We start from the raw sequence: 144,179 nt of genomic DNA, 5'->3' as shown, positions 1-144,179 counted from the left end.
TGCATTAGTATTCTCTGCACTGATCTCATTGTCCTCCGTGTCCTTCTCCTTGGTGAAAACTGATATAAAGTACTCATTTAGTACTTTGCCAACATCCCCAGACTCCAATCACAAAGTCCCTTATTGATCCATGAGCAGTCCCAGGTTTCCTGGACCTCTCTGGATCCCCTTGTGAATTCCTGTTTGTATCTTCCCTTGTGTTTCATCCCCTCACAGACACCCTTTTTCCCTTCACTCCTCTTCATTTCTGTAAGTTTATACATTTGTCTTCACACTCTGCTAAAGTTATTGATATGAAACATTAGTTTTGTTTTTCTCCACACAGCTGCTGTCTGACCTGCTGAGTATATCCTGAATTTTCAGTTTTTATTTCAGAATTCAAGCATTGCCAATATTTGAATACATTGTCTGGAGTTCAATGCAAAATAAGCACCTGAGCTGTAAGCTTGACAATGTCTTAGCTCATGACTATATACAGTATATGAGGGGCAAAGTTCTACACAATGTTGTTCTGATTGGCTTTTTTATTGAGGTATCGCTTGATAAGATGTAATATTATTCAACTGACTAACCTTATTTATCTCCTCTGGATCTATGAATACACAATATTTGTTAGACTAAGTCATTCACATAATAAAATGAGATAAATGTAAATCAACTGTCAAAATTATTTAGTCAAAATGTTAGATCATGCGCAGATCTTATGCAACAGAAAAGCAGGTGTTGTAAGCATACCCCAGTGACTAGATTACTAAAAAGCATGCACACAGACATAATTTAATTTTAAATATAAAAAGCCTTCTTTCTTAAAACTGTTCACAAAGCAAATGGGATTCAATTTTAAAATACGCTTAGAGGCTTTTCTCATCTATGTCGTAAATATCCTTCACCATACCAAGCTCTTTGTAAACCTGAGATTCCTACTTAAGATTTGGATTGGCTCTGGAAATACAGCTTTTGGTTTCTACTCTGCAAAGGTTTGGTACCAGAAAAAGATGGACCTGTGTAAGAGTTCAAAAGTAGGATTTAACACAGGATGTCTGCTAACTTCCAGAGAAGCTTCCAAACTGAAAGATTGGGAATATTGCGACACTCACTATTACGGTGAATGGTTTAGATGCATAGCTTTGATGCATTTAGGAAGAAACTAGTTAAGTACATGTTAAGTAGTGAGGACGAAAGCGGTTCCACGTGATAAAAGTAAGTTGGTCGGAAGCAGCCGAGGCATTGATCTGTGGTGACTGCTGCCTGATTTTAAATGAGCAAAACAACTGTAAAAAGCACATGTTTTAAATGTTCCCTGGTTGTGATCTTGTATACCTTTTAGTTGATTATTTGTGCAGTGAAAATAACATAAGGTTGGTATTGAAATTCAATAGCAATGATTGAGATACAGTGTGGTAACAGGTCCTTTGGCCCACTGAGCCCACGCCGACCATTGATCACCCCGTACACTAGCACTATCCTACACCCTAGGGACAATTTACAGAAGTCAATTAACCTACAAAGCTGTACGTCTTTGGAGTGTGGGAGGAAACTGGAGAACCTGGAGAAAACCCACGTGGTCACTGCATCACACAAACTCCGTAAAGACAGCACCTGTAGTCTGAATGAAATCTGGGTCTCTGCTGCTGTAAGACCGCAACTCTAGCACTCCGCCAGTGTGCTGCCCGGTACACTCTACTAAAAGTTATAGATGACAATAGGCCCTTCAGTCCAACTCCTCCATGCCAACCAAGATGTTCCTAGTTCCATATTCCTGCATTTGGTCCAGGACCTTAAAAACCTTTCCTATCCACGTATCTGTCCAAGTGTGTTATAAATGTTGTTATAGTACCTTCAGCATCTACCTCCTCTGGCAGCTCGTTCCATATGTCCACCACTCTCCGAATGAAAAAGTGGACCCTCAGGTTCCTATTTATTCTTTTCCTTCTCATCTTAAACCACCTACTGTGGCCCCTGGTCCTTGATTCCCCTACCCTGGGAGAAAGACTCTGTGCATTCACCCTTCTATTACCCTCATGATTTTTATACACATCTATAAAATCACCCTTATGCCTCCTGCTAGGCAAGGAATAAAGTCCTAGCCTGCCCAACCTCCTCCCATCGCTCAGGCCCACGAGTCCTGGCAACATCTCGTAGATCTTCTCTGCACTCTTTCCACATTAACAACACCCTTCCTATAACATTGTGAGCAAAACTGAATACAATAGTAGGTAAGGCCTAACCAATGTCTTGTGCAAAGCATTCTTTTCCACTCTATCTACCTGTGGGTCCACTTTCTAGGCAACAATGCATTTGCACTCCTAGATCCCTCTGGCCTTCAACGTGATCCAGGGCCCTTCCACTCACTGTGAAGGTCCTGCCCTGATTTGACTTCCAAAATGGAACAGTTCGCACTTATAATGCAGTAAACGGCGTTAGCTATTCCTCAGCCAACTTGCCCAGCTGATTGAGATGCTGCTGTAATTTTTGATAAGCATCTTCACTGTCTACGAAACCACCTACTTTAGCGTAATCTGCAAACTTACTAATTGTGCCTCGTCCAAATCGTTAACGTAAACAGCAAAGAGCCCAGCACCGATCCTTAAGGCACACCACTAGTCACAAGTCTCCCCTCCAAAAACAATCTTCCACCACCAACCTCGGCTTCTTTCCAAGAGGCCAAATCTCCATCCAGTCGGCTAGTTCCCCCTGGATCCCATGCAGTCTAACTTTCCAAAGCAATCTACATGCAGAAGCTTACCAAAGACCTCGCGGAAGTCCATATAGACGTCTACAGCCTTGCCCTTGTAAACCTTCTTCAAAAAACCCAATCAAATTTGTAAGAAACAATCTGCCACGTACAAACCAGTATCTGCAGTTCCTTCCTTCACATTTCATCTGCTGCACTGTGAAATTCCCTCGAGGTATGCCTACTTTAAAAAAAAGTTCTCATCCTCTCTCCAAAGCTCCCCTGGCACTCAGTCTGAAGAAGGGTCCCGACTCGCAACGTCACCCATTCCTTCTCTCCAGAGATGCTGCCTGACCTGCTGAATTGTTCCAGCATTTTTTGTCTGTATTCTATGCAAAGCCATTTTGACTATCCCTCATTAGCCCCTCTGCATCCAAATGGAAATATGTCTTATTCCCCAGAATCCATTCCGGTAACTCACCTACCACTCAAGTTAGGCTCACCGCTCCACAGTTCTTTTAGTCTAGAGATTTTTCCTTGCAGCCTTTCTCAGAGGCTCAACATTAGACATTGTCCAGTCATACGTCACCTCACCTGTGTCTAAGAATGATTCATATACCTTGACACAATATAACACAATGGTCTAAGTAAGGCCTCACCTCTGTCTTGTACAAAATCTTCTTTTCCACCCTATCTATGTGTGATGCCACTGTGGGGCAACTATGCACTTGCACTCCTAGATCCCTCTGCTCTACAACACGACGCAGGGCACCACCACTCACTGTGAAGGTCCTGCCCTGATATGACTTGCCAAAATAGAATACCTCTCACGTATTTGCAGTAAACACCATTAGCTATTCCTCGACCAACTTACCCAGCTGATCGAGATCCTGCTGTAATTTATGAAAACCATCTTCGCTTTCTACGATACCACCTACTTTAGCGTCATCTGCAAATTAATTTTGCGTCTATCTTCTATGTGCAAAACCATGTTGACTATCCCTAATCAGCCTCTGTACATCCAAATGGAAATATATCTTATTCCTCAGAATCCACTCTAGTAACTCACCTACCACTCACGTTAGGCTCACCGCTCCACAGTTCATTTAGTCTAGAGGCTTTTCCTTGCAGCCTTTCTCAAATAGAGGCTCAACATTTGCCATTGTTTAGTCATATGGCACCTCAGCTGTGTCTAGCAATGATTCATATATCCCAACTAGGACTCCTGCAATTTCTTCTCGACCTTCCCACAGTGTCCTCGGATATTTCTGATCAGATACCAGAGATTTATCTACCTTCATCTGCTTTTGGACGTACAGTGCCTCCTCGACTGTAATACCGCTTGTCCTCAGGATATCTCCATTAACTGTTTCAAGTTCCCTAGACTCCTTGTCTTTGTCCATGGTAAAAACAGAGGCCAAAGACTCATTGAGTACCTAGCCCATCTCCTTCGCCACGCTTAGTTGACCACTTTTGAGGGGCCCTATTCTCTTTCTAGTTACCCTTTTTCCTTTCTTATAAACTATCTTTGTATTTTCCTTAATTTAATCACCCAGAGCTATCTCCTGCCCTCTCTTTTGCTCTCTGATTTTTTTAAATAAGTATACTCCTCAGTCCCCTAAACTCTTCCAGGGATACACTTGATCCTACCTGCCCATAGATGGCCCAGACCTCCTTACTTTTACTGACTGGAGCCTCCATTGTCCTCGTTAGCCAGGCTTACTTACTCCCAGGTACCTTGCCCTTCATACTAACTGGAACATGCCTGCCTTGAACCTTCGCCATCACTCGTTTAAGACATCCCATTTTCCGCACACCCCCTTTGCCCGCAAATAACCTACTACAATTAACTTTAGCAAGTTCCTGTCTAATTCCATCAAAGTTTGCCTTTCTCCAATTCAGAAGTTTAACTTGTGTGCTTGCCTTCTCATTATGCATAACTCTTTTAAAGCTAATAAAACTCTCGTCACTAGCCCTCAAGAGGCTTGGCCATCAACACTTTAGTCACTTACCATTCCCAATTTTGTAAGAGTAGGTGGCATTCTGCCCTCTCTCTTGTAGGGCCATCTGCATATTGCCTAAGTACAGCTTTTGATCATTTCCTTGGTATTATGGCAACCCCATTCTACATTGGGAAAGTTAAAAATCCTCTACCATGACAGCCCTATTGGTCTTGCAGGTAGCTCTGCTAAGGACCGTAACTTTCCAGACAGATTTGTTTCAACATGGCAGTGGTGTGCTCTATCAAATTTCATGTGACAGCTTGGCTTTCGTTGCTGTGTACATGAATGAATTTTACATTCATGTCCTAAACAATATCATCAAAGGTCCATTGACCACTCCATGTTTGCTTGAGGCTCCAATAGAGATGGTGCAATGGCATTCCCACAGCACAAAGCATAGTTAACAGCTGCCAGAAAACCAGATGTTGCCCTTCATGATCTGCTGCCTGTGGTCACACACCAGCTGGACTTTGAGCAAGTTTAATCCCTTATGGTTCCAGTATAACGCAAATGTAATACGCAGTGCCTTTAAAGTCTGGTGAATGTATTAATAGTCCCCTGCATTGTGAAAAACAACCAATCCTAAGAGAGCAAAATCTGTTTTCTGCACATTTCTATCTGACACCAGCAGATGGGAGAGTTAATGTTTCTTGAGTAGAAAGATGCGGCTTGTCAATAATGGCTGGATGTCCCAAATATCTCAAATACTGCCAGGAAGAAACCAGATGCATAAACGTCAGTGTCATTCTCTAGTTGCTCATCTTCAACAGTTGCAGCCCCTACAGCTAAATTGTAACTGTGACAAGTGGCATTTATCGCTGAGCATCCTATTATTGAAGAACATATAACTGACATATTATTCCTCACTGAATTCCTCCTTGAATACAATGGGCAGCACCGTGGCACAGCGGTAGAGCTGCTGCGTCCTTACAGCACAAGAGACCCGAGGTTTGACCCCGACTACAGGTGCTGTCTGTACGGAGTTTGCATGTTCTCCCTGTGACCACGCAGGCTTTCTGCGGGTACTCCAGTTTCTTCCCACATTCCAAAGACGTGCAAGTTTGTAGGTTAATTGACTTTTGTAAATTGTCCCTAGTGTGTAGGATGGAACTAGTGCATGGCTGATCTACGGCTGATCTACGGTGTAGACTCAATGTGCCGAAGGGCCTCTTTCCACACGATATTACTAAACTAAACACCCTGAGTGATTGCAACCTTCCCCTAAGGGTCCTTCACACATTTGTCTTCATTCCTTTTCTGGTATTTATCTTACCCTGTGTGTAAACTATTCATTATCCCATTCAAGCTCCATTACAAAGGGAATACCTACTAATACTCTCCTGTCAAGGAGAAACGGGTTTGTACAGATTCTTTGAAATTAGGAACAAAAATCTTGCAGCTCATATGCATCTACCCAGGCTGGTGTTTAGTAATTTTGTAATTTCATCATGATCTGTTCACAGGGCAAACTTCCAAATGGAAATTACCATTTACCACTTCCCAATATGGAATCTAATGTAAAGAAAGACACAAAGTAACTCAGTAGGTCAGGCAGCATCTCTGGAGAACATGGATCCATAATTTTCCAGCTCCCCCCAGCAATTAGCCTGAAGAAGGGTCACCCAAAATGTCACCTATCCATGTTCTCCAGACATGGGCGGAAATCCCGGGATGGGGGGGGGGGGGGGGGGGGGGGGGGAACAGGGAACACACGCCCCTCCCATGTTTTGAGGGGTGGGGTCAATCCCCCCCCATGTTTTGTAATCCGGATTCCGGATTTAGAAATTTGGTGAAAAAAATCTAGTAAAATCTCTGCTTTCCACAAGGCAGTGGGGGTGTCACTGTTAAGCGCTTGTTAAATGTCTCTATTAACATCGTATTAACACGATGTGTCACCAATTGTGTTTTGACCTTCAAGTATTACTGAAGGTATTCACGGAGAATTACTTAAAGCTGTCTGATGACGGTACAATTACTATTTGAACTAATTGGATGTATTGGTGGATGGGAATGCTTTAAGCGGGTATTGGATTTAAAAGGGTCAGGTCATTAAGGACTCCGGTCGAACGGGTTTCCTGGCTGGCTTGCAGGCAAGTCCCTCATTTAGGTCACTCACATTATTTCATTTTTTTTCCCATCTCTCTCTTTCTCTCCCCCTCCAAGGTTGGTTCTTCTGTTTGCCTTTATTTGCTTCAGTTTTATTTGTTTAAATGTTAGTTAACACATTGTAGCTTTTGAAAGATTCAAGCAGGTATCACCAAGAAATCGCGCCCCCAAATTGTGACCCCCCCCCCCCCACCGTGTTTTGATAACGATTGTCTCCAGAGATGCTGCCTGATCTGCTGAGTTACTCCAGCATTTCTTTGGTAAGCGTTCCTTGTTGCAACATTTGGAATCTAATGCAACATTAGATTCTAATTGCAACATTAGAATCTAATTGGTTCTAAAATGCACAAGCAGGAGAAGGCCATTCATCCCCTTGTGTCTGCTCCACCATTCAATAAGACTTGGCCAACCTTTTGTCTCAGGAGTACTTTTCTGCACCATCCATATCTCAAGGGAGATTCCCTTAATACCAATCTGGAATACTCTTATCTTAGATTCACATACTTAATGACTGAGTCTCCGGACCCCTATCAGTAGTGAATTCCAAACACAGAGTGAAGACATTTCTCATCTCGGTCCTGAGTGGCCAACCGCTTATTTTGAAGCTATGACTCCTGGCTCCAGAGACTCCAATCAGAAGAAACATCCTTCCTGAACATACCACATCATGCCTCATACAGTATATATCATTTGGTTAAAATGAGCGAAGCATGTACAGAAGCAGATATCAACGTTTATTCTATGTCACAGGACCCCAATTTACACCATTACAACAGCCCATTGCCTGAAATACAGATTTATTTAAAGATGGTGATAACCATTAAGGTCATGCAAATCACACAGGCAATATCTTCCTTCTATCTCTGGCATATTACATTCCATACTCTTGGCCTTAAGGCAAAACACAACCAGAGAACAGTGCTGAACTACTATCTACCTCTTGGTGGCCTTCGGACTATCCTTGATCAGACTTTACTGGCTTTACCTTGCACGAAACGTAGCCCCCTTATCATGCGCTGTAAATGGCTCGCTTGTAATCATGTATTGTCTTTCTGCTAACTAGACAGCACGCAACAAAAGCTTTTCACTGTACCTCGGTACACGTGACAGTAAACTAAACTGTAAACTGTATAAACTAAACTATTAACAATCTGTATGTAAAGGTTAAAAGCATTCTACACATCAAAACTGAATATTTGTTGTGAGCATGTGGTGTGCAATAACTATATGTTTATTTTCTATATACCTAGTAATTTGGTAAATGTTTGAGGATTGAGATGATAATTAATTGTGTGTAGAAGGTGGGGATTTGTTGACAGATCAATTTAAAATAGATGTTTCAAATATAGAAAAAGCCAGTATTTTGCAAGTAAATAAGTAAAAGTTAGCCAACAGGAAAACATTAGCTGTCTACTTTATAAACAATATAGTTTAAAAAGAATACAGCATAGTGCACTCCAATTTACACCACCTTATTTCCACATGAAAAATTGTGCATATTATCCAACCAAAAATGTCATTAAGCGTTAAGGTTTTTGATGTGTGCTCTAATGTCACTGCAGAATATAATGAGAATAGAAGACACAGGGATAAATTATTAATTTGTTTGTATGTTCTTGTTTGTACAGAAATCCAGACTTGCAAGAATCCGTGCAGCAAAGAGTTGGAGTGCAAATGCTTATATGCAGAGCAAGCACAACGGCTTGCTAAGTGAATCACTCGAGCAGGTAATGGACTGCTGAAGGCTCAGTGGTGACTTTATTGTTCCTTTTCCGCAGTAACTGGAACGGAGCCAAAAGAAAATGAGCTACTTCTACCAACCTTGCATACGGTTGCTTACATTTTGATGTATGCCAGTTAAATGTTTCTTCAATGACTGCCCTCATTGAAATCGAAATCCAAGCAATGAATATTTTGTATATGCGTAGGAAGGAACTGCAGATGTTGGTTACACCGAATATCAACACAAAATGCTGGAGTAACTCAGCGGGACAGGCAGCATCTTTGGAGAGAAGGAATGGGCGACGTTTTGGCTTGAGACCCTTCTTCAGACTCTACTTGACCTGAAATGTCACCCATTCCTTCTCTCCAGCGATGCTGTCTGTCCCGCTGAGTTACTCCATAAATAATCTGCTTGTGTACATTTCCCATTTGCTAAAAGAATGAAGCAATTCTTATCTTTGAATGTTGCCTCTTTTCGTTCATGGGACATTTGAGCTGACAGTATGTAATGATAGATGGAACCAACCAGAGGGTTATGAAGGAAGAAGCAATTGAGCAATATGAAGATACACTGATTAAGCACACAATAACAACTCTTCCTGCTGCAGCCGATGTGTTTCAAATCTTCAATAGGGATTTTTTTTTAATGTTTGCAAATACACAGGGCTAGATGTTAAAAGTCCAAAGTGCCAAATATCAATTTACTCCCGATGGTGATGGGAGCCTTCTGCACTCACGTATGCTCCTCCGATGTTGAGAAAGGCTAGGCAGCCACGTCGTTGGGGTTATCAAGTGGGCACCTACTTTCATCAATGTTTCGCTGATTGAACCCACAACGTCTCCAATAGGCTCAGCGGTGCATTCTGGCATCCCAGAACTGCATGGAATAGACCTAAAGATCTTGCAAGCACATTCATAGTCCACAGAAACAGGCCCTTCAGCCCACCATATCCATACCAACCATCATTCAACCATTTATACTAATCCTCCATTAATACAACATTCCTATCAATATCCCCAGCTTCTATCACTCTTCTACACAGTAGGGTCAATTTCCAGTGGCCAGTTAACCAACCGATCTACATGTCTTTGGGATGAGGGAGGCAACTGGATCATTTGGAAGAAATTCACGAGGTCACAGGCTGAACATGCAAATTCCTCACAAACAGCGTCCGTGACCCAGGATTGAACCTTTGACTCCGTTGCTGTGAGCCAGCAGTTCTCCCAGCAGCGTTACCCTACCACTCAGCCAGGGTGACCAGAAAAATCAGATATACACAAATACTACAAAAAATTATTGCATGTCAAAGCAAGGTCTATTCAACAACAAAATCGATGAACCCCATTGATATGGTATTAAAATAGACCATTCTGATTAAATAAAGCATGCAGGACATTCAAAAGAGCAAGAGTAATTTTCTTCAGTTTGTGCCTACTTGAAGACCACATTATATAAATAAGTTCATAAGGTCATGTGATGGAGCAGAATTAGGCCATTCGGCCCATCAGGTCTACTCCAACATTCAATCATGACTGATCTATCTTTCCCTTGTAACCCGATTCTCCTGCCTTCTCCCCATAACCCCGACACCTGTATTAATCAAGAATCTATCTCTGCCTTAAAAATATCCATTGACTTTGCCTCCACAGCCTTTTGTGGCAAATAATTCCACAAATTCACCACTCTCTGACCAAAGAAATTCCTCCTCATCTCCTACCTAAAGGAATTTTCTTTAATTCTTAGACTCTCCCTCTAGTGGAATCATCTTCTCCACATCCACTCTATCCAAGCCTTTCGTTACTCGGTACGTTTCACTGAGGTCCCCCCTCATTCTTCTAAACTCCAGCGAATACAGGCCGAGTGCCGTCAAGTGTTCACTCATTCCTGGGGTCATTCTTGTAAACCTCCTCTGGACCCTCTCCAGAGCCAGCATATCCTTCCTCAGATATTGTGCCCAAAATTGCACACAATATTCCAAATGTGGCCTGACCATTGTCTTATTGAGCCTTAGCATTACATCCCTGTTTTTGTATTCTAGCCCTCTTGAAGTAAATGTTAGCTAGCATTATATGAGCCCAGGCAGGTGAGCAGCATAGCGTCATCACCTGACTCTATCTGTGAGCCATCCAGGAGATTAGTTGGTCATTATTGTGCAGCTCCTTTCTCAACTCCACAACGCCCACAGGATGAGCAGCCACACATATGACAGAGGAAACCAGATTTCCACTGAAGTTAAAGAAGTGGAGTATACAGTATATGGATTTATTTTTTGAAGAGGAATAAAACAGCATGGCAAAATATTAAAGTCTTACAATCAAAATTTAGACCCTATTCCCGACCATTTCGGTTTACATATTCAATTGGGCCATAGAGGAATCTGCTGCAAAACACAGATGGATCATGTGTCACCTCCAGAAAGCATGATCTGTTATCATCAAGGGCAAGAATTTATAGTGGGTCCAGAGGACTTTTGTACCCTTCGTAACTGGGTGCAACTGCCTACTGAATGCACTGCAATTTTACATTGAAAAGTAACATTGCAAAAGTATTCAGATTTAATAATATTAGCAATAGCTATTTTCTTCTTCACAATTGTGGTACTCCCAAAATGTCCGTTCTCCAAATGTGTAAAATCATCCCCAACACTCCTGATCACTGTAGTTCAGCAATTCTTTGTTCTAGATGGGGTTTATTTTGCATTATATTTTCATGGTCAAAGTGCTGTCAAAGCACCAACACTATCAACAGACTTTCCTCTCCTTACAGAGGCTCTCCAATCCCACTGCTGGACACGATCCAGTGTCCACTACACAGCAACATTGCCCATGCCACATCACCCACCACCATACAGAACACAGAATAATTACTTCAAGGGTTCAGGCACTGACTACAACAGAAAATAGTACATTAAAATAAGCAAAGTTTACAAAAGAGGAATGAAGCTGCAGCAGAGGGAGAAAATGTTATGTCTGGTCGAGTAAGAAGGATTACGGCAGAGAATAGAAACATAGAAAATAGGTGCAGGAGTAGGCCATTCGGCCCTTCGAGCCTGCACTGCCATTCAATATGATCATGGCTGATCATCCAACTCAGTGTCCCTTACCTGCCTTCTCTCCACACCCCCTGATCCCCTTAGCCACAAGGGCCACATCTAACTCCCTCTTAAATATAGCCAATGAACTGGCCTCAACTACCATCTGTGGCAGAGAATTCCAGAGATTCACCACTCTCTGTGTGAAAAATGTTTTTCTCATCTCGGTCCTAAAAGACTTCCCCCTTATCCTTAAACTGTGACCCCTTGTTCTAGACTTCCCCAACATCGGGAACAATCTTCCTGCATCTAGCCTGTCCAACCCCTTAAGAATTTTGTACGTTTCTATAAGATCCCCCCTCAATCTTCTAAATTCTAGCGAGTACAAGTCTATCCAGTCTTTTACAGGAAGGATAAAAGCAGCAGCTTTTACAGGAAGGATACAGGAAGGATAAGAGCACTGAAAATAGAGAGGGAATATTGGATTGGCGTTTAACAATTAATTATCCAGTTAAATTAATTTGAAAGAATTAAATCCGCATTGAAATGGTCATGGATATTGTTATCAGGAGGCTAGGTACTTGAATCAATAGTCTTTCCTTTTGAAATATTTATGACCATTGAAGTTTTGTTTCAGTTTACAAGCTACCTCTGACATCCAACCAACAATCAGGTCCCCATCTGCTGTTCATACCAATTGTTGTTGTTTCTTTTAAACTTTTCTGTCAATTAGAATATTATTGGGCCTTTGGGCCTTTACCAGATTTTACCGTTCACTTTGCTTTGGTCCTCCTCTGTTTCTTCCTGCTCAGTCGATACTTTAGTTTTAGTTTAGAGATACCGCATGGAAACAGGCACTTCTACGGCCCACCGAGTCCACGCCGACCATCGATCATCCATTCACACCAGTTCTATGTTAACTCATCCTCTCCTTACACACTAGGGATATTTTACAGAGGCCAATTAACCTATGATCCTGCATGTCTTTTGGATGTTGGAGGAAACCGGAGTACCTGGAGGAAACAGGGAGAATGTGCTAACTCCACACAGACAGCACCTGAGATCACCATTGAACCCGGGTCTGCGGCGCTGTGAGGCAGCTCTCCTAGCTACGCCACCGTGCTATCCCAAAAACCCATGACCTCATCTTTGTTGCAAAGTATAATTTGCTTCCACAGAACCTCTGTCCAAACAGCTGCAGGGATGATATTTAATAATTCAGGTGCTGTTTGGCTGGAGTTTGCACGTTCCCTCTGTGACTGCATGGATTTTCCCCTGGTGTTTCACTGTCCTCCACCATTTAAAACAGAATATGTTGGTGAGATAATTGGCTGCTCCAAACTGCCATCAGTGTAGATGGATAGCAGGAAAATTGGGAAGATTTGGTCAAAATCTGAAAATAGATCAGTTGCAAGGAAATAAGTGCGGGAATGGTCCACTTCATTCTTGTAAGAAACAATGTCAATATTCTAGACTCTGCTCCATCTTATTGACATTCTGCTAATTTGTTTTCAGTTGATCTCCAAAGATTGTATTGTGATGCAAAGTTAATGTCATGCAAATTTACGAGTTTCCATTGGTTTCGGTCTTCAAGTTATTTCCATAGGTACTTCGCCACTAACCATTGCAATAAAAAGCCTCCCATATATGCAAAGATATTCATAATTCATGTTGGTGCATAATCTGGATGCCTTTAGAATTGCCTTCTGCAACATACCACACAAGTTATTTCTCTTTCCAGAGTTGACGTTTCAGATTTTCCAGAAGGACACAATGTTCTCGGCTGAAATAATTTAAAATTTCAAAAACTGCAAAGTCCTCTGCAGTTTGTGAATATGATTTATTGACATTGGAATGTCAAACAAATAATGTCCCATATCTCTCATTACCACACAAATTTCAATGGTCAGGCTGAAAGAGAGAAAAATTGTAATATAAGGGTCTAGACTAAATTCCTGCTCTCTCCCAGATGGATATTCAACCCTTTCCAACTTTGGTATTCAAATAATTTTACTGATTTGGGGTAATTAACACATTCCATTTATGTTCAGCTGGAGTTTGGAATCTTTTCATTGACCACTGCTGGATTTTTGTTTTCAGATGTCTAATGATGAAGAACAAGCCCTAGTTAGCAAGTCAGGATCTTCATTTCAGAGGCAACATCATCACCTGTTACACTGTCTGGAGAAAACCACGGTAAGGAACAGCACCTGAGTCTTCACCGGCTTCACCGTTTGCATTATTGTTTGAGAGGTGGTTGTTATACAGAGATGTGTGATCGCAATAGATCATGTTGTCCATTCACTGAAAATAGATCTGGCCATGAAACTCCGTCCCACGGCGCCAAAGGAAATATTTATTGAGGGAATAAGAAAAATGTAAAATTCCATGGGATAGCAAATGGGGTTTAATTATATATGAAATAATGTGAAAAAAGTATGTCTTCCAATGTAAACGTAAAAGATTAAAATAATTTAATTGTAGTGTAATTTAAAATTCACCTGGTTAAAAAAATTAAAAAGACACTTTGGATAAAACTAATTTCAATTTGACAGAAAATATTTGTGCACTTTAGAGCTAAAACTTTGGATTCATTAAATTACGATTTATAAACCGGAAATATAGTACATAAATAATATATTCTGCATTAGTCCCAAGAATCTGCCATTTATAGTCCCATAGAAAGGCCATTTCACTGAATATTATAAATTGTAAGATATTTCCAATTGATTTTCATTTTTTCCCAGGGATCAGTGAGGCACAGGGATTAAGTAGTTCCTCACAAGGATGGAATAAAACAACTGTTTTATTGAGTTATTCCTAATTTCAGCCAGCGAGATAGATTCTGGAAACTAATATCACAGCCGTATTGCAAATGGACTGATAGCAGGTCAAATGCACTTCTGTTAATGAATCGTACAAACAACACAGACCTCAAGGATGATTAAAAGGAATGATGAATTTGGAACAAGAAAATTGAAATCCGTAATGTAATTTCGTTCTTAAAGATTTAAAACAAAGGTGCTTACTGTTGGGTGGTAAACCAAGCCAGATTACACGACAAACTTCAAATTTTATCAAAGACAATAAATAACTCTACAATTGTTTCACAAGAATAAACCAATTAGTTGCAAGGTTTATAAGACTGGAACCAGGTTAATAGAAGCTGGAGCAATTTTGATTACATTGAATAATTTCCAGACTTCTCATTGTGAAGTTCAGTTTGTTAGAGTAGAAAATGGATCGAGGCAGCAACTTAATTGCATACTCTGTGCTGCCAAACACTCAGCACATGGGTTCATGCCACTTTTGAAATTAAATGGGCAGTGAAAATAGCATGTCGTTCCACAGAATAAATACATAGTTATATGTAAAACTCAACCCACAACCTCCTTCCATTTCTCCCCCTTCTCTGTCCTATGTCCCACTCTGATGCACACCCATTTCCACAAAATATCCTGCCCCCCTTCTCTCCATCCACTTCCATCGATATCCCTTCCTCGGGCTTCACATTTCACTCGTCTTCTCTCCCTGTCTTACAGCCTTTTGTCTTTTCATCTCTGGTCTTTGTCCATTTCATCCTCACCTATATCCACCTATTACTTGCCAGACCCCCACCTCTTTTCCAGCTTTCTCCACCCCCAATACTACAACCAGTCTGAAAAAGGGTCCCGACCTGAAACATCACCTATCCGTACCTGACTGCTGAGTTACTCCAGTGCTGTATGCTTTTTGTTCATAGTTATATCATATTCTGCATGAACTCAAAACAATGCCAGCTTTTGCACACAGCATTACCGATGGCATAACAGAGTTATAATCCATAATTTGATTTTTGCACTTGAAATGATTTACCTAAAATCTCAAAGATCTTGCATTTGCACTCACAACTCCTGCAACAATATCAAACCGCAACATATATTTATTTTTCACAACCTCTGGATATTCCAAAGCTTTTTACCGCCAATGAATCCCTTTCCCTACTTTCCACTGGAAGGACAAGTTAAAACAATATTCAGCATTTCCCCCAGGCCAACATCCCCGGTATTGGAGCCTGAGTTACATGCAGGTCAGATGGGTTGCATGCCCACTGCCAGGCTCTCAAAACAGATGGTCTGTCCTGTGAAGGTATTCCCAGACATAGAGAGGAAAAGATCAAAGATGTGCTCAAACCCTTGAAGAAATGCACCATTCCCCATTGGGATCTCTGCCCCGTGACCGCTCAAAGTGGTAAAGAAGCATTCAGCGGGGTACTGAGAACCTCAAGGCCATGCATCAAGAACCTACAGAGGCTCCACAAAAGTAGCCATAGGAACAGAGCTCCCAACACCCACCCGATCAGCAGTCAGCTCCCTCAGCTTCATTCATGTTTCAGAGCATCAAAGCCAGAGTGAAAACAAGTCATTCTTAACCCTGAGAAACTGTCACTGTAATGTATTATTTAATATGAACAATAAGCTGGTGTACCTAGCTCAGATGATCACTGGTTGTTGTGCTAAAGCAATGTCACTGCTCACCTGGAAACAGCATTCTGTCCTCGACTGTGTCATTGACAACTTTGTTGGAATAACCTTCTAACAAAAGGGTTAGAAGAACTAGTTGGCAATGCCAGAAATGAATAGCCTCCTGTGTGAGTTTAACATCTGGCTCAGATTGCAAATGGCAGGCATGGTGGGGCCCACAGATTGAGAGTGGGGTCATGCAGATGCAGCTTCGTGAACTCATGCGAGTTCTGCGCCACAACCTGCATGTCAGGAGAAACAAACTACGTATGAAACACCACCTGAATCACCCTGCAGCACCAAAAATACACAGAAACAGCTCCAACACCAGTAGCAGGAGCCGGTGCAGAAAACTAGGAGCAGAATATGTGGAAACACACTGAAGTGGAAAAAGTTAATGTGAAGATTTACCTCGTACAGCTAATTCGTAGCTGAATTTAGGCAGAGACTAACAGCTGCGATGGATGATGTTCCAGGAATGGATGCAAGAGCTGGTGAAACAATCAGCTCTTGGCAATACAACAGCATAGTCAGCTTGTAAGACTTCAAAACGTAGTTTATTTTACTCTGCAATATCTTTGGAAGAAGGGAACCCCATTCCAAAGTTTCACGCTATGTAAACACACAGAAAATAAGCAATAAATGAAAAACAAATGGTAGATTAAGGACTGTTAAAGTAGCACCTAAAGGGAATTATTTCAAGAACCAGCAACTAGTGTTTTAGAAAAAGCACTCATGATTCAACCTTCTCTTGAAAAATGCGCACAGAATCGCTCCTTTATGATTTTCATCGGACAATGATAGGACAGATAAACATTGTACCAATTTGTATCTGAAACTGCAAGTAAATCTGAAGACTTTAGAATGATTTATTTGTGAAATAGGCGAGCAATTACGTTATTTGTAGAGCCTTGTTATTTTTATTTATATAAAACTGCCCATTAGGGATTCACGTCTTCTTGCTGAGTCTTGCTGAATAAATGGGATGGAATTTCCCATTTTGGCTAACAACTTTCAATATGAGTTCGTTCAGGTCAGAAATGAAAACAAATTAGAAGCCCTCCTACTCTGCTTCAGCAGAGGGCCTATTAACCTCACAACCGCTCCCTTCTGCACCACAGTGGCTATATTTTTATTTTCAATTTTAATAATCTTCCTTGATAAAGATTGTAAAGAACTCTCCCATGCTCACTTCACATCGGGTCATGCAGTTGGGTGCAGAACTCAGAGCTGAGAGCTTATTATACTCTGCTGCACAGCTACCTAACGCAATCATAGATTCACATTCAAACTATAATGCATAACACATTCCTTATTTATGTTAAAGTCTGCACAGAATAGACGAAAACCTACTCATTCCACTTTGCCATCCGAAATCTGTTTGAAGAGCCAGTCATGCATTGAAATCTAAAGTATTTCTTTTGATTTTATTGATGGTCCTCAAAATGTACCCTATTTTCTCTATATTAAGGAATGGTGCTTCAAATTTTAAAAAGGCTTCTGTAATCAGACCATTTTCTTCCAATGCAATTAGCCTGTTTTTGCAAATCTACTGTCAGCTAAGTGCCAAAAAGTAACCTACAGATTGTATAAAGGCAGCTACTGGAAACAATGTTAGTATCTTTTAAAGCCTTATGAAAATACATTCCCCAACTAAAGATAATAATTGACTAAAATAATAGTCAATAGTCACCCATAAGTAATAGGAGAATAGACCCATTCGGCCCATCAAGTCTATTCCGCCATTCAATGATGGCTGATCTAGTTCTCCCTCCTAACCCCATTTCCTGCCTTCTCCCCATAATCCCTGACACCCCTGACAATGTATACTGTAATAATTCCTTAATTCATGAATAAAACAGGAGACAGAGCACTATTTACAGTATATTTACATTTTCCCTTTAACAATATTAATCTTCCCTTGATCTATTTATTTTAAATACAGTTATTAATTATATTTGACATCAAATAATAATATTGTGATTTACTATAAGATACTTCCAGGTAATAAAAGTGCCAGAAGCAATGCTGGAGTTTTGTTCTGATATTTGAATATACTTTTTTAACCTGTTAAGATGCATTAGTCATTTTTTTCCTTTTTGTGGGCATGTGGCCATATAGGGATTGTCCTATCTTGAGGATGATCTCCTCTGATCAATTTGGTCTTCAGCGTCCAATAAGGTTCAATTTGGTTGTTCATCTCAGAATTATCTGAACTTTAAGTGTTTTAATGTTCATTTTATGGTATTTGTGTGCAGCTGCTAATACATTGACAATCTAAAGATGTTTACGTTGCGTCCTGGTGTTCTGTGATTGTGTAAATGCTTCCCTACTGGTTACCTGTTTGGTAGTGTACTGGGTTTGGTATTCTCACTGTAATTCCGTCTGGAAACATTTGATCTACTCAGCATTAGTGCCTAGTCGCTGAAAAGATACGAGGCAATAATAATGACATATGCTAACCCGTTAAATTATGTCACATATATTTCATCCATCCATGGGTTTTATGGCCCAAAACATTGCATATGCTTCTCAGAATGTAATAAAAATCCAGTGAGATGCTTCAGGTAGGAAATCTGGGAAATTGAATCCTTATTTTATACTTAGTAAAAATTTAGTTAATGAGAATGTAATGTAATGAGAAAGGTAAAAGATTTTCTGCATGAACATGTGGAAACCGGTTTCCTGACAAACATGCCAGATCAAGTCAATTCTAATGTCCATAAAGTATAATCATGTTCATTGATATTGACAAAAAAACTGTTATGTGATAAAAGGCTTATGTGGCCCATTGAGTCTATGCTGGCTCCTAGTAAGTCAGTCCTGACAGCCCTCTTCCACCATTCCTTCCCCTTAGGCCTGCAAATTATTTTTGTCAGTATTAATGCAGTTACGCTTTAAGAACCCTGACTGATTCTGTTTCCTGCACCCTAATAGATCATAAGTTTCAGATCATAACTACTCCGTCAATTATGTTTTAAATCCTCACATTCCTTTTCTCCAAACTATTAGTTCTGTGACAGCAAGCAAAAAGATGCAGTTTCTGAAAATTTGAAATAAAAACTGAAAATGCTGGAAATATTCATCAGGACAAACAGCATCTGTGAAGAGTGAAACAGTTTACTCCCGAGCCTTGAATCATAGGCTAGCTTTTAGTTTAGATTAGTTTAGAGATACAGCGAGGAAACAGGCCCTTTGGCCTACTGAGTCCGCACAGACCAGCAATCCCCGCACATTAACATTGGGGATAATTTACAATGATACCAAGCCAATTAACCTACAAACCAGTACATCTTTGGAGTGTGGGAGGAAACCGAAGATCTTGGAGAAAACCCATCAGGTCACGGGAAGAAAGTACAGACAGACAGCACCTGTAGTCGGGATAAAACTGAAAGTGAAATATAGCAACAAATCATGAAAAGCAGTAAAAACAATGTTAGAATAATTTACATGAATTAGAAATTAAGGAAAAGGAAAGAATCAACAAAGAACTGGAAGAATTTACTGAAATCATGGATGAAAATCTCAACTCTGTCTACGTTAGATCTTGTCTTTTTATTTGCAGTGGGTAAATATTATAATCATGAAACTACACCTGAAAATCAAAGAAGCTTTATCACTGAACTACCAAATTACTTCAGCATCGTGATATGAATTCTGGATTTCTTGAGGCGCACTCTTTCTGAGGTTTATTAGTAAGATTAAACGAGAACTTACCAGTTTGAAGTTTGATCTTTATTTTATGAGGAGTAACGTTGAGGGATTACGTGAAGACCCCGTCCAGTACGCATGCGTGTCAATCTTCAAAGCAGCGGTGTGAAATCACAGAAAACAGTTGTTGAACTGAACATAGTAAGATAAGAGAACCATAATACCATTTGAACTTTATGATAGAGGGCTGGGAGCAGAGGGCACGTAATCCCTCAACGTTACTCCTCATAACATAAAGATCAAACTTCAAACTAGTAAGTTCTCGTTTAATCTTACTATTTTACTTTGGAGTCACGTGAGTGACTACGTGAAGATTTTAAAGCTCTGTGATTTCATGCCATGGAACCGAGTCCAGGCGTCATACACTGCATCAGTAGGCCAATGATGAGTGAACATTAAGAATGCATTCAGACATGACATAGATATAGGCATGTTGATGCTATTAATGTATAATAGTGGCAATAGTAACCTCCCTCAACCTGGAGGAAGTATGAACCATACCTAACATAGAGTTGGCAAATACCCCTGATCTGGCAATAGGTTTATTCTGAATATTTGGACAGATCAATAGTTTGACCATCCTGCAACCGCTAGGATGTGGTCCATCCCTGCTGCTGAGGTATAGCGGTCCTGGTGGAGTGAGACTCAATGTCAATGTACACTCCTGTATATGCCAGACCCATATAACCATCTGGAGAAGGTTCGTAGTGATTCCTTCTAACAAGATTTTATGTAACTAATAATATTGCTGTCAGTCTATAAAGCTCTTAGGAACCTTGACATACTGGTGTAAATGTGTGATCACACGCAACCCAAGGTCCATGGGATATGCAACATCTAGTTTGGTCTTGTGTCCCTGTCTAATCTGCTTGATTAATCATAAACAAAACATGTTATTATAGCCCGCAGATATGATCATCCTATCCAGTGTTGCAATGACTGGACCCATAGCGCTGTACTCAGTGCCATGGCGTAATCACTAGTACGTGAGTATGACCATGGGCAGGGATGTTGCTGGTGCCCATCGGTGAAGTGACGTAGTACAATGTTAACAACCCATATCTCTGCGTCCCTAAGCCTGGGAGGTTTTAAGCTGACGATACCTTCATTCTCTGGATATCAGAGGGTGAGACCGGACAGAGTGGTTTATGTACTCATCAGCCAAATGATTAGGAGGTACTTAAGGCACAGTAATGGAATAGTAACCTAATGTTATAATCCCATAAAACTGAATTTTAATGTGTCAGTCATCCGTGCCGAGTTAAACGTAATCTCCTATGCAGATTGCTGCTATTTGGTGCTATCCCTGCAATCTGTAGTGAGCACTCTTAACGCGTATGGTTTGACAACCCAAGCCGCAGAAACGATCTCTCAGAGTCTGTAAGTCTATGATTGATTATATCATGCAGAGGATGGTTTCAACATCACAACTGAACCAGCATCTTTTTATCTGGAATTAACCATGTAAGGTTTTATGTTCATTCTTCGCCTCAGCAGGAGCCATAGGTATATAACCCAGGCAGGCACTATGAAAACCCGGAAGCGGGAATCTTGCTGAATTTTGCAAGACCCGTCTATTGAGGCCAAATGGAGGAAGACATAAAAGAACATTCCTTCCTTGTGTAGCGAGAATGCACCTTTCGCCACTGTATGCCTCGTTCATTGTTGATTGAAACTGGATGCAAGCAACTCAATAGTTAGTGTTCTATCAACCACATTGTCATTAAATACTTTGTGATCACACATTCATTCGGTATTGTCATTAATTTTGCATAATAATACACCAGTGCTAAATGTGGTTTGGTAAAACTATCACCGGATACTTTGATTTGATTGTACGTTTGTGATTAACATATACCACCACCAAAGTGTATCACCTTGGACTTGTGCATGCCGTATATGCATATCCACACACTCTTTAATGCACAGATTGCACCTGGTGTCCATTGGCAGTTGATACCATGACAGAACACTTGATAACTCATGCTAATCCCATCTGCCTCCGTAACTAGAGATGGTATTAGTAATTACCCATCTTTGGGCAATAGCATCAGTTTGGAAATGACTGAAGATTTACGGATAAGAGGTTTTTGTGGAGCAAAGCTGTCCATCATTGTGACTTTGATTGTTTCAGCTAAAAATAGCAGAGGTCTAATTTTTTGTCTCGGAGCTGATCCCAGACCAATAAATGGATGATTGCATCCCAACAATCAATAGTTTCAGTTGGTATCAACTTAATTTAAATTTAACTGGACGGGTGAGAACCAATTCCTCAAATATAGCTATGTGGCTGATAAGGCTAATTTAGTAAAATACAGTATGTTCAATATCATCCAGATTGGCCATGCTACTTATTTGTTAGCTCTGTGCAGCCGAAGCACTGATAGTAGTGATTTGGTAAATAATCTGGAAACTGGAGTTAGCCCATTGTAACGCAATGAGTGAATCGTTGCCACATCCAGTTAAATTTCAAATACCTTCAACCCTGTGAGCGGAAATGATCACATGGAAGTTATTCAGAAAAGTCTATACTGCACATGCGGGTTGAGGCTGTTGACAATGATCAGTCCACATCCCATTCTTGTGAGCCTTGTCTTGAAAGGCAACTCCAACCATACCTGTGTGCAGTATAAACTAATCTAGTGTTATCCCAAACCAGTGTAAATACTCAAACCAGTTTAATATTACCAACTTGTATCCGTGACAGGAGACATCATCGATGAGGTTCCATACCTTTATCCGAATGGGAGGACTTATGCAACCCGACCAGGAGCTGCCTCAAACATGTGTGCATGATTTTACATCTGCTCCTGGAGGTAGAGGAGCTCATGTACGAGGTTGGCGCATCTTCCAGGAAGGCCGTTCTGGGCTGTGGCCTAAAAAAGACCTTTGTCCTGGTTGTACGGCCTTCAAGCTTTCACCAGCTTCAGTTCATCGTGGTTTGCTGGTGGGTGCGTAGGGGTGCTGCCGTCGAAGATGTGAGGTCTTGCGTGATGATGTGGCCTTCCTGAACCCGACGGCCACTCGTCAAGCTCCTGCTGCTGGTAGTGTTGTTCCTGCACCCCCTGCACACTTGTGGTTTCTTCAGCAAAACCCCTGTCTTCAGAGTCAGCCCAGAAGTGACTCCTAATGCACCCCTCTGTCGAGGGAGTTGCATTATGCAGCCCTCAATAAGGTGCTGCCATGGGCGTCCCAGGACCCCCTGGTGACTAGGCTCCATATACCGGAGCATGTCACATTGGAGCTTCTGATCCATCAACCGCTCCATGCGGGATATGCGATCACAGTTGCTCCCGCTGACGTCCATTCCTGTAACATATTCTCACAAAATAGCACAAAACGACCTTCGAGTAAGGAATTTACCTGCATGTCCTTTTAAAACCTTCTGCTGTGGGGCAACTCTCCTCCAGATCCTGGCCTCGTGGTCGTGGTTTGTTACAGCTGGGGGTTCCTCTGCGGTCCTTTTAGAAACACTTCCATTGTGGGTTATTTATCACCCGAGCTTTTTCTCCACGGTCCCTTATAACAGGGCTTCTCCACGGTGTTCTCCAGTCGGGGCTTTCTTCCTGCTCCCCCCCCCCCCCCCCGATCTGGGTATCCCCGCAGTAACTGCAGCCGGGATATCCCCGCGGTCCCTATCAAGGGATGGCCGCGATTTACAAAGTCTGGTGGGGGGGGGGTATATATGAAGCCGTTGGTTTAACTGCCAGCAGCTCAAAGGTGAATCCACCGCCGTCCGCTCCCTGTTTCCCACGGTCTCTGGAGCGGCTGTCCAGCGGCTCAATGGTGAATTTACCGCCGTTCGCTACCCGCATTCCGCGGATCAGAGCGCCTAGGTCCGTGGGCGGGATTCCCCGTGACCGGGATTCCCTGAAGTCCGAGACTGGGGTTGCCCCTCCGTTCCGACTTAGCCCCGGACTTTTAGCAGGACCTCTAAGTAGAGGTTCCTGCAAGAAGATTTTAAAACCTGAAAGTATTTTAAAAACTTACCTCATGTCTGTTGCTGGCAGGAGAATCACGTTCACCCTGCCAGTCGTCACGCAATGCGATAGACGATATGGACACGCATGCCTACTGGACGGGGTCTTCACGTAGTCACTCACGTGACTCCGAAGTAAAATGATGGGTTTTGTGCACTGTTTGCAATGGATCGATCAAACCTCTGATGCTTAAAAGTTTATAAAATATCAGGAATATTTTAATGAGCAACTCCATCCCTGTGTTATCTATAACAGTGTATAAAAGGGTATAAAATATAATAATACTGCTAAATTGAATAATTCAGAATTAGTAAAGACTCCCTGCCCCAGAGTTTAGAAAGGCTTTGGGACCAGTGTGTTCTCAGTGTAGAATATTATTATTATAACTTTGAGTGTAGTTCAAATCATTAATGTTTCAGCAGCCACATATATTTTTAACTACTGTGGAAAGGTTATTGACATTCTAAAAAGGAAGATCACTTTCACATCATGATTGCCTAAGTGGATTGCTGGATTTCACTGCAGAATCTATTTCTACAAAAGTATGTACTGCAACCAATGACACTGCCTCACTGGAAAAACCAGTTGAATTTTACTGTTGCCAGGGCAAAACATATTAGTATGTGCTAACGGAAAAAATATATATTATTATTTTAAATATAGTACTTACAAAAAATATAATGATTCAAAAAACACTTGTCTGTTATAAAATGTAATACAGGTACTAACCATACTCGATTTGAAAAGGTGAAACCACTTGTGGCAATTATCAATGCCTATACAACTCTGTCTTCTATTTTTCAAATCACTCTCTATGTAAGCTATTACCTTGCCCACCCAACCCCACACTGAGTGCACATCAGTAATCGGGGATAGTCATCAACACACATAACATGGCTTTACATCTTAATGTTTCTGTGAATGATTCAGACTTCCACAGGTGCACTGCCAGTCCGCACCAATGGCATGTAAATTTTCATGTGAAATGTTCACATTTTGTAATTGTATTCTACAAAACCCTATTGAGCTCATGTGGTGTCAAAGACTTTATCATCTCAGGTAAAAGAAAGAGAAATACAAGGCGTAATAAAAATGCAGGAAATTCAGTATCTCTGTAGCTGTTGGTCGGTGTGGGCCAAAGGGCCTGTTTCCACACTCTATGACTATGACTGTTGAAAGCTGAGAGCTGTAAAGCTAGACTCAAGATTGGAACTTCAATCATTGGAACTAGACTCAAGATTGGCAGTCAATCATTATTTGTAACTTGCAGTGAGTGCAGTCAGTCGGAACCGACCTGTGACATCTTCTCAACAGGGACGAGGCACCAAAGTTCTCTGAAAGCTGATGTGTAAAATACTTCTCCTTTCCTGTTCCTCTTTCAATTAGAATCACGATTTTGTGGATGAACAAACGTACAAAGAAAATTTTCTTGAACAATCTACAAAGAACCGATCGCATTCACACAGCCCTTCTCTCTCTTCTCACCATGGTTTAACTGGAACATGCTGCTCCAGGCGTAGCAAAAAACCCTTCCGTCTCCCAAATTCGAATACTTCCTACAGTCGTCCGGGAAATCTACAAGAACTCAGTACTATTCAGATTCGATGTTTACAGGAGAGTGAGCTCTCCAACAGGTAAGTGCTGCTTAGTACCTATTATGTGTCAATTCTGTGACTGATGGACCTAGAATTATATTTCAACTAAATTGTACTGCAATTATTTTGAGGATGTAACAAGTAAAATGGACAAGGGAGAGCCAATGGATGTGGTGTATCTGGGCGTCCAGAAAGCCTTTGATAAGGTCCCACACAGGAGATTAGTGGGCAAAATTAGAGCACATGGTATTGGGAGTAGAGTGCTGACATGGATAGAACATTGGTTGGCAGACAGGAATCAAAAGGTAGGGTTTACGGGTCCCTTTCAGAATGGCAGGCAGTGACTAGTGGGGCAGGCAGTGACTAGCAAGGCTCGATGCTGGGACTGCAGCTATTTACAATATACATTAATGATTAAGATGAAGGAATTAAAAGTAACATTAGCAAATTTGCAGATGACACAAAACTGAGTGGCAGTGTGAACTGTGAAGAGAATGCTATGAGGATGCAAGGTGACTTGGACAGGTTGCGTGAGTGGGCAGATGCATGGTAGATGCAGTACGATGTGGATAAATGTGTGGTTATCCACTTTGGTGGCAAGAACGGAAAGGCAGATTATTATCTGATTAGTGTCAGGTTAGGCAAAGGGGAAAGTACAACGAAACTTGGGTGTCCTTGTACATCAGTCACTGAAAGTAAGCATGCAGGGACAGCAGGCAGTGAAGAAAGCTAATGTCATGTTGGCCTTCATAACAAGAGGAGTTGAGTAGACGAGCAAAGTGGTCCTTCTGCAATTATACATGACCCTGGTGAGACCACACCTGGAGTATTGTGTGCAGTTTTGGACTCCTAATTTGAGGAAGGACTTTCTTGCTATTGATGGAGTGCAGCATAGTTTCACAAGGTTAATTCCCGGAATGGCAGGATTGTCATATGTTGAAAGAATGGAGTGACGAGGCTTGTATTCGCTGGAATTTAGAAGGATGAGAGGGAATCTTATAGAAACATATAAAATTATTAAGGGATTGGACACGCTAGATGCAGGAAACATGTTCCCGGTGTTAGGGAAGTCCAGAACCAGGGGCCACAGTTTAAGAATAAGGGGTAGGCCATTTTGAACTGAGATGAGGAAAAACACAGAGAGTTGTGAGTTTGTGGAATTCTCTGCCACAGATGGCAGTGGAGGCCGATTCACTGGATGCATTCAAAAGAGAGTTGGATAGAGCTCTTAGGGCTAGCAGTATCAAGAGATATTGGGAGAAGGCAGGAATGGGGTACTGATTGTGGATGATCAGCGATGATCACATTGAATGGCGGAGCTGGCACATAGGGCCGAATGGCCTACTCCTGAACCTATTGTCTATGTATCTATGTAACAGGGTTGAAAACCACAAAGGGTAAAGTTTTTTATATGTTTTGCATGCAGCTTCAATGCAGGTCACCACTTGTTTACAGTCTGTGAGAAACAGCATATTTGTAGGAGTGGAACCAACCAACATTGAGCGTAGAACATAGAACAGCACAGGAACAGGCACTTCAGCCCACAAAGTCTGTGCCGAACATGATGCCAAGTTAAACTAATCTCCTCTGACATCACATGATCCATATCGTGCCATCCCCTGCATATCCATGAGCTTTTGAACACCAAGATCCTATCTACCACCACTCCTGGACGTGCATTCCAGGCACCCACCGCTCTTTGTGTAAACAACATGCTCTGCACATTACCTTTAAGGGCCTGTCCCACTTGGGCGACCTAATCCGCGAGTTCTGGCGAGTTTGCCCTCGGCTTATACTCGCAGCATGGTCGACAATAGGTCGAAGGAGGTATTCGTAACCTTCCTTCATGCTTGAGAGTGGTCTCCGCGTACTCGTGGCCTCAGCTAGGTCGCGGCGTATTTTTCAATATGTTAAAAAATGCCTGCGAGTAAAAAAAAGGTTGCCATGGAAAAAATTGATCCTTGTTTTACTCGTAGGTTTAGTCATAGTAGGTCCCAGTAGGTCGGCATGTTAGTCGTAGGTAGTCGAAGATAGTCGTAGATAGTCTTCATCATAGTGGAAAGGAGGTCGAAGGGAGGTCAAAGAAGATCGAAGGAGGTCGTCTTCACTCTCCACTATTTGGTGTCCAATTTTCCCGAAGTTAGTCGTAGCTAGTCATAACTAGTCGAAGCTATTCTTCAACATAGTGGAAGGAGGTCTTCAACATGTCATTTTTTCAAACTCTTCTAAACTCGCCAATTAGTGGGACAGGCCCTTTACACTTTACCCATCTCACCTTATAGCTAGTCTTTGAGATTGCCACACATGGGAAAAAGGTTCTGTCTTCCTTATCTTTGCCTTTCATAGTTTAATTTACTTTTATCAGGTCTACCCTCAGCCTCTGATGCTCCAGAGAAAACAATCCAATTTTGTCCAACCTCTTCTTACAGCTCCTGTCCTCTAATCCAAACACCATTCAGATAAAGCTCTTCTGCACCCTCTCCAAATCCTCCACATTCTTCATGCAATGGGATGACCAGAACAGCAAAATACTCCAAATGCGGCCTAACCCAGGTCCGATAAATCTCCAACAAGATTTCCTGACTCTGATACTCGACCAGTAAAGAAAGCGAATGGTATGTTAGCTTTCATTGCAAAAGGATTTGAGTATAGGAGCAGAGAGGTTCTACTGCAGTTGTACAGGGTCTTGGTGAGACCACACCTGGAGTATTGCGTACAGTTTTGGTCTCCAAATCTGAGGAAGGACATTATTGCCATAGAGGGAGTGCAGAGACGGTTCACCAGACTGATTCCTGGGGTGTCAGGACTGTCTTATGAAGAAAGACTGGATAGACTTGGTTTATACTCTCTAGAATTTAGGAGATTGAGAGGGGATCTTATAGAAACTTACAAAATTCTTAAGGGGTTGGACAGGCTAGATGCAGGAAGATTGTTCCCGATGTTGGGGAAGTCCAGGACAAGGGGGTCACAGCTTAAGGATAAAGGGGAAATCCTTTAAAACCGAGATGACTTTTTCACACAGAGAGTGGTGAATCTCTGCACAGAGGGTAGTTGAGGCCAGTTCATTGGCTATATTTAAGAGGGAGTTAGATGTGGCCCTTGTGGCTAAGGGGATCAGGGGGTATGGAGAGAAGGCAGGTACGGGATACTGAGTTGGATGATCAGCCATGATCATATGAATGGCGGTGCAGGCTCGAAGGGCCGAATGGCCTACTCCTGCACCTAATTTCTATGTTTCTAATGAAGACAAGCATACCATCCACCTGCTTTAGTGCTCTAACTACTTGCGTTGCCACTTTCAGGGAGCTAGGGAAGGACCTAGGACCTGGAAATCGCTCTGAATACAATGGTGTTGAGCAACTTGCCATTAACAGTGTACTGTCTCCTTACATTCAAGCTCTAGTACAACATCCCACACGAGCCATGTGCCATCTGGTTGCTATCCGGTGATCTGTGATGATGCTGCAGAAGAAGTGTCCCTGCTTTCATGCTGTGGGCCAAGACCCAGATCCATCAGGCTCTGCTTTCCAGATGCATTTCTCCATGGCTTCATTTCCCGCTCCCTAGCTTTGTTATCCATTATTTATTAACTTAGTCCCATCTCGGTGACCCAGTGTATACTCCAGCCATTTCTTTAGTGCTAAAGTAGGAACATCGGGATATGAGAGTTATGGGCCTGTCCCACTTAGGCGATTTTTCAACGGACTGCAGGTGACTGTCAAGTTGCCGGCAGTCGCCTGAAAAATCGGCAACTGGAACAACGACAGTCAGAGTGGAACACACACACATCACTTCCTTCACCAGCCCGTTATGCAGGCGGGGTTCAGAGCAAGCGGGAGGAGAGCTGTCTAAACAATTCACACGGTGCAAAGCGAAGGTGATACAAACACACACCGCGATGAACAGGAAGGTTGACGCTAAAGAACAGTGTACGGTAAGTCCTTTCAAAGAGGGGGGAGAAGGGGGAGAAGGAGTGGAGACAACTTTCAGGAAGCCAGAGATACACGGCTGTGAAGCTCGGCGGACATTTAACATTACCGGTCGGTTATCCTTGGTTCTGAAAACTACTGCTTACCTTTTTTTTCCCAATGAGCCAATGAAATTCACCGGTCAGCACCGGCTACAACCTACGAGAACCTTTGACCTCCTGGCGACCCATTAGGACCTCCTGCCGACCCCCCTACGGCACGAGAATTCTCGCTACTCTCCATGGCGACTACATTCTAGTTGCCACTAATTTTTCAACATGTTGAAAAATTCACGGTGACCATAATGAGGCCGCGACTAGTTCCCAGAATACGGGAACTCCTCACGACCATGAAGGCGACTCCCCGGCAACCACCCGCGAACATGTGGCGACCGCATAGTCTCCTCCACTCGCCTAAAAAGCCGCCTAAGTGGGTCATGCCCATTAGGTTCTACTTGGTCTGTTCAGAGTTGTATATGGCAGACTCTTGGAATAAGTTTCAAGGCTGAGCTATACTTTTACTTACATGACTATTTTGTTGCAAAAGATGACTTTATAACATTTGTATTTATATTCTGTTGTTCTTTATGACATTTTATTTGAGTAACTCACTTGCATTTTATGGGCTATAATAAATTGTGTTCATTCTTCCAGCCGATCCAGTTTGAATGCAAAGTTTGAGGAAGGTGTCAAACTAAATTGTGAGCAATCGTACATAACAACAGCGGTAATAAGCATGCCCAGTCCTCTCATCGCAACCACCGAAGGAGATCGCAGGTTTGACTCTTCGCAACAAGCAGAAAGAAACATTGTAAAAGTGTCAGCACTGTAAAAATCTTACCACGTCAGATGTGAGCCTGGAAAGTCATCCGACCACCTGTGTTGTTCCTGCTATTGAAAAAGTAGAAAAGAACATCACAGATTGGAAAGCAAATGGAGAACATCAGCGCTTTCCCTGATAGTTTTGCATTGTGAAGTCCATGACAACAGTGATCATCGCACTGAAGCTATTTACCAGTGAAGTTTGGCCTCAGAGTAGGTAACATTGATAATGAGGCGAGCAAAAGGAGGTAACAAGCTTGAAAACTGTTCTGCAATAATTTCTTTGCAGTGAGCACAACGAGATATTTCCACATGCGACATGATCCACCCCCAAAGGCTCGTTTTATTATGAAGTACACAGGAACTGGAGGAGTGTGCATGGGGAAGGAACAACAAAATCAACGTGAAGAACTTTTCATCCTCACAGCAACAATGAATACTGCGAAAGTAAAGCTGTTTAATTTAGAACATAATTGTGAACAGTGAATTGAGGGCTGACATATTTTAAATTGAACAGAGAACATAAATGCATGTTGAATACTCCTTGAGGCATTACTTAACATTCATTGTATTTCAATGCGGTGGGCACGTACAACACGTCACCAAGATCTGGATTTGTTTGTAGAGGGAAATGTATAGGGCACCTTGGGACCTTCACTAGATGGCCACTACTCACTGAAAGACTGTTTAGTTCATATCAGAAGGGAACATAATTGTAGTAATGGGTTTGGATTGCGGATTTATATTAATAGTTTACACAACAATAAAACCTTGTGAATAATACACCTTGAATTCCAAATGTTGTATTGAGGCTCACACAGTTAGACATAGCTGCACCCAAATTTCTTTTTGAAACTTTTCTTTCCTGTATAAGCTTGTCCTATATTGCTTAGAATGAGTGCAACCAATTTTCAGGCAAACGCACTGAATAAGTGAACTGTGGTGTATTACAGATGTTATCCTTTTCATTGCAGCTGCAGTAAGACTAACAGACTGCTCTTTCTGCATGGTCTCCCCGACTTATATGGAATTTAGTGGATGGTTATTCAGCAGGCTATGTGCTCCAATCATTGTAGCTATGGAAGTTGTTCTTCGTGCTATAAATATATGTATATATTTTCAGTCAGTACCTTTAAAAGTACTAATTTTCAGTATTAGGTACAATGTTTTTAATTGGAGATTTTAAGTGCGGTATTAATTAAGTATTTGGACCTGTTATTTTCCTTAAAAATGTCTCTGTATGATATTTTGGGAGAGCAGACTGTCCTGTACTCGCGACCACAGTTCCAAGAAGAGAGACCCATTCCCTGCATGCTCAGTGGAGAGAGCATGTTTCATTGGGGTAAAGCTCTCACCACTACCCAGAGAAAAACAGTGCTTCAACCAGAGGTAACAATGACAGAAACTTCAAGCTTGCATGATTGAAATTTTGAAAAGGCTGTAAACCGTCCTCTAAATTAATTTTCTTTTTGTAATACTGTTGTATTTAAACTAATATATCAAATTTACAAATGTGAATATTATTGATGTGCTATCAAATAGGGTATGGTGCTTGGAAAGGAAAATAAAAAGACGCTGAGGTTTTATTCTTTGTTTCCCATAGATTGGTTTTTGGCTGAAGCACTGGAAAATAATATAGCAATACTTGTGAGAGGTAAAAACAAATCGGGTTGTAAACAAAAATATATATTTGCTTCATACAACTAGAGTCAATGGCAGCAGAAGTTGCACCTGAATTTTCCCACGTACACCATGTATTATTTATGTAAAGTTTCCTTTTCTATTTCTCTCATTGTATCTCTGAGCAGTTTCTATAATAGTGCCCTTAAAGTTGTGTTGTAAGAGTGACTCAGAAATCTGTCAGACTTACTGTCCAGGGTTGTAAAATGGCTATTCCAGTGTGCAATGCTCTGTGCTGTAAATTAGTTGTAACTTTGTAGTGTATCATATGAGTTCAACACCTTTGCTGTTTTGCATTTAAACAGCTTTCATAGGTTTCACTTTAATGAAGCAGCATAATTTTCCACCTATTATGCTCTAAAAAATAAAATGTCTGCATGCTTCGGTTGGAAGAGTTGGTATTGTAACTGGAAGTAACGCTTAATAAAGAACAGCGTTCATTTTCTTAACTACTTGAAGGTTAACTCATGTAAAACTATCAATAGGCAAATTGTCCAGAGCAAATAATATCTGAAAGCTAATTAAAAACTATTTCTGGAAACAATTTGTGCAATTGATAAATAGAATGTAAGACATAGAACTTACAATGAGAATACGAATAGTTGAGCTGAATAACTTTAACCTCTAATATATACATGGAAAGATGTGTCATTGAAATGGGGGTATTCAATGGTGTAAAGGATCAAAAATTGTGTACTTGCATAGTTTTTGAAACTAAAGGAACATTAAAGACATATGATACACAAAATAACTCCCATGTATCAAAGTTGAAATTAAAATGTTTTAATTTTTGAGCACGTGTTTTCTGTCACTTCAGTAATGTATTATTCAATGACAGCCAGTTGTTTCCCACAAAATAACAAGTTTCTTTATTAAAATATAAAACATTGGAAGCATTCTGGTTCTTTAATTATCAGAGCAGTGATATGTATGACCATTTATTTGAAAGTCCAATCAGTTACATCCACCAACTGCATCAAACACAATGCATAATCTTCCAATGTCACGTCTTGGCTACATTGCTGATATCCTGCCCAAAGATCATCGAGAGCTTTGATCCTGCCTTTCCGCTCACTCTGTTAAAAGCCGCTCTTATGTGAAGATATTGGTCCCACACGCAGGCTTAGAAGAGGTGTATATTCCTCCAAATATCTATTGTGATCAAAGCAAACATCTTTGTTATGCATCATAAACTGTGTATGCTTGCAACATTGCTAAATTTATGACTGCATTTCCCTTTCTTTACTAATGCCATCTATTTCTCAGCATGTATTATAACGCTCACCATATCCCATCCATATTCCACTCTTACTCCCATCTATACTCCTGCCGTGCCTAGACTGTCCTAATGGTCCCCTGGCCAGTATCCAACACATAACCTCCAAAATATTGTGGAGGGTACCAAACTCATTGGTGTGTTTAATAATGAGGAAGAGAATATAATGAACTGCAAGTAGATAGCAGAGCAGGCAGATAAGTGACAGGTGAAGTTTAATATGGAGAAGGGAGGCATTTGTGCAGAACAACTGAGATGTATAAAATAGATGAAAGGGCTAGCAGTACTGAAGGGTTAGCAGGAACGTGGGGACCAGAGACCATCCAGATGCCAAAAATCCGTGCGCATCATAAATAGGAATGGTTGAAGGATACAGGAGTAAAACACAAGCACAAATGAACAGCCAGCACAAGAGAGAAAAAGGCTGTAGTAACTCTGTGGGTCAGGCAGCATCTCTGGAGGACATAGATAGGAGACATTGTGGGTCGGGACACTTCTTCAGACACAGTAGACAGGCAGTACGCTTTTTTGAAATTAGAAATATGCGACCCATGGCTCATTTCAGAGGATGTAATTTTGGGTCAGTGGTGCAGGTTCTCCAGGTTTTGCTGTGGTTCTGGGAGTGGGAAATACGTGCTCAGTTACACCTCTACTTCCTGAGAAGGCTTAAGAAGTTTGGCATGTCCCGAACAACTCTCACCAACTTCTACAGACGCGCCATAGAGAACATTTTATCAGACTTGGTTTGGGAACAGCTCCATCCAGGACCGCAAGAAATTGCAGCAAAATGTGGACACAGGCAAGACCATCACACAAACCAACCTCCCTTCCACTGACTCCATTTACACCTCACGCTGCCTCGGCAAGGCCAGCAGCATAATCAAGGACCAGTCGCACCCTGGCCGCTCCCTCTTCTGCCCTCTCCCTTCAGGCTAAAGGTTCAGAAGTGTGAAAAACCACACCTCCAGATTCAAGGTCAGTTTCTTCCCAGCTACTATCAGGCAACTGAATCATCCTAACACAACCAGAGAGCAGTCCTGAACTACTATCTACCCCATTGGTGACCATTGGACTATCATTGATCGGACTTTACTGGCTTCACCTTGCACTAAACTTTATTCCCTTATGTAACTATACACTAAATGGTTCGATTTTAATCATGTATTCTTTTTCCGCTGACTAGTTAACATGCAACAAAAGCTTTTCACTGAACCTCGTTGCACGTGACAATAAACTAAACTGATATTGCAAATGGTGGAGAATTAGATCATGAGGGTGAAGTGAGTGGAGGTGGATTGTGTAGAAGGTGAGTTAACATGCTATTAAAGTAGGTATGTTACAATACTTATCTTCAGCGGCACTGCAATTCTGCTACTGGCTGTGTGCGCGATTTTGGCGCCTTTGAGGGGAGGGGCGGGGTTAAAACGAGTTTTTTTTCCTACCTTGTCCTGGATTATATTTGGTTGGAGTGCAAGCTTTTGCTGAAGAATCGTTCCGACGGGCGTTCTGTCTATTTTTTTTTTTAATCGCCCGACCCGTTCAGCGCTGGAGTCATTTTAAAATCAGTTTCTAAAGCCGTCAACGGGGACGGATTTCATGCAGGTGACAGGTAAAAGAAAGCTGTTTATTTTTATGTATAAAAGTGGTCCTTAAGATACCTTTAGTTCACATTTTAAGTTGCGAAATGGTGATTTAGTCCCCATACCAACCGGTAGTGTTTTTCATGCAGATATGGGTGTCTAAATCACTGCAGACCGCAACGTTCCAAATGGTCGCGTTCCAGAAAACCCCACTCGCAAGTTGATTTAAATGGCCATTAATTTACAGGTATTAAACATTAAATTCCTTCCATTTGGCCTATAAATCCATGACAATGAGATTTAAAAATTATGTTATATTGTGAATTCTTGTGTGAATGTTATTTGGACACTTAGGCTATTTAAAAATGTTAATCTATTCTTAAGAAATTGATAGATGTTTAGATCTCGTAATTGAATTTTGTAATTAGCTACAATTAGGTGACTAACTAATTATATGCTTTAATTTCAAGTCATCTAAGTAAGATTGTTTCATATTTGTTTCAGAATGCTTCAATCTATAATAACTGAAAATTTCATTTAGTTCTCTTAATTTTTAAGAAAGTTATGGCCATTTGACTGTCCTCGATCACAGCTTTTGTGTTAAGTCAATGGAAAAGCAATAGAGAACAAGATGCTAATTTCCGAGTATGAAAATGGCCATAACTTTTTTAATACTGAAGATATGAAAGTGAATTAGGTGACAAATTAAACTTCTTTTTATGCTTTATCTGGTGGGATAAATTAAAGACTTGATTTTTAAAATCTCAAAATGTTGTAACATTGCAAATTAAAGAGTTAATTGTGTTAATGTCCTTGTAACGCTGCAGCAAATAAGAATTCTATGATTTCACTTCCAGAGAATTGACTTGAGTTGGCTGGGATCAGGGACTAGCAGTACAATGCGGAGAGGGCAGAGCTGGGGCCAGCATTGTCAAAGAGGGTGATAACAGGATGGTGGTGGAAAATAAACTAGCACATGGAATACCGGACAATGTGATCAGGTAAGTCAGTGTTTAATCTGGGAGGCATCCCTGTTGGCAGAAGGGGAGCAAAGATCCCGACCCAAAACGTCACCTATCCATGTTCCCCAGAGATGCTGCCTGACCCGCTAAATTACTCCAGCACTTTCTGTCCATTTAGTTTAGCTTATTATTGTCACATGTCCTCAGATGTAGTGAACGCTATCCAGTCAAAGCAATGGTTCTACATGAATACTATCAAGCTGCCCACAGTGCACAGATAAAGGGTAAAGGGTTTAATATTTTGTGCATTTTATCCCCATTGGCAGACCTGTGCTAGTTGGGCCATTTTCTCCCAGGTGCATCAAGCAACATGCATGACCAGGACATTCGGATGAAAGTCATTTTGCAAAGAGAGTTGTATGAAGAATATTATCCCGTGCATATAGAGCCTGGATAAAACAAGAAGTGCTGGAGAAACTCAGCGGGTCAGGCAGCATGTGTGCAGGGGATGGACAATTGGCATTTTGTGTCGGGGCCCTTCTTCAGACTGAATATCTCCTGTGGGCCAGTAATGATCTGCGCAAGGGAGATGGGTTTCACCTGGACTGGAGGTGAACCAATATCGTGGCGGGCAGGTTTGGATGTGCCACACAGGTGGGTTTAAACTAGATTGGCAGGAGGATGGGATTCAGTGCGGAGGTGAAGCAGGTGGGTGGCTAGATGTCGGCACAGAAGCCAATGACAATGTTCAGTAGACAGGATAGACAGGAGCATGGCAGAAAATACAACATGAAACTTCCCAATGAAGCCTTTGATACAGGTGTGCTGGCATTCGCCAATTCTCTTTTTTTTACTTAGAGGGACAGGCTATCCATTTAATAAATCAGTCCACGTACAAATCAATGCACGAGTTTTAAAGTAATCCAAGATGAGACATTAGCTTAGGTGTGGCATCTTGGCTGGCATGGACAAGTTGGGCCAAAGGCTGCATGATTCTGTGACTATTAACCGTTACAATTTCATGTTTCGCTGCCGGAGAGCAGGGGAGAGGAGGGGCAGCGTGGGAGATTTATGAAGAGCCGTTACTGTTACAGAGGCCAGGTCACATTCACTGTCCACTGAGCAGCTGAGAGGAGGAGATTTTACGAGCAGCTGTTCGTGTCTTGGAGTGACTGCTCCAAGTTCTGTGTGAAGGGAAGGCAGGCACGGGAGGAGCAGCCATTCTGGAGCCGAGGTGTGTTGGAGGGTACACAGAGGCTAAGCAGAGGGTGGTGGCCTTCATCTGTCACAACCTTTGATCTTCGTGCAGTAGGGATGATAGTTAGGGCACTGGTACTACTGTACAATGTGGGAAGTGGGAACGTCCAGTACCCCCCGAGGAATGAACGTGTGACTGGCTACAAGGGGGAAGTGGAGATACAGCTGGACAACATCAGGATCGACAGGGAGACTGAGGGCTTCATAGACAGGAGTTATAATGATGTGGTCACACCCAAGGTCCAGGCAGAAGATAGATGGGTGACCACCGGGAAAGGAAAGAGGCACAGGGTGCAGGAATTCCCCCTGGCCATTCCCTCCATAACAAGTGTACCTTTTTATATACTACTATTGACAGCAATGATGGTTCAGTCTGTGGCACCAGACCTGGCTCCGAAGCACAGCAAATCAGGATGATGTCAGACAGGACTGTAGTGAGAGGAGACTCCTTGGCACCAAACGGGAGTCCACATCTCAGGAACGGCTGCAGAATGTTCTCAAGGTTGTGGCTGCGATTGACTGTTGTGCCGACTTCTAGCCTTTCCTCTGCTTCACCCCTGCATTGAATCCCATCCCTCTGCCTGTCTCCATTAAACCCACCCACGTGGCACTAGCAAACCAGTATTTGTTGTACACATTGCCATAGGTGGGAAAAGGGATGAGGTTCTGCAAAGTGAATACACAGAGTTAGACAAAAACTTAAAGCCATGACAGAAACCTTGCTCAGCGAAGGACAGGAGTAGCAGCTTAATGCCTCAGTGTACAGGTGTTACAGGTGAGATACAATCGGAGGAAAAAGAGGAGGGGGAGTTGTTTCACTGATTAATTAATAGTAATCAGTAGTAAATTAGTAAAACACGAGGAGTCGAGTATAGGAACAAAGAGGTCTTTCAGCAGTTGTACATCGCCCTAGTGAGACCACACCTGGAGTATTGTGTGCAGCTTTGGTCCCCTAATTTGAGGAAGGACATTCTTGCTATTGAGGGAGTGCAGCGTAGGTTTACAAAGTTAATTCCTGGGATGGCGGGACTGTCATATGCTGAGGGAATGGAGCAGCTGGGCTTGTACACTCTGGAGTTTAGAAGGATGAGAGGATATCTTATTGAAGCATATAAGATTGTAAAGTGCTTGGACACGCTAAAGGCAGGAAACATGTTCCCGATGTTGGTGGAGTCCAGAACCAGGGGCCACAGTTTAAGAATAAGGGGTACGCCATTTAGAACGGAGACGAGGAAACATTTTTTCTCACAGAGAGTTGTGAGTCTGTGGAATTCTCTGCCTGGTGGAGGCCGGTTCTCTGGATATGTTCAAAAGCGAGCTAGATAGGGCTATTAAAGATAGTGGAGTCAGGGGATATGGAGAGAAGGCAGGAACGGGGGACTGATTGGGGATGATCAGCCATGATCACATTGAATGGCGGTGCTGGCTCGAAGGGCCGAATGGCCTACTCCTGCACCGATTGTCTATTGTCTATCAGTAGTGACATTACTGAAGGATCGACCAATGTGGCAATGTGGGTGGAGTTGAGAAATAAAAAGGGCGTGATTGCTTTGTTGGGATTATACTATCAGTCCCCAAATCATCCATGGGAATTTGAGAAACAAATATGCCAGCAGATAGCGGATAGCTAACTACAAGACTAATAGCGTTGTCATAGTAGGGGATTTTAACTTTCCCAATTTAGACTGGGACTGCCATAGTGTTCAGGGCTTAGATGGGGTGCGATTTGTCAAGGCTACTAAGGAATTATTTCCCAGGCAACATACAGAAGCCGCTACAGAGGAGAAGCAAAGCTGTCAACCATCTGTACTACAGCGCCATCAACGTGTACCAGGGTGCCTGCGCTGCTTTGATTCCTGAAGTTAATCAGAATCTCCTGTATCTTGCTGACACTGAGGGAGAGGTTGTTGTCTTAGCACCAGGTTGAAAAGTTCTCAAACTCCTTCCTGTATTCCGTCTCATCATTATTTGATATCTCGCTCACTACGGTGGTGTCGTCTGCAAATTTGTTAACTGAGTTGGATTGGTAAATGGCTGCAGAGTCAGGAGTATATGAAGGGGTTGAGGACACATCCTTGTGGGCACTAGTGCCGATAATTATCATCGAGGATGATTGGTCCCCTATCCTCACTGTTTGCAGGCTGTTTATCTGGAAGTCAAGGATGCAGTAACAGAGGTGAGTAATGAAGTTTTTGAAGTTTTCAAATCAGGAGCTTTATATAGTTAATTTATATAAGATTTAAATAAAATCATTAAAATTGTCCTAACAGCTTTTCCACAAAAGAATTGCTCCGTGAATATCAACTCGTATGGCTCTTCCCACTTTCATGAGTATCAAACATGGAGCTTGCTTGCCCATGTATTTTTGATTCATTTTAATGTAACTATCTCACATTCACTATAAAAGTTGCGTATGTGTATTTTCATCTCTTGATCATTTGAAAGACCAGAACAATTGGTCATTTTTATCAGATACTGATTTTTTTTAGAGAACTCCACACATCTCAAAGGAACAACATGTGCCATACATGGTGACAATACAATCATCCACGGGGCAGCAGTATCACTCAGAGATGCCCCAAGTGTTTAATAAAGGCGACAGCCCATCTGAATACAAAGCTGTTCAACATTTCACTATTTCACTGTACACAGCAAGGGCACAATTGGAAAGTCTGCCATGTTTTGAGAGTTTAGATTTGTTGTGCCTGCAAAAATCTCCGTTAATGAGACATATTAAAGACTTCAGCATAGCTACCATCAAAACGTACTGCCATTAATCATCATTAATGCTGCTGTTTTGTGTTGAGAAACATTCAATCCTGAATCACGAGCTAATTAAATAATCAGTAATCAGCAATGATTCATACCCCAGGCAGCATGTGTTTTGAAAAGATTCGAGCATTAGGAATTCAAGGTCACTGAGACTGAACTAAAATCAATGCCCCGAGTGACTGTCGATTTGCTTCCCAACCGCTAAATAAAATGAAAACCTCAAACTGTAAGGGCATAATAAACCAAATAACAACAAATAAAATTAATTGAAATACATTTTCATTTCCAACCATCATTGGAAGGGAAAAGAATTGCTCCGTGAATATCAACTCGTATGGCTCTTCCCACTTTCTTGCCCGTGTATTTTTGATTCATTTTAATGTAACTATCTCATGTTCACAATAAAAGTTGCGTATGTGTATTTTCATCTCTTGATCATTTGAAAGACCAGAACAATTGGTCATTTTTATCAGATACTGATTTTTTTTTAGAGAACTCCACACATCTCAAAGGAACAACATGTGCCATACATGGTGACAATACAATCATCCACGGGGCAGCAGTATCATTCAGAGATGCCCCAAGTGTTTAATAAAGGCGACAGCCCATCTGAATACAAAGCTGTTCAACATTTCACTATTTCACTGTACACAGCAAGGGCACAATTGGAAAGTCTGCCATGTTTTGAGAGTTTAGATTTGTCGTGCCTGCAAAATATCTCCGTTAATGAGACATATTAAAGACTTCAGCATAGCTACCATCAAAACGTACTGCCATTAATCATCATTAATGCTGCTGTTTTGTGTTGAGAAACATTCAATCCTGAATCACGAGATAATTAAATAATCAGTAATCAGCAATGATTCATACCCCAGGCAGCATGTGTTTTGAAAAGATTCGAGCATTAGGAATTCAAGGTCACTGAGACTGAACTAAAATCAATGCCCCGAGTGACTGTCGATTTGCTTCCCAACCGCTAAATAAAATGAAAACCTCAAACTGTAAAGGCATAATAAACCAAATAACAACAAATAAAATTAATTGAAATACATTTTCATTTCCAACCATCATTGGAAGGGCAAAGGTGCTTGACTGGTTAACTGTGTGTGTGTGTGTGTGTGTGTAATCAACGTGGCAAAGTAAGTTTAATTGAATTCCAGTTTTTGTACCTCTTTTATTTGCAAAACCCTTAAAGCCCAGGCTTTTATTCACAACACTGTAATGAAATGTTTGGTAAATTACATTAGCCACACACATGGTGTGTATTCTGTTGTTGTCTAATCAGGGTTTCAATATTGAGATGTTATTTAGAAAAAAAGAATAATCAAGACAGGGCTGGTGGTCAGGTACAGGCGCTTCAGCCCACAATGTGTGTGGCATAAATGAATATCAAGGCATAGCATGCTGTAATAACGTGAACTTGTCTAGTTATGTCTGTTCATTGTAAACCCCTGTGGAGCAAATATTGAGGATTTTAATTAATAAAGGAAGACAAGATTTAATTCAACAGATTACCAGCATGAATAGTAGTTTGGGATAAGTGCTAAGAGGTTTGATCACATGGCATGCCATTGTAAAAGCACTAAGCACCCAAGTTGTTTTTAATCCAAGGTAGATATTGCTGGCAATCATTGCAGGTGAAATCACCCCGAACACTAGATGGGACTGGACATTTCTCCATTCGGCGGCAGACAGTAGATAGGACTGTTTGATGAACTTTTGTAACTTTGTGAGTGCCAAAACGTGTGTGCTGCCGAGGTGAGGTCAGCTAAATGGTTTTACCGGGTTGTATGCAAAACAAAACATTTCACTGCACCTCGGCACATGATAATACAGTATCATTGAATCACTGTTTTGGAGTTCCCAACTGTGTCAGCCACTGACACAGAGATGAGGAGATATTTCCCAGAGGGAGGAGAATCTTGGGAATTCCCACATCTAGAAGGTTGCAGAGACTCAGCCATAAAACAACACGAGGCATTTTCAAAGAATGGATTCCTAATCTATTTACTGAAATGTTCCATTATCCAAGCATTTTTCCATTCAGGGATTTGGAAAACTGGAAGAGACGACCAGAGACACATCCTTCCAGCCTCTACTAATGGTGGCCTTAGCTGTTCTCCTCTCCTCCTTAACACAGAGGACTTCTTTCCAAACATGCATCACATTGACCTGGACTTGTATGTTCTCTAGTTAAATGTGCGAGCTGCCTCTGCTATGGGGAGTGGGCCTTTAAGAGCCAATGCCCCACTCCCACTGATGCAAAGTAAATTGGCAGAAGCTGCACTCAATAACGCATGGTTCTATCTGGAGTAACACATGCTCTGATTTAACAGAATTATCTGCATGTAATTCACCGAAAAGCAATTTCATATGTTTTTAAGTCAAGTGCATAATATTTTGTTATCACAAATGAGCATTGGTATCAAAATGGTTGGATTTCATCTATTCAATTTCTATGCAAATAACCCAAATTGTCACGTGGGAGTTCACTGAAAGTTACTTTTATTCTTAACCATCTAAATGTTAAGCAATATTTTGAACGAAGTTGTGAGAGGGGCAGAGCAAACTGCATCTCGCTTCAACAAAATTGAAGGATAAAATTAAACCACGATGACTACACAGGTGATTATATATGATTCCAATGGTTCAGAAATAGAAATAAAAAAAGAGGAAAAAGGATATGATTTTAATTTGTATAATTTTCATGCAAATAAAACTCAATGAGATCCTACATTTGTGATCATCTCCAATCATCTGCTGGTCCAAGTTAATTGCTCTCCTGTCTTGGAACACATTGTCCTTTGAAAGCAGAAGACGCTGGAAACACTCAGCAAGTCTGGCAAATGGAAAGGTTTAGTGGAGTGACTTTGTGCTTAATTGTTTGCTGTTTTTTCTCTCCAACAATTTCTGGAATGTGCAGTTAGAGAGAGAGAGAGAGAGAGGAGCGAGGAGAGAGAGGAGAGAGAAGAGAGAAGAGAGAGTAAGAGAGAGAGAAGATGGAGAAGAGAGAAGAGAGAAGAGAGAAGAGAGAAGAGAGAGGGGGGAGGGAAGAGGGGAGAGGGAGAGAGAGAGAGAGAGAAGAGTTGCTGCTTCCAGCGACATCTGTGGCATCGGTGGCAGGCAGTCTAGGCGCTAGAACATTTGAGAAAGTCTCCATAAAACAGGATTACAATTTTGACATTGGCAGCTTGCTGCCCGACTGGAGCAGATCTACTGGTTTCCATGGCAGAACAGTTCCATAGCTGATTATAGCCACAAAATGCTGGAGTAACTCAATGGGATTACCTTCCTGTTGCGATTCCTATAGCTGATTATCTCTATTTATACGATACAACCGTTTTAATAACTATCTCTCTCAAAATATAATTCTCCTTGATTCTGAATTCCAACTTTCACATAAAGAGAATACAAGGGAAAATATATATAATTAGTTTGTCAGATCAGTCTGAAGAAGTCTCGACCCGAAACATCATCAATTCCTTCTCTCCAGAGGTGCTGCCTCGCCCGCTGACTTTTTGTGTCTACCTATAATTAATTAAAGGCCCGTAACAACATTAATGCATAGAGGGATCTTTAGGTCCAAGTCGTAATGCCCTGAAAGTAACAACATAAGTTGATAGACATGGAATGCTTCTCTTTGTTGTGTGTCCTGCTGCATCTTTATGCAACTATGGCTGAGCTGCATTTGGAGTATTGTGTGCAATTCTGATCACCCTCACTACAGAAAGAATGTGGCGGCTTTGGAACGAATGCAAAAGACATGGTCACTGTGTTATAGGAGAGATGTTGTCAAGCTTGTTGGAAAGAGTGCAGAGCCGATGTACGAGGATGTTGCCGAGACTTTATTCCATGGAGTGCAGGAGGCTGAGGTGCGATCTCATGGAGGTGTACAAAATCATGAGAACAGATCAGGTGAATGGAAAGAACCTTTTGTCCAGAGTAGGGAAAATCGGGAACCAGAGGACATAGGTTTAAGATGAGGGGGTGAAGATTTAATAGGAATCTTAGGGGTAACTTTTTTCACACAAAGGGTTGGGGTATGTGGAACAAGCTGCCGAATGTGGCAGTTGAGGCAGGTACTATCGCAATGTTTAAGAAACATTTGTACAGGTATATGGATAGGATAGCTTTAGAGGGATATTGGCCAAACGTAGGCAGGTGGGACTAGTGTAGATGCAGCATGTTAGCCAGTGTGGGCAAGTGTGGGGTGTTTCCACACTGTATACTAGATGACTTGGAGGTTTACCAGGATAATGCCTGGATCTGGGGACATCAGCTACTAGGAGAGGTTGGACAGACATGAATAGTTTTCTGTGGAATGCCAGAGGTTAAGAGGAGACTCGAGAAAAGTATAAAAAATTATGAAAATCATAACATCGATAGGGTAGACAGTCAGACATTTTTCCCAAGATGGAAATATCAAATACTCGAGGGCATAGCTTTAAGGTGAAGGGGCAAAATTTAAAGGAAATCTACGGGGCAAGTTTGTTTTATTGTTACAGAGCCTGGAATGTGTGGCCGGGGGTGGGAGTGTGTGGGGGGGGGGGGGGGGGGGGGGGGGGGGGGGGGGCAGATATGATAGTGTCATTTAAGAGGCCCCGACCACAGGTGAACAAGAGGAAGGGGACTGAACTTTGTTGCCTTCCCGAAACGTTGATTCTGCAGCGGGGAGATGTTTTAATGTCTTATGTTAAATTCTAAAGTGTTGTGTTTATCTTATTTGTGTGCTGTATGGAAACTCAAATTTCACTGCACCAATTGGTGTATGTGACAATAAATGTTCTTTGGCCTTTGAGATTTTTGGATAGACAATGGATACGCAGGAAATGAAGAGATATGGATTATGTGCAGGCAGATAAGAGCTGGTTGGTTTTGCCATCATGGTCCAGCATAGACATTGTGGGCCGAAGGGCCAGTTGCTGCACCTATGCAGACACAGGGGATGACAGATGCTGAAATCTGGTGCAAAGTAATCTGCAGCAGGAGTTCAGCAGGTTGAGGAGCATAGGGGGGGCGTAGGGGGGGAGAGGAAGAGCTTCATGTCCTGATTCAGGGTCTTGAACCAAAACGTTTCTTCACCCCCTGTTGCTGCTGGTTTCCTCCAGCAGTTTACATGCTGCTCCAACTCTCACATGTTGATCCCAAACATTGTTGGAGACATCATTGTGATCATCAGTGTTCCCTGAACCACACCCCTCCCCAAGATCACCACATGGTCCTGCACTGTCACACTAGCTTCAGAATCAACATTTCATTGCACATCAGAATTGTTCGTAGAAGTACATTTCACCTTGTACTTCGTTTGACAGTTTCATGAAAACCTTTTAAAGCCCGACATTTTAAAGCTTTGACCTGTTGATTATCAATGTCCCAATTCTTCTTCCTCTTCAGCTTTCCTTTGATTTTATTCCTCCTTCCAATTTAATTATTTGCTTTACTTTAACAACGTCCTTCAGAGCCTGAAAGATCGGTGCACAAAGGTGAGAGCTGTATCCCATTACACCCACTTCCATGCATTTTGATTATGTATAATTTACACATAGGTTATGTTGCTGTGTGTTGTTGAATCTATGTGCAGAGTGTCATAGAGTCAGAGTGATACAGCATGGAAACAGGCCCATCGGGAGGAGGAGCCATCTTGGGGAATGGCTGCTAACCAGCAGCCGTCCGTTTAATCCATTTTTTTCCCAGTTTTTTAGTAAGTCTTGTTTTTCGTTTGTAGGAGAAATGGACGTCTTAATGTGGGGGGAAGGAGGTAATCTGACTTCTAGGTCCCTACCTGGTCGGTGAGGCAGCTTTGTCTCTGGGCTGCCCGTCGACCCGTCCTCGTGGCCTACCAGCGGGCGTGGAGCGCCGTTTCCTGGCGGGGACCGCCCAGCACCTCGGCTTCGTTGGCGGCACAGCGCTGGAGCGCTATTGTGGAGCGGAGCGGGCGATGCCTTGCCTGGATCGCCGCGCTGGATCGACGCGCTGGAGCTCCGGTGAGCTGTGACCGCCGAGATCAACACCTCCGGGCTACGGGTCTGTGGAGCGGAGCGGGCGGCGCCGACTTTAACATCGGGAGCCTGGAGCTCCAACCCAGTGTGTCCCTGTCGGCTTCGGAAGCCGCGGTCCCCAGCTACGAAGTGGCCGTTCCATGTGGCCCAGCCGCTGTGAGGACTCTCCCGACGCCGGGGCAACACCACCCGGCCAGAAGGGCCAGGAACATCAGGCCTCCGTAGAGGCAATAGCGGTGGCCTCAATAGGCCTGACTTTTGGGAGAACTGGGGATGGGGACTGGACATTGTGCCTTCCCCCACAGTGGTAACCACTGTGGGGGGATGATTTTTTTGTATGTAGTTACTATGTTAGTCTGTGTCCAAGATGGCTGTCGGAAGGGAGAGTGGACGCTGGCGCGCTTTAACTGCCGCTGCTCTCTCTTCACATTGTGTTTTTTGATTTTGTGTCTTTGGAGCGATTTCTATCTTTAATTTGTATATTGATGATGTCCTTATTATTTATTTTTCTCCGAATATGTTTTTTTCTCTTCTGTTAATCTTTGTAAGGTGTCCTTGAGATTTGAAAGGCGCCCGTGAATAAAATTTATTATTATTATTATTATCGGCCCAACTTGCTCACATGGCCCAGCTACACTAGTCCCACCTGCCTGTGTTTGGCTTGTATCCCTCCAAACCTGTCTTCGTACCTGTCTAATGGTTTCTTAAATGTTGGGCTAGTCCCTGCCTCAACTACCTCCCCTGGCAGTCTGTTCCATAACCCCACTACCCATTGTGTGGACAAAGTTACCCCTCAGATTCCTATTAAATCTTTTCCACTTCACATTAAACCAATGTCCTCTTGTCCTCGATTCGCCTACTCTGGGCAAGAAACTGTGCATCTACCCGATCTATTCCGGTCATGATTTTATGCACGTCTATAAGATCACCCCACATCCTCCTGCGCTGTAAGGAATAGTCCCAATCTATTCAATCTCTTCTGTAATGGGATGCTTCTGCAAGCAACATTTTCATAGTAGCTGTATCTCACTACACTTGTGCATAAGACAAGAAACAATTTCAAACCAAACACAATACTGCCCTCCAAGTTCACTTCTGGCATTTTCATTCTACCTGGACTTCTTCAATCAGGTAAAACAGAACTAATTGAAACATAAGATTTTAATTAAATGTGTTAAATGTTTTCAACTTTTATTTCTTAAAATAGAATTGATGGTTTTTGATAAATTCAATGTTTTTAAACTTTTCTATAAAATATCAGGCATTCAGAAACTGAAAGAAGCACAGATGATAAAACTGGAAGGTTGCACTTTGAAGCAGAGGAATGTTCACAGTCATAGTCCATGGAAGAGTTGTTAAATATATCCAGCATTCTACAGATTGAACCAAATCCAGCTACAATTCCTCGATTTCAAACTGTGTGTAAAAGCTGTTTGCCACCGCATCTGTTTGCTTCAGTCCGTTGCCTCTCGGGACATGTTTCAGTAATTCTGCTGAATGACAGGCTAGGTGCTTGGAAGTCATCTTCTTTTGGCTTATCGTTTGACCAGTCTGCGGCTCCTTTTTGTCATAATACAACGTCCAAAGGAATGTGACAGTGATTATCATGGCCAGCAGTTGCACAACTCCAATGGATATCCCAAGAAACCTCAGCATTTGCAGTTGTTTTGTGCCACGGAGAAAATTATACATCTTCTGTCCGCAGCCCTGCTACAAAATAAAAAGATGTTATGGTGAATTGCCATGAAATAAAACCCTGCATTAATCTGCTGAAAAGAATGAAGATTAATATAAAGAAACATTATTATGTAAATTTATAGCAATTTATTCTGAGATGCCCAATAATTTGTAAATTAGCAAAAGATGCTGGACTGTTTCTGCCTTCTGGCAGCTCAATGCACTGTTTGAAGAAATTGCTGCATTTGTTAAAAACTATTACCTAAAGTTAATACAAAATGGTAGGTCTGCTATTTAGTATCACTACCCTTTAAATGACCACAATTGCCTGGCAGCATCATCAAAATACTACCCCAATCTAACATGGGAACAATTGAAAGCAGTGTTTGACATCGGAGATGGAAGATGCTTCATAGAGATTTAAAATACAGCCTTATTTCTTTTCTGAAAAAATAAACTTTCCCCTATGTTCCTCTTTTTGTCTCAAATGCCATTATAGGCTTACACTTACAGAACATTTTAGTGTGAAAAGACTTTGTGTGAGAAGCATTTTAAGGAGTGCAACACAAGTTGATGTGATCCAGCATATTCCAAACTTTACTTAAAAAAGTAAATTGAATAAGTATTAATGTCATTCAATATTTCTCATGATGACATGTCAGTAATTGGGTCAGCTAACTTCGAGGTCAATCTGATATTTCATGAAAAGGTTTTACTTTTTATTTGTAGAGCAGGTGCAGATATTCGTTGTAACACTGGCATTCATTGTTCATTTCTAACTGCGTGTAAAATGCGAAGGCAGTTCAGTCACTCACAGAGATGCGTCTGGAGTCACGTACGCTACTGCGTCAGGTTACCTTTCACAGACATCCATAAGATTATTTTGTCCATAAGTTGGAAAAGACACCATCGCTGTGGTCACCATACTACCACATTATTGTAATGCACAGCATCAAAAGCACTCAAACGTATTCATGAGAGGAATAGATAGAGTAGATGCACAGAGTCTCTTGCCCAGAGTAGGTGAATCAAGGACCAGAGGACATAGGTTTAAGGTGAAGGGGAAAAGATTTAATAGGAATCTGAGGAGTAACTTTTTCCACACAAAGGGTGGTGGGTGTATGGAACAAGCTACCCGAAGAGGTAGTTGAGGCAGGGACTATCCCAACGTTTAAGAAACAGTTAAACAGGTGCATGGATAGGACGGGTATTGAGGGATGTGGACCAAATGCAGGCACATGGGACTAGTGTAGCTGGGACATGTTGGTTTGTGGTGGGCAAGTTGGGCCGAAGGACCTATTTACACGCTGCATCACTATGACTCTATGACAAAGTGTAGAGTGAGAGAAGAAAATATTTCTGCCATTCATTCATATCAATTAACAGACGTACTTTGGACTTTTGAATTTAATAATATGAGACCTGGTTCATACATACAGGTGTCCATAACTCACACATTTGTAACCCAGGGACCACCTGTGTTGGTTAGACTGACAAAGTTCTTTCTCTGAAGCACAGTGAAAGTATTGATTGATAGAAGCATACAGCATGGAAACATGCCACCATCACCAAGTCCACACTGACCATTAATCACCCATCCACACTCGCTCGGTTATCCCAGTTTCGCCCTCACTACCTATACATTGGGGGCAATTCACAGAGGGAAATTACTTACAGCCACGCTCATCTTTGGAACACGGGAGGAAACCGGGGAACCCAGAGGAAGCCCGTGTAGTTACAGGGAGAATGTGCAAACTCCACACAGACAGCACCCAAGATCAGAATCAAATCCTGCTCTCTGGCCGCTTGAGGCAGCAGCTCAACCCGCTGTGCCACTGGGCTGCAACTTTATTCATTAGCAGTTGTGAATACGTCCATTAACTGGTGGCTAGATGCACGCACATTGGATATGACCCTCATTGTGAATGTATGAAGTGAATGAATTGATTCAAGCTTCTTAATTATAAGCCTTGTCTTGGGAATGCAAAGTTTGCAGATTCCCCTCATTCACAAGGACTTTAACCCCTTAAATTAAATTCCTATGCCTAGTTTCCACAGACATGTTTACATTTGAAGAAATTCACAAACTTACTAATGGTAACTTTGATCTTAATTTGATCAAAACTAAAAGATTAGTGCAGATGCAAATTGCCACCAAGATCTTAGACCCGACTGGAGTCTAGCTTCTTCTATTCTAAAATATAATTCGGTAATCAGTCTGAAGAAGGGTTTAGGCCCTGAAACGTTGCCTATTCCCTTCGCTCCATAGATGCTGCCGCACCCGCTGAGTTTCTCCAGCATTTTTATCTACCTATCATTCAGTAAATGTACATTATCTTAACCACATATCTCCCACCCCAAGCCCTATATCCCCCCTCCCATCTCTTTCTACCCATATCTTTCCCTCCAACTTCACATTTCACTTCCCCTCATCCTTGACACTCTTTTGTCTCCTTTTCACCTCGAGCCTTTGTTACCGACTTCACCCATCTGCCAATTAAACCCCTTATATTCACCTATCTTGCCAGGCTATATCCCTGCTCCCACCTCTTTTCCAGCTTTCTCTTTCCTCTCCCCCCCCCACTCACAGCAATCCGAAGAAGGGCCCCAACCCGAAACATCAATGTCCATTGTCCATTCTCTCCATGGATGCTGCCTGACCCGCTGAGTTCCTCCAGAACAGTTTTGCTCAAGAAAATATCGGAAATGACTCCGAGATTAGATGAATATCTTCTCATCCATCCCACATGACAACCTCAATATGATAGGACAGACTATCTTATGAAATATATCGTACAAAGTACATGTGCACTTTTCTTATGAAATAAATCTGCATTAAATCACAAGAACAAGGCGATTATTAATATGCACCAGAATCATGTTCAATAGACTCAGACGCAAGGCCTGTATAGTATAGATATAATATCCACCAACAAATTACATCATTGATTTATGGTGACTATTTGCCTCACTGTACAAATGTATTCAAAAATAGAAATGTCCAATACATAAGTAAAGCAGGACATTTAGAATGACATTTGATGAAATGCTTTCCAGGGTGCTGACATCCTTGTCTCTCAAATGGCCCTTTGGACAGCTCAATCAATTTCCCAGTGGGTTCACTTCCATAATATCCCGAGTATAGTTATTTGCTTGACAGTTTGAAAGCTGATGTATCCACTATTTGACAAGCAATCCTCTGTAGGACATATCAATCTCTCAGAAATGTTCATGTCAAACAATTCTTTGAACGTCACAAACTAAAGTTGAATTTCTTTTGATGAGCGTGATTCTGCCACATTGGCCTGGACAGTCAATCATACAAAGGCACAGGTTTTAAGTGGTACGTTGTTAATTTTATGCATTAAATCTATTGCTAAATGATTGGGGACTAGTGGAACCCATTGCACAAACGTCAAACTTCTACCTGCAGCTCCATGCACAAGTGTCCACAACAAAGGGCCATATCCAACATGCCCAAATCTAGCCACTGTTAACACGTACACCACTGCTCACAAATACATATGAATAAAGGGAGGGAGGTCCATGGGCACATGCTTCCCTTGCCAACAGCCATATTTTTAAAAATCCCGATCGCAGTATTATTCCCGCACAAATCAGGCAGGCTAAAAGAGACGCAAGAGGCAGCCGATGCTGGAATCTGGCACAAAATAAAAACAAACTACAGAAGGAAATCAGTAGGTCAAGCATCCATGGAGGGGGGGGGTGGGGGTGTAAGGAACACTGCCACTTTGTGTCAAAACCCAGGACTAGACCGAGAGTGGGGAGAGGGAAGATGGCCGGTATAAAGAGGAGGGGCAAGGCGGAGGCCAGTGGGTGATAGCAGGATCAAGGAGGTCATTAATGTAGCAATGTTACAATATTTTGAGATTTAAAAAATCAAGTCTGTAATTTATCCCATCAGATAAAGCATAAAAAGAAGTTTAATTTGACACCTAATTCACTTTCATATCTTCAGTATTAAAGTTACGGCCATTTTCACACTCGGAAATTAGCATCTTGTTCCCTATTGATTTTCCATTGACTTAACACAAAAGTTGTGATCGAGGACAGTCAAATGGCCATAACTTTATTAAAAATTAAGAGAACTGAAAGACATTTTCAGTTATTATAGATAGAAGCATTCTGAAACAAATATGAAACAATCTTACTTGGATGACCTGAAATTAAAGCATATAATTAGTTAGTTACTCAATTGTAGCTAATTACAAAATTCAATTACTGGATCTAAACATCTATCCATTTCTTAAGAAAAGATTAACATTTTTAAATAGCCTAAGTATACAAAGAACATTCACACACGAATTTGCAATAAAACACCATTTTTAAATCTTATTGACATTAATTTATAGGCAAAATGGAAGGGATTTAGTGTTCAATTGCTGTAAATTAATGGCCATTTAAATCAGCTTGCGAGTGGGTTTTTCTCGAACGTGATGGTTGTTGTTGCCATTGCGGTGGATTTGAAGCCCATATGCGGCATGAAAGATACTGCGGGATTGAATGGGCCCCCAAGTCACGTATTCGCAACTTAAAATTTTGAATAAAGGGATCTTAAGAAGCCCTTTTTACTGTAAAAATAAACAGCCTACCTTGCCTTGTCCCCTACATAAGAACCGTCCCGTTGTCGGCGTTCGCGGCTTTAGAAGATGTTTTTAATCTACTTTAACAATTAAATAACCCAATTTAGTTTAAAAATAGCTGCAGCGAACGAATTTCTCAGCGATTTTTCGTCAGCAACTAAGTAGGCTGAACAACATCGATTTCAACAGCCTAGAGAAAACGGCGTTTTAAACCAGCCCCCTTCTCAAAGGCGCCAAAGTCGCGCACACGGGCAGCGGCAGAACTGCAGCGACGCTGAAGATAAGTTTTGCAACATACGGTGACAGACAGAAGGAGCGGGGAGGCGGGTGGGGCAGGACTGCAAGGCAGAGGCGGGTGGGCAATAGGTGGAAGCGGACATTACAAAGGGCAGGTGTGAAGGCAGAGACAGAAACTGAAGGGTGATTAGAAGGAGGCAAAGGGAAGATGGAACTAGATGGGAGAGGGCATCAGGTGGGTGAATGGTGTGGGCAGTAGTTGAGTGGAACCAGGAGGGAAGGGGGTCAAAGATACATGAAGGGAGAGCTCGAGGTTGGTGTGGGAAAGGGGACAAAAATGTAAGGACCAGAAATAGATCGGAAGGAGAGTGGAAAAGACAGGAGGTTAACGTAGGTGGGGAGGAGATGAGTTGGCATGCAACTGGGAGCTCAGGGTGGCCACTGTGGACAGAGCCCAGGTGCTCTGCAAATTCATGGTCTTGTTTGAACCTGGTCTCATTGATGTCGTGGTGGCCACATCAGGAGCACCTAACACAGTCACGTATTACAAGATTGGAGGAGGTGCATGCAAATCTAAACCACACCTGGGAGGATTGTTTCTATCCATGAGTGATGGCGTGGGAGGTGGTGCGAGAACAAGTGTTGAACAGCCTACGGTTGCAGGGGAACGCTGGGGGTTATTGAGGTATTGTTCCAGTGGGAAGAGTAGACCAGTGAGTCATGGCAATTATTAAACAGGCAGTGACGTCATCAGTGCCGACCAACATTTGCCTGCTCTATCACCACCATCACTGCTGTAAAACCCAACATGCCTGCACCTGGTTGCTCCCTTGAGAAGAGGAAGTATCAGATGGAAGTCAGTGTGACCTCAATGACCACCCTACCCTTACTACACATCACCAAGGGATCCATTTGCATAAGCAGCTAGTATCAACCAGTTTAGCAGAGTTGATTAAAAGTAACCTGCACCATGCTTCATGCTTAGACCACTGGGATCTGTTTTGGGGTAAGGGTGAATTGTACAAACGGGAAGGGTTGAACCTGAACAGGCAGGGGGGCAGCATTCTGCAGGCAGGTTTGCCACTGCTACACGGGTGGGTTTAAGCTAAATAGATGGGAGGGGGCGGGGCGGGGTGGGGGGGGGGGGGGGGGGGGGGGGGGGGGACAAATTGGAAATACAAGGATGGAGTTAAAGGGAAAGGGAATAGAGGAAAAGTTAAGACACCAAAATTAACGGGGCAGAAAATTCACGGAGGGATAGGAGAGTATAGCCGAGTGAAACAGGAATCGATGTGAAAGGTGCGATGAGGAATGGATTAAAAGTATTATATATGAATGCACAAAGTATAAGAAGTAAAGTGGAGAAGCTTGAGGCTCAGTTAGAGATTGGTAGATATGACATTGTGGGGAGGATCGGGGCTGGGAACTGAATATTCAGGATTATACATCCTATAGGCAGGTGGGCAGAGGAGGTGGGGTAGCTCTGTTGGTGAGGGATGAAATTCAGTCCCTTGTGAGGGGTGACATAGGGACTGACGATGTAGAGTCGCTGTGGATAGAATTGAGGAATTGTAAAGGTAAGAAGACACTAATGGGAGTTATCTACGGGCCCGCAAACAGTAACCTGGATATAGGGTGCAAGTTGCAGCAGGAGTTAAAATTGGCATGTAACAAAGGGAATGCTACTGTGGTTATGGGAGATTTCAGTATGCAGGTAAACTGGGAAAATCAGGTTGGTTTTGGACCCCATAAAGGGAGTTTGTAGAATGCTTCCCAGATGGATTCTTAGAGCAGCCTGTATTGAACCCTACCAGAGAAAAGGCAATTCTAGATTTAGTGTTTTCTAATTAACCGGATTTAATAAAGAAACTCAAGGTAACGAAACCGCTAGGAGGTAGTGACCATAAAATATTCCAGGTTTTAATCTGCAGTTTGAGAGGGAGAAGGTTAAATCAGAAGTGTCAGTGTTGCAGTTGAACAAAGGGGACTATGAAGGCATGAGAGGGGAGCTGGCCAAGGTTGTCTGGAAAAGGATCCTAGCCGGAATGACGGTGGAACAACAATGGCAGGAATTTCTGGGCATAAACCGTAAGATGCAGGATCATTTCATTCCAAACAGGAAGAAATATTCTAAGGGGAGTAAGAGCAACTGTGGCTGACAAGTGAAGGGTGGTGTATGGAATAAAGGTCACAGCGAGAGCATACATGTTCTACTGCTGCACCAAAGTAACTGCAAGGAATTAACAGGCCCTTTAAATAGCGACACTAAGGTGTTGGTACCACTAGTAAATGTATGGTGTATGGAACAAGCTGCCAGAGGAGGTAGTTGAACCAGGGACTATCCCAACGTTTAAAAAAAAGTTAGACATGTACATGGATAGAACAGGTTTGGAGGGATATGGGCCAAACTCACGCAGGTGGGACTAGTGTAGCTGGGGCATGTTGGCCGGTGTGAGCAAGTTGGGCTGAAGGGCCAGTTTCCACACTGCACCATTATGACTCTCTGTCCCATTCTTCCTACGCTGCTTGCTACTGGCATGTATGATTACAGTGTGGCCTAATATTATGAAAGCACAAATTAAGATGCTAATTTTTGCAACGAATCGGAAGCAAAGAAACCCCTGTTAGAACCACAAAACTAGTGCTGGGGAGCTGAGTTTCACGAGTGCTCAGGAAGTTATGTATAAGTAGGACAATAAAGATCATTAGAGCTATGACTTACTAAAGTCAATGTAGTAATGTACAGATAAACTACTGTAGGCATCTAAATAGACCATATATTGATCAGGATTTTTCAACATTAGTCTCTGGGGGGAAATAACATTCAGGAAGAATGATAGTAATATTCTCGGTTCAAATGGTAATACAAATAAAAATGTCAAAATCTGCTGCATATTCTACATTTAGATAGTCAATGTAATTGAATTATGAATATTTGTAATGAAAGCTTTACATTTTTTAAATTTAGAATTTACTTTCAACTTCATATGTCTAAGTTATTGCTTCAGAAATGCAATAGTTGAACAGCTATAATGACTTAATAAAATACACATTATTAACATTAACATGTACCATAAAAAGATATTCGAATTGTTTTTATAATTTAGTAGAAATGTCATCGAAAATCTCTTTCACTGCCCCATCCCAAAACAAATATAGTCCCGGATTAGATTTAGTGCGTCATTTGAAAAGAAAAACCACAAATATGTGAATTGCGAATTGCCGCTGTGTACTTATATGGCTACAGTGGGGCATCTTGCACATATAATCTGGACACTAACCAAGATGAGAAAAAGAAAAAGGAAATGGAACGTTCAGTTTATTATTTCCTGGCACAAAACACTTCTATGTCAGTTGTCAAATGCCTCAGAGATCTCATTTGGCAAACGGCATTTATTTGTTGATGTGTTCTGGATGATTTACTATTTTCCAGTTCACAAGAAGCTTCATTGAAATATACCCCGTACATGATAATGCTGCTATCTGACTTAAGGCAGGTTCCAGCACTCATTGCATCATCTATTGATACTGATTGGTAATATTTTCATATTGCAGGACTACAGCCAAGAACCCGTTGCTGCAAGTCAAATTGGAAACTGGTGACTAGAAACTCCTAAGCTTGTTAATGAATATGAGAAAATTGTTGAAGTGCAGAGACTGAAGAATGAAAGCAGAAGAGCATTAAATATTTTCAACAAGCTTGTTATTGGAAGGAAGGAGTAAATGTTTGCCTGAAAGGGCCCTCTGGCAACGTGCAGTGGTGAACACCCACACAATGCATTTCATTTATTTCAGTCGGATGGGTATGTTTAACAATGGACTCATGATTTATTCCACAAGATTAACACTGACACTGAAACTGAAAGGAAAGATTTGCTCACACACTTTAAGGGCCCGTCCCACTTGCATGCGATTGCGTGCGTTTGGCGCGACCAACCAGAAGCAGAGTTCACGTGTGACGTTATTTACGTCATGCTTACAAATCAGCTGGGCAGGAGGCGGGCCGACTGAATTTGGGCGTCGCACGGCGTCGGATGGTGATGTCATCACGCAACGCCACGCGCTAGGCGTACGGCGTCAAAACGCTGCATACGCCGTAAAGACGCTGCGAACGATCGCAAAGTGCCTGCGTGCGTACGCGGGCCGACAGGCCGTTGGTGGGCAAAGATTTCGGTCACTGCAAGAATTTCGGGGCCCCACGCGATGTCGGGACCAGCCCCGTACAACTCCATACCCCTCCGTGCTTCTACGTGGGACCGGCCCCACGCAGCCATACAGTGCCTGTACGCCTCAAGCGACCACGAGGTCGCATCATTTGCGAGCCAAGGTCGCGTAAGTGGGACAGGCCCTTTAGTCTGTGGTTGCATACAAGATCATTGATTATTTTTTAAGAAAATATTAGGAGAGTTGTCCTTCTACTCTCGAAAAAAAATTTGCCGTCAATGTAAGCTGCTGCAACTGATAAAGGTGAAATTGCAGGGCAACGAAAAAATTCGAGGTCCCATGCTAGTTCAAAATTATAGTGATAACAAAAACATTTATTGGTATCAAGCTGGAAAGGGTACAGAGAAGATTTACGATGATGTTGCCAGGACTAGAGGGTCTGAGTTGTAGGGAGAGGTTAAGTAGGCTGGGACTCTATCTCTTGGAGCACGGGAGGATAAGGGGTGATCTTATTGAGATGTATAAAATCATGAGAGGAATAGATCAGATAGACACACAGAGTCTCTCATCCAGAGTAGGTGAATCGAGGACCAGAGGACACAGGTTTAAGGTGAAGGGGAAAAGATTTAATAGAAATCTGAGGGGTAACATTTTCACAGAAAGTGCGGTGGGTGTATGGAACAAGCTGCCAGAGGAGGTAGTTGTCACAACTAAGAATAAGCAAAGGAAAAATAATTGTGATTCTTGCCGCATGTTATTCAGTAACAAAGCAAAACAAAGTGCTGGAAGAGACACAATGCTGGTTTACGAATAAGCAGAAGCTGGTTTACCAATAGGGACACAATATGCTGGCATAACTCAGCAGGTCAGGCAACATCTGTGGAGAGCATGGATAGGTGATGTTTCAGGTCAGGGCTATTCTTCAGCTGGTGGAACTCAGCCGGTTAGGCAGCATTTGGGGAATGGACAGATGAGGTTGAGTCAGGATCCCTCTTCAGACTTTAAGGAAGACTTACTATAAGACTTTACAATTTGAAAATATGAAATAACTTAATCACAGTAAAATTAAATACTTTAACCAATTAATTACCAGTAACCAAGTTTGTTTTGGCATAAATGATGTGACGTTGGTATCAATATTTGACCACTGGTCACCAGCAGTGAAAATTAGACACCAGAATGGGATGAAAAGCAGTGAGAGAAATCTAGATGTTGTACTGGGGAAAACAAATATGTGGGCATCAAGTGGCCTAACCCAAAAAGAAAATTTCGCAGAAATTACAGCTAACCTTTCCACACAAATGGCAGCAAAGGAGCCACATCTGGGCCATTTTCACTCTGATCTACCCTCGCTGGTCCATTGCCTGCCTGAAACCGGTTCCTGATCAGTGGGGTCTTGCAAAATCCTTCCCACCATCTGGGTGGCACAGAGGTACAGCTGGTAGATCTCTTTAGTCAGAGGGTGGTGAATCTGTGGAATTTATTGCCGCAGACAGCTGTGGAGGCCAAGTCAATGGATAGTTTTAAGGTGGAGATTGACAGAGTTTTGATCAGTAAGAGTGTCTGGGGTTATGGGGCTAAGGCAGGAGAATGGGGTTAAGATGGAAAGATAGATCACCCATGATGGAATGGCCGAGTAGACCTAATGGGCCAATTGGCCTTATTCTGCTCCTAGAATCTATGAACTCCTGCCTCACAGAAGGAGTTCATAGCCTAGGTTCGATCCAGACCTTGGGTGTTGTCTATGTGGAGTTTGCACGCTGTTCCTGTGACCACACGAGTTTCATCCGAGTGCTCGTTTCCTCCCACATCCCAAAGATGCGCGGATTTGTAGGTCAATTGGCCTCTGTAAATCGCCCCTTGTTCGTAGAAAGTGGGCGTGAAAATGGGATAACAAGGAACTAGTGGGAACCTCTGCTGATCCACCAATGGACTCCACCAGGAATCCAACAGAGGAGACAGATTAAATGAAAACAGCAATGCCCTGTCAGGATGTTTAGGACTGCCATGTATATATCAGTTGATATCAGCACCACTAATGTAGTCTGCATTCAGTCTGTGTGCCAGATTAGGTTGGGTCAATTAGGTCAGTGACATGGTAAGGCAGCAATAGGGTTGCCACCTTACAGAGCCAGGGACCCAGATTCGATCCTTACTGTTTGTACATTCTTCCCTTGACCTGCGTGGGTTTTCTCCGGATGCTCCGGTTCCCTCCCACACTCAATAGGCATGCAACTGGTTAATTGGCTTCTGTAAAAATTGTAAATTGGTTCTAGTGTGGTGGAACGTTCATGTGTACGGGGATCGCTGGTCAGCGTGGACGGTGGACGGTGGTCCCGTTTCCACGCTGCATCTCTACACTAAACTAAATGTCAAGGGAGTGTCACAAGTGTTTAATTGTCATATGTACTGGGGCGGGAACAATAAAATTCTTACTTGAAGTTCTACAAGCACATTAATGCAATGCAAGTTAACCCACATTCAGAATTCTGGAGTATTGATCCAGAAAATGCCACCGTGTTCCTTGGGGAAATTAAATTTGTGTAATTAAATAAATATCCAAATTTAAAAAGCTAATCTCAGTAGCGACACCTATGAAATTGTAGGATTATAGTTGAAACCACAACATGTTTATTAACATTCTTTAGGGTAGTAGGTCGGCCTATCATTTTTGTGTGAATCCAACATGAGACGCTCAATAACAACATAAACAGCTCAATACTATTCCCAGCAAAGGAGCTGCCTGACTAGCACCCCATCTAGCATCCATTCACCATCTCCACTACCAGCGAACTACCTCCACAATGAACCAGCAACCTCACTCCTTGGCTTTTATGCTGCCATCTTCCAAAGAAGATAAAGGTCAGCTGGGATGCTGCTATGTGTTAGTTGACATGGTCATCATTGGCCATTCCAACCAGAAATATACTATAAACCCAACTATAAACCCATCTCCTCGCAGGGTACTTCCCTGTGCAGCTGCATGAGATGCAAGACCTATCCCAATGCTCCTCCCCCACATCCATCGGGCGACCCTGGAAGTCTTTCCAGGTGAGACAGAGGTTCACACGCATCTCCTCTAATTTTAGTTTAGAGATATATTGCGGAAACGGGCCCTTTGGCTCACCGAGTCCGCGCCGACCAGCGATTCCCGCGCATTAACACTCTCCGTCACCCAATTTTTACATTTACCAAGCCAATTAACCTACAAACCTGTACATCTTTAGAGTGTGGGAGGAAACCGAAGATCTCAGAGAAAACCCACGCAGGTCACTGGGAGAACGTACAAACTCCTTACAGACAGCACCCGTAGTCGGGATCGAACCCGGGTCTCCGGCGCTGCATTCGCTGTAAGGCAGCAACTCTACCGCTGCGTCACTGTGACCGCCCGCTCATCTACTGCTCCCTGTATGGCCTCCTTACGGGCGACAGATAGCACAATGGGCTAAGAGTTCGGCTGGCGACCGGAAGGTAGCCGGTTCAAATCCCGCTTGGAGTGCATACTGTCGTTGTGTCCTTGGGCAAGACACTTCACCCACCTTTGCCTGTAATGGAATGTAATTACGGCGGCAGGCGCGGGCACACCGCGACGCCCTGTGTCTCCCTTCCAAGGGAGATGCTAAAAAAAATGCATTTCGTTGTCTCTGTACTGTACACTGACAATGACAATAAATTGAATCATTTCATTTCATTTCATTTTTTTTTTTCTCCTTTACATTGACAAGACCCAGCGTAGACTAGTGCATGGTCTGGCCTCGTAGATCTCCCATTTGCCAACTATTTTAGCTCCCCTTCCGATTCCCACACTGACCTTTCGGTCCTGGGCCTCTCCATTGCCAGAGTGAGGCCACACGTAAACTGGAAGTGTTTGACCATCATCTGCAGTTCTTTGTTTCAAATACATACTATGATAGCGCCTTATTCGGTTGTAGCGTACAATGGGCAATAAGGTATGGCGGTCCCTCTGCTGTGGTGAATTACAACAAGGATTTTGTAAACGGGCTGTAGCGGAGGGAGTGGTTAATAAACAAGAGGACACAAAGTGCTGGTGTAATTCAGTGGGTCAGGATCTCTTGAGAGCATGGATAGGTGACATCGGGACCCTTCCTCAGACAGATTCAGTTGGCTGAATTACTCCAACACTTTGTGTCATTTCACATATAAACTAGGTGCTGACGCTACTGGTGTGCAGCATCGAGCCCTTCATCACTGGTTCATGCAGCAACTGTTGCAGCTCACATCGTAGCCCCCAGCAGGATGTGCTTTCCTCAGCCCGCAATCACTAACAGGACACGCTCGGTCACTGTGGGGCTCTCTCCACTCTCACCCGCTGTCACTTCCAATGTGGAGAATGTCAGCGGCACCAGGGGAGGAGGCAGCAGCAACAGTGGTTGGGGGATTGGGGAGGGGGAGGGAAATGGATAAGGTCACTGCTGACTATGAGAAGCAGCAGTAGGTGAGAGGGGAGGGATCCCCATGGTGACCAAACACATTCTGTCGGTGGCAGTAGCCAGAGACCAGCCAGTTACATAGTTGCTCCCATTGTGTAGCTCATTCGGAGCAATGTAGAGGCCAATTAACACAAATTTGTACGACTTTGGGATTTAAGAGGAAACCGGAGCACCCGGAGGAAACCACGCCATCACAGGGAGAACGTGCAAACTCCACACGAGGTCAGGATTGAATCAGAGTCTCTGGCGTTATAAGGCAGCAGTTCTTCCAGCTGCACCACTGTGGTCTGGAGCTGCTGAAGGAAGCTCACCATCACCGCCCTCCAAACAGCCATCAGGAATGGGCAGCAAATGCTCGCCTTCAACTCATTCAAGGACAAAAGTAAACAATCTAGCAATCAAAGTAACTTACTTCATATAGATTTCTCTGGCCAACATCCAAATACAGGGTCTTATCATCTTGTGCTAGTGCACATGGAGATACATTGAAACTCACGTCTGGCACACCTAATGATTATGTCAATCAGTTGTGGCCTAAATTCTGCTTCTTCCACCCTCAGGGCCTACTGGGACATCACTGTGTGGTAAACAGGCCATTGCCCCCATCATCTCGTGCTGTGCTAGCATCTCAGTGGCCATCAACTGGGATAGGTAATGTGTGCTCTGCCTGAAGGCTCAGACTCACATGTCAGCCTTTGTGAATTTAGCTCCTTCACTTTCTCCTTTCCACTTGTAATCTCACTAAAACTGGCAATTGTTTGAAATGACCAAATACGCACCAAATATTTTGTGCCCTTATTAGTTATTTGCTATTATTTCTACAGATCTAATTTAGTTTAGTTTAGAGATACAGCATGGAAACTGGCCCTCCGCCCCCCCTGGTCCATGCAGACCAGCAATCCTTGCATATTAACACTATCCTACACACACTAAGGACATTTTTTCCATTTACCAAGCCAATTTACTTACAAAAACCTGCACGTCTTTGGAGTGTGGGAGGAAACCGATGATCTCAGAGAAAACGGGGAGAACGTACAAACTCCGTACAGACAGCACCCATAGTCGAGATCAAACCCTGGTCTCCGGCGCTGTAAGGCAGCAACTCTACTGCCTTTTATTGTACCTATAACTTGTACAAAGCTGCATTCGGTGCAATCACAATAAGTTGACTATTACAAATGCACATCACTACAAATACAATGTGTACTCGTTTCTGACCCACATCAACTTTCACTTGACTGAATATATTCAAAGGAAGAGCCTTCCTACCTCTTGATAGATGTCAACATGTTCCCCATAATAGGCTTGCTTCGAGCATCCTGGAAATTCTCTAATGCAGCAAGATTCTGGAGGCCACTCCATTCCTGCCATTTCTAACCAATCTGTAAAGTATAGCACTCCGCAACACTTGAACTAGGGGGGAGGAAAAAAAACACACAAACCTGTAAACATCTTGAGCTTCATGAATTGTTAGCCTGAGAACGTGTGCACCATTGCCAATGACATTCTGTTTATACATATAACAACATCCACAATAAACATCAATTGCTGAAAAGGTTTACAATTTTGGACTAGCCATTCACTTCTTCCAGCAGATGACGAACATTAGAAACAGCTTTTAAAGTCATAAAAGGAGGAGGTACAATCCAGAATAAGCAATTTTCAATAAAGTGCAAGATGGAACAAAGCTACCACCCTCAAGCACAGTAACATGTGGCAGAGGCAAGAGCCGGAATTCATCATTTCACGGAGTTCATCATCTCACACAGATTCTACATTTCTCACTTGCCTAACTGAGCTTGCATTATTCACTGGACTATAACTTTGAATGCCCTTCTTCAGGCAATCTTACAGTTATTTTCTAGATGATGTGATTTAGTAGGTACCCAGATTACATTTGTCAACTGCATTAATCCAGCTCTCTTCCATGAGAAAATTGGAAGATATTGCCTAGTGTCCCTTTTCTCTCTCTCTGTGCCCAGCACCCAGTATCATCAGCATGTTGGGAGACACAAAATGCTGGAGTAATTCAAGGGACAGGCAGCATCTCTGGAGAGAATTAATATCATTGCAATGTTCATTGTTTGTGTTTGGGCACTTTTCCCTCTTCCTCCAAAACACTTCATCAAAACCTACTGACTACCCAACCGAGTTGACAACAAAGTGCTGGAGGAACTCAGCAGGTCAGGCAGCACTTGTGGAGGAAATGGGACAATTTACGTTTCAGGTCAGGACTTGTTTTGTCCATTTCCCTCCACAGATGCTACCTTTCTTGTTGAATTCTTCCAGCAGTTTGTATTTTGCTCAAGATTGCAGCATCTACACACGTGTCATCAAGTAGACTCAATATCTCTAACTATCACCATTTACCTTGTTAGTCCAAGGTTCATGTATGTATTACTGACGCAACTATAAACCCTTTCCCAAAAGTGACTGAACATCATTTTATGCCATTTCACCTTAATAATGCAGATATTACAATGAACAAAACAAAATGCTAGAAATAATCTACAGGTCAATCAGCATCTGTGGAGAGAGAAACATAGTTGTAGTTTCATATCATGTTTCAGATGAAAGATCATCGGAATGGAAAACTGTTTCTCTTTCCACTCATGCTACCCGACTTGCTGAGTGTTCTCACCACTTTGTATTTTTTGGTTCAGATTTCTAGGATCTGCATTTTTTTTAAATATTTCAAATGTCATAAGGAATCTCATATCCTTATTAATTGCCTATTTTGTGAATTGTCCTTTCCTTGCTTGCATTGCTACTTATCCCAAATGACCAAGCACACCTTCATTAATATTTTCCTCCCTATGGTTCATCCTGGTCGGAAGGTCTTCATCGCTTCCACCTTCCACTTTGCACGGGGAATCGGACAGTACCCTAGCTATTGGAACGACCATACCAAAGACTAATGACAGAAAGACAGTCTGAAGAAGGGTCTCAACCCGAAATGTCACCCGTTCCTTCTCTCCTGAGATGCTGCCTGTCCCGCTGAGTTACTCCAGCATTTTGTGTCTATCTCAGATTTAAACCAGCATCTGCAGTTCTCACCTACACAGACAGGAAAAAAACAGTTCCCAAGCCTGGTGTGTGCGTTTTCAAGCTTCTGCACTTCCTGCGGATGGGTGCAGGGAGAAAAAAGAATGACTGGGGCGGGACAAGTCTTTGAATATATTGATTGCATTTCTGAGGCAGCTTGAAGTGTAGATGGAGTCAACTGTGGGAAGTGTGGTCTGTGAATTGGACTGGGCTCCATCTACAATTCTCTGCAATTTTTGTAGTCTCGGACAGAGCTGGTCCCAAACCAAGCAGCGATGCAACCCGACATTATGGGAGACAAGTTGGGGTAGCGGTAGAGTTGCTGTCTGACAGCGCCAGAGACCCCGGTTGGATACAGACTACGGGTGCTGTCTGTACGGAGTTTGTACGTTCTCCCTGCAACCTGTATGGGTTTTCGCCAAGATCTTCCGTTTCCTTCCACATTCCAAAGGTGTACAGGTTTATGGGTTGATTGGCTTGGTATCAATGTCTAAAATTGGCCCTCATGTGTGTAAGGTAGCGTTTATGTGCGGGGATCGCTGGTCGGTGCGGACTCGGTGGGCCAAAGGGCCTGTTTCCACTCTGTATCTCTAAACTAAATATGAACTTTTTCATTTTTTTATGAACTTCAAAAGAATGAGACTACTTTGCCAGGCTCACTGTCCCAATGGTAATTTGACCTAAAGCTAAGCTTCAGATTCTAAGACCCATCATCATCGAGATCCAATCATAGCCACCTCTTATTATTATTATCACTCTCAGATTTCATAGTACCAAACTAACATCAGAATGCTAACCCATGTCTAGGAGGAAAGGGCAAAGATAAACTTGGCAGTGTGTAGACTCTGGTAGAGTTCCAACACTACTCTGAAGTAGGAAGCCCAAGGTTGAGAAAAATAACAAGATGGTCCCTTCAGTAACACTGCTGAACCTTCAGGGCCAATGTCTCCTCCCAAGTCAGCTTGACAGCATTACTCTGAGATAATAAAGATAGGCAGTGCCCCAAGACACCACCGCAGAACCAGGAGCAGCATCACCACTCCTTACCAGTGGAAATTAGGAATGTTCTCAAAGAAGAAACTTGAAGTTTGATGACCACTGTTGATTAGGCTGCAACTAACAATAGAAAACCTCAAAGCAGACCCATCAAACAGTCTTCTCAGCACTGACCACGTTCTGCAAGCGACAACTGACCCAAATATCTAAATATTATTCTAACCAATTTGGGTCATTTGGCGTGTGCTTAAAAAGGCCATTTTTGAGAAACAATTTTCTGCTTGAAATGCTGGCAAAATGAGAACAATTTACCCCAGACTTTTGCAAACTCTTCCTTGCAGATTTTCGATCTCCGCACTACATAACTTTATTAATCATCCAAAAATGGTCTATTGTTGTCCTATATTAACCCGTATCTGTTGCTATTTCCAATAACCCAATCTATTTCTCTCTAGAAATATTCAAATCATCACCTCTAACCCCTTCCTACACAACCTCCAGAAAATCTCCCCCGGCTGATCAATGCTCACCAGAATTGACCACATTCTCTGTTGCATTAATATTTACTCTAAGCTTTGATCGGAGAACTCAAGCTACCAAGATCTAATTAGAATCAAAGAATCATGAAGCACGGAAACAGGCCCTTCAGCCAAACTTGTCCATGCCGACCAAGATGCCACATCCAAGTTAGTCCCATTTTTCCCCGAGTTTGCACATATTCCTCCAAATCTTTCCTATTTGTGTACGTATCCAAATGTCATTTAAATGTTATCGTACCTGCCTCAATAACCTCCTTTGGAAGTTCGTTCTACATACCGACTATCCTCTGTGTGGAAAGAATGCCCCCTCAAGTTTCTATTAAATATATCCCCTCTTACCTTAAATCGATACCCTCTCAATCTTTATTCCCGAGGAAAAACATTCTGTGCATTCACCCTATCTATTTTTCTCATGATTTTATGCACTCTATAAGATCACCCCTCAGCCTCTTGTGCTCCAAGCAATAAAGCCCTAGCTTAAACCCCTAAGTCCTGGCAACAGCCTAATAAATCTTCTCTGCACTCTTTCCAGGGTGACCAGGTATGCGACTGCAATGTCTTGTATAACTGTAACATAATGTGCCAACATCTAGGCTCAACTCTATAACTGATGAAGGCCGAAAGCCTTCTTCACCATCCTATCTACCTGTGATGTCAGTTACAGGAAACCACATACATACACAGGGATCCCTCTGCTCCACAACACACCCAGGGCCCTACTGTTCACTGCAAAGGTCCTGCACAGGTTGGAGTTGCCAAACTGCAACACCTCGCAAATAACTGCATTAAACTTAATTTGCCATTCCTCGACCCACTCACCCAGCTGATCAAGATCCCACTGCAATTCTTGATGGCCACCTTCACTGTCTACGAAACCGCCTACTTTTGTGTCATCTGCAAACTTACTAATCACGCCTTGTACCTTCGGATTGAAATTGTTGATATAGATGACAAACAGCAGTGGCCCCGCTATCCACCCCCCTGAGGTACACCACTAGTCACAGACCTCCAGTCCAATAAACAACTTTCACCAACACCCTAAGCTTCCCATCATGAAGCCAATTCTCTAACCTCCAGAGCAATGTACCACGCAACATCTGATCAAAGGCCTTGCTGAGGTCCATACAGATTGCTTCAACAGCCCTGGCCTCCTCAACCTCCTTAGTTGCTTCATGGTCTCCCACTTACAAAACCATGCTAACCATTCCTGATCCACCCACTGTTTAACCAAAACTGGGTATATCTTATCCCTCAGAATCCTCTTCACTAACTTTCATACCACTGATTTTTGTCTTGCTGGTCTATAGTTCCGAGATTTTTCTTTGCAGCTTAAATAGAAGCACAACATCCAATATTCAGGCACCTCACCCATGTCTAATGATTCATGCAGCTCCGACAGGACACCTGCAATCTATTCTCAAGCTTCCCACAGTATCATTGTACATATCTAATCAGGCCTGAGGTGACCAGCACCTCCAGCATCACATGGATTGCCCTCAAGATCTCTTCATTAACCGCCCTAGTCTGTATGTCTTCCACCAGAGCAAAAGGAGAGGAGAAATATTCATTGAGGTCCTTGCCCATCACCTGCAGCTCCACCCATAAAGGGGAAAAGTGTCTCTCTTTAATTACCATTTTCCCTTTAATATACATTTTAAATCTACTTGTGAATGTTTGGAATAAAATCAGAAATCACTATGGATGTTTATTTGGCCATGTCTCTTCTCTAGTCAAAGGGTGGCGAACCTGTGGAATTTATTGCTACAGAAGGCTGTGGAGGCCAAGACAATGGGCATTATTAAGGCAGAGAGCGATAGATTTTTGATTAGTTTGGGTGTCAGGGGTTATGGGGAGAAGGAAGGAGAATGGGGGTTAGGAGGGAGATGGATCAGCTATGGCGGAGTAGATTTCATGGCCTAATTCTGCTCCTATCATGTATGAATTTATAGAGAATGGAAGGCAAGATTAATGGTTCAAAGGTTTATGGTTCATTGAATGAGGTTTCCAAAATTTCCATTTTTAATTCCAAATTTATGTTTTCTCCAGTTATTTGGGCCTCCTTCTCAAAATACCTTCTTGCTTTTTTGACTTGCTCATAAACTTTAAGAAATCCCTAAAAAGGTATATTTCCAGTCAATCATTTGTGTTTCTTCTTGCAATCTACCTGTAAAGGCCATTTACTGCTGAACCTGCCTCACTATTGATCCCAAATCTCTCATATTTATTCCCATTTTAAGAAGCTCGGTTCACAGATTTTTCTACAATGCATTCTATTAATAATGACAGGAAGTTCAAAATTACACTGACAAATGTATTCAATTTGATTTCTGCCACCCAAGCTACAAACTAATGGGTGAATTAAATTTGAAATCACTGAGCATTCAATGCACCGTAACCAACTGTTATTATGAGAGAGAACAAATAAATCTTGAAAACGCAAAAAGATTTAACCTCCCTAAAAAAAAAAATTGCAAACACAATGATAATGTCAAAAGATTTATTCCCTCAATTGACAGTTCAATCACATTTCAATTATATAACTTTCATAAATGTAATTCAGATGCATCATTCTTTTTAGTTTAGTTTAGAGTTGCAGCACGGAAATAGGCCCTTTGGCCCACCGAGCCCACCCTGACCAGTGGTCCCCACACAAACACCATCCAACACACACTGGGGACAATTTACAATTTTACCAAGCCAATTAGCCTAGAAATGTGCACGTCTTTGGAGTGTGGGTGGAAACTGGAGCAACCAGAGAAAACCCACGCAGATCAAGGGGAGAACATACAAACTCCACACCGATAGTTAGGATTGAACCCAGGTATCTGGCGCTGTTAGGCAGCAACTCAACCGCTGTGCCACTATTTTTGTTGAATGTTTTCTTATTTGATATTAATGGGTAAATTAGCAATCAGCAATATCCAGGCAAGAAATGGGGGCACACACTGGCACAGTTTCTACCTCACCGCACCAGAGACCTCGGTTCCATCCTGACTTTAAGTTGTCTGTGTGAAGTTTACACGTTCTCCTTGCGAACACATGGGTTTCCTCCAGGTGCTCCAGTTTCCTCCCACATCCCAAAGTTGTGTGGGTTTGAAGGTTGATTGATGTTGTAAATTGCCCCATGGTGTGGAAGAAGTGGATGCAAAAATGGGATAGCACAAGTAGTGTGAAGGGAAGATGAATGGTTGGCATGGACTCGGTGGCTCAAAGGGCCTATTACCATGTTGTACCTCCAAACTAAACTAAATTGAATTAAATAGCTAAGTGTCAACATGAGTAAGAATAATGCATCCTTACAGCAAAAGTAGATTCGGCACTGAATTTACCTCTCTCTGAAAGAAATTCCAGGCATGGGTTAATCGCTGGTATGCACCCATACCAAAATGGGACATTCTTGATTTCAACCCAAGCATATCGGACCTTTGTATGGAGATCTGAAACAAAGAGTAACTTCTCAGTGACATCATTATAATTAAACTGTGACATTTTTGACCAATATGGAAGATGCAAAATATCAACCACATATTAAATTCCAATGTCTGTATAATAATAATAATCTGTTGCCAGTCTCATTGAATGATGATGTATACGAACCAGAATATACATACATTACTGAATATCAAGTGCTGTACTTCCAGTTTGTGTGTGGCCTCACTCTGGCAATAGAGTGGAATGGCAATGGCATTACAAACGGTATTAACAATGAAATCAGACACAAAATGCTGGAGTAACTCAGCGGGACAGGCAGCGTTTCTGGATAGAAGTTTCAACTCGCATCTGCAGTTCGTTCCTACAATGATAACTAACCCCTCCCCCATTCTTTCCCTCCCCCTTTCCCTATTCCCCACCTGCGTGCACCCATTTCTCCCCACCCCTTCCACCTCCATTCCTTCCTCTAGCTTCACAATTTGCTACTCTTCAATCCTTATCTCACATATTTTGGCTTTTCATTTCAGGCCCTTATTTGCTTGCGCAAAGGCCGGCTCATCTACACCAACCCATCACTTTCATGTTTCATCCCTCTTCTCTCCCGCTGGCTTCTCCCCCCCCCCCCCACCCCTCCCCTCAACGTCAACACAATCAGACTGAAGAAGCGTCCCAACAAGAAACACTGCCGAACCTCGTTCTCCAGAGATGCTGCCTGACCCGCAGAGTTACTCCGGTACTGTGCGTGCTTTAGAAGTAGCTCCTTTCATCCATTTTTGTTGGTGCCGATTAGCTTTAAAATAATCATGTATTGTTTGACAAAAAGATTAAACAAATTGGGAACATGCCCAACATTTTGTTGTTTTTTTTTTTAAATAACAAAAAAGTTAAAATCTCCTGGAGGTACATACTCCAAATGATTATGATCAAATGAGGCATTCAAGCAGTCCCATAAACTTCTTCAGGTCATAGAGCAAAAACAAAGGTCGAATTGGCAGCACGTACGTTTCTGTGCACAATTCTCTGCCCACGAAGTATTCAATCTCTGTCAGACTTAAGTGAGATGTGCCAAAGAAAGGTTAATTGACAGGACATCAGCCCAACCACTGCAGTACAACCAAGTTTCATTGGGACTAATTCAGATGCAGTTCTGGTACAGTCTTGAGAAGAGGTTGATTGCGATGGTGCATGTAATAGGAAGACAATAAGAGATAACATAAAAATATGTATTTTTTGAGTTGCACTCTGTAGCCTGGAGTTACAGGCTTCTGATTCAATGCACTCAAGTGTTTTGGGAGGACTCAACTGCTCAGCGTGCAGTAACAGCAGGATCTTGGATTACAGACCTCCTTTTCCCCACCTCCCAATCCACCCCCAAATTGTTGGATAGCAGTACTAGCTGTAAAACCTACTGCCCTACAGAGGAAACTTCCTTGGTTTTCACCTAGTCCTTTAGTCTTTGGAAAATCCCCTACAAAGGTGGTGCAGTGTTAGAGAACCTAGTGTAATACTGGGTCATTACATAGAGTAGACAGAGTTCGTCCTATTCCAGAATCCATCAGGCAATAATTCCCCAAGAAAGGAGGAATGAAAAAACATCATTGGATAAACTCAAGATATACAACTGAATTTGGTTCGACACATGATCAGGTCTTTTGAAGCACATTTCAGAAACCAAAATGCTATGAGAAAACAGCTCTAATATAAATTGCATTTTTTTGTTCAGTTGGATGAAGCTTAAAATAATATTGGTGCAAGGCATCATTTTAAAAAGCCAGCAATTTACAAGTCAATTCTAGTATTGTTTATATTGACAAAGGAATATTTACTAGCAGATTGCTTCTAAACATAATTAGAACAAATGGCTCATTCCAGGAAGATATGGAGGTTTTATAGAAGTGTACCAAAGAGGTCTATGAGGATGCTACCTGGATTAGATGGTATTAAGGGTCTGTCCCACTTGCCGATTCTTTTGGCGACTGCCGGCATCATTGACTGACGCATCAGGTCACCAAAAAAGCCGTGGCGTGATGCGGCGTGATGTTTGACGCGCGGTGTTTTTTCAAGTGTCGCAACATTTTTTTTGTCGCCGCTGGATTTTGAAATGTTCAAAACCATTTGGCAACACTGATATGATGCCGGCAGTCGCCGAAAATAATCGGCAAGTGGGACAGGCCCTTTAGCAATAAGGAGAGATTGCACAAACCTGGATCGACTACTCCAGAGTATTGGCAGCTGAAGGGAAACCTGACAGAAGTGTAAAAAATTATGAGAGGCAAAGAGAAGCTAGAGTCAGAACCTTCCCCCACCCCAGGATGAAATACCCTGGGGCAAAGCTTTAAGACCAGAGGCAGGTTTAAAGGAGGTGTGTACGGCAAGTTATTTTACACAGAGAATTGTAGGTGCTTTGAATGCTCGGCAAGGGGTGGAGGCAGATACAATAGTGACATTTAGGATACTTTTAGACAGGCATATGCCTCAAATTTACAAACGTGAGAATTAGCAGGGTCAAGCTAGCCATCATACTAACACATAAATGACACCCAACTATTATTGATTTGACTGCCCAACAGTTACAGGCAGATATAAAAGATTGGGCATGACTTGCTGGATGAAATCTGGAACTACTGGGATCATGTGATCAATTGTACGGCAAGGGTTTATTGGTACTTATTTTAATCTCTGCTTGCCACCTTGCACACTGTTGGGTTTAACAGATGATCCACTGTGAAGAGAGAATGTCTGTGTTAGAAGGATGCAGCAAGATCCACAGCAGTGTTTCATCAAAGACTCCTGCACACGGGTCTATGGACTAGAGATTATGTCAACAATTATGGAGAGAGAGAGAGCGAGATTCTGGTTCAGAGGTATCACAGGATACAGAGAGTTTGAGTTATGGCAATTGTTGGGAGTTAGCATGTGGGGTATAAGCATACAAGGATTAAATTATGTATAAGAATTTATTGTTTAACTCATATCACATGTACTAAACTGTATTCCATTGTCCTAAAGAGATGAAATATGAACTGCCAAATTTTAATGAGGTGATGTGGGGTAGCAAATGCAATTTTGGGTGCAAACCAAATTTACTTTAAGACTGCCATCCTTTTAAATTATGAGTCCATAATTACATTTAGTTTGCACCTGTGTTTATAGGAATTTCCAATGATGGTAAAATAGGTAATGTCACATATGTTAAAGGAATTCAAAAAATATACTAAACCATTTTAACTCGGCACCTTTGTGGATTGCAGAATAGTACATGTGTGGAACCTACAATCAGAGATGAGAAGATACAAAAAGAAATCAGTTCTAAAAACCTGATGCGCCACGATGGACAGCACGGCACGGTGGCGCAGTGGTAGAGTTGCTGCCTTACAGCACTTACAGTGCCAGAGACCCGGGTTCGATCCTGACGATGGGTGCTGTCAGGGGGTATGTTCCGCGTGTGTTTTCGCTGAGATCTTCGGTTTACTCCAAAGACATACAGGTTTGTAGGTTAATTGGATTGGTATAAGTGTAAATTGTCCCTAGTATGAGTGGGATAGTGTTAATGTGCTGGAATCGCTGGTCGGTGCGTACTCAGTGGGCCAAAGGGCCTATTTCCACGCTGCATCTCGAAACTAAAATACATCACAACTTTGGTGCATTCTTGGAAATTGCAGAGCAAATTGTGTGGATGAAATGACAAGCATATCCAGGCCAGGTTACATAACACACTGGATTTAATTTTCAAATGGGGATACAAATTGACGGCATCTATGAAAAAGCAATAAAGATGCTAAAATGAATCTCTGCTGCCATGGAATGTCAATGCAAAGACAGCATATGGATAGGAGCCCTCACAAGTACCAAAGACATGAACTGCTTTTCTGTCAAGAAGCTCTGCCTTTATTGCAGTGGGAATCATTCAGTACAAGTGCCCCGATTCAGACTAGAAGGTCATAAAATGCAACAACAAAGTCTCAGTTTGCAGGACTAAATTGAGCTTAATCCAAAGTTTGGGCAGAAGAGGAACGACCACAAAGCACAGAAAGAAAGGTCATATAAACACACAGGAAGGCGAGCAATTCAAGGAGTGTATTTTGTTCACATTTATATCAAATGTGAAGTTGTGCATGTTATGCAAACATCACTACACAAGCAGAAGAGATTGTCTGTGTGGCAGAATGTATCTGCTGCAAAGTGCTGGTGGGTTACAGATGGGACATTATAGAAATAGTGAAGATAAATTATTCTAGTAATTGTTGTGTGGATTGGTGAGAAATTCTGCAGTCTAAGCAGAGCACACTCATCATGTGCTAAGCACATGATGCCTCTGAGATCCCCACAGAAGACAAGATTCAGGATGTTCCTTAAACAAATCCCAGGATTGTTCAGCACCAGAGATTTCTGATGAGATTCAAGATGACAGAATGCCATAGAGTCCAGAGATGGATTAAAACTCAACATCTTATGTAGCTGCAACTTCAAAATAACTAATACCAGGACTGCCACAGTGTGCACAAGTCAGAATTAAAACTAATGTCCGTTTATATTTCCTCTTTAGAAAAATGGAATGCATTTGAAATGAAATGATTCAATTAATTTAATACATGTGCGCCACCATGCATAAAAAGGGCAGAAATACATTTAATACATGTGATACGAGTTAAACAATAAATGTTCAATTTAATTATTCATTTAAGATAGCTATATCTTTAATTACATCATATGTCCGAATATCCTCAGGGTTTTCACAATGTTTACAGAAATGTTCAGTTATTTCCTGATTGATTAGACTGCATTCCCCTCTTTGAATTTGCAGTTTTGTTAGTTTACAACCCGTATAGTCTGCAACAGACTTTGTTGAAAGTTAAGGAAGAACTGCATAGATGGTGTACAGTACAGAGGATTATGGAGAGGGAGAGATCTTGGGCTATAATCATCAAGAGGTAGTTTAGTTTGGTTTAGAGAAAGAGAGCGTGGAAACAGGCCCTACCTATCGAGCCAGCACAGACCAGCGACCACCGCATATTTACACTCTCCTACTGCTAGGGGCAATTTATACATACACCAAGCCAATTAACCTACATACCTGTACATTTTTGGAGTGTAGGAGGAATCGCGGAGAAAACCCACGGGATCACGGGGAGATCGTACAAACTCCGTACAGACAGCACCCGTAGTTGGAATCAAAACCGGGTCTCCAGCGCTGCAAGCACTGTAAGGCAGTAACTCTACCGCTGCACCACCATGCATAAAAAGGGCAGAAATACATCATGGAAACTGAGAGATCATGGGACAAATAGCTTGGGGAGCAGGTGGCCATATTTGGATATAAACAGGAGTTAAGATCATGGGGAACAAGGGAATGGTGCACCAACTCAATATTGGGAAAGCCAAGTCTTTGTGGAAGACTGCTTGATGGGCTAAAAGCAATTTTTTGACCTAAACAGAATCCTGCCTCTTTTTAGAAAGATAGAAACGTAGAAAATAGGTGCAGGAGTAGGCCATTCGGCCCTTCGAGCCAGCGCCACCATTGAATACGATCATGGCTGATCACCCAAAATCAGTAGCCCGTTCCTGCTTTTTTCCCCCATATCCTTTGTTTCCATTGGCCCCAAGAGCTAAATCTAACTCTCTTGAAAACTCCCAGTGAATTGGCCTCAACTGCCTTCTGTGGCAAAGAATTCCACAGATTCACAGCTCTCCGAGTGAAAAGAAATTGTACCTAATCTCGAGGATACCAGGCCTGAAGCTCAGCTAAAAGAAGCTCCTTCCTTCAAAATTATAGTTTTCAAACCTCATTATCATGTTTCAACGAGGAAGAGATCTTCATAGTAATGTGATCATTACTGCCCTGCCTCTAAACACCAGGTTAAACAGGTGTCCCCAAAACCTGCTTTGGCTCCCAGCACACTGGATTCAGATTGAGTTCTACCACCACGTGATGGAAGTGAACTTGGCTCATTGAACTTGTGCCTCATCTCCACAAGAACCATCAGATGTCCTTGTCAGGGCAGCTCTTTGCATGTTATCCTGCAGCTTTTCCTCACACTAGTGCCCCCTTTTAAAAATGATTCCATTTGCTGATTTGGCCCTCTCACATAGTGAAATCTGGTGCATGACCACACACTGCACGATAAGATTTTTCCTCGTATCACCCTGGGTCTTTTGCTAATCACTTCAAATTATTTGCCAGAGGAGGTAGTTGAGGCAGGTACTATAACAGCATTTAAAAATCACATGGCCAGATACATAGATAGGAAAGGCTGGGAGGGCTTTGGGCCAAACATGGGCTAATAGGAAGTACACAAAAAGCTGGAGAAACTCAGCGGTTGCAGCAGCATCTATGGAGCGAAGGAAATAGGCAACATTTCGGGCTGAAACCCTTCTTCAGCCCGAAACGTTGCCCATTTCCTTCGCTCCATAGATGCTGCTGCACCCGCTGAGTTTCTCCAGCTTTTTTGTGTACCTTCGATTTTCCAGCATCTGCAGTTCCTTCTTAAACGCATGGGCTAATAGGACTTGGATTACTTAGATGGGGGATCTTGGTCGACATCGACCCGTTGGACCGAAGGGCCTGTTTCTGAGTTGTATGTCTGTATGACTCTAAATCTGAGTTTGCTGCATATTGAAATTTCCTCAAATTTGAACATTTTCTCTTTATTGGCCCTGTGCAGTTTTGAAAACCACCATCATCAGCACGTCCTTATGTCCCCATTATGTTTTCTTCCTCCACTAACAAGAACTGCTCCAACATTTCCCACCAGTAGATAACAAAATTCTCAAATGCTGAAAATGATCAGTAGATGCTGTTCGTTAAACGTACGACTAAATTAATGTACTAATCAAAAGTGAAGGAACTGACTACCAATAGCACAAGGCTAATAGGTTATTAATACTAAGCAGAAAAATTAGAAATAGATTTGACTTCATAGCCTGGAAAATTCAATAACACAAAAATTCTATTACTATTGAATGGAATGTCACATGATTATATTTAATATCTGTCTGGGGGCTTTTTTTATACAGTACACAAATTCCCCAAGATGGTGAGATATGAACACAAGCTGAGAGAGCAGGATTGGTTACAATGGCCCCTCAAGCCTGCTTCTCTGCTCCATTTTCTCATTGGATCCCTTGACAATCTAATTATATTACACTCCAAAAAAACTATCGATTTTAATCTTACATCTGTTCCAAGGCAAAGAATCCATAATCTTGAGACAGAAAAATCCATTCTTCCCCCAATATGACTGATCCTTTTCCTGAAGCTATGTCCTTTGTTCTTACCCTTTAACCAGAGGGACAAGCTCTCAGTACCCAACCGATCACAATCTTACGTTTTAAAAGACTAGAGCTGTGGAATACATAAAATATAGATTGGCATTCAAGAAGTAATCAGTAAATGTTGTCAAATAACCAGCAATTGAATGACCAATAATTAAGAAATGTAGTTTATTGAATCATTACGAAATGTAATCCAATTTTTCCCAGTCAGAATTAAACCCATGACATGACCACACATCAGCAAAACCACTGATCTTGTTGCTGTAATATTCTTTTACTTTCAAAATACTATGAACAAAAATAAGTGTTTTGAAATAGAAAACTCTAATTTGACACGTGGAATGATATTCTGATTGATCTGTCACCAAAATGTTGGAAATCAATAAATAGTATACTACTCTCCGATATCAAATATAACAGTGTTTGTGACAAGTATTCTGCATCCATATTTCATCGGATGATTTATTTGAAGTACTGTTCTTTCAAAGTGACAATTTCGTCTGGTAACTTGGTCAAATGTCACCCTTGGCAACCTCCTCAGGCACTGGCATTAATTTTCACATTCGTCAGTCAAGTTATTATGAATACCATAACTCATCTTAAAATAAACTATTACCGATTTATTTTAGATTACACATTTTTCTGGGATGCCATTGAAGTGCTTGAAGGAGGGTGGTGTTGGTGAAGAGAAGAGATATCCTTTAATAGGCCAGCTAGTTTTCACAGACATGCAGTACAAAGGCAAATTGGGAAGGCATTGTAATAGTCAATGCTAGAGTTCTGAATGATGCGGATGCGGGATTACATCACAGCTTACTTTATTAGATATTGAGCATATGCAAGTGTGAGGTTTTGCACTTTGGGAGGTTGAATACAAGGGAAAGGTATACACTTGACCGCATGGTCCTTAACAGCGTTGATGTGCAGAGGGATCTTGATTCCAAGTCCATAGCTGTCTAAAAATGGCAACACTAGTACATAGAGTGGTCGAGGCAGCATAGTTCATGCTTGCCATCGTTGGTTGGGGCATTGACTACAAGAATTGAGAAGGCCTGATGCAACTCCATAAGACTTTGGTTAGGCCACACTTGGAACACTGTAGGCAGTTCTGGTCACTCCAATACCGGAAGGTGGAGTCTTTGGAGAGGGTGCAGAAGAGAATTAGCGGAATGCTGCCTGATTAACTACAAGGAAAGGTTGGACAAACTTGGATTATTTTCTGTGGAAAACTGGAGGATGGAAGGAGACCCGAGAGTATATAAAATTCTGAGGCATAGATAAGGTAGACAGTTGGTATTGTTTTGCCCAGAGTAGAAATGTCAAAGACTAGGGAGCATTTTATTAAGGTGAGATGGGCAAAGTTTAAAGGAGACGTGCGAGGCATGTGGAGCCTGGAATGTGCTGTAATGCTGGTGATCAGGGCAGATTAGCAGGATTTCAGAAGCTTTTAGATGGGTACATGGATATGCCGGGGATGGAGAGACCAGTGCGACCCCTCCCTACCAGATGAACTGAACGAGTTCTACGCACAGTTTGAGGTTAAAAACAGCACCCAGACACGTGCACTACTGCCATCTCCCAGTGACCAGTCGCTCAGGCTGTCCGCAGCCAGAGTTAAAAAGGCCTTTGCCGGCATCAATCCACGCAAAGCTGCAGGGCCGGAAAACATTCCTGGATCCGTTTTAAGAGACTGCGCCGAGCAACTGAAAGATGTCTTCACAGACATTTTTTAACATCTCACTCAGCCAGGCAGTAGTGCCCAACTGTCTTAAGAGTGCCACCATTGTCCCTGTCCCGAAGAAACCAAACCCAGCCTGCCATAATGACTTTCGACCAGTGGCTCTAACACCCATAGTAATGAAGTGTTTTGAGCGACTGGTTATGCAGAATATCAAAAATAGTCTACCTGCCGACCTAGACCCACTGCAGTTCGCCTACAGAGCCAACCGATCCACAGAGGACGCAGTCTCAACAACACTGAACCTCGTACTCACACCTTGATCGGAAAAATACTTATGCCAGGATCCTCTTCATAGACTTCAGCTCTGCTTTTAATACAATCATTCTGCAGCAGCTGGTGGAGAAGTTGGAGCTATTGGGGGTTGATGCTGGCACATGCAACTGGGTCCTGAACTTTCTATCGCAACAACAGCAGACAGTCAGGGTGGGCAGTAGGACATCAAAAACCATAGCCGTGAGCACTGGCTCACCCCAAGGCTGTGCCCTAAGGCCCCTGCTGTTTAGTCTGCTTACACACGACTGTACTGCTAGACTCAACAACAACTTCATCAACAAGTTCGCTGATGACACAACAGTGGTGGGTCTCATCAGTGACAATGATGAATCGGCGTACAGGATGGAGGTGGAGCTGCTCACAGGATGGTGCAAATCCCACAACCTCATTCTCAACGTGGGAAAAACTAAGGAGATGGTGGTTGACTTCAGGAGGGCGGGAAAACAACACCATACACCTCTGCACATCGATGGAGCTGATGTGGAAAGGGTCAGCAGCGTGAAGTTCCTAGGACTCCACCTGTCAGATGACCTGACGTCCACGGCCAACACCACAGCTCTGGTCAAGAGAGCCCAGCAGCGACTACACCCTCTCCGAAGACTACGGAAAGCAGGTCTCCCCACTACACACCTACGAACATTTTATAGGGGGACTGTCGAGAGCACATTGACCTACGGCATCACTTCCTGGTTCGGGAGCTGCAAGGCATACGGACGGCACCAACTAGACAGGATAGTGAAGACCGCCAGCAGGATTATTGGTGCTCCACTCCCTTTCCTGCTGGACATATACAGGAAGAGATGTATCAGCAGAGTCATCGCCATCATCAAAGATCCCTACCACCCATCGCATCACATATTCTCCATCCTGCCATCTGGGAAGAGGTACAGGAGCATTAGCTGCAAAACCAGCAGGATGCTCCTCAGCTTCTTCCCGCAGGCTATAAGACTGATAAACAGACTTTGCCCCCCCTGCCAAAGTATCGCGCACCAACCACCAACCTGGACACACTGCAGCAGAGCCACTATCGTGCCGCTGCCGATCGGAACGCTTGTTGATGTTTAGTAGAGAGTAGAGTGTTTAATTTGTTCATGATATGTATTTTTATTTCTATTTATTTTTTACTACACACTGAATGGACACTGGTTGAGCAACGTTTTTTTGTTTTCTCTGGGTATGCGAGTACTCAGGAAAATTACAATAAACATATACTATACTAGGCCGATTAGCTTAGTTTCTTGGCATCAGGTTTGGCACATATATTGTAGGCTAAAGGGCATGTTCCTGTGCTGTACCTTTCTGTCTTCTACATTTGCACCGACGTACCCCATCAACTGCACCTCAAGCCTACAATAACACTTAAACTATCACATCTACATAACTGACCTACCAACAATCCTCATCAACCAAATCAAATATAAATGTACTCTGTCATGCCTACATACTGCTGTACGTCTATCACCCACCATGTTTAACAGGCATTTAGAGAAGTATGTAAATAGGAAGGGAATAGAGGGATACAGGCCACGTGTTGATGGATGGAATTAATTAGATTGGTAACATGATCAGTACAGCAACAAAAAAAAAAAAAAGGTAATTTGAGTGCTGTACTGTTCTTTGTTTTGTGCGTTGTTTAATCAGGTCAACAATTATACAACTATGACAGGTACAGTCTCAGAACAACAGCCCACGAGGGGAAAAGCAAGACCAGGTGGCCTTATCACCATGAGATTCCATCCCATCAGTGGCACCAAATGCAGAGCCAAAGCCACCTTCCCTGTCCAATTTCTCTCAACCAAATTACTGCTAACCCATTATATCTTCAGAATTACAGGCTATGTGGCACAAGTATACATCTCTTATTTTCACCCACACCTATTCTCATCTCAAAACTATCCTTCATATCTTTCTCCTTTCAGATACCCCATAGCTGACCAGATGATAAAACAGTGAGGATAAAGAAACATCACCACACAATGCACCGTCTCCATCAGCTCCATTACTAGCTTTATGCACATTGTTTGGGGTCAGGTGCGAAGTGGAATCCACACTGGGCAAGTGAACAGGCACAAATGGCTCCCAATCAGGTAAAAGAGAAAGGGCAATGTTTACTTTAGCTTCCTGGAGGATTGAGCGGTCGTGAATGTTTAGATGGCAGGGATGCATATTCAGCCTTTGCCCTTGCCAGTTCATGGCTGTGAAGAGCAGAGTTCAAAAAGGTTCCAGGTTGTCACGTTAATCTAGTAAACAGTCCTCCAGTGGATGACCAGGACAATCCCAGGGGATAGAGGCTCCACCAAGAGCAGATATCCAGCTGACCCACACTTCCCCGGTCTAGATCTACAAATCCATTGTTGATAGCTACATGCAACCTGGGCCTAACTTGGATCACCCTGCGTGGAGCCCCAGCCTTGGGCATGGAATCAGGTGATGAGACCCATAAAACCCTTGTTCTGAAACACTGACAGATTCCATGCCCAGCTTTGCTCCACTTCCGTCAAACCTTTCAAGGTTTTGGGGTGCTTTTTGTTGCTCCTAATAATCAAAAGAATTTTTAATTTGTGTTTTTTTTTTTTTAAATTGTGGCTAATAAACTGCACGCTTGAAAATTATATCAAATACAAATTGGAAAGATGCGATTTATCCTATTCTTACCCTTTTGTGAAGCCAGAAAATCACCAATAAAATGAAGATTATCATCTTCAATAAAATGAAGAATTTATCATCTTCAATAAAACTAAGATTTTAATCATCTGCATGATATCAATGAATATTCATGGATGGTCAAATGGTCATATCTAGCAGATGGCCTGTGCGCAGATTTTTCCAGGGTAAACCGTAAACCGTTTTTTTTTTTTCTCCAGAGATGCCACCCGTCCTGCAGAGATATTCCAGCATTTTGGGCCTATCTTCAATGTAAACATTTTCACTACTCTTCACAAACTGACTGATTCACCACTGGAACCACAGCAAGGTCACGTCTTCAGTGATAGAAGGGTTTCGGCCCATAATGTCACCCTTTCCTTCCATCCAGGGATGCTGCCTTTCCCGCTGAGTTACTCCAGCTTTTTCTGTCTATCTTTGGTGTAAATCAGCATCTGCAGTTCCTTCCTACACATCTTCAGTGTTCTGATATAGGGGTAACCAAGGTGGATATGTCAACCATTCACCACAGGCATTTTAGCAAGATTTAGCCCAAGCATTTTTCTTTTCTTTTTTTAATATAAAACATAATGGCACTACAGGAATCTAAGTATTAATATAAAGTTTTGAAATAATAAATTGGAACTCACCAAATAGTCCTGATCATAGTTCCATACTCCACAGGCAAGTTCCACACAGAAAATTATCAGCAGGATAGCAAAATACTAGAAAAGCACAACATTGATCATTTTTGAAGCAATTCATGTGGCTGAATTTATATTTATTAAATATCTTAGACCATCCATCTTTCATTGCGAATTAGTCAATAAAATTCCACACAACTTATTTCACTTTAAAATCTTCAACATTTCTTCATTCAATTTGTTGCTTGGGTCCAACTAATACAAAACAAAAATCCTTGTATTTTTGCAGAGGCTCTCTCAATCTCCGGATCTTGCAATGCACTTTAAAGGCAATTAAGTACTTCAAGTGTAGCCACTAATGTAATCTAGGAAGCATGGCAACGTAATTGTGCAAAGCAAGCTCTCCACAGAAAGTAGCAACATAAATTTCAATTGTATAATTAATGGTGTTAAAATTATTAAGAACTATAATTGACCCTTTGTTGATCTAATTTCTTCAGGCGGTGAGTTGTTATAGAGTTTCAATACATCAATTTAATGTTGTCCTTAATTGTCCTTTGTCCCCTCCCAATGTAATTTTGCTTTCCCTCATGGATTCTCATTAACTATTTTGTCACTCTCCCGACTCTCAGTATGAAGATGGGTATCAACCCGAAATGTCACATATTCCTTTTGTCCAGAGATGCTGCCTGTCCTGCAGAGATATTCCAGCATTTTGGGCCTATCTTCAATACCAGCATCTGCAGTTTCTCCCTCTACATTACTCCCTTGCATTTCCACTGTTTGCTTCTCATTATTTTAGTCACATTGATTACAGAAATACTGTGTTCGTTTGTCATGTTGTCAAGATGACCAAAGTAATCACTGCACAATTATTAAGTTGCCCTTCCAGCAACACTTTAGGCAAAGATTTGTAAACTCAAACCATCCATCAAAAGTGTAATTAATAGGATATGGTGCAATATATATTGCAAAGTCTATGTTAGTTACTCTTCCCAAATTGGGGAATAAGTATGGAAAATTCTAACATTCAGGCAAGAGGCATTTGCACATTCATTCATCTGAATTGGATTATCTTTTGCTGAAAGCATACTCACCCAAGCAAGGAGCAATGGATTTCCCTTTACCGCCCCACAGCAGCCCAAGATCCCAACCATTATTAAAAAACAGCACACAGTGACCATTAAGGGATGGATCACTGGAAAATACGTCAGAATGAATGCTTCTTCCAGCCTGCAGAAGAATACCAAATTTACATTAACAGCATTCAAACTAAAAGTTACTTGTGAATAATAATAATAGCAACAAATTAGTTTGGAGGATGTGGAATCGGTATGGGTAGAGCTGCGAAACAATAAGGGGCAGAAAACGCTGGTGGGTGTTGTGTACAGGCCACCTAACAGTAGTAGTGAAGTTGGGGATGGCATCAAACAGGAAATTGGAAATGCTTGCGACAAAGGCAAAGCAGTTATAATGGGTGACTTCAATCTACATATAGATTGGGTGAATCAAACTGGCAGGGGTGCTGAGGAAGAGGATTTCTTGGAATGTATGCGGGATAGTTATCTAAACCAACATGTAGAGGAACCAACGAGAGAGCTGGCTATTTTAGACTGGGTATTGAGTAATGAGGAAGGGTTAGTTAGTAGTCTTGTTGTGCGTGGCCCCTTGGGCAAGAGTGACCATAATATGATTGAGTTCTTCATTAGGATGGAGAGTGACATTGTTAATTCAGAAACAATGGTTTTGAACTTAAAGAAAGGTAACTTTGAGGGTATGAGACGTGAATTGGCCAAGATTGACTGGCAATTAATTCTAAAAGGGTTGACGGTGGATATGCAATGGAAGGCATTTAAAGACTGCATGGATGAACTACAAAAATTGTTCATCCCAGTTTGGCAAAAGAATAAATCAGGGAAGGTAGTGCATCCATGGATAACAAGGGAAATCAGGGATAGTATCAAAGCAAAGGATGATGCGTACAAACTAGCCAGAAAAAGCAGCATACCGGAGGACTGGGAGAAATTCAGAGACCAGCAGAGGAGGACGAAGGGCTTAATTAGAAAAGGAAAAATGGATTATGAAAGAAAACTGGCAGTGAACATAAAAACTGACTGCAAAAGTTTTTATAGATATGTGAAAAGAAAGAGATTAGTTAAAACAAATGTAGGTCCCTTGCAGTCAGAAACAGGCGAGTTGATCATGGGGAACCAGGATATGGCGGACCAATTGAATAACTACTTTGGTTCCATCTTCACTAAGGAAGACATAAATGATCTGCCGGAAATAGCAGGGGCCCGCGGGTCAAAGGAGGTGGAGGAATTGAGTGAAATCCAGGTTAGTCGGGAAGTGGTGTTGGGTAAATTGAATGGATTAAAGGCCGATAAATCCCCAGGGCCAGATAGGCTGCATCCCAGAGTACTTAAGGAAGTAGCTCCAGAAATAGTGGATGCATTAGTAATAATCTTTCAAAACTCTTTAGATTCTGGAGTAGTTCCAGAGGATTGGCGGGTAGCAAACGTAACCCCACTTTTTAAGAAGGGAGGGAGAGAGAAAACGGGGAATTACAGACCAGTTAGCCTAACATCGGTAGTGGGGAAACTGCTAGAGTCAGTTATTAAAGATGGGATAGCAGCACATTTGGAAAGTGGTGAAATCATTGGACAAAGTCAGCATGGATTTACGAAAGGTAAATCATGTCTGACGAATCTTATAGAATTTTTCGAGGATGTAACTAGTAGCGTGGATAGGGGAGAACCAGTGGATGTGGTGTATCTGGACTTCCAGAAAGCTTTCGACAAGGTCCCACATAAGAGATTAGTATACAAACTTAAAGCACATGGCATTGGGGGTTCAGTATTGATGTGGATAGAGAACTGGCTGGCAAACAGGAAGCAAAGAGTAGGAGTAAACGGGTCCTTTTCACAATGGCAGGCAGTGACTAGTGGGGTACCGCAAGGCTCAGTACTGGGACCCCAGCTATTTACAATATATATTAATGATCTGGATGAGGGAATTGAAGGCAATATCTCCAAGTTTGCGGATGACACTAAGCTGGGGGGCAGTGTTAGGTGTGAGGAGGATGCTAGGAGACTGCAAGGTGACTTGGATAGGCTGGGTGAGTGGGCAAATGTTTGGCAGATGCAGTTTAATGTGGATAAATGTGAGGTTATCCATTTTGGTGGCAAAAACGGGAAAGCAGATTATTATCTAAACGGTGGCCAATTGGGAAAGGGGGAGATGCAGCGAGACCTGGGTGTCATGGTACACCAGTCATTGAAGGTAGGCATGCAGGTGCAGCAGGCAGTAAAGAAAGCGAATGGCATGTTGGCTTTCATAGCAAGAGGATTTGAGTATAGGAGCAGGAAGGTTCTACTGCAGTTGTATAGGGTCTTGGTGAGACCACACCTGGAGTATTGCGTGCAGTTTTGGTCTCCAAATCTGAGGAAGGACATTATTGCCAAAGAGGGAGTGCAGAGAAGGTTCACCAGACTGATTCCTGGGATGTCAGGACTGTCTTATGAAGAAAGACTGGATAGACTTGGTTTATACTCTCTAGAATTTAGGAGATTGAGAGGGGATCTTATAGAAACTTACAAAATTCTTAAGGGGTTGGACAGGCTAGATGCAGGAAGATTGTTCCCGATGTTGGGGAAGTCCAGGACAAGGGGTCACAGCTTAAGGATAAGGGGGAAATCCTTTAAAACCGAGATGAGGAGAACTTTTTTCACACAGAGAGTGGTGAATCTCTGGAACTCTCTGCCACAGAGGGTAGTTGAGGCCAGTTCATTGGCTATATTTAAGAGGGAGTTAGATGTGGCCCTTGTGGCCAAGGGGATCAGAGGGTATGGAGAGAAGGCAGGTACGGGATACTAAGTTGGATGATCAGCCATGATCATATTAAATGGCGGTGCAGGCTCGAAGGGCCGAATGGCCTACTCCTGCACCTAATTTCTATGTTTCTAAATCCTTTTGCACCAATAACTTCCTACAACTGCATTGCACCTTGTATTTCGAAGACTCAATGATCATAAGTGATAGGAGTAGAATTAAGAATAGAATAGTAGAATATAGAATAGTTTCTTTATTGTCATTGTAACATGAACCATGTACAACAAAATTTAAAAATGTCAGCCAGCAGTGCACCATTCAAACATTTCTAAAAGCTAACGATACATACAAGATAAAATATTAAAAAAAGATAAACAACTAAAATAAATATCATGAGAATAGCACGCATAAACACCCAGCCCTACATCCTTCTGTCGATTTCACAGTGTACCACAGTCCCTTAGTCTGTATCGCCCCTGCGTTCCTTGGCGGCTACATTTAGTGCCTTTATAGCAGTGGGGTAAAAACTGTTTTTAAGTCTGTTTGTCCTTGTCCTTGTAGATCTGTACCGTCTGCCTGACGGCAACAGTTCAAACAGGGAGTGTCCGGGGTGGGAAATGTCCTTTAAAATACTCTGGGATTTTTTGATGCAGCGGGAACTGTGCAAGTCCTCCAAGGTAAGGAGAGGGCAGCCGACAATCCTCTGGGCGTTGTCAATGGCCCTCTGGAGCGCTTTCCTCCGAGCCGCTGTGCAGCTGGTGTACCACACGCATACACAGTATGTTAGGATGCTCTCAATGGAGCACCGATAAAAGGACAGCAGCAATCTCTGAGTGATGTTATTCTTCCTGAGCACCCTCAGGAAGTGCAGTCTCTGCTGGACCTTTTTCAGCAGCGCAGAGGTGTTCACGCTCCACGTCAGGTCCTCCTCAATATGGATTCCCAAGAAGCGGAAATCCGCCACCCTCTCCACACAGTCCCCTCTGATAATTAATGGTACCATGTCCGTTTTATTCTTCCTGAAGTCTATTATTATTTCCTTTGTCTTTAAGGTGTTGAGGAGCAGGTTATTTTCTCCACACCACACTGTCAGCTGCTCCGCCTCATCCCGGTAGGCATACTCGTCCCCCCCGGAGATGAGTCCCACCACCGTAGTGTCATCTGTAAATTTGATGAGCCATTCGGCCCATCAAGTCTACGCCACCATTCAACCATGGCTGATCTATCTCTCCTAACCCCATTCTTCTGCCTTCTCCCCATAACCTCTGACACCTATACTAATCGAGAATATATCTATCTCAGTCTTAAAAATATCCACTGACTTGGTCTCCACAACCTTCTGTGGCAAAGAATTCCACAGATTCATCTCCTTCTGACTAAAGAAATTTCTCCTCATCTCCTTCCTAAAAGAACATCCATTAATTCTGAGGCCATGACCTCTCGTCCTAGACTCTCCCACTAGTGGAAATATCTTCTCCACATCCACTCTATCCAAGTCTTTCACTATTTTATATATTTCAATGAGATCCCCCCCTCATTGTTCTAAACTAGAGCGAGTACAGGCCCACTGCTGACAAACACTCATCATAGGTTAACCAATGGTAGACACAAGATGCTGGAGTTGACTGAAGAAGGGTCTCGATCCGAAAAGTCACCCATTCCTTCTCTCCAGAGATGTTGCCCGTCCCGCTGAGTTACTCGGGCATTTAGTGTCTAAGAAAATAATTTCTTCTACACAATGTTTTGTGACCACAATTTTTACATGCAAACTAACCTCAATGTTGACATGATTTCTTACACATTCTGGATTTTTATTAGTGATGTGTTGAAATCAATACAAGATTTTATAGATGAGAAGACAGAAAATTACCTTCAGAGAACCATCTACAATTTAAATCAATGCAGGTAATTAAGGTTTTAGATGTAGTCAAGACACAGTATAAAATGCCTCTAACTTTGGTGTAGCCAATAACAATGCGTTATACAATTCTAGTTTAATTAATTAAATTGGGTTTAGTTTTATTAATCCCACAACATATTTATTTTCATCCTTGCTTTTGCTCATTTTCTCTCCCACCCTTCTCTGAAATTTCTCCAAGGGCATCCATTTCTGTTTTACAGAATACTGATAATTTGGTGCAATATTTATTGTATATTTTGTTGCATTAGTACAACTCTAAAAGCTGGGGGGGGGGGGGGGGGGGGGGGGGAATAATTTATTCTGTTTCTGGTGCATGGCAATTAAACTCTTAACAACTCTGAAGAGTCTCCATGCACACCAACACCTTGTGCTAGTGGTCATGTTTAACTGAAGTCTAAATAAGCTCATTGAAGTGGGCTTCAAGTTATTTTATCATGCGCAAACTGGCAGAGGGATCCCATTGTAGACCCATTATGAGAGAAAACCTCATACAAAATGTATTCGTAAATTTATTCGACAGATTTTATTTAAACTCCAGATTTTATGTAAAATCTTATTAATCCTATATTGACAGGAATTCGTTAAGAAGCAAAGCCCGCTGTTGTCAAAAGATGGTTCTGAACGTGTCTACCACATTATAGCCATTCACCTTTAACTCTTTGTTTTTTTTTTTTTTAAACGGTTTTCCAGTAACTGCTTCATACATACCTGGTTTCTGTTGTTAACACAAGTACATTATTCAGGTAATCTCTCATCCATGCAGACACACCCAGAACACAGAGTGACATCAGCTGTAAAATATGCACACCTTTTATTTACTGGCCTGTAAGCAAATATTTAAAACTGCATATTTTCTTTTCTAAATTTCCTTTTGCTGAACTGGTTTCCCATTAATATTTTTATCAGTTCGCCTGAACAAATGGCTCTAATTTACTAAAATGTAGGTGTGAGTACATGTGAATTAATGTGTTTGCTAAATAGTGAAATTCAACGTTTCATCAAGACCATTTGTTTTTAATTTTTTAATTATTGTGTAACATCATCTGCCTACAACGGCAAAATATTTTATGCTTCTCTCAACATTATCCTAAAAGGGCTGATCACATAAGAACCGTTTTAATTTTATTTTTTCTGACACCGATGCAACTCTGCATGGACCTACTGTTACTAAAATTAAAAAGACAAGACACAAATAAACATGCATCATATTTGTAACAAAACCAACTATAGACATCGGACTGGATTATGCATGCATCAGCCTGCTATCTGCAGAGTATCACTTTTACCAATCCTATCCTGCCTGCTGTGGCCATCCCACAATGTTGAGCAGACAGTGGCAACTCAAACCCAGAGGCACCACAACTCAAATTGCCCTTAAGCTTACTGCTTAAATGTTCTTTGACCAGTTTATAAATGTCAATATATGCAAGTAAAGTAAGATACCTTAAATAATCTACACAAACTACAAAAACAATTAAGTAAAATAATGAAAAATGAACCTCTTGCCTGCACATTCCTGTTTAATAAAGGAATGGTAAACCTATTCATTTTTGCACTAGCCGTCCATGTCTTAAAGCTAATGAGTGTTTTTTTTGGGTGCCTGGACTGGGACAAGCTGTACAGCAGGTGCACCAGCTTTGGATCACGAGCTAAGTTTTGACTCCTACATTTCAATAAGCAGTCACAGAATTCAAGAGGCAAGCTGTCCTAGAAATTGCAGTCAGCCACGGGTTCTTTATTGAACCATCAGTTGTAATAGAAACATAGAAAATAGGTGCAGGAGGAGGCCATTCGGCCCTTCGAGCCTGCACCGCCATTCATTGTGATCATGGCTGATCATCCCCTATCAATAACCCATGACCGCCTTCTCCCCATATCCCTCGACTCCACTAGCCCCTAGAGCTCTATCTAACTCTCTCTTAAATCCACCCAGTGACTTGGCCTCCACTGCCCTCTGTGGCAGGGAATTCCATAAATTCCATAGATCTACAATTCCATTGTAGATCAGCATGTCCAGCCCCTTGATAAATCGCACACATTTTGTATGCCAACTATGACCAATAACTCTGCATGCAAACACCCATTTGAAGTTTGAAAAAAAGATCCTACTAGTGCCTATTACCCTTTTATTTTAAATGCACAATTACAATCCCAATCATTTTTAGGGATTTCTATGTATATGTACAACTGCCTACATAGATTTGCACAGAACGAGCATCACAGAAGCAGATAATTCAACCCAAACTGTTTCTACCAGAGTTAATGATTCGCACAAGAATCCACCCACACATCATTGACCCAACCTTTTAGCTATCTACTATTTTGTTCTCTTCAGCATTTTGATCTAGTTTCCACTTACACACTTCTGACTTCTCCCATGGCCAAATGAAGAAAAGTAGATAAATCCAGGAAAAACATTTCCACAGTGTAGTGCAATTTATGTTACCCAAGTTGCCATTTGGCTCAAATGGGGTGAAGAAGAACAAAGAGAATGATGAGTATTATAGTGGGAAATGACACAGAGGAGGAGAACAAAGAAAAATCTAAATTGGGAATATCGCACTCCTCATCAATAAGGCTGTTTAAACAAGCAAAAGATATAGACTATTTATATACATTGAGAAATTCAATTCCACAATCTATATTGCCTTTTGTTCAGAAACTTGAAAGTCTTTACATAGTTGGGGGAATATTTTCTTTGTAACATTTTCTCAATTTTATTATTTTCTTTTTTCCCCAAAAACTCACACCTTGCAAATTCATATCTAACCCATTCTTATAATTTGAGGATTAACAACATTGCACATTATTTTACTCCAAATTACATAAAGTTCCATATTTCTGACTTCTCCCATGGCCAAATGAAGAATTGACTATGACTATCGAGATTTTATAAAAAATTTAACCAGAGAGCAAGTAACAAAAGTATGCTGACACTGCACATAGAGCGATCAATAGATAAAAATTACCAGGAACAAACTTATTTTTCAGCCACATCCAAAGTCCAAGTAAAAATCGATTACTTCAACATTGGTGGAACAGGCTTTCGTAACTTTGTTCAGCACGAAAACCTATCCAGTTTTACAGAGGAAATCCAATTCATTAGAGTCGATGACAACTGTAGTCTATGAACCGTGTGCCGAAACAAACGCGTATCTAGTTTATTTAATCGTACTCACCCAAAAGAGAAAATTCAAAGCATAAAGCGAGCAGCGTAGACATTTCACGGAATCTTCCCTTGCCATTCTAGCTGAACCTCAAAGGTTGACCCCATCATCCTGTTTCACACCCCGTCATCTTAAAATAGAAAGCAAAACCATGACTGCGTGAAATCGTCGATAATGCTTCAATTCTAATTTCAGAATTGTTCTGGTTGTAAATCCAATTCTATTATCATTGCGCTGGGTTGTTTGCGGGTTCTTGTACTTTCGAAGCGTGGAATTGAGAATAATGTACATGAATGTAAACGGATTCGCACGCTTCAGTTCGCTTACAGAACAACTATGACTGGCCAGTTAGGAACGTTATGCTGCTTCAAAGTGATGGGAGTTTTACAATTGGTTACAGCTATGTGAACTGTTTGAAAGATGAAACAACATTAGGCCTCGTTGTATTGGTCGAGACCGAGTTAACAGCGAGCTGTCAATTTAATCCAACACAACTTCCACTGTGCAGAAAGTTCTAAATGAACACACAGGTCTGGAATTCTAAATAACTTCATTCTAAATAAAACATGCCTTTAGACTATTTTATACACACAAGGATATAAATTACTAGTAGAATATAATATTAGTGAGAATGAACCAAAAGCGTTTATCAGTCAATTGGAAATCAATGCATTGAAAATTAAAATGCAAAAGTTTAAGAACTGACCATTCTTTCTGTGTTTCACCAATCCATTTCACTCTGCGGAATCATTCGGTCACTCTTGCCTAATTCCAAATGTTTTCATTCTTTGCTAACTTTCCTGATAAAATGAAATGTTACCATTGGTCGATTCGTCCAATTGCCCTGCAATCTCACCAGGATGATTAACCCGTAACCCAGAGAGCACGGTAATAAATAACCTCTGCCACTGTCCGCTCGGACAGCTCTATTGCTTGTTTACCTGGGACAAACATCGCGTACGAACACTGCTACTGAGATGCAGAAAGAGAGGAATGTCCGACGAAAGGTCCCGACCCGAAACGGCGCTCATCCATGTCCTCCACAGATGCTGCCTGTCCCGTTGAGCGTTTTATCTTCCACGCAAGATTCCAGCATCTGTAGTTCCTTGCGTCTACTCTATAGGGAAATACAAAAAAAACGTTTGGCTTGTTACTTTTAATAAATAGGTACACAAAAAAGCTGGAGAAACTCAGCGGGTGCAGCAGCATCTGGAGACTGGAGTCTGAAGAAGGGTTTCGGCCCGAAACGTTGCCTATTTCCTTCGCTCCATAGATGCTGCTGCACCCGCTGAGTTTCTCCAGCTTTTTTGTGTACCTTCGATTTTCCAGCATCTGCAGTTCCTTCTTAAACACTTTTAATCAATATCCAAGTCACCAATAGGTAAGAAAATTCACATTTCAAATCACAATAGCACCACTAGAAACTCGCAGTACAGCAAACCGTTTTTTTAAAGCTGCATGATTGATGCCAGAGAAGATTTTCTTCCAATTGACTCTTACGCTAAACTAAATAAAACTGGGCGAAGTTACAACTCACTGGTTGTGTGGGAAACGCGTGTTGAGCGGCGTCTCCTCCGCCCAAGCAACAAGATTGCTTCGGTGAGTGTGGTTTACTTTTGGAGATTCCAGCAGCACTTGTCCCTTTCGATTGCACCTTTCTTGCTTCCTGGATAAATGCTGCTGGAACGGCGCCATGCCCACGCCCTTTCTGTGATTCCGGAGGACTTTGACAGCACAATCGACCACACGCTGTGCGCTTGCGTCTTCGTCAACACTTCTCCAAGTACCCGAGAGTTCTCGCCGAGGTCCCATGATTTCCAGTCGCTGATGCCAATGGAGAGATTCAACCATGCGAGACATTCCAACTAAACCCCTTGCAAATCCAAGGAAAAGACCTTCGTGACTAAACCTGTTACCTTAAAAATGTCAGAATATCAGTACGCTTTTTGTTCTATTATGAAAACTGGACGCATAAATGGCTCATAAGGAGTGTTTCCAACCAAACCTTCCCTGTTGGAATTGCATACTTCTCCAAGATATCAAAGCCCATAATTTTGACATTTTCAAATGCTTCTAAACCCACCACCTATCATTTTTCATTTTAAACATCTGAGAATGGTGCATTCTTCCAATTCTGGCCTCTTATTCATCCCATATTTGCTACTTTTGGTGTCTCTTGCTCCTTTCATTCAGGCCTTTGTGGTTTAAAATACCTTTCCTAAATCTTTCTGTACCTTCTTCAATAAGGTCTTTAAAAACCTATCCCTCAGGTAGTCTTTTGATCACCTGTTCTATATTTCTTCCAATGTCTCAATTACCACTTTGATTCACTATAGTCATTGCTTGTTTCAGCCAGTAAAGGATGATTTATCAATATCTGTTGTTTTGAACTTCTACTGTATGCCCTGATGTGCGAAGAGTGATTTAATGTCCAACTTATTAAAATGTTACTAAGCATTGTTCAAATGTTCTCATCTATCTATCTATCTATCTATCTATCCATCTATCTATCTATCTATCTATCTATCTATCTAACTAAAAGTCTGTCCTTGACCGGTTTTGGCCATCTGTGCTGCGATTTCCGAGAGAACGCCGCCACCTACGGCCGTCATTTTTGGCCACCTCGCTCAAAGCCCCCCTCCGCCGCATGTGTGCCGAGGATTTTTCCCATCGAAGAAAAATGACGGATATATTAATGATTTTACAAAATTCCCCATTCTCTCTGCTGCTCCTGCTAGTAGGAGGGGGAGGGACTATAAAACCAGGAAGTGGTGTGCTCCAATCAGTCTCTACAACATGGAGGTCTGAGCTCTGAATGACTGAACAAATGTCTACACAGCTGTGAGTAAGTACCCTTAATTTGGTTTGAAAATGAAAAATGGTTAGTTAGTTTGAAGTAAAAAAGCACTGCCTGCAAATGTTTGTTTGGGTTGAATTAAAAAGGCACTCTCTCTCTCTCTCCCCTCCTCTCTTTCTCCCTATCCCTCTCTCTTTCTCTCTCTCCCCTTTCTCTCTCTCCTCCCCTCCTCTCTCCCCCCCCTCTCCCTCAAACCCCCCCCTCCTCTCTCCTCTCCCTCTCCCCTCTCACCTCCCTCCCCCTACCTCTCTCTCCCCCTCCCTCTCTCCCCCCTCCTCCTCTATTCCCCCCCTCTCCTCTTCCCCCCCCTCCCTCTTCCTCCCCCCCTCTCCTCTTCCCCCCCCACCCTCTCTCCCCCTCTCCCCCCCCCCCCCCCCCCCCCCCTCCCCTGTCCCCCCGCTCCCCCCCCCCATCCCCCCCCCCCCCCTCCTCTCCTCCCCCCCTCCTCCCCTCCCCCCCCTCTCTTCCCCCCCCCCTCTTCCCCTCCCCTCTCCTTCCCTCCTCCCCCCTCCTCTCCTCTCCCCCCTCTCCTCTTCCCCCCCCCTCTCCTCTCCCCCCCCCTTCTCCCCCTCTCTTTCCCCCCTCTCCTCTCCCCCCCCCCCCTCTCCCCTCCTCCCCCTTCCCTCCCCTCCTCACCCCTCTCCTCCTCTCCTCCCTCCTCTCCTCTCCCCTTCCCCTTCCCCCCCTCTCCTCTTTCCTCCCCCTCTCTCCCTCCCCTTCCCCTTTACCCCCTCTTACCCCTCTAACCCCCCTGCTCCCTCCCACCCCTTCCCCCTCAACTTTACCCCCTTCCCCCCCTCCCCCCTCTCCCACCTCTCCCCCTCACTCCCACTCTCAGTACCCCCTCTCTCTCTCCTGACTCTCCCCCTCTCTCTCTGTCTCTGCCCCTTTCTCTTTCTGCCCTCACCTACCCCCCCCCCCCCCCTCTAGCTGTGACTGCAAGTTGGGGGCTATGCGTCAGTAGATAGGGTGGTTATCACTCTCTACCCCTCTCCTCTCCTCCCCCGTCCCTCTCCTCCCCCCCTCTCTCTCTTCCCCTCTTTTTCTCCCCTCCTCCTCCCCTCCATCCTCTCCCCCACCGTCCCTCCCCTAAACCCCCCTCCCCCTCCTCACACCATTACCCCCCCTCCCTGCTCCCCACCTCACCCCCCTCTCAGCACACCCTCTCTCTCCCCCTCATTCTCACCCTCTCTCTCTCCTCCCCTCCTCCCCCACCTTTCCCCCCTCACCCACCCTACCTCTTCTCCTCCTCTCCACCACCATCCCTCTTGCCCCTCTCTCTGTGTCTCTGTCTCTCTGTCTCTGCCCCTTCTCTCTCTGCCTTCACTCTCTACCCCCGCCCCCCCCCCCTCTCTAGATGTAACTGCAAGTTGGGGGCTATGCGTCAGTAGATATGGTGGTTATGGGGTAAAAGGAGCAAATTAATAATATTAATATAATATCAAGGGGGGTAATTAGCGTGAGTGTGGGGGGGGATAGTTAGTGTGTGACGCTGCATGCCGCCTCCCCCCCTGGGGGCATTCTTTAATTCAGCGGGACAGGCAGCCTCTCTGGAGAGAAGGAATCGGTGACGGGATGACGTTTCCATAATTCTGCTGCGTCTTTGTGTTACTCCAGCACTGTGTGTTCACATTATGTCAACTAGCATCTGACCTTGCTTGTGTATGACATTATTTGTATCAGTGGCAGTTGATTGTCACTCCCTTCAGTTTCCCAGGGGGTTGGGGGGGGGGGGGATGCTGCCTAGTGACGACCTGGACTATGTGACTATGGAGCGAAGGAATAGGTGACGTTTCAGGGTCGAGACCCTTCTTCAGTCTGAGTTTCTCCAGCATTTCTGTCTAGTCGATCATCTTAGAGGGTTCTAACCATCAAATGCCTTCTTAATGATCACCAGTGGGTAGTTTAAAAAATATTTAACAATATTCAGAACAGCCATTCCTAGCACACTGACTTGCATAGTTTTCAGTTATGACTCCATTTTTGGCAGCACCAAAGGATTTTAAATATCTAAAGTAGCAAGGGCAATGGCTCCTTTGCATTTTAATGTAAATTCTTCAACGTGAATTCAATGACTGAAAATCTTCAGTTAATATACACCAAGAATATTTTATGTGTTATTTACTGAAAAGCCATAGGGACTCAAGAAATATAAAATATTTTATGTATAAATGTAGGTCATTGCTGTAGCAGTTTGCTTGGTTTTACATGCTAATACTGCAGTTGTAATAAAGGAGCAACGGTCTAGTAATCCAGAAGACTGGTAGAGGGAGCACTTGAGCATATAATTTCTACTGTAGTTTTGAGAAGAAAACCAAAAGTTATATAAATGTTTTACAATTAAATGTGTTTACTGCAAATTTCTATGAAAACTCAACAGCAACATAGTTTCTAAACACAACTTATTTATGTAAAAAAAAATAAAAACAGAACTCTGACAAGAAATTATTAGACAAATTTACAATTTACACCTTTTTGTACTAACAAGCAGGGAATTCTAGCTGTTGATATAAACAACTAATCATAAAAATAAGTAAAATACATGGTTGTATATGTTTCAACAATTTTTTATAAAGGTCAGAAAGCAATTCAAATGCATTGCTGCAATAATGCAATATGTAACAGCCAATAAAATCTGACAGACAAGAATCTGAGAACTAATTTGGAAGCATTAGTCATTGTATTGGATAATGGGATAAGTTTAGCTTCAATAAGAAAAAATGACTGACAAAGTATTTATATTATACTTGCAGGTTTGGATAATTTCTACAAAATGATTCTCAACAAAATAATTATTTTGCTTTCTGTTTAGTTTAGAGATACCGCATGGAAACCAGCCCTTTGGCCCACCAAGTCCACACCGACCCACTCACACTAGTTCTATATTATTCCAATTTCTAATCCATTACCAACAAACCAGGAGAAGGTTACAGGGTCCAATTAACCTACAAACCCGCATGTCTCTGGGATGTGGGAGGAAACTGGAGCACCTGGAGGAAGCCCACATGGTCACAGGGAGAACGTGCAAACTCCACACAGAAGTACCTGAGGTCAGTATCGAACCCAGGGTTTCTAATGCTACGAGGCAGTAGCTCTACCAGTGCTGGCTTTGTAAGCTTTTATTTTTCTGCTTGGACTCTTACCTGACTAATTGCAGGGAAAATAAACTCAAGAACAGTGCAGAGGAATGTCTGTATTGTGCAGCTGGGCTGTTACCAGCATTCAATTTTGTAAGTCGTGATACATTTTAGGACATTCCTGAGTTTGGATATCTTGGTCTTGGGAATCGTTTGAAATTAAATGTATTTACTAAACTGCATCAAGAAAATCTGTGTTCTTTCTCTGACCAGTTTACCAAATTCTTTGTTGTAATACTGCTCAAAACATTCCAGGAGGAAAATTAACACATTGCATAGAACCAGAGAAACCAACTCGATTGAAGAGGACAGTTCGGCCATCGTGTGCACAAACTGTAAGGACTCAGAGTTATAGCTACTTCCATTTGCCCACATTTGGCTAAACCTTTTCTATCTATGTCCATATTCAAATCCATGAACATGATAGTTGTACTTGTCTCTATAGCTTCCTCTGGCAGCTCATTTCATATACCCACCACCCTGTGTGAAGAGGTTTTCCCTCAGGTTCCTTATAAATCTTTCCCCTCTTCCCTGAAATCTATGTTCTCTAAATTTTAGACGTCCCTAACCTGGTAATAAGACCAATCATCCCATCTACATAAATGAATGAATAAATTTATGTCAAGTATGTACACATACACGGAATTTGCCATGGTGCTCCGCTCGCAAGTAACAACATGACATACAGTAATATGATATGATATGATATGCCATTTATTGTCACTATACATGTACAGTGAAAATGAAATCTTTCCTCAGTGCATACTACAATTTGCACAAAAAAACTACGTTCACTAAATTTGGGGGACGGGAATCCCTAACAATTTCTGCGGCGCTACATACATAATACCATATACAGATGGAATCGTGTTACAGTAAATGAATGAATAATAGTATTTATGTCAAGTAAGCAACACTGATACACGGAATTTGCCATGGTGCTCCGCTCGCAAGTAACAACATGACATACAGTAAACAAGAATAAAACATAATACATTAAGAATAGAACATTATAGTTTAAATATGTGAATGAAATAAAATACCAGAACACAAGGAGGCTACAGACTTTTGGCTGTTGAGTAGAGCTACTGCTCGTGGGGGGGGAAAGCTGTTTTTATGCCTGGCTGTGGCGGCTTTGACAGTTCGGAGTCGCATTTCCAGAGGGAAGTGCTTCAAAGAGTTTGTAGCCAGGATGAGAGGGATCAGGGATGATCTTACCCGCCCGCTTCCTGGCCCTTGCGGTGTACAGTTCGTCAATGGGGAGAAGATTGCAGCCAACAACCATCTCAGCTGAACGGACAATTCGATGCAGCCTCCGGATGTCGTGCTTCGTGGCTGAGCCAAACCATTCCATGATAGATAAAGTGAGGACAGACTCTACGATGACAGTATAGAATTGGACCATCATTGCCTGTGGCAGATTGTGTTTCCTCAGCTGCCACTATTAGAAGCAGTGTACAAAATTATAAGCAGCGGCATATGACATAATACAGTTATTGTACAGCTTCAATTTTAATTTTTAGCTAAAGATGAGAGAGAAAGAGAAAAAGCAGGAGAGAGAAAAAGTGGATGTGCAAGAATAGAACCCCTAGACTAACAAGTTGGTGTAGCCAAAGAGTGAATAAGTAAAAGAAGAAAGAAAGTATCCTTTATTGTCATTCAGACCTTTTGGTCTGAAAGAAATTTCGTGCCTGTAGTCATACATATAATAAAAATAACAAAAACACACAATAAACACAAATTTAACATCCACCACAGTGAATTCACCAGGCACCTCCTCACTGTGATGGAAGGCAAAAATCTTAAAGTCTTTGTCTCTTCCCTCCTTGTTTTCCCTCTGCGCTGAGGCGATCCAGGCCCCCGCCATGTTGTGACCCCGCCGGGTGCTGGTAAGTAAGTCAGTCACGTGGCTGAATCCAGCTCCGCGAACGGGCCGTTTCAAACTCCGCGGCCCGGGGTGGTCGAAGCTGCCGCCCTCTAGTCCAGCGGACGAAGCTGTTGTTGCGGGAGCTCTGGAAAAACAGGTCACCAACCTGTGACCTGCGAGCGCCAGACGATGTCGTCCACTGGACCCGCGGCCGATCCTCCGAAGTCGGGCCGCCGCCGCCGGAACACTGCCACAGCCCCCGAAGCCGCGCAGCTGCTGCCGCCACAGCTCCAAGTTGGGCCGCCGCCGCCGCTGGAACGCCGCCACAGCTCCAAGTCGGGCCACCGCTGGAACATCGGAACGCCACCATAGCCCCGAGGCCGCCAGCTCCGCCAATAGGCCTCAGCAGAGACGGAAAGCTCAACAAAAAAAAAAGTCTGCAATCCCCCAAAGGAAGAGCATTGAGCTCAGGTTTTGTCCCCCCCCCCCCCACACAGGACGCCACCTAATAAACTAAACTGTCTGTAGACAGAAGAAAACAAAAATCCTGGAAAAATCAATGGAATCAGGCGAGCCGCCACTCTGAAATAAGTTGCTTGCCAGCAGCTTGCCTCTAGCAGTCTGTGGCGTTTTTTATTATTTTTTGTCTGTGTTTTTAGAGAGAGTAAAGGAGATGTTGGGGTGCGTGTGTGTGGGGTGCTCCTATGCTGAGGGTCAGCGGGGGGGAGGGAAACTTTTTCACATCTCTCCCTGCTGTCAGACCTTTGGTGATCCGGTCTCAGTCGTCGTTGAGGAACCGTAAAACTGGGAGCGGCCTCCAACAGGAAGAGCTCTGGCACAATGGTGTTGAATGCAGTTAAAATCCACAAAACAAAATTCTTGCATGGTCCCCTGGCGGTCTGGAGCGGTGGAGGAGCGCTGCTGCTGCTGGTGCCTAGGTTGACTGCGTGCTGCTGCTAATCTGCTGCTGCCGGTAGAAACTGCAGAGGGTCCTACAGGGTCTGTGGACGACGGCGCCGAGCCAGCACGGCTTTCAAGGGACTATTGAGGTCAGTGTTTCGGGGCTGTCTGCATTAAGGCCAGTAATCCCGCCCTTTTTGGGGGGGACAATAGTGGAGACTTTGAAGCGGGGCCTGGGACAGTACAGGTGCGGCAGGGATGGATAAAAATGTCTGTGAGCGCACCAGTTGGGGGCACAGAGCATGAGGACCCGGTGGGGGACCTCGCATTGTCTGGCGTGGCTTTCTGGGCCGCTGTCTTCTGAATCGCCATCTCCATCTCCTCAATTTATGACTGTTGACTCTGAGAGTGGGGGGACTGATGTTGTGCAGCATGAGAGGGTGGATATTTGGACTCCATCACAGTCTTTGTGATGGAGTCAGGCTGTTGGGTGTTAAATGTGAATGGAGAGTTGTGCCTGGGGGTCCCAGTTTTTGTGTTATGGTCAGGCTGTAAGTAGGTGTGATTTTGGTTGGACCTCCAGGGGTCCAAATGACAAATGTTTTGTTTATCGAACCTGCAGTAGAACTCGTTCAGGTTGTTGGTCGGCTGACGATTGTCCAAGGAGCAGGGTTTTTTTCTCTAGTGATTTCTTGTTAGCCTTCCAAACTAAAGAAGAGCCATTAGCTGAGAACTTGCTCCTTAACTTCTCAGAGTACCTTTCCTTGGCAGCTCTGATTCCTCTTCTCAGCTTGTACTTGGCCTGCCTGTAGAGGTCTACATCCCCGCTCCTGTAGGCCTCATCTTTCGACTGGCGGAGCTGTCTGAGTTCTGTTGTAAATCAAGGCTTGTCATTGTTGAACCTGATCCGGGTCCTAGTGGGATTGCAACTGTCCTCACAAAAGCTGACATATGATGTCACGGTGTCTGTATATACACCGAGGCTTGTGGTTGCTTCCATGAACTCATTACAATCAGTGCAATCAAAGCAGGACTGTAGGTTCTCAATACCCTCTTTTCATTGTTCTGACCACAGGCTTAGCAGATTTTAGTTTCTGCCTGTAGGTCGGAATAAGGTGAAGTAAACAATGCTCAGAAACCCCCAGACCTGCCCGGGGAACAGAGCGATATGCTTTCTTGATTGACAGTCAACAATGGACTATTGTGGGCTCCTTGGCTTTTTTTGTTCTGTACCTTTTCTGCTGTCCCCGCTCCCCCGACTCTGTCTGAGGAAAGGTCTTAACCCGAAATGTCGCCTATTCATTTTCTCCAGAGATACTGAGTTACTCCAGCATTTTGTGTCCATCTTCGATGTAACCCTGCATCTGCATTTCTTTCCTGCGTACTTTTAAAATGTGATGTTACTGCCTCTACTAAACCTTTAGGCTATGAATTCCAGACCTCCAACTTCACCCCTTCCAAGGAGAAAAAAGTTCACTTTGCTGCCAAAAATTCTTGTCTATTACTGATACCCAGAACCAGTGGCTCTTCAATGTTCGCCGGTAGTACTCAAAAACAAAAGCAACACAGATAAACTCAGTAAATTTAAACAGGTGAGAACTGTATGCTATAACAACACTAGAGGGTGTGTTGCAATTTTGTATATATTAGCCCCAATCTGCAAACTTGAAAGATCGGCTTGGTGCAGAAGATGACTCATCTGTTTCGGTGGCACGATCGGCTGAATGTGTGTCTCAGATTTATATTCTGCTTTCCTTGGTGCATCTTCATAGCAGAAACTCAGCTGCCACTTCAATCGGAGGCTCCAATATACTAATCAGGCAAAGAGTTTCTCGTCAAAAGTAAAAAGCTGCAGATAAGCACAGAATCAATAAATCAGGTCAAAACTAGGAAAAAATAGAAAATAAAAAAATTCAAGTTGCAGAGAAAGAGAAGGGGAGGGATTAGAAAGAATTTAAGGAATGCCTCTTTTTTCTCCCATCTGGAACATTAAATCCTGTAGATCCATGCGATGGTGTAGAGGTCAGTACCTGTGATGGATTGGGCAGTATCTACCACTCTCTGTAAGCTCCTTTGTGTTCAAAATGCCGAACCAGGCTGTCATGCAATCAGTCAGTCTGCTTTCTATTGTACATCTGTAGAAGTTCAAGAGAGTATTCGAACGACATACCAAATATCACAATGTTCCCAGGAAGTTGAGGCATTGATGGTCTGTCTTTGTGATTGCAACAATGTCCAGAGCCAGGACGGATCTTTAGAGATGTACACGACATGGGACTTGAAATTATTGACTCTCCACTGCCAACATATCGTTGAAAACGGGTTTGTGGATCCTTGACTCTCCCCTTCTGAAGTCAACAATAGCTCCTTGGTCATAAGGGATAGAAGAATTAGGCCATTTGGCCCATCAGGTCTACTCCACCATTCAATCATGGCTAATCTATCTCTCCCTCCTAACCCCATTCTCCTGCCTTCCCCCCATAACCCCTGACACCCGTACTAATCTGGCGCCGGATGTCTGGTCTTGTTGGTGGAAGAGCAAGATTGTTGTTCTGGCACCATTTTCACTCTCCTTATACTTAAATGCCAAGCTTTAGTCGATGAACAGCAGCCTGGCGTATGTGTACTTATTGTCCAATTGTTCCAGTGTAGAGTCCGTGAGATCGTATCTCCTGTTGATCTATTATAGTAATTGGCAAACTGTAGTGGGTCCAGGACCTTTCTGAGGTGAGAATTGATATGTGTCATAACCAACCTCTCAAAGCACTTCTTCACCACGGACGTTAGTGCCACCAGTAGGTAATCATTGACACAATCACCTTACTCTTCTTGGGCACCAGCGGTGTTGATGTTCTTTTAAACCAGGTGGGAACCTCGGACCTGAGTAATTGGAGGCTGTAGATGTCTGCCAAAACTCTAGTCTGTTGTTCCATGCAGATTTTAAGAACACAGCCAGGTATACCATCAGGCTGGACTTTTCTGAGAAATCACTTTCTGATGCCAAAGAATTGTGCAGAACTATTTTTGAGTAATCTGGTATACATAGTAGAACAAATTAATATTTAAAAGTCATGAACTTTAACAAAAGTGATATGATAGTTTAGTTTAGTATATAAATAGCTGTGAGCGTTAATGTTTCTAGAAACCTACAAAAATGGCAAATACTGCACTTAATTATAATGGCATCTGTCGAAATCCCTGGAGATAGCAAGATTTGAAGAATAAATTTCTTATCCATGAGTAAGTTCTACAGTCAACAAAAGTGATATAACAGCTGTTATCAACAAAAAATATACATCAAGGCATTAAAACATGTTGTTTTAATTTGTTAAACATGCAGCAGCTTCATGAGCCATTAAACTGGCATATATTTGTTACTTTGTGTACTGGCAATTATATTAGCATCAAAGGCATGGCATTACCACTAAATTAAGATATGCTGAGTAAAAGCAAGGCATTTATTTTCCAGTAGAGGGGCAAAGAAGCACTGCCTTGTCAAGTCAGTGAAACTTTCCATGTTAGGCTGAAATAGCACAAAAAAAATTAAAAAATATGTATATCCTATATATCCTCAGAGCAGTCTTCTTTCTGTGTTCAGAGTCTTTGCAAGGAACAATTTTTGAAAGGGCTGATGGTTCTGCTGCAGTGTGTAGGTTGGTTTGTGAGAACTTTGGCAGAGGGCAAAGTGATAGCAGTCCTATATGAGAAAGGGGCCTAACTCCTGTTCTTAATCAGCAGATATGTCATGTGGTAGGGGTCCCCTCAAGCATTCTTCCTGTATAAGTCCAGCAGGAAAGGGATCCCTGTGGAGCACCAATAATCCTGCTGGCGGTCTTCACAAATCCTGTCTAAAAAGTTGGTGCCGTTCGTACGTAGTCCATATGTTTGAATCCAGTATCTCATTCAAATCCCTCATAAGATCTATTTGATTTCTTGTTTCCAAATTCAATTGAGCACAGGCATGAATACAACTTAGCAGTCAAGAGTGAACTTTCAAGTTTTACCACAAGAGGTAGTGGGATTTGCACCAATTAAAAATACGCCGGGCAAGAGAACCACTGTTATTTTTTGAAAAGTCTAGCAGTAGTCATCAGCAGACTAAACAGTAGGGGGCTTAACACACTGACCTAAATATGTACTGTTTCAAGTACGAATACCTAGCCCTTTCTGTGTTCCTTGCAAGGTCCCATTTGTAGAATGCAACTAATTTAGAGGTCAAATCTATGATTTCTTGGAAAGGCATGAATAAACTTGTGTGGCCCTGCTATTTACAAGAAGTAAATTAAAATAAAGATAGTGGAGAACTGCTAAAATCTTGTCAAGTTAAAACTAGCCCTTTCCCTTCCCCATGTAGAACAATTGCAGAAACTTTGTGGCCCTGAAGCTAAGAAAAAAAAGATAGAGAATTTGTCATTGTATATAGAATTCGTCAGTTGTATATAAAAAACTGTAGTGTTACTGCAAGGAATAAATCAAGAAATTAGTACAGCTTACAAGGATACCATAATAATCATAGGAATCTCCATATTGATTTAGCAGTAATAATGTAGAGGATAAATCGATAAGGTGTAAATGATGGTTTCTCAATATTGATGAACAAACAAGATAACAGCTTATTTTATATCTGATGGTGTAATAATGAGAGAGCGAATGTTCTGGTAGTTAAACAGCCTTTAGGGAACTGTGATAGAAATTTACATTGAAATTATTTAGTTCAATCTAAAACAAGGATCATAAATCTGAATAACACAAATTTCAAAACGTATAGGAGTTAATTGGGAACTACATTCAAATATATTATAATGAACCAGCAATGATGAACATTTACAGGATTTATGCATAGTTTTCTAGTAATACAGATTTCTATAAGTATAAAGAACAGGAAAAATAATCGAACTCTGTCAGCTAAATGAAAAATAGTATTTGAACTAAGCAAATTACAAGGTTTTTAAAAGAAGACTCCAGTAAATGTGAGGAATGGGAAAATATTGTAACAGATAAAGGTATGGAGAAACTGCAACAGGAAATAAGAAAATCGCAATGAAATTTACTGCTTGTTCTCATGTGAGCATAAGAAACCTCCTAGAATGAACTCAACACTGCAAGTCTAATGGATGAAAATAGTTTTGGTAAGAAATGAGTACTGGAGAATTTAATCTACCTGAAAAGTATTAAGATTCAGGGCTTGATGGCCTGCATGATAGGGCCTAGCTGCGAACATAGTAGATGTACGATACAACTTAAAATTCCTTAGACTGGAATTGATCTCATTAGAGGGTGGCATGGTGTCGTAGTGGTACAGCTACAGTGCCAGAGACCAGTGTTTGATCCGGACCATGGGTGCTTGTCTGTAAGGAGTTTGTACATTCTCCCTGTGACCTGCATGGGTTTTCTCCGAGATATTTGGTTTCCTCCCACACACCAAAAGATGTACAGGTTTGGAGGTTAATTGGCTTAGTATAAAGTTAAATTGTCCCTAGTGTGTGTAGAATAGTGTTAGTGTGCGGGGATCGCTGGTCAGTGCAGACTTGATGGGCCGAAGGGCCTGTTTCCGTATCTCTAAAACTAAACTAAACGGGTGTAAATGTAACCCCAATATTTCAGAGGATATAGAGAGAAAACGGATTTGCAGTCTGACATCAATACCAAGGAAAATTCTAGAATCCAAAACAAAGAAATAGTTACAGGGCAATTACAAAAAAAGATTGGACAGAGTCTATACAGATTTAAGAAAGTGAAATTATATTTGATAATCCCTTTGGATTTTGTAAATTGCAGAATAGCTAATGCAAACCAACTGATGAGCTGCATTGGGATTGTCATAAGGCATTTAATATCTCCACATGGGAGATTATTAAACAAAATTATACTAATGCCCCTGTCCCACTTTGGAAACCTGAACGGAAACCTCTGGAGACTTTGTGCCCCACCCAAGGTTTCCATGCAGTTCCCGGAGGTTTTTGTCAGTCTCCCTACCTGCTTCCACTACCTGCAACCTCCGGCAACCACTTGCAACCTCTGGGAACCCCACGGAAACCTTGGGTGGGGCGCAAAGTGTTCAGAGGTTTCCGTTCAGGATTCCTGGGACAAGGGCATTAATGATTTAGGGGACAACATACTGGCGTGGATTGGGAATGAATTGAATGAAAATAGAGTTTTCAAATAAACGTGTTGAGGGCGATACTGGTGTTTAGGGACGCGAGATGGTCAAATGAAATATAGTCCTGACCTGTGGAATTTGCTGCCAGAGGACTGTAGCGGCCAAAAGGTATCAAAGGATACGAGTAGAAAGAGGGAATATTGGATTGAGATAGATAATCAGCCATGATTGACTGGGTGGCTGGAAGATGAAATAGCTTATTTCTGTTACTAGTTTCAACACTTTTCCTTCTGAATATAAAACTAAGACGGTGCCTTTTTTTTTTCACTTACATTTTATTGATTTTTCACAGAGATATATACAAAACAGTGCAACACCATCACCATAAATAAAACAAAATAAAAAAAATAAATAGATAGGGAAAAGAAGTAAATAAATTTAAAAAATGGAATAAGACCGTGTGGTTCACTTACCAAATTAAAAAAACATTACACTGATTAGTTATCTGGAGATATTTTAATATTCACACAAACATACCATCTAGTTCTATATAACACAATCTTCCCATATCTAGCTTGGCATTTATCTAGTTGGTGTTATGGCTCAAATAAACGGTCCATTTTTCCCAGATCTTCTCAAATGATTTATCCTTGATTCTCAAGGAATATGTCAGTTTCTCCATATTAAAGATGTCTAGCACAATTTCTAACCATTGTTCCTGTTTTGGTCTTTTTTCATTAAGCCACTGCCTGGTAATGGCCTTCTTACTTGCTGCAAGCAAAACTTTAATCAAATATGCATCTTCTATCTTTACTATATCTTTAATGTGCCCTAGATACATCACAGGGCAGGTATTTGGGGTTTTATAACCCAAGATATTTTTAACAACTGCGTTAACATTTTCCCAGTATGGCCTTATCTTTACACAGTTCCAGAAAATATGCGAGTGGTCTGCCGCCATACTCCCGCACAGTGTTGTTGTACAGCAAGTTGTCTGCCTTTTATTTTGGGTGGTATAAAAAAGCGAGTTAGATTCTTCCAGCAAAATTCTCTCCATACTAGTGAGCTTGTGAATGTACATTGTGTTTCACACATTTGATACCATTCTTCTTCTGTTATTTGAATTTTTAATTCTGCTTCCCATATTGGTTTTATGTAGAGCGTTGATTCTTCCCCGCTTCCCACCAGAACTTGGTAGAAAGCAGAGATGACCCGAGACCCCTTCTGTTTGTATGCATCCACAATCACCTTGATCACATTATTTGAAGTTTCATCTAAGCTCTTTTTGTAACATAGTCTCTTAATTGCAAGTATCGAAAAAAAATCTTTGTTTTCGAGACCATACTTTAAAACTTGGAAGCTCATAAGCTCGCCATTTTCTGTAACTGTATACATTGCCGTTATGCCTTTTTGTGCCGATTCTTTGAATCTTGAATTATACACCCCTGGCTTAAACTTTGAGTCAATGCATGAACCCCTCTTTTTAATTTGTATTTTTCCATAACATTCCATATTTCTAACATAAATGCTACTATTGGATCCATAGTATGTCTCAAAGCCCCTCTCAGATATTTGTCTCCCAGCAAAATCTGGTGCCTTTTCAAAAAACAACATTGCGAACACTTGGAGTTCAGCAAAGCACAATCAGTACTTAATGCAGCATAACAAGTTGGAAAAGATACATAAATTACCACAGGGCATATTTTCGATGAGGCACATTATTGCCCTTTCTGCTCAGTAGTGATTTTTATTATCCTCATTTATAACTCTTTGCCTTGTATAATAATTCCTTTTGTAATTTAATGTCCTACTCCATTAGACTTTCCCCTTTGTTTTTGCCACCCTGTCTTCCTTTTCACCATTCTAAAATTAGTTCTCTGTTATCACTTCAGATTAAAACACATTATTTCCATATGGATGCTGTCCAAACTAATGTTTCCAACACTTTTATTGTTCCATTCCATTTTTATCATAAATGTCACCTGAAGGACATCTCAAGACCATGCAGAATGCAGGTCATCACAATGACCTGGTTTAGTTTAGAGATACAGCGTGGAAACAGGCTGTTCAGTCCACGAGTCCATGCCGACCATCGATTACCCGTTGACACTAGTTTCATGTGATCCCACTTCCTACACACTTGGGCCAATTCACTGAGGTCATTTAGCTTATAATCCTGCAAGTTTACTCTTTTTTGTTTTAGAGATACAGAGCGGAAACAGGCCCTTCACGAGTCCGCACCAACCAGCGATCCCACACATTAACATTACCCTACACACACTGTTACACCTATACCAAGTCAATTAACCTCCAAACCCGTGTGTCTTTGGAGTGTGTGAGGATAACAAAGACCTCGGAGAAAACCCATGCAGTTACAGGCAGAACGTACAAACTCCGTAGACAGCACCCATTGGAGTGATCGAACCCAGGTCTCTGGTGCTGCAAGCGCTGTAAGGCAGCAACTCTACCACTGCGACACCGTGCCACCCTTTGGGATGTGGGAGGAAACCAGAGGAAACCTATGCAGTCATAGGGAGAACATGCAAACTCTTGACAGCACCCGAGGTCAGGATCGAACGGTCTCTGCCGCACTATGCCAACCCATCAGTTTAGAGTTATGCTCAGGTCACTAGACCGATTCTAGCTAGAGCAACAGTCAAGAGCATGTTTTTGACTGTCATATGCATCGGAAACAGAACAATACAATTCTTATTTGCTGGCATTTTACAGATCTGTTAATGCAATACACATGAATAAACATACAAAATCAATAAAACAATAATTTAATCATCAGTAATACTTGGTAACCAGACCATAATAGCCCAAAATCGAAGTGCAACCAAAACAAAATCTATAGTTGATCATAGATGCTGAGATGGGGTGGTTAGTGTTGTGTAGTGTTCAAACGGCTCATAGCTATTCTTGAAGCTGGAGGTTAGTTTTTAAGCTCCTGTATATTCTTCCCAATGGTAAATAGCAACAGACCAGGCAACACCTAGCACTTTCTGCAGCCTCCGTGGCTTGATTTACCAAACCAGATGGTGATGCAATCAGACAATACGCTCTCTAACGTACACCAGTAGAAGTTCCATGAGTGTATTCTGCAACAAACCCAATCTCCCAAGGAAGTAGAGGCCTTATTCAGCTTTATTTGTGGCTGTGTCAGCATGTTGGGCCCAAGACGGGTCTTCAGAGATATGCAGGCCCAGTTACTTCAAGTTGTCTCTCTCCAATGCCTTCCAGTTGATGAAGAAAGATTCCTGGATCTGACAAGCTAATATCTTTGTTGGTTACATCTGTGACTCCCTAGCAGCAATTCTTTTTTAAACTGTTAGCTAGATTACAACCTCACCATATGAACATTGAATTTGCCAACCTCACACAACCCCACCACTCCCTCTATCCCCCATTTGGACACACACCTATTTCTCCCCTCCCCCTACATTATTTTATCTTGCTACACCATCCACAACTCTTCAATCCCTTTCTCACACCTTGTTTTTTCACCTCTGGCCTTTGTCCAATTCTCTGCCTATCACCCACCCCACCTCCTCCCTCACCTTGTTCACCTATTACCTTCCACACTTTGTCCTGTTCCTCTTTCTTAGAATTAAAGGAAGTCCTTTAAGAAGATGAGGATGGATTTCTTTGGTCAGAGGGTGCTGAATCTGTGTTATTCTTTGCCACAGAAGGCTGTGGAGGACGTCAATGGACATTTTTAAGGCAGATATAGATAGATTCTTGATTAGTATTCGGGTGTCAGGAGTTTTGGGGAGAAGGCAGGAGAATGGGATTAGGAGAGAGAGGTAGGTCGTTCATGATTGAATGGAGTAGACTTGATGGGCTGAATAGCCTAATTCTGCTCCTAGCACTTATGACCTTACAACGTTCTCTCTCCCCCCCACCCGACACATTACCTATCAGGATGTTGCCTGACCCCTGAGTTACTCCAGCACTTTGTCTTTAAAATAAAAAGTCTGTTGATTTAATAATAGCCTGTTATGCTCAAATTTATATTGCAATTTGAATAATTTGGTAAGTACACAAAATCATTTCAAGCATTTGCCATTTTATTTTGGAAAATCGCTTATGAAGATCACAAAATAACTGTCAAATCAAATAACTTGTACAATGTGCATTATTTTAGAGTGTGTTTTTTTTTAGAGCAATGGTATTATACAAAATAATCACCCACCAACTTTTAGTACATTGCCTGAGTGTTGAGGTTCAATATTAATCTTCATAAATGATTTTTTTTCTTTCAAAAAAGAACGATAGAAATAGAGGGAATAAACTGCATTGAAATTTGATTTCTATGAACCAACATGGGCAAAAAGCCTCCTCCTTTCGTGCATAAGCCTTCTTTTCAGTACACATTTTACCAAGGTCCAATGCTGATTAAACTGTGAAAGTTAACCCGTTTCTCTTTCCACAGACGCCGAATATTTCTTAACTAGAGTTCTAACATCTGCAGCATTTGATTTTCAAATTAAACAGCGCGCCTGCTGCCTTGGACACCAAAGATCCTATAGCGGAGGATCTTTGTTGGACACGTTGCAGCACAATCGGAAACGGAAACGCGTTTAATTGTTAAACAAAAGCTGATGCAATAACTGAAAGGGTCCGTCGATGCGAAAGTTTAATTTTTCGCATCGTTTCTCACCCTGGTTACCTGGCTTTAAGCCAGCATGCCCGAGCAGATAATGTAAAAAAGAGACGGCCTCCATTCGCGAAAGCGCCCCAGGTAGAAACAAAGATAGACACAAAATGCTGGAGTATCTCAGCGGGACAGGCAACATCTCTGGAGAGAAGGAACGGATGACCATTCGGGTCGAGACCCTTCTTCAGAGATTGAGAGTCAGGGGAGAGGGGGATAGAGATATGGAGGGTAAAGTGTGAAAACGACAGATCAATGCAAACGTTGATCAAGGAAATGTAGACAGGTTCAATGGGAGGGGAAGGTGACTACAAGCCATACTGAGTAATATTAGTACGAAGAATCAGTATGAATATTTATTTCACTAACCCTTGCTTTCCCACTATCTCTGTCCCTCCCCAACCCTAGTTTCACTTTCCTTTTGATTAATTTTACTCTGTATGCCTCCTTGTCACCTTTCCCTCAGCTAGCATGAACCATTCTACATTTCTGAGTCTGAAGAAGGGTCTCGATCCCAAACGTGTTCGGTATATAAAGCAGCATCTGCATTTCCTTCCAACACATTTCCTTGATTAGCGTCTGCTTTGATCTGTCGTTTTCACACCTTACCCTTCCATATTTCTAGTGTCCCTCGCCTCTCAGTCTGAAGAAGGGTCTCGACCCGAAAGGTCACCTATTCCTTTTCTCCAGAGACGCTGCCTGCCTGCCCCGCTGAGTTACTCTAGCATTAATGTGTTGTCTTGGGTGTAAAACCCAGCACCTGCAGTTCCTTCCTCCACCTTTCCTCCGCAGTTCCCTCCGACAGGTAGAAGCGGCGAAGGAGAACTACATCTCCCGTCATGCTCAGCGCGCAGAGGGCGGGCGGATGACGGCACAATACAAATGGTGCGGCCGAGCCAATGGGAGTGCGTGTTTGGGAGGCGTTGGGCCGCGGACTGCCCCTCCCCCCTCTCCGCCGCCTCTCGTCAACGAACGACCAGCACTAAGCTCAGGCGCCATATTGGAACCATTTTAGGAAACATAACAGTAACATTTGGTCGGTGTAAAAACCCTGCACTTTTTCAACATGCTGTACTTGGAGGATTACTTGGAGAGTGAGTATCGAGGGGAATCGCAGCGGCGAGAGGGGGGGGGGTTTGATAGATTTATTTAAAAAAAGAAAAAAAAGCCGTATTGGTCGAAGCAATAATGTCGGACGGAAAGAGAAGCCGCCCCTCCATTGACGCCGCTGTTGTTTCCCCCCCCTCCCCTCTTCTCTCGACAGTGATCGAACAACTTCCCATGGATCTCCGCGACAGGTTTACGGAAATGAGGGAGATGGACCTGCAAGTACAGAGTACGCAGCGCCACGTTAGTTATGCCAGCGCCGCACACCACACACACTCACTGCCCACCTCCCCTCATGTTCGCTCTGCCTGCGGTACATGTTCACGGGTGGGGGCTGGTGCCGCAACACATCCCCATCAACATCACTCATCCCTTGCCTGCCGCAATGCGCGGTGCAATATCATCAATAAAGAACTCTCCAACCCTAACGCTAATTAATAGCTTGTAAGAGAAAAGTTCAAACAAAACGCTCCCCCACTTTGAATAGTTGTTTAAGTAGTTTTGGCATTTTAGAGGGGAGGCACATTAATGGGGAGTGGGGGGTCAATTTGTTGTTTATACACAAGACTGCAACCGTGATTAAGCGAATCGAGTCAGCTTGCACCATGGCAACAGCGTTCCCAGCTCCGTGTACTTACCGCGTTATCTCAGAGGAAGTAATTTCTCCCAAGTTTGAATCATGCAATTAATTTGATTGATTGTGCAAACCTTTTTGAATGGGATTGCAGTGAAAAATGCACGCGTTCTGGGAGCGAAAATGTGGGAAGTTTCCCCGATCTGTCTTTAGGTGCTTGCATTCACTCATTAACTTTTATTCAGGTATTAAAAGGTAATTAAGAGGCAAGTAATTTATTTAGATATTGCACACATTAAGTAACGAAATGGCCAATTGTGATAATGAACACTGAATAAGTTCTTATCTACTTCTCATTTAAGATTGAGAACATATAATGTGGATATATTTAATTTTGTGAATCAAACAATAAATGGAAAAATGCAATTTGAATTTTATTAAGATTTATAAGTTTTAAAAAAAAATCAGTTTTTAAAACCATCACTACAAATGCTTACCACAAATGTTTTTGTAAGTTTTTGATTAGTCCGGCTTAAATATGTATGTTTAGTTTATTTCAGTCCACTTAAAACCCAATTAGGCCATTTCCATGCACATTGAAGCTTTGTTGCTCATGAAAAGGCGGTTGTTGGTGTATAACCAGTCACTTAACAGAAACGCTGTAATTAACCCTTCAAGATGCAGAATTCATGTTGATACTCCAGTTAAATGAATTGTGATATGTGAAGAATTAGTGACATTACATTATTTTCACTATGATTATTCTTGCTGATCAAACTTATTGTCAACTCTTCCCATTTAAGAAACTTTAATAAACTGCATTGTATATATAAATAAAAGTGTTATGTTGTGAGCTATCTTTCCCCCAATCATTCAATTATGAATTGGTCTCTGAGGCTGATTCAATTCAAATTAATAATGTTCAGAAAACACTAATATTTAACCAATTTGATAAATGTTCAAAAACAGCACTTACAAGATTTCTTATGGTTTTTTTTAATGTTCACCTGAAATCCCATACAGTAGAGTGTAGATGGTTATAATTATGGGACATGAAAATCAAACAACTGCAGGCGATTGAAATCAGAAATAAAAACAGAAAATGTTGGTAATTATCAGCAGGTTAGGCAGCACCTGTGGAAAGAAACAAAGTTCATGTCTCAGGTGAAAGACCCTTCACAAAGAGGGATTTGACCTGAAGCATCAACTCTGTTGCACATTCCAAATATGACCTGCTGAGGATTGCCTATTTTTTAAAACGAAGGGAACATTTTATAAATACCAAATAAGCTCAAATTTAAATCTGAAAAGGATAAACTCTTTCATTTTAAGCTGTGCCGACTATATAACTATATTGTATAAGCACACAATTTAAAAACAAATTATGATTAAATGACTTATTTTTGAGCAATTATAATTATTTTTATAATGGAATGATTTTTATAATGAAATAATTATAATTATTTTTAAATCGTAATTACTTGTAATCAATTATTTACTAAATTACTGATGATATAAATTTAGACTACATATGGTGACAGATAGCACAATGGGCTAGTTGGATGGCGATTGAAAGTACGGTTCAAATTTGCTATACTTAGCATTACTGGGAGAATTTGACCCAAAAATTGCCTGTAATGCTGACGGCTAGAGAAGGTCACAGATGTGTCTCCCTTTCAGGAGTGCTAAAAATGCATTCTCTGTACTGTACACTTCTTGACAATAAGTATCATTTGTATATTGAAAGTTTTTGCTATTTAGCATACTGAAACGTAAAGAAAATTTGATTGGAGAAGGTCTTCCTCAAATAAATATGTGATCCTAATAATTATCTTGACTTCTTGTTAAGTATCATGTACCTCTTTTTTCTTTTACATTAAACGTAAAGAAGATTTATTGGAAAATATTAAATAGTGATCTAATAATCATTAAAATGTGTAATAATAATAGACACTTCATATAATCAATGGTGTCTTTAATGTGCCCCAAAGAAAGTGATGCTTCATGCGCAATAAGCAGGTGCTGCATTTTACCATTTACATTACATCTTTTATTTATTTCTATCTGCATCTTAATTGGTCTGAGTAACCCTTGGTTGAAATATTTATGCAAATATAGTTGATAGATGTAGTTTATGCATGTATTCCATTCAACAATAGTTTGCATAACCTGAGAAAAGGTATACAAAAAATGTATTATACAAAAATATTTGTAAATCCAATAAGAGAAAAATAAACTGGCAAAGTGTTTCATTGGATAGAATTGTGTTGTAGACTCGTAATTATCATTGATTATAAAGGAGCTAATTTCATAATCACTGATCATAATCATTTTTTTTGTTAATCACATCATTATTGTAGTACAGGCTTTTTCCAAAGTACTTGCTTCAAATCAAAAGCATGCAATTGAGCTGCTCCTTCATTGAGAATGATTTTTCGTAACTAAGTACAATTTGAACACCAGAAATGTATATGATTCTGTTCCATTTACTTTTCCCAATGACGTATCAACCAATATTAATTTGAATTAAACCTGCATGTTTGTTCGATTGTCCCCTGCGTTGTGAAAATAGCTGGTTTTCTTTCCTCCTTGAACAGATGCAATGGATCAGTTAGAACAAAGAGTCAATGAGTTCTTTATCAATGCAAAAAAGAACAAGCCAGAATGGAGGGAGGAACAAATGGAAGCAATAAAGAAGGCAAGTGCAGTTGGATTCATTTTTTTATTACTATTTATATTTAATATAGCAATTGCCAATTTTAAGAGTAGGAAATCTATCTGAAAATGCATTTGGTAAAAAGATTTAACATACCCAAAATAGCTTTGAAATAAATGTAACCTAGTCTCTTAATCATATTAAAGTTTTACAATATCAACAACAAATTAGAATGGTTTATTGTTCTATTTGTTTTCTGCTTCATTTTTTCCCCTTTCTTGTTCTGGTGGTGTTCTTTGGTAAAAGCAAACAAAGCTGTGGATTTTGGAATCTGAAACAATGATCTTCTGTACATTGAAAAAACTACACACTTTGGGTGGTTGCTTTGCAAAACATATGCATTCAGTCCACAGAAGTGAACCTGACCTTCCATTTGCCTTCCACTGTAATTCACCATTCCACATCCATTCTGCCTGTGGCCTCTTGCACTGTTACAACGTGAGATTGACAAGCATATCTAATTTTTCATTTGGGCATGTTACTGTTTATGGAACTCAATAATGGATTCTCCAACTTCAAATAGCTTGTTCTTCTTTTCTGTTTGTATCTTTACTGGCCTTTTGTGCTTGCCATGTTTCTCCATTTTATTTTTCATTTATGTATCCTGACCTGCTCAGTACACCACAGTAGGCCAGACTATACAACATCTCGCAGACTTCACAAAAGCAAAGGAGCTTAATTTCCTTTCAATGGCTATATCATTTCAACTGATTACAGGCATTTCCTTTGTTCCACACATTGCTTTCCCTGTCTCCTCTGTTACTTACACTAATTTGCTTTCTCTCTTTCTCAATTCCGATGTAAGGTCTTCAATCTGAAATGTCAACCACATTCTTTTTCTACACATGCTGCTTGACTAGCTGAGTTTTTCCAATATTTTTGTTGTTAAATAGCCACTCATTTCTCAGTCACCACAGACAACATGGATTTTCTAGATTTGTGCAGGTCAGCTGATAATTAGATAAGCTTGCCAGAATGTCAAGGAGCACTCTGTTTCTTCCTTTTTTAATTAAAAGATTACTGACCAACAATTACTTCTTAGACAAATATTGGCATTGAAGGTTCATGAAATAATTTCCAGATGGCTGAATCCAGTCTCCCATTGTAACTATATGGACAAACAGAAGAAGCCCCAGAGAAATGTCAACAAAGGCATTTTATGTCAATTTTATAAGTTAACGTGGAAAATCGGGGAGCATCCATGGAAAGTACACGTAAATGATGTGAGCCCTTCATGCATCAAACTGAAAAGGATGTAAAGTTTAAAACCTTGAAAATAAATGGAAGTTGTTAATATTAAAACTTAAATATAAATGGCTTTTATTTTCTAATAGAACATTTACAGACTGTACCTGAGCCTTCAGAATGCTTTTTGATTTGTAATTTAGAGTTCTTGCAGTAGAATGCAGCATCATATTTTGTAAGAAATATATAAGTCTAACACCCAGTTTGTGGCACCGTGTCATTTTTTTCCTTTACCAATAAGCAATTTTTAAATGTTTTTAAAGGACTACTATAAAGCTTTGGAAGATGCTGATGAAAAAGTGCAGTTAGCAAATCAAATTTATGATTTGGTGAGTAAATGTCAATCAGTATTTTTATTTAAAAATCCATACAAAAATTCTGGTATTTGCCTATGTCTAACAATAATATCTGGAAATACATTGCAAAGAGCAATTATGAGAAAATGTTAAGGATCACCCGGATGAAAAATAATAAGGTAAATGAAAGAGAATAATTCTAGCTGGCAAACTGCTGTGATTTTTATTGAGAAAGTGACTTTCCAAGCGATGGTAGAAAATTATATAATATTCATTTTATCCTCAATTATCTCACAGAATATTACTCTTGAAATGGAAATTGCGGTAAAATGGCAGTATGAATAAGAAATTTACAAAGGATAGAATGATGGTATTCAGATCAGAACATGTGAGCTTTAGGAAAATTTAATGTTGAATCATTTAAGGTGTTTTAAGAATGGAAACTGTCCATCAGTTCTCTCCTACCCATTCAGCTGTTAGGCACTTGGTGATCCACTCGTTATTTGGACAATATAGATACACAAATCCATTTGTAATTTGGTATCCCATGCAGCAACTGCAGGATATTGAATTGATTTGCTAGAATAATGTGCAATGCCAGTTTTCACATTCCTTAGCCTAATGCCAATTCTTGACACTCCTTAATTTGTAAACGTTTAACCTTGTACCAACCTTGTACCAACCTTGTACGCCAGATAGGTGTGAACATAATTAGTCCACGTTTTATTACTGAATAAGTTTTATAGCTGTAGCTATGATTATTTTAGCGTTAATAATATTCAAATGTTGCAAGTAAATCAGCAAAATAGATTGCAAGAATACACCAAAGCTCGGGAATTCTACAAACCTGAAAATATCAGACCTATTAAAAACGAGATGTCAACACTTTCATATAGAACACATTTAAACAGTTCCTGCTTGATTACATTGGCCATCCCCAACACTGGTGGAAATGCTTCCCCTACATTTCCTTGAGTACTGAGTTCAATTTACAATCCCAAAGACCACCAAATCTAGCATAATAAACCCTGCTGGGGCTCAAGAAGAACCAGATATAGATTGTTCAATGGAGAGATTTTAAAACAAATACAAATTCCATAATGCTTGAAAAGATTGCAGAATTGTCCAAAATGGCACCCTGCTTGATCTGTTAAAAGCAACTTTTTTTTTCAACTGACATAGGGACTTAGGGCGGCACAGTGGTGTAACGGTATAGTCGCTGCATTACAGCACCGGAGACCTGGGTTCGATCATAACTACGGGTGCACTCTATGGAGTTTGTACGTTCTCCGTGTGACAGCGTAAGCTTTCTCCAGGTGCTCCGGTTTCCTCCCACACTCCAAAGATGTACAGGTTTGTAGGTTAATTGGTATCGATAAAAAAAATTGTAAAATTGTCTCTAGTGCGTAGGATAGTGTTAGTGTACGGGGTGAAGACTGGTCGGTACAAACTCAGCCTGTTTCTGCGCTTTATCTGTATCTCTAAAGTCTAAATGGCAAATCCTTGGTTTATTTTCTCCAATTTATCAATAAAAGTGCTTGTGATTGAAATTGCAACAAAGACATTTTCATTGGTAAATGTTATTAATTCATTGTATTTTGATTGTCCAGGTGGATAGACATCTGCGTAAATTGGACCAAGAACTTGCCAAATTTAAAATGGAGCTTGAAGCTGATAATGCTGGAATTACAGAAATATTAGAAAGGAGTAAGTACATCAATCTTTCATTCTGATGTTTAAAGTCTCATCGTTTAAAGATATTTTTGAACGCTTTGTCGCTGTATTTGGTATTTGTACGTTATTGTAATTCCTCCAGTCACACCGGTTTTCTCCTGTACCTGGTGAGCCAGATGCTAAACCATTGAGATTTCTAAATAGTGGCATAGCATTATGTCAAATTTTTACTGTAACAGTAAATTGCCAGTACAATTTCAATTGGTTTGTGTAAATGTGTACGCATAATAAAGATAAAAGAACACAAAAATCAGAGCAAACCAGAGAAAGTCACAGCAGCACTAAGAGAGGAAATTCTGAAGGGACCATTCTTTCAGGCAATATGGGGAGAGCTTAAAAATAAAAAAAAAGGTGCATTCAAATGGGATTATACTATAGCCTACCTAATACCCAGCAAGAGAAAGAGGAATAAATATGGAGATGGTTTTGCAAAGATCTAAAAGCAACAGTGTTGATGTAGTGAATTACTTTAGCTTCCCCCAGTATTGACTAGGCCTTTCTCTATGCGAAAGGGGAAGACGGGGCAGAATTTATTTGATGTGTCCAAGGGGGTCTCTTGATAAACTGCGTGAATTGTCCAACTAAAGGAGGGACCAAAACCGGGGAAATTAGCCTGACCTGCTACGACTGTGACAGTCGCTGGTAGTCACCAAAAAAAATCGCCCAAGTGGGACAGACCCTTAAGGCTCTTGACTCATCAACACGTCACCTTATTAAATCCAGGTTTTATGGATTCTATATCACCAAAACTATTTACATAACCCAGTCCGAGCCTTCCGTAATTTTAATCTAATCCATGTAGCATGAATGAGGAAAGTTATTATAAAACCTCCCCTTGCTGTCTGTAACATTTTTGCTTTGTACTTTAATGTGTCTAGGCAGTCTATTCCAAGGACCTAATTTGCATGCAAATGACATTGCTACATGATGTCACCGGTGCCACCTTCAAATATCACAAGGAGAGCTCGTGCACAAATTGTTGCCTATAATCAGGTCCAAAGAAATATGATGTAAAAACAATTTTAATTAGCATCAATATCCTTCCAATATGTGAAGAAAATAAATAAATTATCAATCTGGATTGGTAAAGTTGTTAAATTTTATCTATTATAAAGCTAAAATGAGGCAAGCTTTGTATTGATCAAATTAAATTTGCATTTTGGATGAGTTTGTTGCTGAATTAGAATATTTAGGAAATGTTAAGTACTGACATTTACTTCAAAGTTATTCCCATGTTGACTCGTCTCAACTTGCCTCAATTCTCAGTCAGAGTATTATAAATTAATTTGTCATTAACACAAATGGCAGATAAAGAATTGTGACTGAGTGGAATATAAAGTGCTGGAGTAATCTCTGGCAGCATCTCTGAAGGACACGGATAACCAATTAATCAGGTCGAGACCCTATCCACGTCCTTCAGAGATGCTGCCTGACCCGCTGAGTTACCCCTGCACTTTGTGTTTTTTGCAGAATTCCAGCATCTGCAGTTCCTTGTGTCCTGTGTGATTGATAGTCCCAATTGCATGTGGGTTTTCATTAGCATTTCTGATTGGCTGATGGCTTAGCCTTACTCCTGTTAAGCTATATTGTTTATTATATCTACTGCTCATTGTTCATAGAGTCTAAACATACAGCATGGAAACAGGCCATTCGGCCCATCTTGCCCATGCTGACCAAGATGCCCCATCTACGCTAGTCCCATCTGCCTGCGTTTGGTCCATTACCTTCTACAACTTTTTTTTGTTTAATTTTATTCATATAACGTATTGTATAGGTTGGCAAGAACCAAATTTTGTAAATCCCAGTTGTATTCTGGAGGTATTACTAAAATGAACATTAAAACTGAAGCTTACTACTACAAAACACTTTTTGTTTTGTGGTTAATGTAGTTAGAAGGGTACAACTTAAAATGGTGCTAACATGCAGATTTAGCTGGAGCTAAAAGATAAGAATCATGACCTCCAATAATAATTCTCCGTAGTCAAGGAATGATTTAACTGGTATTGTTTCTATTTTCCTTTTCAGGATCTTTGGAATTGGACAATCCACCTCAGCCCGTTAATAACCACCATGGCCACTCGCACACTCCAGTTGAAAGTGAGTGCTGAGCAAGTGACTTTAAAAATAATCTTGCTGGTTTGATTTTACTTCATGTACCTTGCATAGATCAGAAAATATCTGTAAGAATGTAATATCATTTCTGCTAGTATTGTCACATCTATACTTGGCAGCTCCAGATAATTTTGCATTTTATTATGTAATATTTGTTGATTTTGATTACGAATCTGTTACTGGATAAAGAAAAAATACTGTTAAATAAGTAACTTTCATTAAACTGATCAGCATTTGATTTTTTTGGTGACATATTTGCAGAAAGGAAATATAACCCATCGACGCACCATTCTGTGGACCACGTTCCTGAGAAGAAATTCAAATCAGAAGCTCTTTTATCAACACTTACATCAGATGCTTCAAAAGAAAATACACCAGGTAATTTGAATGGTCCACTAGCTAAAATAATTCCATCATTTTAGACGTAACCATTTCACATTTTTTACAGTTCTTAGTGCTGCATTATAAGTGATAATCAGTTGGCTCATCTGACCTAGGTACCGTAATTGCCACTATATAACTTTGGTTTTGCGTGTCCAGCTCAGCAGACTAGCTTACTGCACCGAGTGAGTTACACTCAACTTCTGCTGATTGGTCAGGCAGATCCCTCGTCGTGCTACTGGAAACTAGGATCTCCCAGCCTTTCATGAACCAATGTCCAACTGTGATGCTAGTTTACACTGAAGATAGACACAAAATGCTGGAGGGCCGGGCACGGGACAGGCAGCATCTCTGGATAGAAGGAACGGGTGATGTTTCAGGTCGAGACCCTACTTCAGACTGAGAGTAAAGTAAGAGGGAGACACAGAGATGGATCAAAGGGGACGAAAATCAAGGAAAATATAGCGTGTAATTCATTGTTAGCGTGATGGTGACAATGAGGCGTACAAAGATAAATTTTAATCAGGAGGACAGTCAAACTGGTAGGAGAATTAGGATGGAGAAGGGATGGAGAGAGGGAAAGCAAGGTTCACTTGAAGTTCGAGAAGTGAATATACATACTGCTGGGTTGTAAACTGCCCAAGCGAAATATGAAGTGCTGTTCCTCCAGTTTGCCTTGGACCTCACTTTGACAGTGGAGGAGGGTCAGGACAGAGACTGGGAGGGGGAGTTAAAGTTTTTAACAAACGGGAGATCCGGTTTCCTGTTAATTTCCTGCCAATACAATGATGACAGAAGCTGGATCTCAATCTTATGTTAAACTATTTTTAAACATTTTCAATTTTCTGCATATTTCAATTGGAAATCCCTGGTGATTTTTCACAGCTGTCTCTTTGCGTTCAAGGATACAAGGTCTCTCCTACCTCAAAAAGGGACATAGATAAAATTATACCAAGGTTCCTGAAGAAGGGTCCCGACCCGAAACATCGCCTATTCCATTGCTCCAGAGATGCTGAGTTTCTCCAGCATTTTTGTCTACCTTCGATTTTTCCAGCAACTGCAGTTCTTTCTTAAATGTTCTTTCATTAATCACTTGTGAAATGCAGAAGGTTACTTCATCTATGCAGGTGAGGGCTGGTCATGTGATCCCTGCATTTCCCAATGATTAGCAGGTAAACTTGAGCCCACCAGTCAGGAATTTTGCAAGATTGTTGATCTTGCATCTGCAACACATGTAGATGCATTTACAAAGTGAGTGGAGGCTGTGGCAATCTGGTCCATTTGTTGTTGGGAGTAATGATATTATTTTTATTGTACAGATTGGACAACATGAGGAAAAAAATAATATTTTTTAATTTTGATGTTTATGAGGATAGTTTCTCTTTTGATGTAACCAGTTCTTTCCTGTTTTTTTTTGCTGTGAAAGATAGGAAGTGGCATAACATCTGAAGCCTCCTTTCCTCTCTTTCACTCTTATTCAATTTTTTACATCTCTATTTCCACCTTGTCCTTTCTCCCATTTTTTTGCCATACCTTCCTTGCAATATGAAAGGAAATGAATTGGTCTAGAGGGTGAGTAAATTTTAATCAAAGGTAGAAAATATGTTGGAAGTAGAATCAGCACTTTCACAAACTGAACTACATAAACTCCTAGTGCTGAACTGTGACATGGAGACAGTAGGGGGTGGTACTGTTTGAAGCTTTACAGTCCTGATGAGTAGAAAATTCCTTTCAACTCCGAGTATGTGCCCAGAAGCTCAGAACAGTGCAAAATTTGCTAGTCTCAAGGATGTGGAAAAGGCCTGAAGGGTTTTCTTTTACAACAGATCCAAGAAGTAGCAATGGTAGCAGTGTGACATTACAACGACTTGGGGGTTGATATTGCAGAAAGGAGCTGGAATCAGGAGTTGAGAGTCATGGAAAAGAGCCTTACGATGAAAGAAATGTATTCATAAAGTGCCACCAAGTAAAATGGAACTGGCCCAAGAAGCTTGGTAGAATAGGAGCAGCACTTAAATTTGGAAGGGAGAGCGTCGAGGCCTTGGACAATTTTACTTGAATAAAACCGGTGTTGAGGAGAGTGACGAAGAAGGTTAAAATTGTCCTAAGACCCGACACAAAATGCTGGAGTAACTCAGTGGGTCAGGCGGCATCTCTGGAGAAAAGAAGTAGGTGTTTTTTGGTCGAGACCCTTCTCCAGACTGAGATCAAGGGCCTGTCCCAGGAGCATGCGACTGCATGCAGCAAGCGCGACCTAACGTGGCTGCTTGAGCCGTACGGCCTCGCGGGGCCGGTCCCACTTCGATCGCTGGAGCCGTATGGAGCTGTGCGGAGCTGGCCCCGACATTGGTTCCGAAAAACTGACACTGTCCAAAAATTCCGCGCTGCAACGGCCTGCCGGCCCGCAGCTGCATTGAGGCCGTACACACCACCTCGACGGGTGTGCGCAGCGTCTTGACGCCGTACGCCTAGCGTGCACTTCCCGTGGACTTCGCTCGAACTTCACGTCAACTCGTAAGGGATCACTCGACCTTCGCGCGGCCCCCCTTTCCGGTTTGGTCGCGCTTGGTGCATGCAGTCGCACGCTCGTGGGACAGGCCCTTCAGGAGAGATTGAAACTAGAGGTGTGAAAAGGTACAGAACAAATCAGAGCCGGCACCGATGACTCGGGAAAGGTGGAGCTCACTAAGTTCCATTGCCCATTGCACTCATGTTGCCCAAGCTTAAAACCCAGCAGTATGAATGTTCTCTCTAATTTCAAGTAACCATTGCATTCCCTCTCTCTCCATCTTTCCCCCCCCCCCCCCCCGCCACATCCTAATCTTGCCAGCTCTTCTTGCTCGTTTCACGGTTCGTATCTCTTCGTTAACATCTCGTACACAGCCAACAATGGATCATTGTGGGTTCCGCCTTTCTTGAGTCATTAGTTCTGGCTCAAATTTGCTTTGTACCCTACCTCTAGTTTCTCTCTCCCCTCAGTCTGAAGAAGGGTCTCGACCCAGAACATCACCTATTCCTTTTCTCCAGAGATGCTGCCTGACCCGATGAGTTACTCCAGCATTTTGTGTGTATCTTCCATGTAAAGCCACATCTGCAGTTCTTTCTTACTAGTAAGAACAGAGTCTGGCAAGTGTTCAAATAACAAACTAGCTCATTAAGTAAATGAGGAGAAACATTTTCTGGTGGAACGAAACTTCAATAATCATTGGAAACAGAATTAATTTAATTGACAGAAGAAGGATGACATCATATTTTCTTTGTAGGTCAAATTGAATGCACTACCTAAAAAAAAAACATTGTAAACAGAAACATAGAAAATAGGTGCAGGAGTAGGCCATTCGGCCCTTCGAGCCCATTCAATTTGATCATGTGCTGATCATCAAAAATCTGTACCCGTTCCTGCTTTCTCCCCATATCCTTTGATTCAGTTAGGCCTAAGAGCTATTGAAAACATCCAGTGAATTGGCCTCCACTGCCTTCTGTGGCAGAGAATTCCACAGATTCACAACTCTCTGGGTGAAAAAGTTTTTCCCCATCTCAGTCCTAAATGGCCTACCACTTATTGTTAAACCCCTGGTTCTGGACTCCCCTAACATCGAATAGATGAAAGGTAATGTTTGGAATTATGGACTAGGAAATCTGGTGAGAATAGCAGAGAAATATGATTAATTAAATAACTTGTGAAAGAGTTGACACTCGCACAAGAGGTAGTCAAACTATTTACAGGACAACAGGTAGTGCAAAGAGGAAATAAACAGTGCAGAATACAGTGTTACAGCTATTGAGTGCAGATAAAATAGTACAAGGTCTGCAATAAGGTAGTTTTGAAGATCAGCATCCTTATCTTATATCAGTAAAGAAGAAGCTGTTCCTTAAGCTGGTGGTACATGCTTTCAAGCTTTTGTTTCTAAGCTTAACGGAAGAAGGGATTTTGTTGGCTGCTTTCCCAAGTCAGTCAAGTATTGATGGAGGTGAGATTGGTTTGCATGATGGACTGGTATGCAACCATAATTATTTGCATTTTTTTGAGCAGTTGTCAAGTTGTGATGCATTCAATTAGGATGTTTCCATTGTGCATGTACATAAATTGGAAGTTCTGGTTGCATTTTAGTCCCACGATACAGGTGTAAGAGGCATTGGAGGTTTTGTCAAATTCCTTGGTCTTCTGAAGAAGTAGAGGCATCCGACTGTTTTCTTGGGTGTAGCGTCAATTTGGTTAGAGCATGACAAATTGTTAGTGAAATTTATGGCTGGGAACTTGAAGCTCTGGACTTTCACCACTTAAGCATCATTTATGCAAACTGGGCCCAAGTACGTCACCCCGGTTCCCAGAGGGGTTGGTGAAGTGTGGGGAAATTGTGAGTTTTTGCTGTGATGGAATTGGTTCAAGAAGTTCCAGATGAAGATGAAATAGTCACTAATCAAAATATAAAAATGTAGTGAACATTAATATAGCTGGAAGTTTCCTCGTGCTTGATCGGCTAAATGACATGATAATCCTGCACAAACAAAAGATCTGCTCCACACCACCACCTAGCGGCTGGAGCCTAGAATGCATATAAAGTTTTTAATCGCTCAGGTACACAAAAATGCTGGAGAAACTCAGCGGGTGCAGCAGCATCTATGAAGCGAAGGAAATAGGCTACGTTTCGGGCCGAAACCCTTCTTTAATCGCTCATTTTGTTCTAAAAACTAGACTATTTTGTCAAAGAACTATTACTTGTTGGGATGTAAGAATCAACGCTTTATATGATGTGAAACAATTGTAGCAGAATCATCTTTAATCCTGCAACTATTGATAGTAACAATTGTTTAGTAGGGAGTTTAGTTCACATTATCTCAACATTCCTGACCAATTAGCAACATAATTACAAAAATGTAGATCTAATAATTTGTTAATTTATTAAGCAATAAATGTGCCAAGTTAATATTTTAATGGATACTGGACCAAGTGAGACCCGTCGGGCCCCATCCCCTAATGTGGGGGGGGGGAGGGGGTGCGGCGTCGGCACTCACCCCCCCACAAGGAAAATTATGGAATTTATGGAGGCAATCAATTGTCGTGGGGGGGGGGGGGCAGCAGCGAGGGATTGGGGGGGGCAGGGGGCAGGAGGGGTGGTATGGGGGGGGGGGACCCGTGAATGGGCATCTTATCCAGGCCCAGCAGCAGACTGACAGGGAGATTCCCCCCCCCCCCCCCCCCCCCCCCCCCCCCCCCCCCCCCCCCCCCCCGATCGGCCCTCCGCACTCCCTGCCTTGTGTCCAAACACCAGGATCGTGGAACTAAAATGCAACCAGAACTTGAGGAACAGCCCCTTCAGATATTCGTGGTGGAGATAGGGGTGAAAGGTGGGGGTGGGGGATGGGGTGCGGGGGGGATGGTGGGGGTAGGAGGGTTGTGGGAGTAGGGGGCATGTGTGTGGGGGGGGGTTGGTGAGTGGAGGGGGGGGGGGGGGTGGAGGGGAGGGGGGTTGAGGGGAGGGGGATGTGGGGAGGGAGAGGGGGTTGTGGGGTAGGGGGTGTATGTGGGAGGGGGTGGTGTGGGCCCCCGCTCGCAGAACAGAGCAAATTTAATTACATGCAGACCGGAAGTGGCCAAGATGAAGTTTTAGTAATAGTATAGACAGTTTAAAAGTGAAATGATTCATTCTCTAGTCTTTGGAGTGAAATTTCAAATTTGTGAATAATGCAAAACGGCATAAATATATCTCTGCATTTAAGAATTTAAAGAAATCTATTGTATTCAGTCTTCAGTGTTAAAATGGAGACCTTAATTTATTTCTGCATTTTAATTAATGTACAATAACATGTCTGCAAACACAGGAGACGGGTTGTTTGGCCCAACTGAAAATCGATGATGTTCAATTTTTCTTCTCACCTCTTTATCAGACCCAGTCACCAAACTGTTCCATTATTTCCTCATTCATATTCTTATCTAACTTCCCTTTCATTGCATCTGTATACCATGTCCCTACTACCACATGTTGCAACAAATTCCATATTCACATTCGTTGTTAGTAATGTTTTCCTAATTTCCTACTTGCAGTGTGGGAAATAATTGAAATGTAATTACATGATCATGATGCATGTCTTTAGCAGTCGTCATTACCTTAGCGACTAATTATTTTGCCATTTACATTTTGATCATTTATTCAAATTTTCATAAACTTATGGCATGACTCTTGATATTTCATAATAACTTGCAACTTTACGCAAATTGTAATCTTTTTTTAAATTCTTACTAAAGAAAATAACAATAATTTGTTTCATTAAAGTTTAGTTTCACTAAAACCAGTAGATTATTATCTATCCAAAAAGTGCATTGCTGATCAGCAAGTTAAAAGAGCCGTAAAAGGCCGATAAATCCCCAGGGCCAGATAGTCTGCACCCCAGAGTACTTAAGGAAGTAGCTCCAGAAATAGTGGATGCATTAGTAATAATTTTTCAAAACTCTTTAGATTCTGGAGTAGTTCCTGAGGATTGGCGGGTAGCAAACGTAACCCAACTTTTTAAAAAGGGAGGGAGAGAGAAAGCGGGGAATTACAGACCAGTTAGTCTAACATCGGTAGTGGGGAAACTGCTAGAGTCGGTTATTAAAGTTGGGATGGCAGCACATTTGGAAAACGGTGAAATCATTGGACAAAGTCAGCATGGATTTACGAAAGGTAAATCATGTCTGACGAATCTTATAGAATTTTTCGAGGATGTAACTAGTAGCGTGGATAGGGGAGAACCAGTGGATGTGGTGTATTGACTTCCAGAAGGCTTTTGACAAGGTCCCACATAAGAGATTAGTATACAAACTTAAAGCACACGGCATTGGGGATTCAGTATTGATGTGGATAGAGAACTGGCTGGCAAACAGGAAGCAAAGAGTAGCAGTAAACGGGTCCTTTTCACAATGGCAGGCAGTGACTTGTGGAGTACCGCAAGGCTCAGTGCTGGGCAATATCTCCAAGTTTGCGGATGACACTAAGCTGGGGGGCAGTGTTAGCTGTGAGGAGGATGGTAGGAGACTGCAAGGTGACTTGGATAGGCTGGGTGAGTGGGCAAATGTTTGGCAGATGCAGTATGATGTGGATAAATGTGAGGTTATCCATTTTGGTGGCAAAAACAGGAAAGCAGACTATTATCTAAATGGTGGCCGATTAGGAAAAGGGGAGATGCAGCGAGACCTGGGTGTCATGGTACACCAGTCATTGAAAGTAGGCATGCAGGTGCAGCAGGCAGTGAAGAAAGCGAATGGTATGTTAGCTTTCATAGCAAAAGGATTTGAGTATAGGAGCAGGGAGGTTCTACTGCAGTTGTACAGGGTCTTGGTGAGACCACACCTGGAGTATTGCATACAGTTTTGGTCTCCAAATCTGAGGAAGGACATTATTGCCATAGAGGGCGTGCAGAGAAGGTTCACCAGACTGATTCCTGGGATGTCAGGGCGGACTTATGAAGAATGACTAGACAGACTTGGTTTATACCCTCTAGAATTTAGGAGAGTGAGAGGGGATCTTATAGAAACTTACAAAATTCTTAAGGGGTTGGACAGGCTAGATGCAGGAAGATTGTTCCCGATGTTGGGGAAAGTCCAGGACAAGGGGTCACAGCTTAAGGATAAGGGGGAAATCCTTTAAAACCGAGATGAGAAGAACTTTTTTCACACAGAGAGTGGTGAATCTCTGGAACTCTCTGCCACAGAGGGTAGTCGAGGCCAGTTCATTGGCTATATTTAAGAGGGAGTTAGATGTGGCCCTTGTGGTTAAGGGGATCAGAGGGTATGGAGAGAAGGCAGGTACGGGATACTGAGTTGGATGATCAGCCATGATCATATTGAATGGCGGTGCAGGCTCAAAGGGCCGAATAGCCTACTCCTGCACCTAATTTCTATGTTTCTATGTAAACCTGCGCGTTCCACCCTGGATCTGACAGAATTTCTAGTGTGAAGTAGAATGCAGAGCCTTTTACAAGCATGTTTAATGTTGCTGAGTGGAACTGAATTTCTCAATGTTAATAACATTTGAACCAAAATTCTCCATTTCATGTTCTACTAAGAACTAGAAAGTGCCCATGGTAAGACCGTTCAGTAAGGACTGTTAAAATAATAATGTCTGTGATACATGATATGTTGTTACTTTATAGCCATTGATAAAATGTATTCCTTTTTTACCTAGTGTTTTTTTTTTAATTCTTTTCAGGGTGCCGTAATAACAACTTAACATCAACATCTAACAGTGCCTACAATGCTAATTCATCACAGCCCCTCAGCTCGTATAATCTAACCTCATTATCTCCAGGAGCGGGACCAGGAGCTGTAGCTATTACAATGGCAGCAGCCCAGGCTGTTCAAGCCACTGCGCAGGTAACAAATGCTTTTCATAGATTTTTTGATGCGATAGAACAACTTGTGTGGTAGCATATGTTGTTTCTTTCAAACAATTTTTTCTCAAATGTCTCTCTAATCATTCGACACGTCTTCTTACATCAGACATGTGTTTCTATATATTTGGCAATACTGTAAGCAATAACAAAATTTGTAAAGGAAGTTGTTTGAAAGTTGTTAGAAATAAATAAAATTAATGATGCAGCTGTGTTACATTTGTATTTTGCATTTATATATAAGATGAAGGAGGGCAGAAGAACATCTACTATAAAGGCCACTTATGAAGCATTCAAAAACAATGATTTTCAGCTGGCACGAGAATTCTCCATTTCAAGAGAATCAACAGGTTATCCATCGACACTTGCCTCGACACTTACACAGACATTACCTACATCAGCCACAGATTCACGAAGTGGTCGAAAAAATAAGTAAGTGTTTTCATTATTGATTGATTCATTTATTTTTGTTACTTATTTGGTTAACGTGGTTTTATTTATCAAAGTTCAGAATGTATTACATATTGTTAATAATGAACTTGTATCAATTGCATGTTAATATAAATCTCGTGGTGGTCAAATGTATCCTGAAATAATTGCTCATTTGATCAATGGCTTTTCAATTTCAAGTATGTGTCCAATACATATCTGGTGACTTGTTAATACAAGCTGGGATAAAGTTCTCCATTGGGGTAAAGTTCTCCATTGGGTCAAAATTCATGTTGCTTTGTTGTCGTATGTGATCCAGAATCTAAATTCAAGTTTTGTTTGCCCCTTAAAAACTATGTTAGAAACAGTTAGTGACAAGATAGTAATTTCAACCTGAATCATAACTTTTCTGTCTTAAAGAAGTCATCAAATCATTTAAAAATTACAACCAGGAATCTGGTTTGCTCTAAAGCTTAATTTAAGTAGTTAATACCAACTTAAAATATGTAGAGGATGGAAGAAGTTTTAAAAATCAATAAAACTGCAGATGCTTCAAATCTGAAACAAGGAAACAAAATTCTGGAAGCATTCAGCAGTTCAGGTAGCATCTGTGAAAAAAATTCTCACAGGTATTATCTCGTCAAAGTCCTTTCATTGGCATCTTCATTTGTAAAACATTTGGAATTGAATAAGATTTATAATTATTTAAAAAAAATCAAGATCCTGTTATTTTTTATAAATTTGCAGTTTGTTCGCAAAGTAAGAAACAAACTATTTGTGTATGATATGCTTTGTATATAAAGAAAATTCAGTTTTTTTTATGGCAAAGAAAACTTTCTTATGACAAAAAAGCCACCAAACTTCCTTGTCGTAACTGGTAAAATGTGGTTTTGGTTTTCTGCTTTTTTTTGGGTTCTTTTTTTTTTAATGTGAAGTGAATATATCGAAGTGTCAACTTATATTTAGGTTTTGTACCTGTTTTGTAGTTGATTGTCATCTTGAAGTTGTTTGTTTTTGATATGTTGTTACTTGTTTTGGTGGGTGAAAGACAAAAGACCAAACTGGCTTATACACCAAAAAGTTGTTGTTATAAACTGAAAAAAATAATTTGGAGAAAATGAACACCATTCAAGGAGTGTGAAGTGAGGCCTGAGACCATTTAAATTGGGAAACTGAACCAGGCAATGGCAGGAGCTAGGTGTCAGAATTCTCAAGAATAAACTAGCCCAGCATCTCAACAACAACTTCCACAGAAATAGTAAATACCTTATGATCCTTCAGCTCATTTTAATAAAGAACCAACACGCTGCAGTCAATAATGCATACACACCCAACCTTAAAGCTGAAAAAGTGTCCAAGGAGGATCTCTATTCCAATCTTGAAAGAAATTCTGGTCGCCAAATGGAGAGAAACTGATCTTCTTGAGTGACTTTAACACCAGAATGGGAAGTATTCAACCAAATGGTAAGCTACAATCAATAAGACAAGAGCATGAAGACTAAATGCTGCTGTGTCCTTCCATTAATGAAATGCTTGGAACATGGCCCTGTCATAATAAATACCCTCTTTCATCAGAAGGACAAGAACGACACTTCGTGGAAATACTTCCAATCTAAGTGTTCGGGTTGGATTATATTATTGTCCAGATGATGGAACCCAAAAATGTTGGCATCAAGGCATCATTGCAGGCATTTTTGACTGCTCGATTGACCACAACTTAATTCCTCTGCTATCTTTTTCTACATGACCCCAAAGTGTATGCATTAGCGGAGATGTTGCCTCAACATGATCAATGTTGAACCTCTTGTGAATAACACAGGACGAGTGTCAAGTCTCGGACTAACACTGTCGCAAAATATCCACAGTTTATTGGCTTCTTTGAAATCTGCCGCGATACTTGCCACGATTGAGACTCTTGCTTTGTCCATCAAGAAGAACTAAGAATGGTTTGATGAGAATGACAAGATGATTGAGTAACTAATCAGGTGCAAACATAACGTGTTCCAGATTGGAAGTTCCACCTTTGCTCTAGGAGAAAGGAAAAACTATGCAGAGGCCCAGCAGAAAACCGATGACCCAGAGAACGAATGGTGGATGGAGAGACTGCTGGAGGCTCAGCGATCCATCAAAAGACATAAGGTGCATGAATTCTACAGTGCTGTACAAACCACCTATGGCCCAAACACCCAAAGCTCCACGCCACTGAAATCAAGAACAGAGAAGAGGTCAATGTCTACTGGAAGGAATACCCCCAAAGATCTTTCAATTGCAACTTTGACCTTACGTGAGCACCCTTGAGTCCATCCTGCAGCAACATTTTTGGGCTAGTCCTGTCAATTCTAACAAGAAGTCACGAAGGTCATATATCAATTCTAAAATAACAAGACATCTGGACAGACAGTATCCCTGCTGAAATTCTAAAACACAGCAGTGAAGAGCTTCACAAAACTTTGCAATCTCATTGTTTATATCAGAAGAAGAGGGTATGTCGAGGGACCTCAGAAATGCCATAATCAATGTTATCGTTTATGGCTGCCTTCCATTAGGAAAATCATTACTTGGATCCTCCTCACAGTGGCCAAAGAAGATCTCCCCACATCCGCATCCATCTAGAGGCACAGTAAGCTTCATCTTCACCACACAAGTTGCCTATCCAAGCTGGTAACACTTGTCTTCGCTTGGTTAATATCCCTGCAACCGTTTCCTTTCCATGTTTCTGTCCAAGTGTCATTTTATGTCACTTTCTTTGACACTTTTTCTGGCACCTCGTTCTACTGTGTGAAAAGGTTTCCTTTTATATGCTTCCCCTCTTCCCTTAAATCTATACCATTCAGCTTTAGATGCCCCTTTCCTGGGAGAAAGACTGTGGCTAGTCATCTTATCTATGTCCCTCATTATTTTATATACATTCAATTCAATTCAATTCAATTCAATTCAACTTTACTGTCATCGCACAAATACAAGTATCAGTACAACGAAATGCAGTTTTGCGTCAGACCGTAGTAGTTGTACATAAAGAGAAAAGACAAGAAAAAAGTAGAAAGAGAGAAGATACTGAATAATCAGGAAATACAGAATGATTAAACAAAGGGGGACGGAGGGACCAGAGAAGTCTATCGTCGGGACTCCGAGTTCAGCAGTGTGATTGTGTTGTTATAGAAGCTTTTCCTCATCCTGCTGGTACGTGACCTGAGGCTCCTGTACCGCCTCCCTGATGGGAGGAGGGCAAACAGTCCATGGTTGGGGTGTGAGGGGTCTTTGATGATCTTCCCAGCCCGTCTCAGACACCGTTTTCGGTGGAGGGCATCCATGGCAGGGAGCGGGGGCACCGATGATGTGCTGCTAACGGTTTTCACCCCCGTTGTAGTGCTTTCCTGTCCGCAGCAGTGCAGCTGCTGTACCATACCGTGAAGCAGGTGGTCAGGATACTCTCTATGGTACAGCGGTAAACGTTGGTCAGGATCTGGGGGGACAGGTGGGCTTTCTTGAGCCTCCTAAGGAAGTAAAGGCGCTGCTGTGCCTTTTTGATCAGCTTGGAGGTGTTGAGGGACCAGGACAAGTCCTCCGAGATATGCACTCCGAGGAATTTATAGCTGGAGACGCGCTCCACCTCAGTCCCGTTGATGTGGATGGGGGTATGACTGCCTCCTCTGGTCTGCCTGAAGTCGACAATAATCTCCTTCGTCTTTTTGGAGTTGAGGATGAGGTTATTGTCGGCACACCAGGTGGTCAGGTGCTGGATCTCATCCCTGAAGGCTGACTCATCGTTGTCGCTGATCAGTCCTACTACCGTGGTATCGTCAGCAAACTTAATAATGGCGTTGGATCCGTGCTTTGGGATGCAGTCGTGGGTGAAGAGGGAGTAGAGGAGAGGGCTGAGCACACAGCCCTGTGGCACTCCGGTGTTCAGTGTTATAGTGGAGGAGGTGAGGTTATTGACCCTAACAGACTGTGGTCTGTTAGTGAGGAAGTCCAATGTCCAGTTGCAGAGGGAGGTGGAGATGCCAAGTCCACTGAGTTTGGTGATCAAGCTGGCTGGGATGACGGTGTTAAAGGCAGAGCTGAAATCTATGAACAGCAGCCTGATGTAGGAGTTGTTGTGGTCCAGGTGGGTCAGGGCAGAGTGTAGGGCCGCCGATATGGCGTCCTCTGTAGACCTGTTGGTCCGGTAGGCAAACTGGTGGGGGTCCAGTGTGGGGGGGAGGCAGGCTTTGAGGTGAGCCAAGATCAGCCGCTCAAAGCACTTTGCAATAACAGGGGTGAGTGCCACTGGGTGGAAATCGTTGAGACTCCCTGTAGCTGACTGTTTGGGCACTGGCACGATGGTTGATGTCTTGAGGCAAGTGGGGACAACACCCTGGGCCAGTGAGAGATCGAAAATGTTGGCGAGGACTGGGGATAGTTGACCAGCACATGCCCTAAGCACCCGGCCAGGGATGCCATCGGGGCCGGCAGCTTTGCGCTCATTCACCTTGCTCAGTGCATCTTGTACAGCAGAGGTGGAGAGGCTGAGAGGTTGTTCATTCGGGGGTGGAGCAACTTTAATGGCTGGGGTTTTGTTGTCTCGGTCAAAGCGAGCATAGAAGTGGTTTAGCTCATCAGGCAGGGTGTCGTTGTCTGGGGGAGGGGTGTTAACTTTCTGATAATCGGCAAGGGATTTGATTCCTTGCCACATGCGCCTGGGGTCAGAGTTGTTATGGAAATGCTCCTCAATCCGCCGTTTGTGATTGAGTTTAGCGTTCCTAATTCCCATTTTCAGATTGGCCCTGGATGAGCTGTATTCCTCAGCGTCGCCAGATCTGAAAGCGGCATCGCGAGCCTTCAGTAGGAGTCTGACCTCCCTGCTCATCCACGGCTTCTGGTTAGGGAAAGTCTTTATCTCCTTGTGGGTAGTGACATTATCGGTACAGAATTTTATATAGTCCAGAACTGTTGAGGTGTACGAGTTGATGTCCACTTGTGAATTGGAGGTGGACTGAGTAGCAAAGAGACTCCAGTCTGTCTGCTGAAACTGCTCCTGTAAGTCAGAGACAGCCCCCTCAGGCCAGACCTTCACTGTCCTCATGGTAGGTTTCACACGTCTGATCAGAGGTGTGTATTTGGGGAGCAGGAACAGGGAGAGGTGGTCAGACTGTCCAAGGTGGGGGAGGGGGAGGGCTTTGTAGGCTTCAGTAATATTAGTGTAAACTAAGTCCAGAACATTGTTTCCTCTGGTTGGGCAGGAAACATGCTGATGGAACCTGGGGAGTACAGTTTTAAGGTCGGAGTGGTTGAAATCACCCGCAACAATAAATGCCCCCTCTGGGTGGGCAGATAGATGTTTGCTGATAGCAGCTTGCAGCTCTTCCATTGCTAGCCTGGCATTAGCGTCCGGGGGAACATAGACTGCAGTGATAACAGTTGATGTGAATTCCCTGGGCAAATAGAAGGGCCTGCACTTTAACATCAGGTATTCCAGGTCAGCAGAGCAGTGACTACCAATCTTAACAACGTCCGTGCACCATGTGTTATTCACATAAATGCATAGTCCGCCGCCCTTGGTCTTACCGGAGTCTTCCACTGATCTGTCGGCCCTGAAGACAGTGCGTCCCTCCAGCTCAATGGCGTTGTCTGGGATGTTGTCCTTTAGCCATGTCTCAGTGAAGACCATGGCGTTGCAGTCGGCGATCCTTCTGTGTGTGGTGATCCGCAGCCTTAGTTCGTCTATTTTACTCACCAAGGACCGGACATTCGCGAGGAAAATGCTGGGCAGAGCTGGCTGGTGAGGATTTGATTGCAGCCTAGCTCGATGGCCTCCCCGCTTCCCACGCCTTTGTTTGCGGTCCCTGCGCCGCCTCCGGACACTTCCTGTCGGGGGCGCGGACCCGCTAGACCACGGTGTCCTGGTGATCTCCGGCGGCAGTTGAAAGTCGCTTCTGGTGCGCGTTATGCAGAGACGGCCGAGCTCCAGGAGCTCCTGACGGCCGTACACAGTCTTCGCTCCAGTGCTCCGGGCGAAAACTAAGGTAATTATTAACAGTAGAAGAACTAACTTAGAAAAACTACGGAGACGCAGAGCCTCGCGTTGTGCACGCGACGCCATCTTACCTCTATAAAGTCATCTCATAGGCCCCTACACTCCAGAAAAAAGTCCTAGTCTTCCCACCATTTCCTTATAACTCAAACCCTCCAGATGCAGTAACGCCCTTGGAAGTTTATTTTGCACCCTTTCCAGTTTAATGGCATATTTCCTATAGCAGTGCAACCAGTCTGCACTCATTACTCCAAATGTAGCCTTATCAACGTCCTGTACAGCTGTAACGTTACGCCCCAGCTCCTGTACTCAATACCGTGACTGATGAAGGCAAGTGTGCCAGACTCTTTCTTCACCACCCTGCCTAACCTTGCTGCCACTTTCATGGATCTATGTACTTGCCCCTCTAGATCTTTCTGTTCTACAACATTCCCCAACACCCGTTCTTTTACTGTGTAAATCCTACCTTTTTAGTTTGTCTATCTGATTACAACCTATGGCAGCTCGTTCCATACACCCATCATCTTCTGAATGAAAAGGTTGCCTTCTGGTTCATATTAGATCTTGTCCTCTTGCCTTAAATATGTCCTCTTGTTTTTGATTCCTCTACCCTGCGTAAAAGGCACCGTGCATTCATCCTGTCTATTCCCCTCATGATTTTATACACCTCTATAAGATGACCCCTCAACATCCTGCGCTTAAGGAAACAAGCTCTAGCATGCCCAACCTCTCCCTATAATGTTCTTCTCTTGCCACTATACCACAAATGTTCATGTAATCTGCAAGCATACTAATAATGCCACCTACATTCTCATTCAATCGTTAATGAAGATAACAAGGTGATCGACCCACCACCGATCTTTGTGGCATGCTACTACATGCATGTCTCTATCTCAATATGAACCTTCAACCACCACCCTCTGTCTCTTGCATTCAAGCTAATTTTGTAGCCATTTGGCTAGATCTAACTGGATCCCATCTACTATGACCTCCCAGAACAATCTTTCTAAAGTCCATATAGGCAATGTCTACTACACCTGCCCCGCTAGTCTTCTCGGTCACCTCTTCACAGGTATGGAGTTAATTTTAAGAACAAATGGGAAACTTCTATATGTAGCAGCTACACTCCGGATCCAAGGTCACCCAGTACTCATGCAGCATACAGACGATACTTGTGCATATTTGGAGTTTGGGCTCCAAGAGTTTGTGGACTTGTATAAGCATTACATGCAGAATCCATAAACAGGTCCTCTACCACTTTCTGCCTCCAACATAAAATGGTTCACAGCTTGCCCACTTCTCATATATCAAGAGCCACCTATCAACAAAAGCAAACACCATTAACAAAATTGACCACTGCCTTTAAAGCACTGGCACAACACAAGGTTGATTGAGGAAAAGGGTCTTCAAGGCACAAGACCTCAGACCTGGCGCAAAACCTGTGGTCTATTAGGTAGCAGTGATCTCAATTACATGCTTCTGAGTCATAGACTACCCAGAGCAAGCATCTGAAGGCACAAGAAAAATATGATCAATTCTGCCTGCAAAATCATCCAAATTTACTCGAATAATAAGTGAACAAATGTCAATTTTTCCACCAAGCAATATTTTCAGCAATGAAACACCAGCTACACACAATTAACTTCTTTGGGTAGACTATATAATTTGGGTGCCTGACATCGTGGTCCTGAAGCAGACAGTCTAGTCCAAGCACAGTGATGGGTCAGAGACCGACTTCGGGAACTCCAAGCCGCAGGAGCAGGGGCTTCAATCACCCCGATGCAGGGGCCTCAACCGCTGGTTGCGGGAGCTTCGATCGCCCCAACAGATGGTTCGACTGTCCCGGCCACGGGTGAAGAATGAGGGAAGAAGATTGGACTTTATTGCCTTCCATCACAGTGAGGAATGTGGGGAATCCGCTGTGATGGATGTTTATGGTAGTTGTGTGTCTTGTTGCTTTTTTTGGTTTAACTTTGGTAATTCGCATATCACTGTACCTTAATTGGTACACGTGACAATAAAAGACTGTTGAAACCTTTGATTACCAAATGGATAGGTGAAAAGATTCAATGATGTAGTCAAGCCTTCACTGAAGAAACACAACAATCCCAATGACACGTGGGAACCTCTGGCCCACGACACCTCAAAGATGAGAAGAAGCATTTTGGATTGAAAACATCGAGGACGTGCCTCAAGAGCATGTGGAAGCTCTGCAGAAGTGCTGGAAGGAGCACACCACAAACAATCCTCCAATCGCATCTAAATAATCATCCAATCACATCTATGGAAGAGAGTGTTATTCCCTCATTGACATCATAAGCCACTTCAGAATTCAAAACTGGATTGGAAGCAGGTTATTCTCGATCCCAAGGATCTGAAGAAAATGTCACCAGTACTAGAATCATCCAAACGATATTGTCCACTCAGCCCTCCACCTCACCTGCTGTCTCCTCAACCTGTGCCTCCAATTATGTATGAAGATATGAATTAGGAGCAGGAGCGGACCGTAACCTGCTGCATCATTCAATGAGAATGATTAAATCCATAATTTTGCATTCCTGCCAACTTGGAAGATGTATAATCCTATGTTGTTTTCTCATTGTAAATTGAGACATGTCTGTATGTGCATGACACGCATGATCAAAATTGTGCTCCGCCAAAGAGGAATCTATGCTTCAGTGCCCCTTCATGCACCAGTAAATAATAGTGTAGCTGGTAGAGCTCCTGCCACACTGGTTCAGTGACGGGCTCACCCTGACTATTTTTGTCTGCGTGGTGTTTGCATTTTTTCCCTGTGACCAGGTGGATTAATTGGCCACTGTGAATTGTCATTAGTATGTTGTGAGCATTATATTCTGGGGGACATTGATGGGGGATGTTAGACGAATAAGTTCCATAAAAATGTAGTTAAGGAATGGGATTTCTCTCAGTTGGCATAGACTCAATGAGCGAAAATGGTTTCCTATTTCATTAGGAATTCTAAATATAAAGTATCAGCTTTGATTTTGTTGTTTCATGCTGCTATGTTCCCAGTTTTACGGAAATATTTTAATTTGTATTTTATATTGTTATGGATTGGTAAAATATAAAAATCTTTAGTTAGATTGCCCATTTATAATCTTTATATCCTTTTTCTCTCAGAAGCAGCAACAAGTCTTCAAATCACCAGTCGTCATCATCATCTTCATCATCATCATCATCTTCATCATCAGTAGTAGCACAAGAAATCCCTCCGCAGACCCCAGTTTTACCAGAGTCTGATTCCAATAACCAAGTCGATTGGACATATGATCCCAATGAGCCTCGGTATTGTATATGCAATCAGGTAAGCTTGGAGAAGCAGATAATAGCGGCATTCAAAATAAACACACCTTATGTTCTGTTACTTTTATATTTTCAAAGTTGCAATTATACTAGGGTTTTCTTTTCTAGAAATTGTACTTTAAATTTTTATGGTAGTTCCAAAAAATTCGAATTAACTTTATCTGCAGAAATGTGTAACAGAAATAGAATATTTTGTAGCCTGTACTGAGAGTGAAAAAATGTTGGTTAAATGTACTTACATTTAATGTAAGTGATAAGTAGTATCTGTTAAAAAAAATTAGCGATGAAAGATTTCTTGGTTATATCTAACATCAGTTACAAGAAGCATGTTTAATTACTGTAAGTTATTTTAGTTTTGTTGAATAAATCTCAACTAATGCTGCTATACATTAATCAACCTAATTCTAACTGCTAATTTATTTAAAATTACAATCGTCCTTCATTTCCCACTTCCAAGCACTAAGTGGGGTCAACATACAGTATGATGCAAGCTTCAAAGAGCCAATGACTGAACACACTTTTAAATATTCAAATACATTTGTAAAGAAGAGATGGACACCATATTAGCTGAATTGGTATTAGTTTATAATTAACACTTGTACCAAAATACAGTGAAAAATGTTGCATGCCTTCCAGTCAAATCAAACTGTACTTGAGTACAATCAACCCATACTCAAGAACAACTGGTAGTGCAAAGAGAAAAATCCCGGAGTACAAATCAAAAGTTCATAAGTTAGATGCAGAATTAGGCCATTTGACCCATCAAGTCTACTCTGCCAATCAGTCATGGCTGAACTCTTTTTGCCTCTCAACCCCATTCTCCTACCTTCTCCCTATAACCTCTTGACAACCGTACTAATCAAGAATCAATCAATCTCCTCCTTAAAAATATCAATTGTCTTGGCCTCCACTGACGTCTGTGGCAATGGATTTGACAGAGTCACCAATATAGATTCACAGAATTTTAGCACTACAGCTACAGAGAAAGTGCAGATAAAGTTCAAAGGCTGAAATAAGGTAGGTTGGGAGATCAGGACTATAAGTTTAACTTATGAGAGGACCGTTCAGTAGTCTGATGACAGTGGCAACCAATTGCATTCAGAAGTCACCTAATTAGTCCACTTATGTGTAATCTAATCTCAGTATAAATACAGCTGTCCTGTGAAGGCCTCAGAGGTTTGTTAGAGAACATTAGTGAACAAACAGCATCATGAAGCCCAAGGAACACACTAGACAGGTCAGGTATAAAGTTGTGGAGAAGTTTAAAGCAGGGTTAGGTTATAAAAAAATATCCCAAGCTTTGAACATCTCACGGAGCACTGTTCAATCCATCATCCGAAAATGGAAAGTGTATGGCACAACTGCAAACCTACCAAGACATGGCTGTCCACCTAAACTGACAGGCCGGGCAAGGAGAGCTTTGATCAGAGAAGCAGCCAAGAGGCCCATGGTAACTCTGGAGGAGCTGCAGAGATCCACAGCTTAGGTGGGAGAATCTGTCCACAGGACAACTATTAGTCGTGCACTCCACAAATCGGGCCTTTATGGAAGAGTGGCAAGAAGAAAGCCATTGTTGGAAAAAAAGCCATAAGAAGTCCCGTTTGCAGTTTGCCACAAGCCATGTGGGGGACACAGCAAACATGTGGAGGAAGGTGCTCTGGTCAGATGAGACCAAAATTGAAGTTTTTTTTAGCCTAAATGCAAAACGCTATGTGTGGCGGAAAACTAACACTGCACATCACCCTGAACACACCATCCCCACTGTGAAGCATGGTGGTGGCAGCATCATGCTGTGGGGATGCTTTTCTTCAGCAGGGACAGGGAAGCTGGTCAGAGTTGATGGGAAGATGGATGGAGCCAAATACAGGGCAATCTTGGAAGAAAACCTGTTAGAGTCTGCAAAAGACTTGAGACTGGGGCGGAGGTTCACCTTCCAGCAGGACAACGACCCTAAACATACAGCCAGAGCTACAATGGAATGGTTTGGATCAAAGCATATTCATGTGTTAGAATGGCCCAGTCAAAGTCCAGACCTAAATCCAATTGAGAATCTCTGGCAAGACTTGAAAATTGCTGTTCACAGACACTCTCCATCCAATCTGACTGAGCTTGAGCTATTTTGCAAAGAAGAATGGGCAAAATTTTCAGTCTCTAGATGTGCAAAGCTGGTAGAGACATACCCCAAAAGACTTGCAGCTGTAATTGCAGCGAAAGGTGGTTCTACAAAGTATTGACTCAGGGGGGCTGAATACTTTTGCACGCCACACTTTTCAGTTTCTTATTTGTAAAAAAATTTGAAAACCATGTATCATTTTCCTTCCACTTCACAATTATGCACCACTTTGTGTTGGTCTATCACATAAAATCCCAATAAAATACATTTACGTTTGTGGTTGTAACGTGACAAAATGTGGAAAAGTTCAAGGGGTATGAAAACTTTTGCAAGCCACTGTATATCCACAAGTCTCTGGAATATCTTGCAGTTGCAGGCAGAGCTGCTGCCAAACCAAGTTGTGATGCATCTCCTTAATAATGTTTCTATGGTGCATCTGTAAAATGTTGGAGTTGCTGGAGACAACTTGATCTTCTGAGGAAGTAGAGGCATTGGTATGCATTCTTGGCAACAACTTCAACATGGTTGGTCCAGGCCAATGCCTAGCAACATAAAGCTCTGAAGCATTAATGCTGACTGGGGTGTGTGCACCACCTTGACTCCTGATATCAACAACTGGCTCCTTCATTCAGCTTGCATTGAGGGAATGGTGATTGTGTTAAATTATCCAACTCATAATGTACTTCTTGCTGAGGCATAAAATATTGTCACAATATTTTAATCATGAACAAAAATGGTTTTGGTGCCAAAATTGCAACATAAAAAGTTAAAGGATTAATTTTAACCTGGCAATTAAGGTTGGCGTTAATGTAACAAATCTGAAAGACAAATTGGTGGCGCCCGCAAAAAGGCACAGTGATTCTTAAATTGAATCCTTTAGTTAATTTAGTACACCAATAATTCACTGAGCATCAATATATATTTTTACCCCCTCTTTTCAGGTATCCTATGGAGAAATGGTAGGATGTGATAATCAAGATGTAAGTAATTTCCATAATCTAATTTTTGGGCCATTACAGCCAGATACAAATTATATTGCTTGGTATAATTATCAATCTTTATTCAAGATGTTCTGTGAATAAATAATGTAATAAATGAAGCAAAAAAAGGGATAATTCCCTTGGGTAAATATAAGATGCATATTCAGATGTTTACAGATGCTGTAAGGCATGTTTCTATAAAGTAAATTGGATATAATGCAATTGACAAATTGAGGGATACAATTTGTTTTACACAGGCAGAATTGGTTATATGATTTTCATTGGGAACTAGAGAAAAAACTTAAAAGTTACTTTGGAAATTGTCAAGCCGGGGGAAAAAAACTGTCTTGGAAGTAAAAACAGTCAATTGAAAAAATACAGTTTCCATGTAATCTCCCTACAATAATCAGACATAATTGTTTCTTGAAGTACAGTCAGTTTCATGGCAGATAACACCGAAATTAACAAGCAGTCACTTCCATTAAAGTCATTTGTGCAATGATATAATTAAATAATGTAACAAATGGCCTTTAGTATTTTTAACAAACTAGACCAAGTGAGACCTGTTAGGTCCCGACGCAATATTCCACCACTCATCCGTTCCCGCAACGCTACCCGTTCCACCAACGCAATATTCCACCACTCACCCATAGTCCCCAATTGCGCAGGCGCGGCTCATTTCTCCTCATCCCCCAGCATTCCTCTCCCTCCTCTTCACTCTCCCTCTTTTTTAAACTTTAAAAAATTGACTTTTCACTTTAAAAAATCCAATTTCACTTGCTGCCCCATGCCGTTACAATGTTACAAATGACAGGACTCCCAGTGTCCTGCCATTTGTAACTGGCAGGGGCAGCAAGTGGAATTGGATTATTTACAGTGAAAAGTTAATTTTTTTTAAGTTTAAAATGTGAATAACTTGTAAAGTATACCTTCAATCTGAACAAAACTTGATACAGTACACCACAGGACAATGACGAGTAAGGTGGTCCAATTTGTAGCGCTATCGTATACCGTTTTGGGGTAATTTCAGGACATCACAGACATGCACACAGACAGACATAGTAAGTAAATAAGTTTATTGGCCCGGTATTCACATACAAGGAATTTGCCTTGGTGCTCCACCCACGTAATAACATGACATACAGTGACAGTTATGAATAATTCAGAAAACACTAAACATTAATAATAATGAAACATTAATGATAAAACACCATTGATCAAGCATGTGAACCAACAAAATACCAGATCAAAGGGAGGCTACAACTTTTTGGCTGTTGAGTAGAGCAACTACTCGTGGATAAAAACTGTCTGGCTGTGGCAGCTTTGACAATCCGGAGTCGCCTTCCAGAGGGAAGTGATTCAAAGAGTTTGTTGCCAGGGTGAGAGGGGTCAGAGATGATCTTGTCCGCTCGCTTCCTGGCCTTTGCAGTGTACAAACAAACAAGATAAGAATTTTAGCAATATATAGATAGATTAACCTAAATTAATTTGTAGCAATTTAAAAAATACCTTTGAACATCCTGCGGGATGGGAAAAAAAACATTGTTGCGATTCTGAAATCCTCTAGCCCTTACTGCTTTCTCCCTTCACTCTTCCCACCCATCATTGACAATTGTTTTAAGTAACACAATTGGTATAACGTGAGGTTCCTTGGGAATTCAACTGTCACATTATTGCAGAACAGCACACATGAAAAAACATTTAAAAAAAAAACAGTTGAACAAGCAAAATGAAACTGCTTTGCAATCTGCCTAACAACATTTAATTTTCTTTCAAAGTGCCCCATTGAGTGGTTTCATTACGGATGTGTCGGGCTAACCGAAGCTCCGAAAGGAAAATGGTACTGTCCACAATGCACTGCGGCAATGAAGAGGCGTGGCAGCCGCCACAAGTGAAACTGAAAGACAGGAATTAATGTGACTGGTGCTTTGTACAAACAAACAAACAAACAAACTTTAATAATAACATTGAATGGGAACAAACAATTACTGCAATATGTGACTTTTTTGCAGTACCCTTATCTGTTCCTATTTGAGAATGTAAAGCTTATTGATGAAAATTTGATTTTCAATGTTTGTTTTAAGATGCAGGATGATTAATTATCAATCTCAACAATATTCTCTGAATAGTCTAACTGAAGCAAAAAAAAATCCCAAATGTACAGTTCATATTTGTTTAAAGATGCTTTACTTTTGTGTTTAATTATTACTTCTGGGAAACTTAAAAGTTCAGCTGGCTGAAATAAAACGCAATATGGGCAATAAAATCTTGTAAAGCTAACAAATGTTAATGTCCTGATACATGAACAAATATTTCTTTATCATGTGAATGCCAGTTTGTGCCATTAGTGTTCAATGTTTTGGTGCAGCACGTTTCTTATAAAGAATATAAAAATAAAATTATCAGGATGTCTTTGATACATAACAGAGTAAAAAACATTATGATGTGTTTATGGAAACATGTTTTTTCCTCACTTGTATTAGACATGACATTTGTGTTTAACCAGTAAAAACATGATGATTGGTAAAGTGTGAGTTTTTTTTTATTAGTGTCTGGAACCAAGATTGAATTACAGTTGCAGAATGGCAAAATTGTTTTCATGAACAAACTATTTTGTGCATCTTTATTGCATTGCGTGATAACACATACATTACTGCAGTTTTAACACCAAAAATGGTTCATTATCTCTTCATAGTTTTTGCTGTCATGAAAGACACTCTACAAATGCAAGTATTTCACATAAAATATACTTCTGCAACGTTTAGAAATTGTTTAAAATACATTAAGGCTTGAATCATTATCCTTTTGTCAACATTTTTATTTACAGACTGCATCAGACCCCTAATATTTTTTTAAGTTCTAAATATACGTTACTCTGAACATCTAGGTCTAGCCTAAGATGTTTTAGTTAGAGTTTGAGCTAATCAACATGGAGTCTGAGTTCTTTAAAAAGTTGCTTTACTCCTTTTTCTAGACTCAAAGTGAAATCC

General features: G+C 41.9%; 3 protein-coding genes across 8 annotated transcripts in view; 2 read left to right on the top strand and 1 right to left on the bottom strand.

Annotated features, from left to right (window-relative positions):
* kcnd2 (potassium voltage-gated channel, Shal-related subfamily, member 2) overlaps window positions 1-33,119 on the top strand; it is a 411,877-nt gene extending 378,758 nt beyond the window's left edge. Inside the window, exons 4-7 of the mRNA XM_055650846.1 lie at window positions 8,412-8,510; window positions 13,638-13,733; window positions 25,117-25,364; window positions 29,947-33,119. Of these exons, the coding sequence (XP_055506821.1) occupies window positions 8,412-8,510; window positions 13,638-13,733; window positions 25,117-25,364; window positions 29,947-30,124 (621 nt within the window). The 3' untranslated portion in view covers window positions 30,125-33,119. The remainder of the gene's footprint in view (window positions 1-8,411; window positions 8,511-13,637; window positions 13,734-25,116; window positions 25,365-29,946) is intronic.
* Window positions 33,120-46,817: 13,698 nt separating this feature from the next.
* tspan12 (tetraspanin 12) lies at window positions 46,818-110,572 on the bottom strand. 4 transcript variants are annotated; one of them, XM_055650843.1, is made up of 10 exons: window positions 91,815-91,973; window positions 91,219-91,394; window positions 90,984-91,077; window positions 90,290-90,407; window positions 87,819-87,901; window positions 82,456-82,591; window positions 81,365-81,439; window positions 68,683-68,790; window positions 62,043-62,186; window positions 46,821-47,350 (listed from the first exon to the last, which is right to left on the bottom strand). In XM_055650843.1, the coding sequence occupies exons 4-10, from the start codon at window positions 90,353-90,355 to the stop codon at window positions 47,036-47,038; spliced, it is 927 nt and encodes a 308-aa protein (XP_055506818.1). In that variant the 5' UTR covers window positions 90,356-90,407; window positions 90,984-91,077; window positions 91,219-91,394; window positions 91,815-91,973; the 3' UTR covers window positions 46,821-47,035. The 4 variants fall into 4 exon arrangements, with proteins under 4 accessions (XP_055506820.1, XP_055506818.1, XP_055506819.1 ...); XM_055650845.1 differs by lacking the exon at window positions 90,984-91,077 and having other exon boundaries at window positions 46,818-47,347; window positions 91,815-91,974; XM_055650844.1 differs by lacking the exons at window positions 90,984-91,077; window positions 91,815-91,973 and adding an exon at window positions 110,556-110,572.
* Window positions 110,573-110,730: 158 nt separating this feature from the next.
* Window positions 110,731-143,717, top strand: ing3 (inhibitor of growth family, member 3). 3 transcript variants are annotated; one of them, XM_055650839.1, is made up of 12 exons: window positions 110,731-110,889; window positions 111,060-111,131; window positions 114,074-114,174; window positions 115,701-115,766; window positions 117,344-117,440; window positions 119,493-119,564; window positions 119,841-119,957; window positions 128,150-128,313; window positions 128,644-128,762; window positions 137,914-138,097; window positions 141,151-141,189; window positions 142,968-143,717. In XM_055650839.1, exons 1-12 carry the CDS (start codon window positions 110,862-110,864, stop codon window positions 143,082-143,084), a joined length of 1,176 nt encoding a protein of 391 aa, XP_055506814.1. In that variant the 5' UTR covers window positions 110,731-110,861; the 3' UTR covers window positions 143,085-143,717. The 3 variants fall into 3 exon arrangements, with proteins under 3 accessions (XP_055506814.1, XP_055506813.1, XP_055506815.1); XM_055650838.1 differs by having other exon boundaries at window positions 128,575-128,762; XM_055650840.1 differs by lacking the exon at window positions 111,060-111,131 and having other exon boundaries at window positions 110,739-110,889; window positions 128,575-128,762.
* Window positions 143,718-144,179: the final 462 nt, after the last annotated feature.

This window comes from Leucoraja erinacea, chromosome 19 (assembly GCF_028641065.1).
Source record: "Leucoraja erinacea ecotype New England chromosome 19, Leri_hhj_1, whole genome shotgun sequence".
Taxonomy (NCBI): domain Eukaryota; kingdom Metazoa; phylum Chordata; class Chondrichthyes; order Rajiformes; family Rajidae; genus Leucoraja; species Leucoraja erinaceus.
Note: the sequence above shows the minus strand (reverse complement) of the source record. Positions and strands in the feature narration are given on the sequence as shown.

Coding starts and splice junctions, on each gene's coding strand:
- tspan12 (XM_055650844.1), bottom strand. CDS start 90,355: ATGGCAAGGGAAGATTCCGTGAAATGTCTACGCTGCTCGCTTTATGCT. Junction 62,187..68,682: donor GGAATTTCTTTCAGAGAGAG/GTAAATTCAGTG, acceptor CCTCCCCCCTAG/TTCAAGTGTTGCGGAGTGCT. Junction 47,351..62,042: donor ATGTTGACATCTATCAAGAG/GTAGGAAGGCTC, acceptor TTTATTTTGTAG/CAGGGCTGCGGACAGAAGAT.
- ing3 (XM_055650838.1), top strand. CDS start 110,862: ATGCTGTACTTGGAGGATTACTTGGAGA. Junction 114,175..115,700: donor AAATGGAAGCAATAAAGAAG/GCAAGTGCAGTT, acceptor ATGTTTTTAAAG/GACTACTATAAAGCTTTGGA. Junction 119,958..128,149: donor TTCAAAAGAAAATACACCAG/GTAATTTGAATG, acceptor AATTCTTTTCAG/GGTGCCGTAATAACAACTTA.